General features: G+C 44.2%; 2 protein-coding genes and 1 pseudogene across 3 annotated transcripts; 1 reads left to right on the forward strand and 2 right to left on the reverse strand.

The window, feature by feature from the left end:
- The first annotated feature begins 4,796 nt into the window (after positions 1-4,796).
- Positions 4,797-14,023, forward strand: LOC143932630 (amino acid transporter heavy chain SLC3A2-like). The gene is made up of 10 exons (XM_077455840.1): positions 4,797-4,948; positions 5,123-5,575; positions 6,573-6,740; positions 7,850-7,953; positions 8,083-8,154; positions 8,270-8,334; positions 8,443-8,629; positions 9,799-9,939; positions 10,111-10,218; positions 13,050-14,023. The coding sequence occupies exons 2-10, from the start codon at positions 5,143-5,145 to the stop codon at positions 13,395-13,397; spliced, it is 1,626 nt and encodes a 541-aa protein (XP_077311966.1). The 5' UTR covers positions 4,797-4,948; positions 5,123-5,142; the 3' UTR covers positions 13,398-14,023.
- Positions 14,024-27,182: 13,159 nt separating this feature from the next.
- LOC143955995 (U2 spliceosomal RNA) lies at positions 27,183-27,273 on the reverse strand (annotated as a pseudogene).
- A 5,749-nt stretch (positions 27,274-33,022) lies between these two features.
- On the reverse strand, positions 33,023-115,431 carry LOC143932646 (ribosomal protein S6 kinase alpha-4-like). 2 transcript variants are annotated; one of them, XM_077455842.1, is made up of 17 exons: positions 115,223-115,431; positions 99,105-99,176; positions 95,672-95,890; positions 91,926-92,041; positions 91,702-91,809; positions 90,915-90,995; positions 90,723-90,826; positions 90,407-90,551; positions 90,144-90,305; positions 86,012-86,128; positions 85,025-85,158; positions 80,358-80,451; positions 79,959-80,129; positions 79,684-79,875; positions 57,277-57,436; positions 45,655-45,818; positions 33,023-44,119 (listed from the first exon to the last, which is right to left on the reverse strand). In XM_077455842.1, the coding sequence occupies exons 1-17, from the start codon at positions 115,269-115,271 to the stop codon at positions 43,898-43,900; spliced, it is 2,310 nt and encodes a 769-aa protein (XP_077311968.1). In that variant the 5' UTR covers positions 115,272-115,431; the 3' UTR covers positions 33,023-43,897. The 2 variants fall into 2 exon arrangements, with proteins under 2 accessions (XP_077311968.1, XP_077311967.1); XM_077455841.1 differs by having other exon boundaries at positions 99,105-99,179.
- Positions 115,432-144,179: the final 28,748 nt, after the last annotated feature.

A 144,179-nucleotide genomic window follows, 5' to 3' on the forward strand; every position in this document is an offset into this window, starting at 1 on the left:
GGGGAGACAAGAGAATTGGAGAATGGAGTGTGGAGTTCCCCTTTAAAAGCAAAAGTTAGCCCAAAGAAATCATATGCATTAGAGGGGGAAGGTAAATACCATTTTAGGAGGAGCTAGAGGAGTGAGAGTCTTTTTACATAATTTTAACAAGGTGCATGTCACATGTTGGCAATGTACCATGCTAACATGACCTGTGTGCAAATCTCCTTAAAGTCAAGTTTCGAGGTGCGCCCTTTCAACCCACGCAATTGCATTTACCTTGCTTGACCTTTTACTAAGATTTTGGCCGCACAGTGAACAAATGCATTTAAATGAGAGCAAGAGCTGTTTGCGCATGTGCAGTGCTTACATTGATATTAGAACGTGCAGTTCTAAACATACTTGCAGGCACAGCAGGCTCGCTCTGAAAAAGTTACCGTATAGGCCGACCCGAATATAAGCCGAGGCCCCCAATTTACCCCAAAAAAACTGGGAAACTTATTGACTCGTGTATAAGCCGAGGGTGAGACATGCCTGTCCATCCCTGTGTGTCCGTCCATCCCTGTGTGTGTGTCCATCCATCCCTGTGTGTGTGTCCATCCATCCCTGTGTGTGTGTCCATCCATCCCTGTGTGTGTGTCCATCCATGCCTGTGTGTGTGTCCGTGCAGCCTTGTGTGTCCCGAGCCTCCGTCCCGTCCCGAGCCTCCGTCCTTCTGCCATGCCAGGATCGCCGCTCTTCGTCGGCGCCTCGGCGGCCATTCCACTGTTCAAAAGCCGCGCCTCCGTCTGTGATAGGCGGAACACTCAATTTCCCAGCAGTCTGTGTTCCGCCTATCACGGACATCCTCTCATCCTCGTCCGTAGTATGAGGATGAGCGGATGTCCGTGATAGGCGGACCACTGACTGCTGGGAAATTGAGTGTTCCGCCTATCACAGACGGAGGCGCGGCTTTTGAATAGTAGAATGGCCGCCGTCTGTCTGCTCGACACGCTGATCGGGCAGGCAGACGGCGGTGACTCGAGTATAAGCCGAGGGGGGCACTTTCAGCCTCAAAAAAGAGGCTGAAAATCTCGGCTTATACTCGAGTATATACAGTACTTTCCAATTCTATTTTGGACATATTTGTTACTTGGGCAGTTGTTACTAAACTTCCTCCAATCACTCCATAATATTGGCACCTCCATCTTCTGTCAATATTCAGTTGAAGATGCTGTGCGCAATGTCCATAGTGGCGCACAGATTGCATTCTCCCGTGCGCCGAGATGGCTATAGTAAATGGGGGATTCTCTCTTTGTTCCCGGCGCACAGTTTCGTAAATATGAAAATGTGCCAAAACAGCTTTGGCTATACTTCACCTTTTTAAAGGATGTAAAAATTTTGTTTTGTCTTGTTTTTTTTTTTTATTATTTATTTATTTATTTTCTTTTTTTTATGTCAACTCTTTGAAGGAATTGATAAGTTGTACTAATGTATCTTTGCACTTGTTCCTCTGGGAAGGACCAGATATCTGGATGCCTCATTTCTATGGAGGGTGCTTCCAGGTGGCATCATAAGTCTCCCCTAATTTACTATTACCCCATCTCCATTTTGGGATAAACAGGTGTGGAGGAGGCCCTTGTCCCTCAACATTGGGACTGGAAATGAGCTTGTCCTCTGAACCTAATTGTAGCCAAACTCTGCCCTTGTGTTTTTTTTTTTTTAATGATTGTAAAGTCTTGTTTTAAAAAAAATGAATAAAATAATAAACATGTTATACTTGCCTCCTCTGTGCATTTGGTTTTGCACAGGGCAGCCTGGATCCTCCTCTTCTTGGATCCCTCTTCGCTACTCCTGGCCCCTCCCTCCTGTTGAGTGCCCCGACAGCCATCAGCTTGCTTTGTGGGCACCTGAGCCAAGTCGCAGCTCTGTGTATCCGTTTAGACACAGAGCCCAGCCCCCTCTCTCCCCTGATTGGCTAACTGACTTTGACAGCCACGGGAGCAAATGGCACTGCTGCTGTTTCTCAGCCAATCAGGAGGAGAGTCCCGGGTAGCTAAGACACTTGTGGACATTGCTGGACAGAGATGGGGCTCAGGTAAGTAATTAGGGGAGGCTGCTACACACAGAAGGTTCTTTATCTTAATACATAGACTGCATTAAGATAAAAAAAAAACCTTCTGCCTTTACTATTCCTTAAAACTCCAGTTAGCTGCGGGCTGGGTAATTCCTGCCCTGGAGCTAACATAAACAAAAAGGCCGGTTGTGGGGTGGGAATGACTCGGCGGCCCACAAAACATTGGAGTAAAGAAGTTTGACTAGAGATGAGTTTGGAGGAAATCCAAGCTTGTCTCTAATGGGTACATTAAATCTTTGCAAGATACCCTTTTTGCAGTGTTAAAGGATAAGTTCACCTTTGGGAACATGCTATATGTTCCACCAGAACTGTAGCTGCTCCCTGCTGCCCTCTCTGTCTGTGATTGTAGTACTGGGAGAAGTTTCCGATACGGGATCTCACTTTTTGAAAACACTGCGGCCGTGCGGGGCTCCGCCCACATGGCAGCACCATTCATTCACAGAGTTCTGCGAAATGAATGAACTACAAGCACCATTGCCTTTGTGGATGTCGGCTTGTAGCTCTCAATTAACTCACACAGTAAGAACCCTTTCACACTGGAGCCGTTTTTCAGGCTCTTTAGCACTATAAATAGCGCCTGTAGAGCGTGTGAAAAATGCCTCATCTGCAATCCCAGTGTGAAAGCCTGAGTGCTTTCACACTGGGGCGGTGCACAGGCAGGATGTCAAACAAAAGTCCTGCAAGCAGCTTCTTTGAGGCGCTTTAGGATTGTCACGTACCTTAAGGCAGAGCCCGAAGTGCAGGGAGCGGCCACTCGTAAACCTCTGACTCGGGAGGCCCTGATAGAGATGACAGGGGCTCGGGAGCACAAAGGAGCACAAGCGCCTGACTGGTTGGCCGGTGTAGAAGGCAGGAGACCGTTGGTAGTGGGAAAGTGTCTTGTAGTCCAGCCGCAGGATGCAGATGATAGCAGGACGCAGCAGGCGGTTCCAGCCGGAAGCAACGGACGGCATGGATGTGCCTTATAGCCCAGTGGCAGGAAGCAGACCGTGGGTCGGATGTGGCTGACAACAGGGAGGAGTCCTGTAGTCCAGCAGCAGGATGCAGGTGACAACAGGATACAGCGGACAACGGGAGGAGTCTTGTAGTCCAGCAGCAGGATGTAGGAGGTAACGGAACACAGCGGGAGGCACCAGCCGGGTACGGTGGAGAACCGGGAGGTGTTCTGTAGTCCAGCAACAGTAGACAGGTGACTGGCAGGTAGCAGAGTAGTTAGACAGTCCGGGTCAAGCACAGGCGAGCAGATCAGGTACCAAAACGAAGTCCAGGAGAATAGTCGGGTTCGGAAGCCAAGGTCGGGGGCAGGCAGCAAGCAGAGAAGTCAGAAACAGGCCAAGTTTAATACGGATCAGGTAAGTTCAGATGCATTGTCGCAGAACACACAGGAACACTGTTGATCGGGCAGCAAGGCAAAGATCCCCTTTAAATAGCGCCAATTGCCGTCAAAACGGCTGCGCGCACTCCCGCATCGTCGACCGCATTATCGCTCTTCTTGCGCACAGGTATTCTTCTGAGCCTTACACCACTCGGATGTCTGTGGGAAGGGTTTTCCTGACAAGGATATACACCGCTCCTAAAGTCAATGGGTAGCGGAGATTTGCAGGCAGGTTTAACCCACCAAAAAGTGCCTGTAAAATGACGGTAAAGCGCCGATAAGAGCCCTTTCACACTGACAGTGTGGGGGCGTCGGCGGTAAAGCACTGCTAGTTTTAGCGGTGCTTTACTGTTGTTTTATTGGTGCTTTACTGTCACCCTAAAGAGAATTTTCAGCCACTAGCGGGGCACTTTTAACCCCTGCTATCGGCCAAATATAGGGTTAAAAGCATCCGCAGGCGCTTCAGCAGTACTGCCTATTCATTTCAGTGGGCAGGGGCACTTTAGGAGCAGTGTATACATTGTTCCTAAAGCGCCTCAAAGAAGCTGCTTGCAGGACTTTTTTTGACGTTCTGCAAGCGCAGTGCCCCAGTGTGAAAGCACTCGGGCTTTCACACTGGGGTCTCAGTCTTTTACCTGCAAAAAAAAAAAGGCAATTAATAATATTATTATTATTATAATAATAATAATATTTAATAAGTGGAATTATTCTTTAAATGGCATGTGACCTGGTATGGTACTGGAAGAGGGGAGGCTGTGTGCTTGCTGCCCTCCCTTTCCTGGGTCTGGTTGGAATATTAAAGCCTAGGCATAAGGGAGGGTAATTACATTTATGGCCTTGTTCACATGGGTGTTCGATAGTGTACACCCAGGTGAGGGCCATATTTGCCCGCAAGGGAAGGCACATGTATGCTGTACATCCCTGTGCAGGCAGTCCCATTCATGTTATCTGGAATGCAGCGGCTGCACAGACACAGCCACTACTCCCAATTTGACAGGTGTGCAGGTGCATGACCCCAAAAACAGAAATGTTGAAGAGCAATGTAGCAGTGGAAATGGGCCCCTTTAGAAATACAGAAGTTTCTCTTGCCCTAAAACATGCAGCAAGCATTTTGACAAGGCATCTGATGTGAATGAGCAGATATAACAGGATTGTTGCATGTAATTAATAGTATTTCTAGTATCTTACATTTTAAATTGCTCCATAACATCCATCCTGTACATATGGTCTGTTTTAAGCTGTGTGTGTGTGTGTATGTATATATATATATATATATATATATATATATATATATATTACTGTATTCCATTTCTGTGTCTTTTATAGTTTTCCTGAGAGCAAACATTTCAGTTCCCCTTTAAGAGAACAAAGAGGCTGTGTCTGGAGTAAAGGGAGGGGCGGAGGTTCTATTTAAAGGACAGCCATCCATGCATAGCAGACTCGACCCTGTCAGCTGCCTGAGAACATAGCACAAACTGGTAAGATAACTCTAAGTGTGTTTGTTTCAGGCAGATCATTCTATAGCTTGAGTTTACAGGATTGAGAGAACCCATAGTTGGACATATACCTACGTTCTCTATAAACTTCTGTGTGTTTATAGGTTTGTTGTATATGTATTATTTTACATTCTCTTTATTTTTCTACTTTGTTAGCTTGATTGGCCTCATTAGATATGACACAAGATACAGCACTAGACATGAAGGACGTGGAACTGAATGAGATTGACCCAGAGAAGCAACCTATGGCCGCAGGGGCTGAAGACCCTCCAGTTGGAGGAGGCGGTGAAAAAAATGGTGTTGTTAAAGTTAAACTGGAGGATGATGATGATTACAGCAGTCAGGCCCAGAAGTTTACTGGCCTGTCCAAGGAAGAGCTTCTGAAAGTGGCCGGCACTCCAGGGTGGGTGAAAGTCCGGTGGGCTCTCCTGATCCTGTTCTGGCTTGGCTGGTTAGGAATGCTGGCCGGGGCAGTGGTTATTATTGTCCAAGCTCCCCGCTGTCGTCCTTTACCTGTGATGGAGTGGTGGAACAAGGGACCTCTTTATCAGCTAGGAGACCCTAACACCTTCCAAGATTCAAATGATGATGGAGTTGGTGATATTGCTGGTGAGTAGAAAAGGAAATCTAGTGATTTTTATCAGTGAGGATGATTATAAATGTGAAAAGTAGAAAAATATCTTTCTTCAGGAGCCGAAAGCTTTTCTAATGTGAGTGGACATCTGACCCCTTTTGATGTCTGTTCTGGATTATCACTTATATTCAGGTCTTTATACAAGTGCCTTAACCTCGTGTTACTAGTCTGCTGATGTAAGAGTGACACCGCATCACAGGATTGCATCAGAAGACCCGGCATAGTACAGGAAGTTGTTCTGTACCAGTTTGAGCCGGTCTGAAAATCTATTGCATTAGCTTCTTTGTACTGTACTTATAATGGAATTCATGTAAATTAAAGCCAGCTCTCCATAATATGCTACTTATGCTAACAGCTAAGAACAAATATTCAGACTGGCACAAAATTAATTGTTGAAAAGAGATAAAATGCACTACACCTCTGAAAATGTTATATAGTGCATTTATTATTATGCTGCATCAAAACTGTACCTGCTGTCTATCCTTTTGAAAATATCAGCACCTGCCTGTTTTATTGATCCAGTAGCTTCATTTTTTTTTTTTTGAGTCACTGACCTGGACAATTATGGAGATCAAGAGTTCTGACTTTTGAATTAACTAGCACCCTGCACTGACTTGACATGAAGCTAGAATTCTAGTTGCCAGGCACCTAGAATTTCCAGAGTACGCTCATCAATGAAAGTCTCCTTATTTTCTAAGTGCATGTTTCTTTTAAATTCATTTTTATAAGTTGATCATTTCAATAGATTATTAGAGACACTGCTAACTGGGGAGAAGTGACAGAATTTTTTGGTCAAGCACTAGTCCAGTGTTTGCATTTCATTAAGATGTGTGAAGGTTTCAGGTATCCCAGATATTCTGAAACTCTCAGCTATACTGTGGTATATTTGTAGATGCATACTAGAGTTTGGGGCTAATAAGTAAACATGATTTTACTAGTCAAGTTTTAATTCTTATTTTTTAATTTGTTTAGGTATACAAGAGCGCCTGGATTCCCTCAGCACCCTTAAGGTGAAAGGCCTGGTGATTGGACCCCTGCATACTACTTCAAACCTTTCAGATGCTAAGTTTACAGAAATTGATGCCAAATATGGCACACTGGATGACTTGAAGAAGTTGTTAGAGGCAGCACGCAAGAAGAGTGAGTATGATATAGTTATATAGTATAGAGTATGCTCTATAAATCTGTGCTCCTAACTGAATTATAATAAACAGGCATGCAGTGTCCTTCCATAGGAGTTAAAGGTTTAAGGGGGTTTTGCATGTTACATATTTACATTGGTAAAGTGAACATTTTAGCATAGCACCCTCATTTGTCCTATCGTGCAAATGTATTACAGCCCGGTCACACTGGGACATTTTTTAGGCGCTTTTGGGCTAAAAATAGCACATGTAAAATACCTCCCTAGCATCCCCAGTGTGAAAGCCTTGGTGCTTTCACACTGGGGCGGTGCGCTTGCAGGACATTAGCAAAAGTCCTCCAAGCAGCATCTTTTGGGCGGTGGAGGAGCGGTGTATACACCAATCCTGGCCATTGAAATGAATGGGCACAGCTGCTGAAGCGCCTGCAAAGAGCTTTGGCAGTGGTGCTACACGGGTGCATTTAATCCTTTATTCGGCTGCTAGTGGGGGTTAAGCGCCACTAAAACAACGGTAAAGCGCTGCTAAAACTATCAGCGTTTTACTGTCAACGCCCGCCTGTCCCAGTGTGAAAGCAGCCTAAAAGAATTTAACGATCTGGATTCTATTTGGGTAAAAGGCAGTAAATTACAGTAAAACTGCCCATACATGGTTTGATGTGGATGTGGAAATCCTCCCCGCTGTGTCGTATTCTGACAGCGGCGTGGCTCCCCCACCTCCCCTCCATCAGAATACATAGATCAGCGCTGTAGTGCTGGTCGAACTGAAATTTTCTAGCAGCCACATTCATGAGAAATCGAATGATAGATCAATTCCTCATGAACAGGCATGCGCATACATGTATTGAAATTTGTCTGGTTCCTGCTTAACTGGCCAAATTTCGATCCATGTATGGTCTGCTTAATGGTCTTTCATATGGCTACACTAAAGCTGAAATCTCCTTGCTAATGGATAACTGCCTACATTTTTAGGAGGGTCTTTTAGGATTAATGTGTTTATTTCCCCACAAACTGTCTGGCTGTGTTAGTATGATGTATAAATCAGAGTCTAACAGCTGAGACTAACAACAGATTTGTCTTATTTTTATACTTTCCTTTTTTTTTTTTTTAGGTATTCAGATCATTTTGGATCTCACTCCAAACCACGGTGGCAGCAGTTCTTGGTTAAATTACAATGTGACAGCACCAGACAGTGAACTGCTGAACAATATTAAGGTGAGCTTTTATTGCTTGTGGATTTTGAAAATGTAGTATGCGCTCTGTCAAAAAAATAATAATCGTATATGGCAGAAAAAAGCTGTTCATAAAAAAAACAAAAAAACCTCTCTTCTTTCCTTTTTTTAGGAAGCCATGAACTTTTGGCTTGATTTGGGTGTTGGAGGAATTTATTTTAACGGGATTGAGAGCATAGATAATGTAAGTAATATCAGAGTTAAATTAGCATTTTACTGAGAAAATGGCTTTTTCTTATTTCTTCTTCTTCTGTTCTTTTTCCTCTTCATGTGTTCACATCTCTGATCTGATATTACAGCCAGGAGAGGTTCTTGAAGAACTGAGGAACATTACTGCCAACCACAGCTCAGATGGGAAAGCAAGGTGAATGTTATACCCAATTCTTGATTAGCATACATTGCCTATTTCTCCCTGTAACTTTTTTTTAGAGATATGGGTATTATCATAATGTTTTTTCTTTCACCTTGACAGGGTGCTGCTTACCTCAGCTATTGAACCTTTGAGTGACAATATTCTAACAATCCTTAATGACACTGCCAGTGGCTTGTTAACTGCACGCTACCTGATAAACAATGGCAACTTCAGTGACGGCTCCTTAGGAAATCGCATCAAGCAGTACCAACAGGTTTCCAGTAAACAGGACTGGATCCTGTGGGCGGTAAGGGCAGCATTTTAAGGGAGACACCATGGATACAGTTACAGTACCTACACTAAAGCAAATAAAATTGTGTTTACTACATAAGGAGAAAATTGGTGCTCTATACAGCTATACCCTTGTCTGAGATATAACACCTAAATTAAAAGATGAGCAAGCCATGCAGATCTTTATATACTCCTCTGAATCCACAGGGATATAATGTAATCTTTGCATATAACGCTCATAACCATCTAGCAGAGATGAAAACATAGAGGCTCTTTGTCTAGAGCAGGGGTGCCCAACCAGTGGCCCGCGGAGCCCTCTGATGTGGCCAGTGACCTCCTGCTCTGGGATGGCGGGTCGGCAAGTCGTTGCCGACCCACCTTCCCAAAGCAAGAGTGGTTGTGAATGAAGCCAGCAGTAGAGAAAGCAAGTGGTTGCTAAGCAGTGCCGCATGAGCTGACCTGAATGGAAGACTGTTGTTAAAGGTAAGTTTATTAGTAAAATCAGTGTGTATATGGGCATATCTGGGCTGCTTTCAAACTGATCCGCAGGTGCAGCGCAGAACACCTGTAGGTTACCTGCACTGAGCCATAGACTTCTGCTATTACCTGCGGGTTTGGTGCACACCAGAAAGTGCACCACCCCTGCAGGATATAATAGAAGTCTATGGCAAAGAACAGCTAAGCCACAGGTGCACTGCACTGAACCCTCAGTGTGGGTAAACCACAGCGTGTCAGTGTGAAAGCAGCCTTAGGCTGCTTTTGACACGATCGGTTCCGACACGATCAGAACCTCCATTCACCTCTATTGAACCACAGATGTAAACAAACTTGTGGCCATTTACACCCACCTACCTCCAATCCGATTTAAAAAAAAAAGACAGAAGGGGGGGTGGGGGGGATCCGTCCCCTTTCATCTGGGCAGATCTTATCTGAGGGCCCATAGAGTTGAGCGAGCTGTGTCTGTGTCAGCTCTGCATATGCGGATTGCACTTGGACCTGTCATTCGCATGCTCATTGTGGCCCGTGACTAGTTACCAAGTTGCTTACGTGGCCCTTTGCTCTTCAAAAGGTTGGACACCCCTGGTCTAGAGCTTATGCCAGCATGTTATGAATCCAGCATATTGATAATTGTAAATTCTTCTCCATGATATTTAAGATAAATCATGTGTAACATCTTCCCCACAGGTCAGACCACGGTTGGGACACATGGCCTCTGCGGTGCACGAGAAGCTGTTGCGTGTTTACCAGCTGCTGCTTTTCACTCTTAAGGGCACACCTCTTACTTTGTATGGGGATGAAATTGGACTCAAAGATTTGCCTGGACAAGTAAGTCATTTTTGAAAATTTTCTCTGTTTATACGTATTGTTCCTTACTAAAGTCAAACAGCAGAAACCGGCTAGGTCTTGCTAATTATTTTTATTATGAACTCTGCCATGAGAAAGATTAATTCACAATGATATGGCAATATAGCCTAAGCCTAAGTTTTCTCCCCTCAGCCTGCAACCAGTTCTCCTTACATGCAGTGGGATGATAGCAAAAACCATGGATTTTCAAAAGGAGATCAAGCAATGAAATCTAATGTCAATGAGAACATCACATTTAAGGTGAGAATTGCTGGGGAGAAACAGAGTAAAATACACAGAGCTGTGAAATGTCCGCCTCTGACCTGGGTGTTGGTGAGGGGATTAATAATTAGATAGAATAGCTAACCTTTCCTGATTTGCTACTGACCACCCTGCCCTGATAAACCTGTTCTGCAATTCTTCTTCTCTATGCCCCTCCCCCTAAGGAATGCCCTGCAAGTGCTCTATGGAAAGCTTTCTTCTGGGGCGTATTGGATCCTGCCTGTACAAATGACTATCTCCAAATTACTCAATATGAGAAACTTTAGGCTGCCCACATTTGGATGATCTAACCACTGCACTGATGTTCAGTGGAATTAAATGCCAGTTCTTCAGGTCGTCAATAGATTTTCACTAGTTTCTTGATCCAACTGTAATGGGCCACATTGGGGAATTATTTATCATATGTTCATAGGCATAAGTTGCCAGTCTACTGATCTGGCCAAACAAATAGCTACTGTCTACATACCTCCCGACATTTTAAGATGGGAATGAGGGACACCTACTAGCAAACGTATGTAGGCATAAGACATGCCCTTTGCCACATCCCTTAAAGGGAAAATAATAATAAAAAAGGTTAAATAAATCCAAAAGTGTTTTTTTTGTTTTTTTTTCACCACTACTATTCCTTTATATTGGCTTTTAAAACTGAACAATTTAGCAATTTAGAATTTGGATGAAAGGTTTAGCACGGGGAAGCACGTTTTGAAAGATAAAAAGTGCATTTTTTTATACAACTATATAGATCAGACCAAAATGAGGGACAAAGCAGGAGGAAAAGGGACAGAGGGACATTGCTCGAAATCAGGGACAGTTGGGAGCTATGTGCCTATAGTGCACCTGGCAACACCACAAGCTGAGGTTTACCAGCAATAATGATCAGATGATTTAGAAATCTGTGCTTAATCACTGTTTTCCCCCTGATACTGCAGGGCCAGGAAAGTGTCTACAGCATACCTTCCCCATCCAGCTCTATATGCCTAAACATGAATAGGGACTTGAGGGGGTTGGCTCATATAAGATTAACTGTACTATAGCTATGTTGAATGGATTTCTTTCTGTTTAAGGATTAATTGTTACACATTAAGTCTTAAAGTTATCAAAAGACACTGCATACTAACACATTATGATAGGCTTTACTGTCAAAGGAAGCTCTCCAGCTCTGCGCTGCCAGTGCAGGGGTGCTTCCATCTTCACCAGGTCTTACTTCCAGGTTCACTTAGTCCGGTAGCTTAAATGGCTGGGCCGCCATTATGTCACTCTCACACATGCGCATGGGAGTCCCATCATCACTGCAAAAAGTGGGCGCTGTAATGTCCTCTGAGCTAGACATGTGTGACTCAGTGTAGATTACCGCTGACAGGTAGAAATGGGCTCAGGCATGTTCGGGGTCCCACCTGCCAGATGCCGATAGGAAGCTGACACTGCACACAGCTAATCACAGGCAGTGAGACGTTTCCCAATCTGTGCAGCTAAACATGCCAGAGCCCATTCCTATTGACGGGCATGAGGGTCCGATAGGGTCTCACCTGACATAAAAACCCCTACTTGTCAGTGTGTTGTTTTTTTTTTTGTTTTTTGTTTTTTAAGTTTAAAACCACTTTAAATACCATTAGAAAAATCATACATTTCAAACCTGCACAAAAGTCCTGGACAGGTAACTTTTAGAGATAAAGTCTAGTATGAGTATTGGAAGCATTTGTCTGTAATGATTTACAGATAATTTCTGATTAGAAAGGTACTAGTGCAACAGTTGAACTTTATTCCCAGCAATAACTCTTTCCTTGCATATATTTATTCCTTTATAATCAGTGCCCCCTGTCCCTATACTAAAGTCCTCTAAGCAGCTAGTTTTATTCCTGCTGCTTTTAGCATTCCATGCAGCAATGGCCTTTCTTCCTCCTGACTCAGCGGATTTCATTGTTCTCAGATAATCTGGTGTCAGTAAGTTCTTAGAAACAACCTTTGGCCTACTTAGTAACCGAGTTTCAGCCAAACAGAACAAAACATTCCTAAACTAAAACCTCAGAAGCTGGATTATTATTCCAGACCTGTAAAACTTCATTTTTAATATCTGGATTTTTTATAGAACAGTTTAGCCTCCTAGAAAAGCTAATTTGTTTTTGAAAATATGCAGAATTATACTGTTAAGTACTTCTAGCATAACAGAGTGTGAGAGATTTCTGAAATTTTTCAGATGACTTTAGTTAATTTTGATTGCAAAGAAGAGGATTATGGGAGGCTGCCTGCAAATGGGGTTATGTGACAGGAATCCTCCACCCACCCCCCCATACTACCATCCTAAGGCCCCTTTTTTTTCACACTGGGACGGGAGGTGCGTCGGCGGTAAAGCACCGCTATTTTTAGCGGCGCTTTACCTTCGGATTTGTGGAGCTATTTGGCCAAGAAAGGGTTAAAAAGCAGAGACGCTTTGCCAGCGGTATAGCTGTGCTGTCCCATTGATTTCAATGGGCAGGAGTGGTGGAGGAGCGCTATACACACACCGCTTCAAAGAGGCTGCTAGCGGGATTTTCTTTTATAGTCCTGCTAGCGCACCGCTCCACTGTGAAAGCCCTCGGGGCTTTCACACTTGAGACACAGCAGCGGCTGTTTCAGGTCGGTTTGCAGGTGCTATTTTTAGCGCAATAGCGCCTGCAAAATGAGCCAGTGTGAAAGGGGTCTTAATGAAAATATCCCACATTCTGATATGATCCTAAAATGTTTACATATATCCCAATAACTAGCATTCAGACTACATTAATCACTTTTGGTTATCTTGAAAAGAAAGTCTGACATATTCACTTTGTTTCTAGGGACAAGAAGACAACAAGGATTCAATCCTCAGTGTATACAAACGTTTGAGTGAGCTGCGTGGAAAAGAGCGATCACTTCTGCATGGAGATTTCACACTACTTCTTCAAAGTGACAAATCACTAGCCTATGAGCGCAGTTGGGACCAAAATGAAAGATTTGTGTCTGTAGTAAACTTTGACCCAGACATGGAAATAAGCGTGACAATAACACACACAAACCTGCCAGAGCAGTGTACGGTGGTGCTGAGCTCAAACTCAGAGAGGAAGGAGGGTAGCAGTATCTCTCTAAAGGATCTGAAGCTAGTGCCAGGAGAGGCTCTACTGCTCAAATACCCCTACAGCGGTTAAATAATCCTCCTGTAAAAGGGGGAACACATTCCATATTCTGACCCTAGTATTCCACATTAAGAGTCTCACTATGTAAGGACATGGCTACACATGGGATTTTATATTGCACTATTGTGTAATAAAAATAAAAAAAACACACCCACGGTTGATCACTACCTCTGTGACTGACCTGCTGGATGGTAGAAGATACAATTAATAGCTTTTTTGTTGAGAAGTAGCTGATCTTGTAGGTTATAGAGTTGCATAGACATAAATATCATGTGTAGCTATGTCCTTCTTAGTCCTCACCAAATCCCTTTCACTTCTCCCTCCCTTTCTTTGACCATAGCAGCAAAAGGGGAACATTTGCTGTAGCTGTATAGATTTTCAGGCAGGTCTTTATACAGCAAGAGATTCCTTGAACGTGTTAATATCAACAAATGGAGTGTGCTTTCATTCTATTTTCATAACATTATGAATAGTGAGTGTGCACATTGTTGTGCTTGTGTGATTTTCTTTTCATACACAGTGTTTGATAAATAATTTCCTCTGCTGACTTCTGTGCGTTAGGTGAGGGACTAGTTAAAAGGGAGAAAACTATTAGGGTCAGAATAATATTCCGTTGAATAAAAATAGCATTTCTGTAATTGCATGATGCTGTGTGATTATTATACATACTTTATTTGGTGAAATTGCAACTTTTGGCCACTGAGGACCTTTTATAGTATAGCATATGCCACAATACTACCCACTAACTGTTAATACCATGCCCGCAAAAGGAAGTTTTTTTAAAAATTCAGACTTGTTTTGGAATCCACTGCAATGTACAATTTCACATTAACTAAATCATCATAATAAATATGACCTCGATGCCTTTTACAGCTAATAAATATTTCACAGGGCTCATTCACACCATACCACATGCGGTAATGCCTCATGTGCTATGCTTTGTTACCAATTATTTTAAATGGCATTTCAAAAAACCTTACCAATGCACATGCTCTGCAATTCTCTGACTCACAAAGTGTGGTGTTCTGTGCATTGCAATGGGAAAAATGCAACCTGCCCTATAGTGTTGTGCAATGAGACCATTCATTTTGGCAGTGCATGCATTGCAGTGCACTGCCTTCTTATGTGAATCAGCCCTTAAAAAGGGCAAATCTCATAGGGCTGGTTCCCACCTGATTCACAAAGGAGCAGGGTCTGTGTTCTTGTGGGATTCCTGTGTGTGCAATTTTCAGCCCCTTTATTTGAATGTGCTGAAATCACACTGGATCACACAAAACATAATGCATGTACTACCTTTGCGTTTTGAACGTGGTGTGGGAATCGCGCAGGGAATATGGTTTTCCTGTACTGCGTTCTGGTGTAAACGAGCCTTTAGAAATGTTCCATACTAAAATATTGCTAATCATCGGGGTAGATGACGTAATTCAAAGATAGTGTGTCAATATAGGGCTTTAGGGGTCTGTATCGACAGCCTTTTATTTGAGTAAGATGGGAATACAAAACTCGCTTAAAGCAGAAAAACCAAGATCGATTGTAGGTAAAATTCACCTGTAAATGAGTTCTGAATGAAAGTTTCTTAAACTGATGGCATAAACACAAGCCCAAAGTTTTTGTTTATGCCATCTAGAAATGGAATTTAACAGCAACATTGAGACACGAGTACAACACTATATAGGTCCGGCATTTAGTTACAGATTCAAGAGTCGGCAGTCTCAGGGTCCTGCTGCATACAGAGCACAATGATCCTCTTTGCATAACCTATCACGCCACATGCTCTACAGGATGCAAGAGACCAACGGGCTGGGTGTTCCAGACCTCATAAAATGACTGCTCATAAAATACTATAGGGCCACGCAACTTATCCAACTGACTAAATTATACTCCCAGTCTTACGAACCGGATTGGATAGTGCTGGAAGCCCAAGCCTGTGGAAAGCAGCCCATTGATCTCTTGATGTGGATCCTCTCGAGAACCCGGCAGGCAATACTCTCCCCTGCCCTATCCCATTCTTTAAATTTGTAGGACTTAACATGTAGGTTGCCCTCTGTCCAGTCTCCCCAAACTCCCGCCATGCCTCTTTTCTTCAATCCAGCATTTTCACCTGGCCTATGCCCTCAAGAGTTCCAATGGTGGCTGAATAAAGGCCTTTATCGCATTGGTAATTTTATCGCTCATAGGGGTTTACCTCCCACCTCTTATGCACAGCATCTTGAGATGCCACACTCTGAGACTTACCGCTTACAGCAAATACTACATTATCTCCAATCTGTGCAACGTTCTACCACTGATATCTCAATGCGAACAGCTTTTGAAAACAGATGCTATTGTGGTGAGTACCGGAGAGGTGACATTTCCAAGCTATATAAACATTTTGTTAATACCGTGGCAAGTTACCCTATATGCGGGCTTGGGAGGGGGATTTGGGGATGGGAATTGATGAGGAAGACTTGAGAGATTGGTCAGCCCGTACATACAAAAGAGTTATAAATATTTAGTTGGTGGAGGTTGGCTTTAAAGTCCTATCCCATCAGTCCTTGGTACCTGAACGGCTCTCCAAAATGTACCTGGATTCTTCCTCACTCTTTTTCCAGGACCCTTTCATCTGAGGACAGATGGAAGGGTACACAGCCACTGGGACTTGTGGATAGAGACTGTCTCACTGGGTTGGCAGACCTCATGTAAGTTTATCACATTGATGTTTCAATAAATTACTCTTTTAATCATGGAATTTTAGAGGCTGTTATCCATTATGCAATCTGAGAGACTGTCCATTTTCTCCCACATTCACACTGAGAGAGACTTATACCTGGGTCTAAGCACTTTATGGAACTTTGCTGTAGCTCTTCCTTGACACTCCTTCCCAGGAGTCATTCCCAGCAGCTAAGATCTACAGGACTGTTGCCTTTTAGTACCTTCTCCTGTGTAGGAGTCCATAGCAGGCGGCGGATCACTTCTGTTGTTTTTTCGTCAGTTGGCTTCTGGTTCAGAATGAACCAGTAGTGGAGGTGTCCAGAAACACTCAAACCTTGATTTACTTTATGTTCCTTGCGGCCAAGTAATTAGCCATTGCAATTACTTGGAAAAAAAAAAGCAGTTGACTTGGAGGTGATGATTGGATCATGACCAATGAAAGGTTAACATCCTACGAGATACCTCCCTGTGATTTGAAAGAGTTTGGAACCCGTGGATACAATATCTTCAATCACCTTGAGAGCAGTTGGCGACTGGAAGGAGTGGCCAGGTGGGCTATAGCTCTCTTTCCTCCCCTCTCATCCCTTTTCTTCACTTTTTCTTTCCTTTTCCTCTTTTCTGTTGTTGTTTCTACAAGATGTTAACATCCATCTAGCTGGTGCTTACCAGGTTGTTCATGCTTTCTTAACCTTAATGGGCACTTGGTGGGTTTTGTTTTTTCTGCCTGGGTATTGGTACTGAAGTGCACTCGCAGTTTACATTTCACTTTTCTTCATTATAGTTTACGCAGGTGTTGTTCTACATCCATATGCTGGATTATGTAAAATTGCTACTACATATTATTTTTGTGTCAGTAGTATGTTCCACTTGCGTTGCAGACTATTACTTGCTTTCCTGTTTGACCAGTGCCATTGTGCCTGTTATGGTCTGTGCCTTTTTCATATAAATTGCCAAGAAAAAAATATTGAAACAGAGAATTTGAAGAACATACAGAGATTTCCCTCACAGGGGCTAACATCTGTGCAGACCATGTGGCAAATGCCTCACGTCCTTGCAGGCTACAAGAAAAACATTGAACCAAAAGCATAAAAACTAAAATACTAAAAACAAGCAAAAACCTGTGTGTGTGGCCCAAGTTAAGACCTAAAGACTTGTACACACGATTGGATTGTTGGCCAACACAGCGTGTGCTAGGAACTTGTCTTGCATACAAACGGTACACAATTGTTGGCCAACAAACACAAACGTAGTGACGTACTACGAGAAATTTCAGCTCTTGAGCGCCACCCTTTGGGCAGCTTCTGCTAATGTCATGTTTAGTGAGCATTGATTCCGAGCATGCATGTTTGTACTTTTAACTTTTGTGTGACGGACTTGTGTACAGAAGATAGGAAAATCTGACAACAGACCATTGTCCGCCGAAAATGTACTAGCCTGCCATCCAACATTTGTTGGCGGAAAGTTGGACAACAATTGTCTGATGAAGCGTACTAATGTTCGGATTTCAGGCAAACAGTCTGTCATCACACAATTCCCTGCCGAAAATCTGAATAGTGGAAGTTCCATTTTTGGTTGGAACTCCACTTTAAGCCATTGCAACCACTTTAAATTGGATAAACCTGTTTCTGAGGGAGATCAGTTGTTTGAAGGGAAAGTCCTAGATGTTGGCCCAGTCATCTCCATCACGATCTGGTATACCAAGGAGCTATCTGCACCAAAGTGAGGTCAAATCCGTGATGGTGACCATATTCAGGTGGTTGTAGAGTACAAAGGTGGGTTTGAAAGAGCATTCCGCTCGGAGGATGTTCTTGAAGTCTGACGATGATCGTACTATATGGGAGCAAGAGAATGGCTACCAAAGGCATGGGATAGTTGCCAGTTTCTAAAAAAGTAAGAGGCTGGGATATTGTAATTGGTATGAATTGTGGAAAAAGGAAGCAGTTTTCCTTGATCTACCAGTTGAGAAATTATTTCAGTTTTGTATTTGGTCCAGGCCTGATGATCTGAAAGGGAGTACAGATGGGGTAAAGTAGGGTTGAGCCAAAGAGGGATATTTGGGGAAACCATCTGCTGTGGGATTTAAAGACTAGTCCCACCTTCCAGGCCCTAAGGGTGGTAAGCATGGACAGAATCAGGGAGTATGGAACTTTAGGACCCCAAAAGAGAAGGGATTGAAGAGCTTCTGGGTAGGACAGGACCGCTGCCTCCAGGAACGTGGCAGTGTTAGCAGGGCCAGATATTCCACTAGGCCCTGTAGGCATGTGCCTACAGGTGTCCTTCCTAGAGGGGCGTTCGTCAGTATGAGGCTTTTATTTTTATTTTTTATAACCCTTTGTCTGTCAAGTCTGTACATCATACGGACCTGACAGTGGGGGGGGGGGCAGGATCGACAAGGCGGGTGGAGGGAAGGGAGAACAGCGCTCTCCTCCCCTTGTTGGTGACTCAGAAACTGATGTGTATGACGTCACTTCCGAGTCAGCCTGTCACTTTCCCTGGCTAGCATAGTCAGTAAGGGATGTATTGCAATGCAATGTATCTCTATAATATGCCCTTTTTAACCAATGACACCACCAAGCTTCTAATTCACTTCCTGGTCATCTCTAGCCTCGACTACTGCAACTCACTCCTCATTGGAACTACCTTTACATACATTATCCCTTCTTCAGTACATAATGAATGCTGCTTCAAGACTCATCCATTCAAGACTCCTCCACCTTACCAACCATTCAGTGTCCTCCACCCCTGTCTGCCAATCCCTGCATTGGCTTCCACTCACCCAACAAATAAAATTCAAAGTACTAACAATAATTTACAAAGCCATCCACAACTCTACCCCCAGCTACATCACTAACCTAGTCTCAAAATACCAACCAAGCTACTCTCTTCGGCCCTCCCAAGGCCTCCTGCTATCTAGCTCCCTTGTCACCTCCTCCCATGCTCACCTACAGGAATTCTCCAGAGCTTCTCCCATCCTTTGGAACTCCCTACCCAATCTGTCTGACTGTCCCTAAATCTATCCATCTTTAGACGATCCCTGAAAACCCTTCTCTTTAACCAGTTCCCGACCAGCGCACGCCGATGTACGTCGGCAGAATGGCACGGGCAGGCATATTGGCATACAGGTATGTCCAATCTCTATTGCCGCCCTGCCATCGCGAGCTCTCGCGTGCTGGTCGGGACCCCGTGAGTCCGGTCGCGGGTCCTGCTGACTCGATCGCCGCAGGCATACCCGTGATCGTCTCACGGGGCGGCTGAACGGAAAGATGCCATTGTAAACAGCATCTCACTGTTCTGCCTAGCAACTAGTGACGCTGATCTCTGCTCCATGTGATTGGAGCAGAGATCAGTGTTCACTAAATGAAAGCCCAGCCCCCAACAGTTAGTAACACACCCCTAGGAACACTTAACACCTACATTGCCACCCACTGGTTAACCCCCTAACTGTCAGTGTCATTTACACAGGAATCACTGCATTTATATAGCAGTGATTGCTGTATAAATGACAATGGTACCAAAAATGTCTGCTGTGTCCCCCATAATGTCGCAGTCACAATAAAAATCGCTGATCGCCGCCATTACTAGTAAAAAAAAAATTTATAATAAAAATGCCATAAAACTATCCCCTATTTTGTAAATGCTATAACTTTTGCGCAAACCAATCAATAATCGCTTATTGCGATTTTTTTACCAAAAATATGTAGAAGAATACCTATCGGCCTAAACTGAGGGAAAAAAATGTTTTTTTTATATATATTTTTGGGGGATATTTATTATAACAAAAAGTAAAAAATAATGCGTTTTTTTCAAATACCACCAAAAGAAAGCTCTATTTGTGGGAAAAAAAGGACGTCAATTTTGTTTGGGAGACACGTTGCATGACCGCGCAAATTGTCAGTTAAAACGACGCAGTGCCGAATCGCAAAAAGTGGTCTGATCTTTGACCAGCAAAATGGTCTGGGGCTGAAGTGGTTAAGGAAGCTTATCCTGCTTCTAATACATTGTTTTACTTTCTTCATCAGCTCTTCCCCCACAGCTATTACCTTTTGTATCAATTGACCCCTCTCCTAGATTGTAAGCTCTAGCGAGCAGGGCCCTCTGATTCCTCTTGTACCAAATTGTAATGTAACTGTAATGTCTGCCTTTGTTTTGTTATGTGCTGCGCAAACTGGCGCTATATAAATCCTGTATAATATAATAATAATCCAGTGGAGCCCAGAGGAGACATCCGGGGTCTTTTAGACCCTGCATATCTCATTAAAGAGAACCTGTCACCTAAAAATCATCACATAAGACTTTTTGCAAAAGAAAAGTTACACCCAAGCACATAAAATCTCCCCCCTAAAAAATTTTTTGAGGCCCTCCACCCCCACATATACGTACATATGAATGTAAATGCATGTGACGGGGGCGCCTACATGTGAAAACGTTGATTGCAATACACATTACATATCACTGCACATGCCAGAGTAAGAGCAATCATTTATTTATTTTTTATTCTTTATTTTAGTTGTCAAGGTAATTGACATAACAAAGCAAAGTAATACCCTATTACAACAAATTGCTTGTGGTGTACCATAGATACTACGCAGCTAACGTAAAACATCAATAGTTATCAATGGTACAAAGTTGTCAGGAACCATGAATCGGACTGAGACAGAAGTACAATTAAATCACACTTGTTTAATAATAGAAAAAAGTAAATAGAGTAAACGTAGTCAAAACATAGCCAGAGTTCAGGAACCAGAATGGATAGTCAGACAAGCCAAAACTTCAGGGAGCCAGAGATGAGTGTAGTAGAACAGCAAGCAGGATCTGGAGCCAGAAGGAATATCAGCCAAGCAAGTTTTTAACAGGAATCACAGGAGAGCATCTCTAGAGGTGTGACCAAGGCGAAGGCAGAGATCATCTGGACTGGACGGTTTAAGTAGGCAGCACTGTCAAGCAGGATATCATCAACAGGTGAGTCAGAGAGATATAGGAGCTGGCAATTAGCTGACCGCTGAGCGGCCAGCTTTGAGAAGGAAGGGCTGAACCCAGCCCAGCCCAGCTGAACCCAGCCCTGACAGTATCCCCTCCTCAATGACCCCTCCCCCTCGGAGGACCACCAGGCTTGAGGGGGAGAACGTCTATGGAAATCATGGAGGAGGACAGGGGCATGTACGTCCGAGGATGAGACCCAAGACGTTCCTCCCGACCGTACCCTTTCCAATGCACCAGGTACTGTATGCGCCCACGGAACCTACGGGAGTCAACAATGGACTGTACTTCATACTGCTCATGGTTCTCAATCTGTACAGGGTGAGGACAAGGCATCAAGGTGGTAAAGATGTTGCAGACCAAAGGTTTTATTAAGAAGACATAAAATACATTTGATATACGCATATTAGAAGGAAGGTCTAATGCGTAAGCCATTGGGTTAATCCTGTGAAGAATACGGAAAGGCCCAATAAACCGAGGTGCGAACTTCAGAGAGGGAACACGAAGTCTGAGGTTGCGAGATGACAGCCAGACCCTGTCCCCAACCTGGTAGGAAGATGCAGGCAGGCGTCTGCGGTTAGCATGGAGTCTGTACCTATCTTTAGTATGTCGCAAGGCCTGCTGGACTCCTGGACACTGCCCAAGTGGAACGAATAAACCACAGAGATGTGTTGTGCTGTGTTGCCCTGGGAGCTGGCTAACTCCACAATGAAATCCATAGACAGGTGGGTCGAGGGCCTCTCTCCACTGGGTATGGGTTGTAGGAGGCCCACTGGAAGGTGTAGTGGAGTCTTACTCTGAGCAAACATGGAACAGGCAGCTATGAAGCGGTTACATCAGCATGTAGACTAGGCCACCAGAATTGTTGGGAAATGGCCCAAAAGAGTTGATTCTTCCCAAGGTGGTCAGCAGCCTTGGGAGAATGGTAAATCTGGAGCACGGCAGTACAGAGATTCTCTGGGACAAAGCAGCAGTCACAAGGTTTCTCAGGAAGGGCATAGACCTGAGCAGCAAGAATTTTGTCACCCAAAGGAGAAGGGAGAATGGTGCAAACTGTAGCCAGAATACGATCAGGAGGGATCACAGGAACCGGAACCAATTCCATCTTGGAAGTGAAGGAAAATTGTCATGACAAAGCGTCAGTCCTTACATTCTTAGTACTGGGTAAGAATGAGACAATGTAATTGAAACTAGACAAGAAAGAGCCCATTGCACCCTTCTGGGAGTGAAACGTTTAGGCTCAGACAAGAATGTGAGATTCTTATGGTCAGTAAGAATGAGAACCGGCACAGTGGTACCTTCAAGGAGATGTCTCCATTCTTTCAGGGCTAAAATGATCGCTAACAGCTCTCTGTCACCAATCTCGTAATTGCACTCCTCAGGCGAAAATTTATTGGAAAAGTAGCCACAAGGATGCATAGCGCTCTCAAAGGTAGGACATTGAGACAGAAGGGTGCCAACTCCAGTCTCACATGCATCAACCTCAAGGATAAAAGGTAACGTAGGATCAGGATGTGCCAACAAAGGCAGCCATGAGACTCTCAAAGGCCTTATTGGAGTCCGGAGACCCTCTGTGGCTTTGCGTCTTTTCTGGTCATATCAGTCAGGGGCTTGACCAGAGACGAGAAGTTACAAATAAACTTCCGATAATAGTTGTCAAAGCTAAGACAACGCTGCCGGGGATGTAAACCCATGGGTCGGGGCCACTGTAGGACTGCTGAAAGTTTCATTGAAAAAATAGCAGTGGAAATTACATAACCCTGGAATTTAACCTCTTCACGATAGCATTCACACTTCTCCAATTTACAATCAGATTGTTCTCTCTTAGCTTCTGAATCACACGACAGACATCTGCATTGTGGCCCTCCTGGGACTTGGAAAATATGAGAATATTGTAGAGATAAACTACCACACATAACTGCAATAAATCTCAGAGGACATCGTCAATAAATTCCTGGAAAACTGCCAGGGCATTACAAAGGCAAAAAGGAGGTACTCATAATGGCCTTTTCTGGTATTAAATGCAGTTTTCCACTCGTCGTCCTCCTTAATCCTCACAAGATTGTATGCCACGCTCAAATCCAGCTTTGTGAAAACCCTTGCTCCCTTGAGGCGGTCAAATAACTCAGTAATCAATGGAATCAAATAGGTATTCTTAAGCCCCATACACACTATCAGATTGTCTGCTGATTATTTCCTTCAGGTTTACCAAAATCATGTAGTACAAGGGCCTGCCTGATTGCATACAAATTGAAACCCCTAAGGTTTGACCTTATATTATATGGTTTTGGTAAATCTGATGGAAAAAATCAGCAGACAATCTGATAGTGTGTATGGGGCTTTACTTGTGAAATGATTGAGACTCCTACAATCAATACAAGGTTTCAGTTCACCACTCTTCTTCACAAAGAAAAAGCCAGCACCAGCAGGAGATGAGGATTTGCGGATGAAACCTTGAGAAAGTGCGCCTGAAACACTCCTCCATGGTCTTATCCTCCGACAAAGGGTAAACCTGGCCATGAGGGGGTATGACACCAGGTTGAAGGTCAATTGCGTAATCATATGGCCAGTGTGGAGGCAAACTACCGGCTTGACCTTTGTCAAAGACATCGGTAAAATTGCAGAACTCCTCTGGCAGGGAGATGAGTGAAGAGGTGCACAGGACCTTGGCTACCTTCTTGAAGCATGTCTTATTGCATTGTGGCGACCAGGAGAGAACCTCAGCACAGAGCCAATCAAAAGAGGGGTTGTGCCTCTGTAACCAATAGCCAGGGGAAACTTAGATGATGAAATAACTTGAAATTGGATTATCTCATGGTGAAGAGCACCTATAGCCATGGACAATGGAACAGTCTTATGTGTCACATGGGTAGGCTGTAGAGGTCTCCCGTCAAGAGCCTTGATGAAAAAGTGGAGTGTCATGCAGCTGCAGCAGAATCGAGTGCTTCGATACAAAGGCAGCATTAGTGAACATGCCTGCAGCCTCAGAGTCGATTAGAGGCTGTATCATATACAGGAAGCGGCTGCTGCTTTGCTCTTGGCTTCCGGTCGATCCTTCAGGGGGTTGTTTTTCCAAGTAGAGCCCGGTTTTCTGTAGCCAGGCATGGGGGAACAGAAGGGGTTAAACACAGCTCCCCAGAGTGATAGCAGTCGTCCTGCACCCGATATTATCAGGATTGAAGCACCGCATGGCGGAGTAGCTCTAAAACACGTCCACTCCCTGCTCCAACTTGGACAAGCCCCTCTTTGATTTGTGGTTTAGTAGGTTTATTGCCAAATTCATAAAATGCTTGCCTACACCTAGTCAATTTTGCTTTGGCCTTCTCCGTCAATAATGAGTTTCGTTTGTCCCTCAGATCTGAGAGCTCATCTGCTACTTGTGCCAGTGAGGCCTTATGAACTTGTTCCAGTTTATGAATGTCCATGAGTAGAGTGTCAATCTGAGCAGAGAAGCGTTTTAAGGTGTGTCCCTAATTTAATGAACGTGCCCCGCATCACACATTTATGCGTTTCCCATAAGTTAAAAGGAGTAATGTCTTCAGTATCATTATTAGTGAAGTAGGATGCTAAGTCTTCTCAGGTCATGTAAGAGTGATTCGTTCAGTTTCCAACACCACTCACATGTTTCATGACTCCCGAGTTCCAAAGAACAGTGGGTAGGGGCATGGTCCGAGATCAAGACCGATCCTATGGCTACCACCGAAAGGAGGGGATAAGCAGTCAGAGAGACCAGTAAATAGTCTAGTCTGAAAAAAAAGTGAAGTCTCTATCCCGTGGGTTGATTATCCTCCAGCTATCCACTGGGGGCGGCACAGTGGTGTAGTGGTTAGCAATCTCACCTAGCAGTAAAAAGGGTCGCTGGTTTGAATCCTAACCACGACACTACCTGCCTGGAGTTTGCATGTTCTCCCTGTGCCTGCGTGGGTTTCCTCCGGGTACTCCGGTTTCCTCCCACACTCCAAAGACATGCAGGTAGGTTCATTGTCTTCTGTCCCAAATTGGCCCTAGTATATGAATGGGGACCTTGTATTGTTGGATCCTTGAGGGTAGAGACCAATGTGAGTGTGCAGTGTACAGGGATAGGAACAATTGTAGACACTCACTCAGGTTGAACTGGATGGACTGGTGTCTTTATTCAACCTTACTATGCAACTATGTAGTTCATGTTCATGCTCATGAAGCATAGTTTTAACTTTCCTCAATTTTTCATGTGAAAGATGGGATGTCCCTCGTGACTCATCTAGAGTCGGGTGGTCTAAGGTCAGATTCATGTCACTCACCACTAACATCAGTCCCTCTTTGTGTTGGTATAAATAGGACAGACATGAAATCAGAGCGGAGATTTGACTCTCGTTACATAGGTACATACAGGCCAAAGTGATTTTGTGCTCACAGACAAGCCCTTTGACTATGATAATGACCTGGGTTCCTTTCCAGAGCACTTTGTTGGAAAGTAAAATCGAAACTCCCTTGGACTTTGAGTCTGGGGGGGCACTGTGGTACACACTAGGAAATCTGTGGTTTCCTAGTTGAGAATGCTCTTAAAAAACAATGCAAGCTTTGAACATTGTAAAAGGTCAATAACAAGCGAGTCATGGCAGAATCAGTATGGAGACTGATAACTGGGTCCTCCTAGATGTAGAGGAAGAAAAAAAAAAACACAGGGAAAGGGTGGGAGAGAGGAAAAGGAGCTTGAGTGAGAAGCAAAGTAGAGCAGAAGGTTTATGCTAGATGGAAATACAGCAGTAGAAAGGAAGACTATCCAACAGGATGCAGCACTCGGATCCCATCAAACAGAATAAGAAAAATGGAACCATGCTTCTAGCAATCTTCCCATTGAGGAGAAGTGGGTACAGTGGGGGTAGTAGATAACCAAAGCAGTGCACTGAGGTGTGCTGGCACAGGAGGCACATTCGCAAAAAGTAAAAACAGTTAACGACCCGTACCTATTTGGCCTAATGAAATGAGAGAGTTAAGCTAACCATACAAGCTATAATAATGTAAGGACGTATAAAATCTCAACTGTAGCCCCTCATGGTGTATCTCCAGGGCTCAAGAAGCAATTTTTTTCTATTGAAAAAGCCCATGGCGTGCAAACACACCCAAAAAACTTCCACCCGGTGCATAAAAAAAGTGCACACACATAAAGAGTGAAACACTAAAAAGTGCAGACGGGTGCCTGATGTCCTCCAAAAGAAGGACCATACCCTGATCCCCCGGGGCGTTAGGCTCCAGACGGGGACTGAGGTACCAGACTCAACAAGTGGGACCCGGACAAAACCGGAATCCCTCCTTTCCCCGGGAGGACTGCCGAAACAGAGCCTCCTAGGTACTTGGTACTGTGGGGGCTTCCCCAAAGGTAGGCCCCCCCTCATGGAGATTGGACCAAGCCATAAGGCCTATGTCCGCTCTCCCAGAGACTTTCAGGATTGGTCCGAGGACCGACACCCTACTCATCAAACGTGCAGTGACAAACAGTGACAAACACACACAAATAAAATAAATAAAAAGTGAGGAAGGGATAGTGGAGAGGAGAGTGAAAAGTGGCCATTGTGCAATACAATGGCCGGCCCTCCGGCCAGGAATCAAAAATTCCTCTGGTCCTAGCCAAAAGGCCGGGCCCTAGAGGCAGGTGTAAAAAAAAACGTGTAATGGTGACGTGACCTAGGTGCCTAAATCAAAGTGCAGACGCACAGTGAAAGAAGGCACCCCTGGACTGCCACTCCAGGGGCACATCACCATGGGCTTTCCAACAAAAGCATCCCCGACAGCCCAGCCCAGACCACGACAGCCCCCACCACAGCCAGAAAGGCATGGAGATCAGCGAGCTTAGGGAGACCCTTTGCCATCAGGTCCCACCCTCACTCCCGTCACTCCTACCTAATTACATTCGGAAGGTACCGGCCGCTCCTCTGCTGGAACAGAAGAGCTAAGCGTTCCCTCCCGAAAAACTGACTGGGGCTAAAGCTGCCACAATCCAAGCCGGTCTGCCAGGGTCCCCTCCCCTGGCGCCGACCAGTGGTTCTCCGCCCCCATCAGGAGGCTTCCCGAACCGGCTACGAACCAGTCCGGGTCACCTTTACACCAACAGGCTTTGCATAGCAACCGCCACCCCTACTCCACCTCGCCGTAGAGCAGGGACAGTAAACTAGCGCCACCTATTGGCAACTGATAAGAACAGATACTACACTTGATCTTAGCCAAAAGGCCGAGAAGCGATGACGTACCTAGTGGACAGATCCTCCCCTACAGGGGATGAAGAACCTTCCAGGGTAAGTTCCCTCTCCTATGCACACCACCCTGGGGATATGGCAAGTCATCGCTTCTAGAGGTCGAAACGAGCAGGATATTAAGATCTCCATTAGGGAGCAGCATTGGAACTAATTTATGCAGAGAACCAAAACATATTAAACATGATAATCATAAAACATATGAGTCAAAGGTGTAAGTGTCAAAAAGGCTTAACTATGCTGGTCTGTCCATCCAAAACCACACACCGCAGAGCCATGCTAGAACGATATACCAGAGAGGGAGAGTCCCTAGTACAGGAGTAAAAATGTTCTCTCCGCAGCATAGATTATTGAGAGGAACAATTCTCTGTTCACCACCTAACTCCAGGCCAACTTGACAATAACAGTAAGCATAAAATATCATTGCAGTTGTACTTCCAACCAGGCAGACCAGGGCCTCATAACAGAAGCCAACAATGAAACAGGTTATTTGTTAAGTATATGGTAAGTCTCCCCAGGCTCCCATAAGGAAACATGGCATTAGTAAACAGAACATAACATAAGCCCGATGCTACTCGTATATCTGAGAAATTAGATCAAACAAGTAATATTAAGGGGCTCTGGGGCCTAAAGGTGACCAATGTGAATACAATGGGTAAATTGGAAACAAGTGTGTGGTCTAGATTGACCTGTAACACATGTGGATAGGCAAAATATCTTAAAACTGTATGTGCATAATTAAAAAATATAAACAATGCAATTCAAACACAACGTGTATATAATCTAAAAAGGTAATAAGACTGACAAGAGAGTAAATACACAGTTGCGCTCATAAGTTTACATACCCTTGCAGAATTTATGATTTCTTGGGCCATTTTTCAGAGACTATGAATGATAACACAAAAACTCACTCATGGTTAGTGTTTGGCTGAAGCCATTTATCATCAATCAACTGTGTTTACTCTTTTTAAATCATAATGACAACAAAAACCACCCAAATGACCCTGATCAAAAGTTTACATACCCCAATTCTTAATACCGTGTATCGCTCCCCTTTAACATCAACGACAGCTTGAAGTCTTTTGTGGATGAGGCTCTTTATCTTCTCAGATGGTAAAGCTGCCCTTTCCACTTGGCAAGAAGCCTCAAGTACCTGTAAATTCTTGGGCTATCTTGCATGAACTGCACATTTGAGATCTACCCAGAGTGGCTCAATGATATTGTAGTGAGGAGACTGAGATGGTCACTCCAGAACCTTCCCTTTTTTTGTTCTGCTGTAGCCAACGACAGGTCGACTTGGCCTTGCGTTTTGGATCATTGTCGCGTTGGAATGTCCAAGTACGTCCCATCCGCAGCTTCCTGGCTGATGAATGCAAATGTTCCTCCAGTATTTTTTGATAACATACTACATTAATTTTGCCAACAATTTTAACCAAATTTCCTGTGCCTGTGTAACGCACACATCCCCAAAACATCCGCGATCCACCTCTGTACCTTTCATCATAGGAATTGTTGACTCCTCTCCAAATGTAGAATTTATGGTTGTGGCCAAAAAGCTCAATTTTGGACTCCAAATGACTTTGTACCAGAAGGCTTGAAGCTTGTCTCTATGCCGTTTGGCGTATTCTAAGCGGGATACTTTGTGGCATTTGCGTAGTAATGGGTTTCTTCTGGCGACTCGACCATGCAGCCCATCTTTCTTCAAGTGCCTCCTTATTGTGCATCTTGAAACAGCCACACCACATATCATGTATTTCACCTCAAGTTATTTGTGGGGTTTTTCTTTGCATCCCGAACAGTTTTCCTGGCAGTTGTGGCTGAAATTTTACTTGGTCTACCCGACCGTGGTTTGGTTTCAACAGAACCCCTCATTTCCCACTTCTTGTTAAGAGTTTGAACACTGCTGATTGGCATTCTCAATTCCTTGGATACCTTTTTATATCCCTTTCCCATTTTATACAGTTCAACTACCTTTTCCCACAGATCCTTTTAAAATTCTTTTGCTTTCCCCATGACTCAGAATCCAGAAACGTCAGTGCAGCACTGGATGAAAGATGCAAGGGTCTGTCAGGAATCCAGAAACTCATTGACCTTTTATACACACACACTAATTACAAGCAAACAGATCACAGGTGGGGATGGTTACATTTAATAGCCATTCAAACCCCTTTGTGTCAACTTGTGTGCATGTTATCAGGCCAAAATCCCCAGGGTATGTAAACTTTTGATCAGGGTCATTTGGGCAGTTTCTGTTGTGATCATGATTTAAAAAGAGTAAACAAAGTTGATTGATAATAAATGGCTTCAGCTAAACACTATCAGTGAAGTAAATGTTTTTGTATTATCATTCATATTCTCTGAAAAATGCCCAAGAAATCATAAATTCTGCCAGGGTATGTAAACCTATCAGCACAACTGTACCAGATTTCAAAGGCTTGATGAAGTTACCTTTTTTTAGAAAGACCGGCTCTTTGGTGCTATTCTGGATGAACCAGAATTAAAAGGAAGTAAAAGCACCTTTCTTCTGTAAATTAGAAAGGGCAAGAAGCCACAGCGTAAGCAAGGACCTTCGTTTTCTGTGCATAAGTACCCTTTATCATCCTTCGGGCACCTCGGACAAAGGCTCTAAGCCTTTCAAGGCCACCGCTCAAAACGTCCTTAGCAACACAAAACCAGTAAGCTTGCAGACAAGTCCCCCACTGCATGAAGGTTTGTTCACACCTGTTGACTTCAGGGTAAGGGTCAACTTTGCTGGTACGCAGATGTTTGGAATTCTCATTTCCAAGACAACTGGGTCCACAGGCTGAATAACAAAAAAAATAAAAATAAATAAAAAAAAAGATTCCCAGTGTATGGCCAGCTTATTAACGATTATCAATGTACCCCTAAACTTTTTTTCTCTGTTCTCCTGGGCAAATATGATCCACCCTCACTTTTCACAGGTCCATATGTACTACAGTCTTCTTTTTGTTGGGGAACATTTTTTTGCTATGGGGCACTGTGATTTCTAATTTACAACATAGTACAAAGGGAAGAACTGGGAGTGAACAGAACAGCAGAGAATTTACGACATGATCAACAGGTATTTGTTGGCAATTACTGAATATAACAAAACACTTTCATTACTGTAATTATCAACCCTTCGTCACTTCCTGTGTGACAATGATCTGTTTTGGTGCTTATTTAGATCAGCAAAAGAGAGGAGTTGTTAATGGTTTAGAAGTAATACTTTAGTAGTAGTTAATGGTTTGGGTTATTTATTTAGTATTGTTCTTACTTTTTTTTGATCATCCCTTTGTTTTGTTTTTTTCCCTCTGATCTTTTACAGTGTATCTTGCTAAGAGAAATGTTGCACAACAAAATTTCTAGGGATTGCAGAAGCACACATTTGCAAAAACTATGACACCATTTATTCAATTTTTATTATTCAATCAAACTCGCCCATCCATCTATGTCTCTATGCTTTATTCTCTTGAAAAATCATTTTGAAAATCACCCCCTTGCATTTCTGACTGTGGCCATCTTGAGTAAGGGCAGATGATTTGTGTAGCATTTCCTTCCTAGACTCCATCTGCCCTTAGGTCCGGCATAGACAGTGAGGGAAAAAAGTATTTGATCCCCTGCTGATTTTGTATGTTTTCCCACTGACAAAGAAATGATCAGTCTATAATTTTAATAGTAGGTTTATTTTAGCAGTGAAAGAAGACAGAATAACAAAAAAAATATTCAGAATAACGCAAAAAGTTATGAAATGATTTGCATTTTATTGAGCGAAATAAGTATTTAGTATTTAACCCCTTTCGCAAAACATGACTTAGTACTTGCAGTGTTGGCAATCACAGAGGTCAGGCGTTTCCAGTAGTTAGCCACCAGGTTTTCACACATCCTAGGAGGGATTTTGTCCCATTCCCGTTTGCAGATCCTCTCCAAGTCATTAAGGTTTTGAGGCAGACATTTGGTAACTCGAACCTTCAGCTCCCTCCACATATTTTGTATGAGATTAAGGTCTAGAGACTGGCTAGGCCACTCCAGGACCTTAATGTGCTTCTTCTTGGGCCACACCTTTGTTGCCTTGGCCATGTGTTTTAGGTCATTTTCATGCTGGAAGACCTATCCACAACCCATTTCAATGTCTTGGCTGAGGGAAGGAGGTTCTCACCCAAGATTTGATGGTACATGGCCCTGTCCTGTCCCCCAAAGCATATTGTTTCCACCTCTATGTTTGATGGTGGTCTTGAAGTCATAAGCAGCATTCCTCCTCCCCCAAACACAGCGAGTAGAGTTGATGCCAAAGAGCTCAATTTTGGTCTCATCTGACAACACTTTCACTCAGTTCTCCTCTGAATCATTCAGATGTTCATCGGCACACTTCAGACTGGCCTGTACATGTGCTTCCTTAAACGGGGACCCTTTGGGCGCTGCAAGATTTCAGTCCTTTACGGCATAGTGTGTTACCAATTTATATTCTTGGTCACTATAGTCCTAGCTGCCTTGAGATTGTTGACAAGTTTTTTTTTATGTAGTTCTGGCTGATTCCTCACCGTTCTCAGGATCATTGAAACTCCACGAGGTGAGATCTTGCATGGAGCCCCAGACCGAGGGAGATTGACAGTTATTTTGTGTTTCTTCCATTTGAAAATAATTGCACCAACTGTTGTCATCCTCTAACTAAGCTGCTTTGTGATGGTCTTGTAACCCATTCCAGCCTTGTGTAGGTCTACAGTCTTGTCCCTGACATTCTTGGACAGCTCTTTGGTCTTGGCCATGGGGGAGAGATTGTAATCTGATTGATTGCTTCTGTGGACAGGTCTTTTATGCTGAGATTAGGAGTACTCCCTTTAAGAAAGCGCCCCTAATCTCAGCTCGTTACCTGTAAAGAAGACACCTGAGAGCCAGAAATCTTGCTGACTGATAGGGGATCAAATACTCATTTCAATCATTAAAATGCAACTCAATTAATAACTTTTTGGAAATGCGTTTTTCTGGATATTTTTGTTTTTATTATTCTGTCTCCCACTGTTAAAATAAACCTATCATTTAAATTATAGACTGATCATTTCTTTGTTAGTGGGCAAACGTACAAAATCAGCAGGGGATCAAATACTTTTTTTCCCTCACGGTAGGCAGGAGGGTGTGGTTAGTGGAGAAGGCCCCTTCTCCCATCCTGAAGATTTCTGGGATGTATGACATCATTTGCCTAGGCCTGAAAACCAGAAATGAACAGTGGTGTAGTGGTTAGCACTCTCGCCTAGCAGTAAAAAGGTTCACTGGTTCGAATCTCAACCACGTCACTACCTGCCTGGAGTTTGAATGTTTTCCCTGTGCCTGTGTGGGTTTCCTCTGGGTACTCCAGTTTTCTCCCACACTCCAAAGACATGCAGGTAGGTTAATTGGCATCTGTCCAAAATTGGCTCTAGTATATGAATGGGGACCTTGGATTGTGGGCTCCTTGAGGGTAGGGACTGATGTGAGTGTGCAATGTACAGGGATAGGGACAACTGTAGACACTCACTCAGGTTGAACTAGATGGACTGGTGTCTTTATTCAACCTACCTAACCACGTAACTAAAGAAATGTAAAAAAAATACTTTAAAACAAGTAAATATGACTTTCTTATTTACTATTGATAGCAGCATAAGAATTAAAATAGTTACTGCTGATTGAGAGAGAGTGAAGTTCCGCTTTAAGCAAATATGAAATTTCGAGTATTACGACACACAAAAAATAATTCAGTGCACATTTATGGTGAAAAGAAAACGTTTATTTCATTAAAAAAATAAAAAAAGACACAACAAAAAAGTCAGGGTTTACAATTGTTTTTAAAATACATTCTGACCCCAGATCACAACGCTGTGTCATATTAATGTCTTTGTTTAGCATGTTTAATGACCACAGTCATTAATGCTGCCAACATACAGCACTTCAGCTGTTGTCCTGAATGCTCAACTACCCATCAACAACTAGAAAAGCGCTGTTCATTTTCTACATTGAAGAGGATGGCCATTAGTCCAAGATCGCTGTTACCATACTTATATTATTTTCAGAGCCATGGCAGTGTTTTTAGAAAAAAAAAGAAGAAGATGAAGCCCAGCTGAACCCTCTAGTCATTATTGCAAAAACAGTTAAAAAAATATGAATTAAGTAAACTGTATTTAAGCTCCTCAATAGCAGTTACAGGCCTTTGAAGTACTCAAATTTAAAAATTTTGCTGTACAGATATATACAAACTTCTCACATGAACACAGCATTCCACGTGCCTTCATAAATGCTTGTTGCAATGTGCAAAATTTTGACATTTTCCATGGGGTACAAGACAGGCTATAGTAGCCTTTACAGTAGACTGTTTTTTTTTTCTAGCACGTGGTGTTCAAAGTGACCACAGTTTCACCTTATTCACTAAAATTTTTGGAAAACTGTACAGCCTGTACCTCATTAAAGATGAGCCGTGAAAATTACATCCTTGCAGCGGGCACCCCGCACTGCAAAGTTTGAATGCTCATTAAGTCTAGTGATAGAGAAATAAGCTGTACTACTCACCTCATCCCTCGCTCTGGCATTCTGTTCTTTCTGGTGCTAAGGGTTGATAGCGCCTTTGCTGTATTCAGGTACAATGCAAGGTCCTGCATTGTATGCGATGAGGTCAGAGAAGCACCATAGAGAAGAGACTGTGGGTCATAACAGCGTAGGGGAAGCATGGCCTAGACTTAAACATTTAACACTTGCTGTGTAGAGAGGCCCACTGCAAGTTTCTTTTTATTTTTATGTAATTCTCAGAGTTTAGCTTTAGTTAAATCAACCCCAGTATGTCAGAGATAAACCATAACACTGACAGGATTAACCAGCACAAGCGGAAAGTGCAGGAGACTGTCACACTTTGTAGGGTAAATCTGGCCATAGATGGTTTGAATCTAGGCCCGGTTTAACAGGAAACGACCAAGATTCAAATCATGTATGGGCAGGCTGAATGTACCCAAGTTGATAGATTGATCAACTTGGGTACAACCAGCCTGTCAGATCTTACATGCAATTATTGCTAGCGGCTATGCCACTAGAAATAATCGTATGTAAAATCTGACAGGCTGGTTGTGTACAATCACTGGTTGCATATAATCACTATGTTCTCCCAGTGGGAGCGGTTAGCTCTGGCCCCCTGCTGGGAGAACACAATGGCTCCGTGGGAGAGATTCCCCCATCAACACAGTCAGTTGCAGGAAAGAAAATCGCTCCAACTATGGCCAGCTTAAGTATAATTTACAGGCATGTTCTTTTACATTACCCTCCACTCAAAAACAAAGGATCACTTTACATGGATTTGTTCAACATGATAAAAACATAAAAAGGTCGTAGAAGGTGCTGTTCACAAAAAGCATTCAAACTGAGCACCAGGTGTTATTTTAATTGCATACCTACATTGGTCCAGCTTAGACAAATGTAAATATGCATATCTTATATCTGAGCAACCACTGTGGAAGCTGGCTGTCACAGTAATAACAGTCAGGGCCCATTCACACCTGAGCGATTTTCTGCTTGAAGCTTGTAGCTCTAAAACGCTCAACAAGCCAAATCCCATTCATTTCAATGGCCCCTGTTCACATCTGAGTGTTCTGTCACCTGAAGCAAAACGGCCAAAGCTCCAAAAAGTACACAAGCTAATTTTTGGCAGATTACGCGCGTTTTTGGTGCCATAGACAACTTCAATAGAAACGCCTGACTTGAGCGTTTTGTCAATTGTTTTCTGCTCAAACAGCAGCTCTTCACCCCTAATTTCCTCTCCCTATCCTCCCCTTAGTGCTTTCTATTAGCTAAAACTAAAATGTTTGAAGCTGTAAAACGCTTGTAATACACTACTAAAAACGCTTTAAAAAAGTTTGTAAAAAGCTGCAAAAAAGCTTAAAAAAAAAAAACAAAAAAACTGAGCCTTATAAATTGCAGTAAGCACAGTGCATCTCACCCACTCAGACATAAATCTTCGCATTTATTTCATTAAAAGTATTATTTTGAGAACCTAAAAAGAAGTTTTTATGTGGGTGGGTGAGATGCGCGGTGGATAAAGAATATTTCACCCGCAATTTATGACTATAACTGTGCGCAGGGCCCAAAAGATCATGGGGACTACTACAGTGGTTGTCAGCTTCCACAACTGTTCCTCAGGAATGAGATATGCATGCTTACATTTGTCTAAGTGGGACCAGTGTAAGGATGCAATTAATATCATACCTGCAGCTCAGCTTTAAAGTGGTTGTAAACCCTAACAAACCACTTTTACCTACAGGTAAGCCTAGATTAAGGCGTACCTGTAGGTGCAAGAAATATCTCCTAAACCTGCACGGTTTAGGAGAGATTTGCAAAAGACAGGCACGACAGTGGCGCGCAGGCGCACCGAGCGTGCCGTTGCCAACAACGATCATGCCGTTAATGGTGGTTCCCACACGCATGTGCGGGAGAGACATCATCACAGCTCCAGCCAATCACAGTGACAGAGCTGCGATACCTGGAAGGAAGATGGATGCTTCATGGAAGAGGGGACAGCGGTGACATCGCTGGATCCTGTGTCAGGTAAGTGACACATAATGGGCTACTATGCGATGCATAGTAGCCCATTATGCTTTACCTTTGAAAGGAAAAAAAAGGAAGTAAAACCCATCAGGGTTTACTTGCTTTTTAAACTACTGAAAACATTTGAAGTATGGTAACATTTGCCTGAGTGGTTACCCTCTTTAATGCTTTACTGACCTAGTGCATACATTCCTTAGGAGAGCCCTCCTATCCCAGCTCTCCTGACAGGTGCTTCTGCCCTTAAAAGTGCATATTAGTGACAAACTCATTATTACTCATTCTGCAAAGCAAACATTTAGAAAAATCTGCAAAGCTTCACCAGTTAAAGGACATATAGTGCTGAATTTTGTTTGAAAGAAGATAAATTACAGTATACATGAATATGAACAGAACTCACAAGAAGCCTTTTTGAATGTAAGCATTGCTAAAATATGTTTTTTAATATATGCTGCCTCAAGTTTATGTAATCACAGTAGGCTACTTACTTGGAATACCCATTCTCAATGTTGAAAGGTAAGGTAAGGTATTAAACATAGCCAGCAAAAGCAACAGTGCCACTTACAGGCACAATACATTATATAACATTGCACTGAACTTGTTATTTTAGTCAAGAATGCATTTTACAGCTTTTATTACAGTTTAAATTATTAAACAACCCCTTTTAATTAAAATAGCTCATCTATTCAACATCAATATTTTAGTTCTTAGTAGACTTTTCAATATATTTTTTTCTCTTAAGGACCCAAGAGGTGAGTTCCTTGTATGCAAACCCCCATGATCAAAATGAACTGCAGTTGCGATCTGCAGCGTGTGTCAATATCTACAGTTAATGACACCCCAAATGCAGGCCACAAATGCAGTGCGTTTGCCCTCGCCGCATCGCATGGTAAAGGAGTACCATGCAATCCGGTTGCAGCGATGTTGGTGCAGTGTGATTTTAGCCTATTCCTGGTATGCATCGGCCCTTAAGGGAGCCTACTCTGCCCGGTTTATGTTGAATTATGGAGAATGCTACATAAGAAGTGAGAACACCCAAAGTCTCAATGTGGCCAGTAGCAGATCTCACAGCTAGAGTTCCTAGCACATGGATTCCACCAATGACTAAAATCTTTTAAGGGTGAGCTAAACCTTTAAAGCTCTTCTGTACATTTTCTAAGTAGAAATAGTATGAAAGTCAATGTGGTCACAGCCAGAGAAACACACCCAACTATCTAAATAATAGGCAGGAGATTTATGGGTTATAGTAGGACTGTAGTTTGATTATATGCAGCTTTTGGTGCTACAATCCAATACTTTAGTCAATCTTATTTTTTAGATAGAGTGGGAAACGGTCTGCGGCTCTTTAAAGCCTAATACACAGGGGCCGAATGTCAGGCTGCATCGGCCAGGTTAAGAAACAAAATAAAAGGTCTGCAGTCACCAGTGATGCACCTCCATCCCTATATACAAAAAAAAGGGAGAGTCGCCCTGGGACTTTAAATTAGGTGGTAGCCAACATTCGGCCCGTGTGTACTGTAGACGGTCCAACCGTCTGGCTGGCATGACCAAAAAAGGTCTGCCAATCGGCTCCTGATGAGTGCTCTCAGCCAATGGCTGACAGAGCTGCTGGAGTGTTCTGGCGCAACAGTCCCCCTGCCAGAACACAATAGAACAGCAGCTGAGATTGCTGTACTAACATCGGACAGTTAGCACATCAGCACCTCCTGAGCAGTCAGTTTCTTTTTGTTCAGCCCTGCTGGGTTGAACAATAAAAAAACTACTAGTGTGTACTAGGCTTTAGGGGGAGTTCCTTCTCACCTTCAGACTCAATACTTTAATGGAATCACAAAGTGATGGGAAATATTTCAAACAGGATCACAATTAACAACATTTTTAGAGAAGGTTGGACCCTTCATCAGGTTTTTATTTCTGCCTGTGTACCCTGCTGGAGATTAGTCTTCACAATGATCACTGGGACATGAGAACTTAAGGACACTGACAGCAACAAAAGCTGACAAACGCTCTATATTTTTACTGCTTTATTAAAAATAAATAAAAATTTGACAAGAAATACACAATAATTAGTAAATCACCACCCCATTTAAAAATTCCTATCGTATCACTCCTCTGTTATGTTTGTAATGGTAGACCACAACCCCAAAACAACTGATCTCCTATCACCAGCAATCAGTTTAAACGTTAAAACTTACAAATTTGCTGGAAATTGTCTTTTGATTTTAATGGCCATAAAGCACATTCCCTGATATTTCCCCTTTCATTGCACAGTGTCATCTTCCATTAGGATCCACTAGAGGGCCTTAGCTGTTCAAAAGAGTTTGCATTGATTGCAAACTGTATTATGATCTTTATACATATTGTTACATTTCTCTGTACCCTGGATTTTCTGTTTAAAGTTAATGAAAGCACGTAAAACTGGTCCACAATTGCTAGAAACGATCTCCATTATGGCCTACACTGCCCTAAAGCAATAGCAAGTGAGATCACAAAATGCACAACGCTAAAATGCATTATTGAGAACTGTGCCATTGAAAATGATAGTAAAATATCTTCCATGTGCTTTGAGTGTAGTTTAAATATTGAGGTGTGAAAAGGGGGTCTCAGAGAGTTAAAGCGTATGTAAAGCCAAAACTTTTTTCTTCTAGATAGAACAAGGTTAGGTTACAACCCGGCGGGTTTTTTTTTGCTGCCCCCTCTCGATTTGTCTTGCTGACCATTGTCTCCAGTACACTGCCATGGAAAATCTGACATTTTTTATTTGTAAGAGAAGCAGGGAAACCTTCCAATAAAGGAAACCTGCTATAGTGAGAAATGTCTAATAGGGCATATTGCTTTTAAGCAGGATATTGCCGCGTACACACGACTGGACTTTCTGCTGGAATGAACTCTGTTGGACTTTGACGGAGTTCCACTGAAACGGACTTGCCTACACACGATCATACCAAAGTCCAATCGTTTAACGAGGTGACATACGACGGGACTAGAAAAAGGAAGTTTAATAGCCAGTAGCCAATAGCTGCCCTTGCGATGTTGTTGGTCCGTCGGACCTGCATACAGACGAGCGGTTTTCTCGATAGGAACTGGTTCCAGCGGAAAGATTTTAAACATGTTCTATTTCTAAAGTCCATCAGAGTTTGACAGAAAAGGTCAGATGAAGCCCACACACGATCAAATTGTCCAACGGATTCGTTCCGTCTGAACTTTGCTGTCAAAAAGTCTGGTCGTGTTTACTTAGTAGTTTACTAAGGTAAAAAAAAATAGCATTTTCTTTTTTTTTATTGTAGCAGCCTGCAGAGCTTTGCACCCTTGATCGTGAGTGCAATGCCAGGCTCTTGAAGACTCTCAGTACAACTGTCTACCCAAACTTCCCATACAGGCAGATATTTACTGAAGAGCAGGGCGAATCAATGAACTATGAGGGATACTCACCAGCACCAACGCAGTTCCTTGAGAACTACAAGCTGTTTGCCTTGGTGGCAGACAGGACTTGTACTTCATTCATTCAGATAGCTGTGAATGAATGATGCAGCTCTGTGAGCGGAGCCCTGCCAGCTGCACTGGTTTTAAATTGTGACAGCGGGTGTGGGAAGAGGATCCCCTCACCCGCTGTAAAGGTTGGGGATCGGGGGAGGGTATTGGGGTGCTGCATTAGTAAGATGTTTTACCCTGAATATGGGTGCAACATGTTACTAAAGGTGAACTTAGTCTTTAATATGTGAATTGTCATCTTCACCTAGGTGAAGATGACATCAAGCTCTTTGTACAGTCTAATAACAAAAATGTTATACTTACCTGCTCTGTGCAATGGTATTGTACGGAGTGGCCCCAAATCTCCTCTTCCTGGGTCCCATAGCAATCTGCTTATTTTGCGGGCACACCTATGGGCTTGCTCCCAAACTAGGCTGTGTGCGCCAATAGGCACACACAGCGCAGCTCGGACACCCATCCCCTGCTCTCAGGATTTGATTGATTGACAGCAGCAAAAGCCAATGGCTCCCGCTGCTGCCTCTGTAAGCAGAGAGAGAAGAGGTGAGCCACTGCAGACAGGCTCAGGTAAGAGAGATTGGACTGAGATAGGACTCAGCTTTTAGAACCACTTTAGTATGCCATATTTTGGGGAAAGCCGAGTAATCAAATCTCATGAGAAAAGATGTTACTGCACTGAGCTTTGGCATAATCTGACAAAATTTAGGACAATCTGCAGTCACTGGGATAGTGCCCAAGGGATGCTGACGTGATGCCCCTGCAACATGGAAGTCGGGAAAAAGTCAGTATTTTTTATGTTCTCAACAGTTGTTTTTTTAAAAAAGCTAATTTTCATGGAGTGATCCTTTCTTACTTGTTTTGTTTAAAAAAAAACAGGAAATTATGGGGAAATCTACCTGATAGGAACCAGGCAAAAAAAATATTCTATCTCCAAATCTAAAAAAATAAAAAGAAAGGCAGAAAGAAAAAAAGAAAAAAAAAAAAAAAGTTTTGGCTTTTCATACACTTTAAATGATAAAAAATCATGTCATGTTATGGTTTCCAAGAAAACGATTTTATCAGTAAAAGCCACAATAGCTATGTGAGCTACTTAATAGCTGCAGAAGAGACTGGCAAATCAATCCAACACATGCATGGCCAGCATAAATGTCTAGGGACAAAAATATCCAACTAAGGCTGGCCATACATTATTCAAATCTCTTGTACATTTTTCCTTTATATTTACCAAAACGATATAATACGAGATCAAACCTAAACACTTTCAAATTGTATGCAATCAGGCAGGCCCTTGCAATACATGGTTGTAGGTAAATCTAAAGGAAATTGGATAATGTATGGCCAGCCTAAAACAATCTGTAAGTCCCCTTTCACACCGAGGCGGTTTTCAGGCGCTACAGCACTAAAAATAGCACCTGTGTAGCGCCTGAAAAAAAAAAAACGGCCCCTTTCACTCCAGTGTGAAAACTGGAGGGCTTTCACACTGGAGCGGTGCGCTGGCCGGACGGTAAAAAAAGTCCTGCTAGCCGCATCCTTGGAGCCGTGTATTCACCGCTCCTACCCATTGAAATGAATGGGGCAGCACGGCTAAACCGCCGGCAAAGCGCCCTGCTAGCGGCCGCATACCGCCACTAAAACAACGGTAAAGTGCTGCTAAAAATAGCGCTGCTTTACCGCCGATGCCTGCACTGCCCCAGTGTGAAAGGGGCCTACCTTGCCCCTAAACAAGGCATCCCTTTCCACTGTTTTGCTCTTCAGTACTCATACACAAGTGGATATAGCTGCTCTATCTGGTATGTTCAAACTGAAGATTACTGGATATTTAAAGCCTACACTAAACTGTGTATGAGACAACAGAAATCTTTGTATAATGAATTCATACACAAATCCCAGCTGCTTAATATATGGCTGGATTTTGATCAGCTATGGAAATCATTGCTGGGGCGATTATTGGCTTAGGTCCATTAGCACCTAATCTGCTACCATAATTCAAAACACATTTTTTTTAATTAAAAGATCAAACATGGCATACTTAAATACTCTGTGCAATGGTTTTGCACAGAGCTGCCATGATTCTCTTCTTCAGGGATCCCCTGCCAGCACTTTAGGCTCCTCCTCTTGGGCAAGTGCCCCCATAAAATGTGGCTTTCAGTCCCAATCTGCCCTGCCTACATCTATGAACACAAGGCGGATGGGCTCCGCCATGCCACCCGCTCGCTTGCCACAACATTTAAATTGACAGCAGGGGGAGCCATTGGCTCCCGCTCTCATTAATATGCCCAGGAAGGAGGGACACAGCTGTGAGAACCGCTGCTCTTGTGCACATCACTGGGATCGAATCGGGCTCATGTACTGGGGTTTTTCAGCACAGAAGGTTTTTCACCTTAATGCATAGAATGCATTAAGGTGAAACTCCTTAAGGCTTTAAAACCTATTTAATGCACACAGGGGTACAAGTCCTGGTTTTCAACCAGTGCTTATAAACTGGATCATTGGAAGGCATATAGCCCAATCTGCAGCATAGAAAAATATTCTGTAACAAATCTATAAAATACAGATTATATCTGAAAAATATAAAAAGTGCATTATTTTGTCTTGTTCTCAGGTCACAGCGCAAACACAGCGACACCCTGCAGGCATCTGATTTCGGAGGCTCAGCTATACAAACAAGATCTCTGGCTGACAACAGCTAACATGATACTCTCTAAGGCCCCAGCTGATTACAAGTGACAAAGTACTGTGCAGAGCAATGTTTAGTACTATATAGAACCCTCCAAGTCCCTACATTCTAACAGTCAGTATGTTCAATAATTATAGACAGTTCTCCAAATATTAACCCTTTAGGTCACAAATGTTTCCAAAAGGTGTGTTGAACAAAGAAATGATAGGCTGATACCAATACATACACAATATACATGTGTCAGCCTCTAACACTGCTTAAATAATCTGCTCAGCTAAAAGCAATTCTTTTAGTTTGCACCAATGCATCATTCTGCATACAATACAGCTATACACAGCACATATTTATACACTTTAACCCACACACATTTCCAGGTGAATACTGCTCTGCATAGATATATTTACTCTTTATAGATACAAAGCTTTGAGCAAATGTATACTGCACTTTACAAATACGCATACACAGATGCCAATGTACATACAGTATTTCTGAAAAGCTCTAAATTAAAATACATAATTTAAAAACTTTTAAAATGCTTAAAAATCTATTTGTTTTGCAAATTCTGTACAACTCTATTTTTAATGACAGGAATAGGTCATCTGTATATTTGTATATACAGAAACACAATCATCTATACATAAAAAAAGCTGACAAAGCCACACTTTGTATACTTTTCGGTCACCAACCTTTTGAGAACTGGTGCGCCAAACTTTTTTTTTCTTTTTTTTTTGTTGTGTGTAGGACTGGACGTTACTGTAAAAATTATCCTAAAATGATTACAAACATCTCCCCTACTCCCTAGCAGCTACGCTGCTACAAAGCAGCCTCAGCTTTATCATATACAGGAGGAACCTGCTTCTAAAAGCCCCAAATAGCAGGTATAATGCATTTCTGCTGGTCTTACCCCATCAGCGCTTTGATTTATATATAAAAGCTCAAATGACAGTTTAGATCCCTCTTTTAATGAATTCCTCGCTGTTGGAAAAAAAAAAAATCTGAAATATTGTTTTTATGTATTCTATTGATTTTGCAGCATTTATAAGGTGGTGACACTGGCAAAAAGAAACAAACACACACTGTACAGGAAAAGCACACCACTTAAAGTGGTATACATGTTTTTAAATGCACACTTTTTTTTTAAAGCTACCATGGGTTTTGTTCTACTTTGCCAGTATTGATCCACCTTGCTGTTCTTACCAATTCAATTGCCCTCTTCTCAGTACTCTTTTTTTTTGCTGGCCTGTTTAATGCAGCTTTATAAATACCTGCAGAATTTGCCAGCTAAGCCTGTTAGAGAATCAATGAAGTACGAAGACGAAGAGTTGCCTCATAAACAAGCTCCAGAAAGATACCATATAGGAAGAAAAAAAGGAATCACCTCTTAGCTGAATATGGCAGTTCCTCTTAACATCCTATATATGTATCATGTAAAACAAAAGAGACTAAATTGAACAAATGTGCCACTGCAGCAAATTGGAACACTGGAGCTGCCACATAGAGTATGCTGGTGCATAAAATCCAATTAAAGCTAGGGAGGGGTCAAGCCAAAACCTCCTTCTGCCCTTCCCTAAAGGTGCACATTCAAGCTGGGAGGGAAGACTGACAATTCACTGATACTGAATAATGGCTAGTGTCTAATATGTCATTTCCATGTATACCTCAATACATAAAGTATAGTGAACAGTTCTGGATTGCATGAGCCACTCCCAAGCTGAACACATGCCTGTGTATGATCACGGCATTACTCACATATATACAAACCCTTAACTACTTTAAATACAATCGGTCCAGCAATTATGTTAGGAGTGAACATCCATTTGGAAAAAGCCCCCCTTCCCTTGGTCCTCCATGTCCAGAAAATAGCTTGGCCTGTAGTGTAAGTATGTCAAGCGAAAACCTTACGAAATTGCTGGTCTGTGATTCTGGGGAGGCGCTCTAGATTTAGGAGAACGGGCTGTGGTTGTGGCTGTTGTTGTTGATGATGATGAAGAAGTAGAAGAGGATGATCCGCTGCGTGTTTCACCTCCAGTGCTGCACTGCTTTAGTTTGCGTCTTTTAGCTAGTGGGGCATTTTCCACACTCTTTAAAAATACCCCCTCGCGTTTTCCACGTTTAAATGCCTGTAAACATGAAATGAAATCCATAAGTCTCTAAACACCTGACATCTACAAAAAGAAAAGCTTTACTGACTACTCTACAGAAGTGTGGTAGAGAACAATGATACCACCCATAGTTATCAGATTTCACGCCAACTAAAAAGATTGATTTCTTTAACTTTCATGACTAGAGGTCATTGAAACTAAAGCTGCCATAGATGGATCGAATCTTGGCAATCTTCAGCAGGGACTAGCTGAGATTCAATCCATCAGTGGGCAGGCTGGTTGTACGCAACCAGCCTGTCATAGTTTTTTTGAAACGATTACTGCCAGCGGCTAAGGCATCCTGCCGGCAGAACACAATTACACTGCAGGAGGGATGATGGGGGAATCAAGTGATTTTCTTTCCTTCTACCCGTGGCGGAAGTGAAGAAAAGCAATTAATCTATGGCTTGCCTTAAATCTCCAGGACATATTAGAAGTGTCAGTATGCAATGGTCAACCTGACAATAACAATAATTTACCTACCTAAATAATTTTACACTTTTTTTATGAACATATAAGACTTTTATTTGGTACACTGTTTTAATAAATTCCCTTACTATAACTGTTATTATAAGCTGTCAAGTAGACAAAAATGTTTTTAAATGTGCAATTTATAACTTATAATATTTTCTGAAACATTTTTAATTCATTAATTCATGTTTTTTTTTTTCATTTTAAAAGATAAGTGCACATTCAGAGAAAGTCCTGTCTTCCTTTATGCTGACCTAACATTTCCTTGATCCTACTCTGTGGATTGCACACATCCTCCGTCTCCTTACCACACCTACAAGGTGCAGCCCCATAGAAGTCTTTGCAGCCTATCTACCCAAGTCTTCGGCTGTTCAGGATTTAAACAATCCCCAGGGATGGATCGTGGCAAGTATGCATCTTTGGAAAGAGGAGGTAGGATCTGTTAAGTTAGTTAAAGGGGCATACAGCATAAGTGCACTCTCTCTTAACGTGTACTGTACTTATCCTTAAACAACTGCAGACTGTCAGCTGCTCCTGTTATTGTGGCTGTGCAAGGCAGGAGTCAGTACTGCTACAAGCTCCTAGTTACATAATTGAATGTAGATTCACGTTCTATGGGAAATTGTCCAGAGAAATGTAAGTCTATAGGCTACAGGTTCAAAGAAGTTCTGTTTTAAATAATTTTATATTATATTATATATATATATATATATATATATATATATATATATATATATATATATATATATATATATACATATATACACACATACATACACACACACATATACATATATATACACACACACACACACACACACGATTGACCCCATGACATAGACTAGAATAAATGGTATAAAATTAATTTATGCCTACTATTCAGAGATATTTTCTTTTTTCTCCATCAAGTCAGTGGCACGGAGCACTTGGGTAGCCAATCACAGAAAGAGCACTCGGGCAGCTAGACCTTGGAGAGTTCTTTATCTGATGTCTAAATAAAGTGGATTTGTGCTTAAAATGTAAAAATATTTCGATGTACTAACCATGAAGGTGGCATTAACGAATGTCTTGGTGGCCATACCACTGGATTCCAAGACATCGGGCGTCATGAGAGGTGTTGAGGAGAGTGGACGACCTCCGCACAGCCAATCGCTTTCCTTGAGTTCACTGAGATTCAGCCGACAAGATGGATCTACAGTAAGCAAACCTGAAAAGAAAAGATTTGTCAAAAAGGTTTTTTGTCACAAAGCATCCCTTGTTGGTGCACCAGTTTGAATAACTGGTGTCAAGGTTACTTTGAGAGAACTCAGAACTGTTTTTCTTAACACTAAACCTTTTGAAATTTTTAAGGTTCTCAACATAGGTGAAACCACTGAATAATACCCAGTGAAAATGTCTCTCATTCTTCTTAGTTCTCAATTTGTAATGCAGAATCACATATGACATTTATCTCCAGTGCTCCATAGATGAAATTTATCAGATCAAGTTTCATCTTAGTTATCCCCATCTCGATGCACTATTTAAAAGGGAAGCCTAAAGTGAGCGGAGGGCTGAGGACAAACACAACTATCAATTTATGGTAGAGATGATTTTCTGTGGGCTAAATAAAGTGAATGTGCACCACACAAAGTGTGGCATAGCACTGCAGTGGATGGTGGACCTGGTGACTAATGGGTGGTTTCAATGACCATGTGTTTTTGCCATGTAGAAACTTCTACAGGGACATTATTCAATGGTTTCACAGCATATGTTGTGAATCTTAAAAGTATCAGCATTTGCTGATGAGGAGGTAATGGGGGAGGGGGGGTGTGTGTCGGGGTGTAACCTATTGCTTTGACACATATTTGAGGTTTTAATCACAACAATACTGGGCACTTTCGCCGCCTTCCTTCCCAGACCAATTTTCAGCTTTCACCGCTCTCACACTTTCAATGACAATTACGCGGTCATGCTACACTGTACCCAAATGAAATTTTGATAATTTTGTTCACACAAATAGAGCTTTATTTTGGTGGTATTTATTCACGACTCAGTTTAAATTTTTTGTGATATAAGTGAAAAAAGAGCGGAAATTTGGAAAAAAACTATATTTTCTTCTTTCTATTTTAAAAGAAATCCAATAAAATCTAATTTTTTTCATAAATTTAAGCCAAAATGTATTCTGCTACATGTTTTTGGTAAAAATAAATTCCGTTAAGTGTATAATAATTGGTTTGTGTGATCACAGACATATGTACACAAATGATTATGTACAGATGAGCGCAGGTGATCACGGACATGTGTGTGCAGATGATCATTGGGACATGTGATTTTAGTGGGCCATACGTGGGGGACAGGTGTTTTTATTATTTGGGGGCATGTGTTTTGTGAACATTGTGTGTTTACACGGTGTGTTGACATGTGTGGTGGCACTAGGTTAGTGATCAGTGAGTAAAAAGCTGTAAAAAACAACTCATACTCACTGATCACCAGCCGGCTGCAGCGATCCCCTCAGAGCATGTGTTTACATCACATGACGGCTGTGATTGAACACGGCCATCATGTGATCAGGAGAGCCCTCCTGTCGATCAGAGATGCACCGGGTCCGGGTGACACGAGCGCATCAGGATTGCCCCGCTGCCACACCATCCCGATTCAATAAACTGTTTTAAATTGTCATACAAATATATATTTAAAATCAAATCTTCATAATTTTTTGGCAATAACATGGCGTGGACAGATTTCTGACAGTCACAGGCTGTGTCCCGCCTCTCCAGCCTGTGTCTTAAAATAAGAGGGCGGTGAAGTCTCCATCAATCTATAGTGCCTTTTCCAAATTTTGTCATGTTACAACACAGATAGACCAACACAAAGTGGTACATAATTGTGAAGTGGAAGGAAAATGATAAATGGTTTTCACATTTTTTTTACAAATAAATATGTGAAAACTATGGCATGCATTTGTATTCAGAGTGGACCAGCGCGGTCTAAGTGAGGCGAGATGGGGGGGGGGGGGGGGGGGACTCCAGTGGTTCCCGTTAGCCGGGCCCTCCCTTCACTTCCCACCATGGGACTCACAGATAAGTCTTATATTCAGCAGAAAACCTGAAAAGGTTCCAGGGCAACCAACGGGCATCGTGTTCCTCCTCCCTATCCCCTATGGCCGCCGTCAGCTGTTCCATACGATGGATGTCGTTAATCCTCGCGAACCATTGTGTTACTGCCGGTGAGGACTGTTGCTTCCACATACTAGGTATGCATGCCCTGGCCGCATTCAAAAGGTGTTTCAATAGGGATTTACGGTATCGTTTCCCAGACATAGGAGTTAGGTTAAGGAAAATCGTAGCTGGGTTATCCCAAAGGTCAACCGAGGTGAGGTCATGAGTGATCTTAAGGACTTGTCTCCAAAACTGGGTTAACTGCGGGCATTCCCAAAAGACCTGTTTGCGTACCACATCGCCAGCACATGGGGCTGTGTCCCGGAAACATGGCAGCTAGGACCGTGGGGGTCCTGTACCAGCGGGTCAAAATTTTGTAAGTGATTTTTTGATACTTGCTACACAAGGAAGACTTGTGAGCAAAAAGGAGTGCACGGTCCTTTTGGTCCATCGAAAATTTAACACAGAGGTCTCTCTCCCACTTTCTAATGAACGGTGGGTCCCCTTGTGAGGAATGGTCCAAGAGGATGCCATACGATTGTGATAGTGATTCGCGGATCGGTCCCTCTCCCACGCACATCTCCTCGAACGGGGTTAAAGATCTGCGGAAGCGGCCACTGTGTGGCAATGATTTGAGGAAGTGGGAAAGTTGGGCCAGTTTCCACCTGCCTAACGTGGTGTTCCCTAGCGTCCCATATAAAACCGAGGGATCCCTCCAGTCCCCTGTTCCCAAAAAGTGGGAGGCCTGAGCTAGGTCCCTGTCTTGATGAAGTCGGAAGGATTTGTCGGATGCAAAAGGTATAATAACCTTGGCATTACGTTCATTTTGAGTACATTACACCTACCAAACCAGGAGGTTGCCAAATTTGACCACCTTTCCAGGTACGCGGTGAACATCTTCAAAAGGGGTTGAAAATTCAGCCGAAAAATAAGGTTTGGGTCCGGGGGGGGATCTTGGTGCCTAAATATTGGATAGCTTGGGTCGCCCAGCGGAAGGGGACATTTTTGCTCGTTTGGGCCTGGGTGGTGGAAGATAAGGAGACGTTAAGTGCCTCCAATTTCTGTAGATTAATCTTGAAATCTGAAAGCTTTCCGTAACGTCTTATTTCCGATAAGAGTACCGGTAGCGAGGTGTGAGGGTCGGAAATATAAAACAATAGGTCGTCTGCAAAGGCAGCAACCTTGTGGTGGTATGACAACGTTTCTAACCCCTTGATGTCGGCGTTAAGTCTAATGTGTTGAAGGAGAGGTTCAAGGGACAGAACGAATAGAAGGGGGGACAGCGGGCACCCCTGCCTTGTACCATTACTAATTGTAAAGCGAGCTGAAGTGGCTCCGTTAACTCTAACTACCGCTGAAGGGGACGAGTAAAGGGCCGCTATCCAGGAAATCATAGGAGGCGGCAGACCTAGGTGTCTCAGGGTGGCCAGGAGAAAAGGCCAGCTCACCCTGTCAAACGCCGTTTTGGCATCCACTGATAAAAACATAAATCGGTACTTTAAGTCGCTTGGCGCTGGCTATTACGTCAATAGTCCTCGTTGTGCTGTCTCTGGCTTCTCTACCGCGGATGAAACCAACTTGATCTAGGGGTACCAGTCGCTGAAGAACAGGTGCAAGCCTCTCCGCCATTTTTTTTTGTAAACAGCTTGAGGTCACAATTCAGTAATGAGATGGGCCTGTAACTCGAGCAGAGCAGCGGGTCCTTCTCCGGTTTGGGTATGACCGAAATACTGGCTGGCAGGAGGTCCGGCGGGACACTCTGGCCTTCCAGTATGGAATTGAAGGCAGCGACAAACGGCGTGGCTAGCAGAGATTGGAATGTTTTATAGTAAGGGACGGTAAACCCATCCGGGCCAGGCGCCTTGCCCTTGGGTGAGCCTGCCAAGGCAGCTGAGAATTCCTCAGGGGAGATCAGTTGTGAAAGTGTCTCCACTTCGTCCTCTGAAAGGGAGGGTAGGCTTGCTGACGCAAGGTAGGATTCAATGGCTGCATAGTGGGTTTGGGGGTGGTCTCCTGACGGTTGAGGGTGCAGATTGTACAGTTCCTCATAGAAGGAACGGAAGTTTTCTGCGATTCCCTTTGAGTCATGGATTTTGGATCTTGTAGCGGAAGAGATGGCCGGGATATAAGACGCATTACGCTGTGCCCGTAAAGCGTTTGCCAGAGACCTACTACACTTGTCTCCGAATTCATAGTACGTTCTACGGGTCCACAAGAGTTTGGTTTTGGCTTGGAAGAGGGAGTATTCCCTAATTTTTTCTCTAAGTTCCCCCACCTCTGCCTCTAGGGCGCTGTCGGGGTGGGACTTGTGTCGTTGCTCGCACACATGTAACTTGGAGATAAGCTCCGAGAGGGCCTTAGACCTGGCTGCCTTAAATCTATGTCCATGTTTAATAAAAATACCCCTTACATAGCATTTGTGGGCAGCCCATACTGTGAGGGGATTGGGGACCGAGTCGTTATAGTCTCAAAGAAGCGCTCTATTTCCCGGGTTATATCCGCGTGTATCTCCAGTTCCTTCAGGAGGGACTCATTGAGCCTCCAATAGGTCGAACCCCGCGGCTCAGGGAGCAGATTCAGCATCATGGAGATCGGGGCATGATCCGACAAGGCTATATGACCTATCCGAGCATCAGAGACTAGAGGGATCGTACCGTGGGCAACCAGAAACATCTATTCTTGAGTACGACCCATGAACTGCGGAGAAGAACGTGTAATCCCTCTCGTGTGGATGGAGTGCGCCAAATGTCTATCAAGCGGTGGGAGTGAAGCAGCTCTCCAATTTGAATGCGTGTTCTCGCGGACAGGGCGAAGGTCCCCCTCGACGAATCCTTGTGGGGATCGATGGTGAAGTTGAAGTCCCCATCCACAATCAAGGTTCCTTCTGTGAAAGAGGCCAGGGCATCTAGACAAGCGTCTAGGGCCGGGAGCTGTTCTACATTCGGCATGTATAGGTTTGCGAGGGTAAAGGTTTTCGAGTGGAGTGTGCCTTTAACAAAGAGGTATCTCCCTTCACTATCAGTCTGGAGGTCTATCAGCCGCCACGGAACGGTTTTAGCAAGGAGGATACACGTGCCCTTCGACTTAGAGGTAGATGAAGTACTATGGTATGCCAGGGGGAAGTGTTTGCTGTAGAGTTTTGGGATCTGGTCTGACTGGAAGTGGGTCTCCTGGAGGAAAACCACCTGAGACCTCATCCGCCATAGCTCCGCCAGGCAGCTAGACTGTTTTTCAGGAATATTCAGTCCCTTAACATTCCAGGAAACCAATTTCAAGGCCATGGCGGCTGCGGTCCCTGGCCGGCGGTCCCCACCGGAGTCAAAGAGAAGAAGAGAGAGAAATATCTATATAAAAAAAAAATAATAGAAAAAGGAAAGGGGGGGGGGGGGGGCATGGGCGTCCGCAAATACAGGCAAGGTGGGGCAGTTTCCCCCCCCTGGAATCATTAGGTGTTGCTGGCTACTTGGCTTTCAGACTGTGACACAGTCTGTGTTGTGTTTAAATGTCCCCTGCGTTGCAATCGCGGCCGCCGCAGACTTTTTTTCCCATGTCTGTTTCTCCGCTGGCTGCTCTCTGCTTTCTTCTGGCTGCTGTTTTCACAGTCACACTGACAGTCTGACACTGTCCAGTGTCCGCCTTTCCGCCCTCCTCTTCATTGATTGGCTGCCTGTGTAGTGTAGGTGTGTCTCAACGTGTTATTGTGGATCCGCCCACTCAAGCCGCCGACGCGCCGAGTGATATGCTGGCCTGGCACTGGCAGTCGGTAAGCTCAGCCGCCCAGTTATATTCTGCTACCCCTACCTGCTGTGCTGTGCCTGTGGCTTGGCAACAAGAACAGCAAGAAAACACAGGTAACAGCAGTTAGCAGCCAGGAGCCCAGGACTCCCAGGAGGATAATTGATTGATTGCTAGATTTGCTAGAAGATAGTGTATTTAATGTATTATGTTGATATGTTGTTCATGTCTTCTTCACTTTGTAACTGTAAGTTACCACTCAGGCCAGGCTACCAGACCAGTCCATACCCAGCCTGTTTTCATCAAGATCAAAATATGGCCAGAACACAATGGCGGCCCGTGCATTAAGGGCGCACGGGAGCGCCACCCCCCCTCTATCACCTATAGATAGATTCATGCAATGCATGAATCTATCTATGGCCGCTGCTGCCAGCCCCTACTCAGGCGCCCAGACCCTTTTCGGGCGCAGGACGCCTGAATTACAGCGGCGGGGGGGGTTTAATCGCTTCACTCCCACCCACCGTCATATGACGTGACCGACTTTGAGCGGGTATATCTGAATGATGCCTGCAGCTACAGACATCATTCAGATATTGCCATTTTCAGCTGGCGATTTCCTACACCATAAGAATGATCATAGCAGCTGTTCCACCACTTGATCATTCTTACAGGAGGCGAGAGGGGACGTCCCCCCCACCGCCTTCCGGTGCTTCCCTCTGGGAAGCCGAGATCGGTTCATTTATTTTTTTAATTTCAGGCTTCCCAGCCTAGTGATGAGATGTGGGGTCTTATTGACTCCAGATCTCACTGTAAAGAGGACCTGCCATGTCATATTCCTATTACAAGGGATGTTTACATTCCTTGTAATAGCAATAAAAGTGATCAAAAATATTTTTTTTTTCAAAAAAAGTGTCAAAATAAAAAAAAATAAAAAACTTTTTTTAATGCAACCCTGTTTTCGTGTGCTCGCACGCAGAAGCGAACGCATACGTAAGTCCCTCCTACATATGAAAACGGTGTTCAAACCACACAGGTGAGGTATTGCTGCGAACCTTTGTCCCTAGACCTCCTCTGTAACTCAAAATATGTAACCAGTAAAAAAAAATATCAAGCGTCGCCTATGGGGATTTTTAAGTACCGAACTTTGGCGCCATTCCACGAGTGTGTGCAATTTTGAAGCGTGACATGTTAGGTATCTATTTACTCGGCGTGTATATATTTAAGTTAATACATTCCAAAATAAATACATTTATCATATATTTTATTTGTCCTTTGTTAACACCAAATGCAGATTCTACATGCGTTTTCTTTTTATAACTCACTTGTAGTGCCTTGATCATGTGTGTATGAATAATAAGGTTTCTCAAACCTTTGCCTGCCTGCCTGAGCTTTATGTGATAATGACTAAGCCCCTCCCCTCATGACATTGTCGAAAAGGGGCTGAGCATGGGTGTCCATAAAATTATGCCCCCCCCCCTGAAAAAAGTTCTGCGGACGCCCATGGGGGGGGGGGGGGGAATCGGGGGTGGAAAGGTGGTAAGTCAAGAAGCAAGGGCAGGGAAGGACTAAGAGTAGTCCTGGGGAGAGAAAGGGGATAGCGGGGATGGGGGATGTAGGGGGAGTACTAAGTCTCCAAACGGAGAGTAACTGCCAACCAAGGCAGTCGGGGCCTACTGGGGGAGGAGGTAAGGCACTTCAGAGATTGGATCCCATTGGTGCCGTACCACCTCGACAGCCTGCAATCTAGTGCAGCCCCCGTATGGTCTGCAAATAGTTAGTCAGTATCTCAACAGCAATAGAAACATAAAAGACCATGGCGCTGCAAACCATGGAGAGCATTCAGCAACATAACAAACAATGCAAACATATGTAACCAAAACAATCCTTACAACCCAGAGTGCATAAACATTTGGACCATCCCAACACCCCCCTCCCGCCGTGTTCCCCCACCCCTGTCGGGTCCACCGCAGGGGAGGAGCCGAGCGGGAGGGGCAAGTGTATAAGCCATAGCAGAAGCCTCTCTAGGCGTCGTGTCCCCTCCCCGACAAGCCCAAAGTTCGCTGAGTTTTCCATTGGGGCCCCGGTGGGAGCCATTTTCCTGTCAGGCTGCATCCCTATATCGGAGATCCTCCCTTGCCCGGGATATATACATAACCAAGAGGCCGATCAATAAGACCCAGGGAGTCCCAGAGTGGTAATAAGTTCCCACCAGAGGCCAGGGGGGTGTAGGGCGGACAGTGGGTCCCAAGTCTCTCAGTGGCAGGGAAAAGTCCCTGGGGGGGGGCAGCGCAACATATAACAACAGTGCCAGGGGGTTCCTTGATGTCTTGCATGAGCCCCGCGGGGCTTGGTGGCAGTTTCTGACTTTCAGGGGTATTTCAGAACCCTCCAGTCCAGTCCTAAGCCCCAACCGGAGAAGTAACCAACCAGAACTGTCAATCCCAGCCCCACTCCCCCCAGCCGGCAATGTTTCCCAAGTTCGGGGTGAGACCAAGTGGGCCTCTCAAACAGTGTGCAACTATAAACAAATGTCCCCAGGTTGCAAGATGTAAGGCGCAGCTTTACTTACTCAGGGTTTACTCTGGGGTTTAGCTGGTGGGTTGTTCGCTGCGGCCACAGTGTTTTGAGGAAGAACAAATGCCAGCCAATCAGGAATAGAAACTGGTGGCAGCCCCAACGTTTCCAGGAAAGCCGGGAATTCGGAAGGGTGACGCAGGGCGTGGGACCGACCTCCTTTGCGGACAATAAGATGGAATGGGTGCCCCCACTTGTAGGGGATCCGCTGTTCGTTGAGCTTCTCCAAGGGGGGGCCGCATGCAGCGTCGCATTTGAAGGGTCCTCCGAGAAACATCAGGTAGCAATGTGATTTGGGCTCCGTCAAAGTCCAGACTACCTTTGTGCCACGCTGCCTGCAGAATGTCTTCCTTCACCGAGTAGCTGTGCAAACAGCAAAGGACGTCACAAGGTCTACCCTCCGCGGGGCCCCTGGGGCCCAGTGTTCTGTGGACCCCCCGTCGATGGCAACTGGGGTTTCTGCAGGGCGGTCCAAGCAGTTGTTAAAGATGGCTGTGACCGTCGCCTTAAGGTCTGCCTGTCCTGTCGCCTCAGGCAGATCCCTGATTCTAAGATTGCGATTTTCGAGGTCATCTATGAGCAGATGCAGCTGTGCGACCCTGTCTGTGAGGGTGTCCTGGGTGTCCCGCATACCCGAGATATCTGTACTGAGGGCTGTCACCTCCGTCTCCAGCGAAAGTACCTTTGTGGTTGTAGCCGACACCTCCTGCTTAACCCCCGCTATCTCACTGCTCAGTGCTGTTTCAAGTCTGGTCACCATGTGGCTCAAATTATCCTTGGTAGGCAGATTTTGTAAGAGGGCCCACAGGGATCGGTCCACAGAAGGTGCAATAAGATGGGACAGCTGGACCCCCCTCTGTGTCTCAGAGGTATGTGCAGTTTGGCCAGGCAGTTCAGGGGAAAACAGCTTGCTCTGTGAGGGCCTCTGGAATGCTTCTGAGCCCTGTTGGAACCAGGGCGGCAGCCCACTGTGCTCCGGGCTGCCCAAGGAGGCTAGGGATAGCGTGCGGGGGAGGCAGGGAAAGAGGTCGCTAGGCGGCGAGAATGGGGGCAGATCATGGCCCCTCTCTGCTTCCCTCCCTCCTCTCTCAGGTGCGGCTGGTCCGGAGGCGCCCGTTGCAGCGGGCGCCATCTTGGCTGGATCCGGCGTGGAGGCCGGGGGGCTGGAACGGGACTAAATACCTGTCCATCCCTCCTGCAATGTCGTCAGCCCGGCGGTCTGTGTCCTGCTGCTGTCCGTGACTGCTGGGGACGCCGAAATGTGCTGTATGGCTGTGCTAGCAGGCTGCCGAGGGGTCACGGACCGGGAGCTCAGATAGCTTGCGTCCTCACTCTTCCATGCCGAGACCACCCCCCCCCCCCCCGTCGAACCACCTTTCGCTGCAATTACAGCTGCAAGTTTTTTTTGGGTATCTCTACCAACTTTGCACATAGAGAGTGAAATTTTTGCCCATTCTTCTTTGCAAAATAGCTCAAGCTCTGTCAGATTGGATGCAGAGAGCATCAGTGAACAGCAATTTTCAAGTCTTGACACAGATTCTCAATAGGACTCTGACTGGGCCATTCTAACACATGAACATGCTTTGATCTAAATCAGTGTTTCTCAACTTTTTTTTCAGTCAAGGCACCCTTTAAAATTGTAGACAGTCTCAAGCACCCTTCAAAATTATAGACAGTCTCAAGGCACCCCATTCTAAAATGCAAAAAAAAACGTTTTTACATAATGCGGCACCATCAACACACGGACACCCAAAATACACTTTTGCACACCCCTACCGACTAGTATTCTAATGTTTCTCCTCTCCCTCAGTTTCTCTCCATCACTCAGCTAATGTGATCCCAGTGTTGATGGAGAGAGGCAGGGGAGGGTCAAACAAGGATGCTGTGCAGGCGATCAACAGCCTTCTTATCAACACTGATGACATTATTAATTATTAGGATGCCGGTTGGCTGGAAGGTTGAAATGGTGCACAATAAAAACATGTGGCTTTGTGTAACTAAAAGGCAAGCTTGATCCACCTGCTGGCTTGTATGCTTTTTTGGGCAATTTTTTGACATTTTGGCAAGGCATCCCGAAAGAAACCTCAAGGCACCCTGGTTGAAAAAGGCTAATCTAAACCATTCATTGTAGTTCTGGCTGTATGTTTAGAGTCGTTGTCCTGCTGGAAGGTAAACTTCGGGCCCAGTCTCTTGCAGACTCCAACAGGTTTTCTTCCAAGATTGCCCCGTATCTGGCTCCATCCATCTTCCAATCAACTCTGACCAACTGCCCTGTCCCTGCTGAACAACAGCATCCCCACAACATGATGCTGCCGCCACCATGATTCACGGTGGGGATGGTGTGTTCAGGGTGATGCACAGTGTTTGTTTTCCGCCACACATAGCGTTTTGCTTTTAGGCCAAAGGGTTCAATATTGGTTTCATCTGACCAGAGCACCTTCTTCCACATGTTTGCTGTGTCCCCCACATGGCTTCTCGCAAATGGGACTTATGGCTTTCTTTCAACAATGGCTTTCTTCTTGCCGCTCTTAGATAAAGGTCAGATTTGTGGAGTGCACGACTAATAGTTGTCCTGTGGACAGATTCTCCCACCTGAGCTGTGGATCTCTGTAGCTCTTCCAGAGTTACCATGGGCATCTTGGCGGCTTCTCTGATTAATGCTCTCCTTGCCTTGCCTGTCAGTTTAGGTGGACGGCCATGTCCATGGCTAATTTGTGTTGGTCTATCACATACAATCCCAATAAAATAAATTTATGTTGCAACATGACAAAATGTCAAGGTATATGAATACTTTTTAAAGGCGCTGTATATGTAATATCCTGCCCCCATTGTCTTTAGCTGGTTAGTGGGCATGGAGGAGGAAGGAGGGAGTGGGCTGCCATTTACCACTGTGTATACACCCTTATGTGTGACTCTATAGTCATTTGGGCTGCTCAGATGTGATAGGGAGGAAATGTTCAGCATAGAAACTCACTGAAAACAGAGCACAGCTGCCAAAACCACTCTGCAAAATCACTAGCTGCATTGGGGAATTGGACAGAAGAGGAAGATAGAGAACAGCAGGATCAACCAGGTTTTTTGCAGAATATAGAAAATGAATCTCATACTGTCTGAGTGAGTACCAACAGCATATAATACGCTATTTATTGATAGTTTTTTATGATGTGGGACACTTTAAAGAAAAGTCCACTTCTGTGAATAAAGCTTAAAAAAGCATACCTTTAACAAGCTCCTTAGCTTCATCGCTCACATGTTCCCAGCTTTCGCCCTGCATGACAAAATCTCCCTCCTTAATCTTGTTAATGATATCAGCAGCACGACTGTGAGGAGAGCCACTCCTTGCACCTTGAAAGGGAACCTGGCCACACAGCATTGTATACTGCAGAGTTGAGAAAGTAAGAGTGAGAATTACAAGGCATGACGTGGTTGTTGCACAGTACTTTTGGAATTCAGGCTGATGTTGGTCATCTAATTGAAACTTGTAGTGAGAAAAATATGAACGCTATCTTCTTACTTTCCATTTGAAAATAGTAGTTAATTTGGTGTCATATTGATCCAATGGTTTTAACAGTTTCTGATTCACTTACAAGGAGCCTGCGGGACGATTAGAAATATGACTTTGCTTGCTGCATGCATGTTCCACGTCAGTGACGCAGAGGTATCATGGCGTTTTGATCAGAATGACAGCCAAGCGACTAATATTTTTCAAAAGCAAGTCAGCAATTGAAGGCTGTGAATTTATCTCAGTCCACATTTCTTTACTGGCTCCAATGTAAATCTGGCAATCTGCTTTGTCTACTATATCAAAAAGAAAACACACAAATACAAAACCTTGTTGTAGTGAAAGCCTTATCTATAGCGTATACCTTTGTCTCACACTATGTTTAAAATCATAGCACTGATAAGAAAAACCCTATACACAGTGTAATACCAATTGAAGAATATGCTAGCTATACAAGAATAATTTTCTTCTCAATATTTTGTTTACTAAAAAAGATAAACATTTTACACAAATTTTTAATTATAAATTACAATAACATTCCTCATTTAAAAGAACAATAGTAGTGTGGGTTGTATTATGTATACCAAAGGGACTTCACATCCTATGGAGAAATGTATCAACATATTAAGTAGCATTATGGATAATGTAAGGGGAAAACCAAAGCACAAAAGGTGGCAAGGAAAGATTGTGAGTGAAGCAAAGAATAGGTGTTGGAAACATAAAAGGGGGTAGAGTGATAATGATATAGGGTAGAACCAACTAGGACACACAGCTGGATGACACAGAAGTCAATTATATGAATAGTAGGGTTCAGTCAAATTGCTGGCCATAAAGGGGTTGATATACTAAAACTGGAAAGTGCAAAATCTGGTGCAGCTGTGCATGGTAGCCAATCAGCTACTAACTTCAGCTTGTTCAATTAGGCTTTGACAAAAATCTGGAAGCCAATTGGTTTCTATGCAGAGCTGCACCAGATTTCTAGTTTTATAACATCAACCCCAAAATGTTCAACGCAAGGTGAACAAATAACCTTGATTACTGACCAATAGAGAGTTGCCAAAAGTTTCCATAAATTAAATACCAGATCAATTTTGTTGGACTTGTGTTATCCTGGGTATGGCTGATTTCTAGGTAATTCTACTTTCAGCACCCTTTCTAAGTGCCACAAGTGTAACTTACGTAATTTCTTATGTTGGTAAAAAAGTCTGCCCATTATGTCCAACCCTTGTGAATTATGACTATATTCATGGAATGTCCTGTCTAATCAGGGATGGTCCATAAGCATGTCTTTATATAGAGCAGAAAAAAAATGTTTCACTTACATAGTAGGTGAGGTTGAAAAACTCCATCAAGTCCAACCTATGAAACTTATGCCCAGACTCTTCTAATTAAATATTTATTTAAATGCACACTTTTCCAATAGATAGCTGGATGGTAACTAAAAGCAGACACGTTCCAGTACCTGTCTATACCTGTAAATAGCTTGTGAGCACCCGTTACCCCTGAAATCTGTAGTGCTCTGAAATGGAAAAACTGGCTTTTCAGGCAAAGTTGGTGGCTAACTTCTCAAGCCAGCCATAGATGGTTCGAATTGAGGCCGCTTCAGCAGGGATCAGATGAGATTCGAACCATCTATGGGCGGGCTGATTGTACAACTGACGTGTTGGAATTTCGGTGTGCGATTATTGCCAGCAGCTGTACTCGCTAGCAATAAACTGAGTTCTTCCAGCAAGGATGACTCCTGGTTGCAGGAAAGAAAATCACATACTCTATGGCCAGCTTTATGCACCTACCTATTGTCTATTGAGCATGACAGGCAGACCAGTCAATGACTGTTCTCCGGTGGAAAGGTTTGCAATAAGGACAATCAATAAAGGATCTACACGTGGTCTGCAAGTGTGGTAGACTACCAGAAAACACAGAACTGGGATTGATCCCCCCAAAAAAAAGAGGATATAGTTTAAATCTGGTTATTATACAGCTAAAGCCCTTCCCCCATGATATATCTTGACAAGAACAGTTGGACATCCTGTTGCAATATACTATATACTGTATGACAAACTGCTGCAGTGTCAGTTCATACATGTACACCTATATCCTCATGTTCCACATTTGGTGAGTTTCCAGATGATTGCTGCGGTGAAAGCAGCCCATAGACATGAGATGACAGACGTTTTTTTCTTATGTTAATATGCAGCAACATTTCAAATCTGAGAAATTGCATTTCTATTTTTTTTATAAACTCTGATAACTTGCCTGTATAAGGGCTGTACTCAGATTTCATTAGTAGGAGATACTTTTATAAACAGAATGGAAGAAGCCATTAATCACTTTAACTGTCACCAAATCAATATGGGATTTTGTTAGACTTTGCAAGCTCTATAGTTGAAAAAACTGGTCCAAAGCAGTAAAAAAAAAAAAAAATTATATATTATATATAAGAGTTGAAGCTGTTAGAGCTGCAAAGGGTGGGCCAACTCAGTACTGGATCTTACGGATGAAGACTGGGATGCCATTAAAGTTCAGGTGCGTGTAAAGTTAGGTGTCCCAATACTTTTGGTAATATAGGTTATGTCTAAGTTATTTGTTTGTACCCGTAATAGGACCCAGAACCAATAGTGAATAGTTTGCTTTTTTTATCCTTCCTGTTTCAATTGTTTTTATTTGTGCTTTGAAAAAAGGCAAAAATAGGATTTTTAAAAGGCTTACCTGTAAAATCCTTTTCTTGGAGTACATCATAGGACACAGAGTCTCAAGTAATTACTTGGTGGGTTATAGGCCTACCTTCAGGTGTTGACACTGGTATAATCAATACAGGAGGTTGACTCCCCTATATAACCCCTCCTCCTTCCAGGAGCACTCAGTTTTTGTAGCCAAGCAATATAAGTAATATACTCTCACCCCATAAAACAGAGGGGCGGGAGCTCTGTGTCCTATGATGTACTCCAAGAAAAGGATTTTACAGGTAAGCTGTTTTAAAAATCCTATTTTCTTATTCGTACATTATAGGACACAGAGTCTCAAGTAATTACTTGGTGGGATGTCCCATAGCAATGCTACTTGAGGGGAGGGAGACACAACCCGCAGGGTAACCCCCAGACCTGAGGACTTATACTGCTGCCTACAGCACACTGCGCCAAAGGCGATATCCTCATTCCATCTTACATGCACTTGATAAAATTTTGCAAACGTATGTATTGAAGGCCAAGTCGCGGCCTTGCAGATTTGAGAACTGGAGGCCTGGTGATGCACTACCCAAGAAGCACCAACCGCTCCGGTAAAGTGCGCCTTAACTTGAAAAGGGGGAATCTTTCCCTTTAAATCATAAGTTTGAAATTTAACTTGCCAAATGCACTTAGCGACAGTAGATTTTGACGCTGCCTGTCCCTTCTTAGGACCCTCTGGCAGAAGAAATAAGACATCAGTCTTACGAATCGGAGCAGTTTTCTTAAATACATTTTCACTGCTCTCACTACATCAAAACAATGTAGAGACCTTTCTACCCTGGAACAAGGTCGTGGGAAAAAACCCTGGCAGGACAATATCTTTATTCAGATGAAAGCCTGAAACCACTTTTGGCAAAAATCCTGGACGAGAGCGTAACACCACTCTGTCCTCATGAATAATCAAATATGACACTTTACAAGAAAGAGCAGCCAATTCTGAAATCCTCCTTGCTGAGGATATAGCAAATGAAAATATCAGCTTCCTAGTCAGAAGGACTAAGGGAACATGCTGCAACGGTTCGAATGGCTGTTTTTGTAACACTGACAAAACTAAATCTAAGTCCCAAGGGCTTAAGAGTGATTTAACTGGCGGATTAATCTGCAGCACTCCTTGCATGAAACCCTGGACTAAAGAATGCATAGCAAGCAGTCTTTGAAATAAAAATTGATAAGGCTGAGACTTGGCCCTTAATAGTACTCAGGGCCAACTTCATCTCTACGCTTAATTGTAGAAAGGTAAGAATTCTGCCTATGATATATCTCCGAGGGTACCAACCCTTGGACTCACACCAGGAAACATAAGCTTTCCAGGCTCTTTAATATATAGCTCTAGAAGCTGGCTTCCTAGCATTATTCAAAGTAGAGATAACTGACCTGGAAAGCCCACGTTTATTCAGAATGTGGGTCTCAATAGCCAAGCCGTTAAATTTAGCTTTCGTAAAGTAGGATGGAATATCGGCACCTGAGATAGGTCTGGGAAGAGCCCTGGACCCTCCACTGCCATCCTTACGATCTCTGCGTACCATGACCTTCTGGGCCATGCTGGTGCTACCAGTATTACCGATTTTCTTTCCAGCTTGATCCTGCAAAGAACTTGAGGTAGCAACTGAATCGGGGAAAAGTGCATAGATCAGTAAAAACTGATCCCACAGGGTCGCCAACGCATCTGTTCCGTATGCGAGTGGGTCCCCTGTCCTGGATGCAAAGTTGACTAGATTAGTGTTGAATCTGGACGCTAGAAGGTCTACGTCTGGAGTCCCCCATCTTTGGCAAACAGCCGGAAACACCTTGGGGTGAAGAGACCATTCTCCTGGGAATAACTGCCGGCAACTTAAATCAAAACTGCCGATAGGCATGGGACATTCTCTTCTGTCCAATTTAGAATCTGGTTCACCTCTCTCTGAGCTGAGAGACTCTTGGTGACCCCTTGTGATTGATATATGCCACAGCCATGGCATTGTCACACTGGATCCTGGCAGGACAATTTTTTAACCTGGAGGTCCAGGTGTCTAGAAGCCAGATACACTGCCGGAATCTCTAGGATGTCGATGGGCAAGGCTCCTACTCCCCAGCCTGAAAAGGCTGGCATCTGTCGTTACTACCTTCCAGATAATTGATCTGAAGGACTTTCCCTTCAGCAGGTTCCAAGATAGTAACCACCAACTGAGGCTTTGGGACACTCATGGGGACAGCCACATTGGCGAGTCCAAAGCTTGAATCATTTTGTTCCAAGCAGACAGAATACTGCTTTCAGTTTCAAATGGATTTGAGCATAGGGAACTGCTTCGAATGAAGCTACCATCTTCCCTAACAACCTCATGCAAAGGCGAATTGAAGGATTTCTCTTCGACCTGATCATCCTCACCAGCTTCTGTATGGAGCTGATCCTTGCGGGAGACAAGAACACCCCTTTTCTGGGCTGTGTCTATGATCAGGCTCAGATACTCCAGCCTTCTTAGTGGCTTTAAGGAGGATTTCTTTAGGTTGAGAATCCAACCCAAACCTTCCAGGTAACTGCTTGTGATGGCTACACCTTGCTTCAAGCAAGCCACTGACTGGTCTATTAACAACAGATCGTCTAAGTAAGCCAAGACAGTTATGCCCTGTGCCCTTAACCTGACTAGAGGTGGGACTAATACCTTAGTGAATACCCGAGGTGCTGTAGCAAGCCCGAAGGGCAAGGCTATTAACTGAAAATGCTTCTGTTCTACTTTGAACCGCAGAAACCTCTGGTGAGCATATGGACAAGCAGCTATGCATCTCTGATGTCGATGGACACCAGAAGTTTTTCTCCTTGCAGGATGGAAACGACTGACTTGATTGACTCCATGCAAATGGAGCGGATTTTCAGGAACCGATTTAGATTATGTAGATCTAGACTTGGTCTGATATCCCCATTTGGCTTTGGCACCGTAATTAGGTTTGAGTAAAACCTCCAACCTTGCTCTTGTTTGGGAATCTGTCTGATCACCCCTTGAGCCAATAATCGGTCTAATGCTTGCAACAGGGATTGCCTTTTCCCTGGATCCTTGGGAACGTTTGATCTCAGAAAACGAGATGGTGGAAACTCTCAAAGCTCTAGCTTGTATCCTAGAGACACTGTGGAGAGAGTCCATTTGTCCTGAATCTCCCTTTGCCAGACTTCTGAGTACATCAGAAGTCTTCCCCCTCCCTTGGTGAGGGGAGATGCCTCTTCATAAGGAGGTCTTGTATTCTACTTTGCAGACTTGTAGCCCCAGGTCTTCCTTTATGCCTGGTCTGATGGCAGAGGCCGAACAGTTTAAATGAAAGACGCTTTTATTTTATTTTGACTGGCAAAAGAGTACCATTTCCGCTGGAAATTGTTTGAATGTATTTATCCAAACTATCGTCAAATAATCGTTCTCCCTTAAAGGGGAAACTAGTTAGAAGGTTCTTACAAGGCGTCTCAGCTGACCGACCCTTTAACCAAAGGGTCCTTCGCATATGTACAAGTACAAACGCAAGGCGTGATGCCTGGTGAATAGAATCATTCATAGCGTCTACAGCAAAGCATAATGCTTTAGGTAGCTCGGCCAGTTCCTGTGCTTGTTGTGCAGGGAGCTCATCTGAGAGCATCTGTGAACTGGTCCTTTAAGGACTGACAGATGCCTATAGCTGCAATTGCAGGCTGAGCAACAGTACCTGCTAAGAAAAAAAGGATTTTAACAGACCTTCCAACTTCTTATCTGTTGGATCTTTAAGCATAAGCGCATTTTTTTTTTTTTTCACATTGGAAATCACAGCGTCAACTGCTGGAACTTTCCATCTTTTAGTGAATCTTTCTTCCATAGGATAGAGCTTTGCGAATCTCTTTGGAAGGAAAAAAAATGCTTATCCGGATGATCCCATTCGGTATAAATAAGCTTTTTTAGTAATGCGTGGACGGGAAACGCATGCAAAGGCTGTAAAGGCTTCAAAGAACCCAAGGAAGAGACCGGCCCTTCAGCTAACTCTGTTAGGGGTAGCATGCAAGTAGAGCGAACCATCTTTGCAAGCCTCTGTACTTCAGATTGTGAAGTAGGGATCCTTAGAAACTTCAAGTATTGTTTCCTCCGCAGAGAAATAATCGCATGTCTTTCCTCCCGATCATCTGAGCACTGGATGGAGTATGCGATTAAAGCCGCTAATCTTCCTTCTAAGCCTTGCAAGGCAGAGGAAAATGCATCTTCAGTCACCTCTACAGGGGCTAAAGTGTGTGAAGCAGTTGCACCACTGCTAGCTTCCAATGACTCACCCTGGCTTGCCATGTCTGATCTCTCCGAAGAGGAAGACAGTATGGAGGCATAACTGGGATTCCCAGAGCCTGGGGAGTGACACCTTAGGTACCTTTATGGTAGGTCTGGAAGCACAAGCAGAGGTACACACAAAATACCAGTTCTTTTGCTACTAAATAACAATCTGTCTGGGAATGCCTGTTTTACACCCTTGCATGCCCAGCGCTCTGGTGTCTCTTAGTGTGACAGATTGCCTCTCTTCAGTTAAAAAGTCTTTCTGAAATGAGAGTGTCTGTGATATAAAGCCTCAGGTGGAACCTGATTGGCATCCTCAGCGCTTCCCCTCAGCTATGCGTCGAGTGCTGTGTGTGTGGACGTTACATCCATACACAGCGCCACGTGACCTTGCGGACATGCCCCTCTGTGTTCTCAGGCCCTGCTAGGGACCCGGATGGCCAACACAAAGTAAGGTGAACGTACTATACACCTCTACAAGGGGGAGGGGGGGTTCTGTCAGCAGATTTATAGTTTTATTTTTTATTTTTTAAACCACAGAAGCATAGGGCATTTCACAATGTTACTAGGTGGAGGTGCTGGGTTGTAATTAAACCATGCAGCTAAAGCAGCTGCGTCAACCAATCAGCCACCGCTCATATAGAAGTTTATACACATCTCTGTTTTAGCAACTGTTGTATTTTTTACCAAATCCCACAAGATCTATAGTAAGAACCCCCCTCTACCACTGGGACCACACATGTTCTGAGACAGAGCTGCACTAAGACACATCATAGGTAGTGTAAGTTACTCCTTATAGAGGAGACATTTATAAAGCATATAAGGTGTATTGAAGGAAAAAGCAAAGCTTCTTCCCTTACCTTGTCCTCGCTGCAGGATACTGCTGATAATAGACAGATCCAACTTTCACCCATCATGGCGGGCTGCGTTTAAACACGCTCAAAGACTGGGGCCCTTTTAAAAGGGGTTCCGCTCCTTTGGGCCTTGTATAGCACCCCTCAGGACAACTTTAGGAAATGTAGCAAGACCAAAAAGCGTCTTGGTTCCTAGGGTCCAGCTCTCAAAGAGAAGCATTACAGGCAAAACCTTGTTCTTGCATCGAGGTCCAGGTACCATCCTATGGCCTCAGTGGCGAGGATGGATCTGATTGTGGAGGTTTCTTTAAATCCAGCATGGATCCCTCCTGGAGCTCCTTTAGAGCACATCTTCACTCGTGACCAACACCTTTAGACACTGGAAAAAAAACTGAGTGCTCCTGGAAGGAGGAGGGGTTATATAGGGGAGTCAACTACCTGTATTGGTTATACCAGTGTCAACACCTGAAGGTAGGCCTATAACCCACAAAGTAATTACTTGAGACTCTGTGTCCTATGATGTACGATAAAGAAATGTAAATGCATGCTCTGAATCATACAAGAATTGGTACAAAAATTGGGGGGTTAGGTCTTCAATAAAGGCCACAGATGGATATATGGACATCAACAGAAATAAACAAGGAAAATAAGCTTTGGGTTATGAACAGAGTATATTACAAAAACATTGTTAACACTGGCAGGTAAGTAAGGAGAAATAGGGCAGAGAGATCTTGAGGTCGAGACCTTACTGAAATGTAAATCACAAGTAGGCCTTCAAAAATAATAAAAAGGCCTTAATCCAGTGACTATAGCTCCCTAAATATTTTCCAATTTCCCCTATAGGGGGCTCCAATCCCCTATTCAACTATAACAAAAATTGTTCAAGTAGGGAGAGAGAGAGAGCACAAGAGAGAGCAGCTGAAATCAGAGGAACTATAGAAGCGGTAAAGAGAGAAAGAGGAAAGAAATTAGTGCATCCGGGGATCCCCAGTCATTATCAGTTTCATTTACCTGGGGTCTGCAACTTTTATATCCTTCCTATAGTACTGACACTAACTGACACTGAAATATTTGACTCTGACCTGACTTTTCACCCTAATTTTTTTTTTACAAACTTTTTTTTCTTTTCAATCTTCTCCTCTAGCAAGGAGAAAAAGATACAATGTATCTTTTTCTCCATTCAAGAGAAGAAACTGTACAGTGACTGATCACTGTTATAACCAACCCAGCGCCTGTAATCCTGGCTTCTGATCATTATACTATGAGACCAGAAGATGGAGCTGTCAGTGATAGCTTGGTCTCCGCATTGAGAAAACACTGTGCAGCGTGCTCTCAGCACAAACATAGGTACACATATTTGCAGCCCGATGGTGGGAAAACCCACTTTAGTGAGGGTATATATGTGTGCATGTTCAGCAAGAAGGGGTTTACATCCCCTGCTCTATTTTTTTCTGAAAAATTTCCTGCTGAATTTAGCCATAAATATTCAGAGGTGGCCAAAAGCAGGAAACAAAGTGAGTAAAACAAGATCACAAATTGTAAATGTGGCTTAGCATTACTCCTACTCACATTGCTGCCCTAAGCACTAGTCCATGAGTACCCTGGCCTCAAATAGTATTTAAAGTGGTTGTAAAGTGTGCAGCAGCTGCCCTCAGCCCCCCTAATACTTACCCGAGCTCATCTAGATCCAGCGATGCCACAGCTGCCCGAAACTCCCCTCCTCATTGGCTGAGACAGCAACCCGATGCCAATGGCTCCCGCTGCTGTCAAAGTCAGTCAACCACATCCTAGTGGGTACAGTTCTTTAAGGCATGTAAAGACAACAAGATACATGACCAGTTGTGTTCACAAAATTCACTGACTTATTTAGGTTGGCTATAAATGGGGTAAAATTGGGTTGAATTCAAACAACTAATTAAATGCTTAGCAAAAGGATGGGTCATCTTGGGCTACCATAATAAGTAATAATGAGCTGGTCTGATCCTCAGCAAACAGAAAAACAATGCAATTCATGTACAAGTGTAGATATTTTGCTGTCTATTACACGTCTATGAGCAAAGTGTAGGTGATGGCAGCTAAAATGCCAACTTGCTCAAACAAGTACCCACGTGTAGCTTTCATTAATAACCATGTACATCACTTTTTCGGAAAGTAGATTCAGACACCACAGACATGACTCTGGATGGACAGACTGTTGCAGAAGGACATATTTACTGGCTATTTGGCTTGGTCAATGAGGTTCAAAGTTGGCTTGGCACCACTACCTATTATGAGGCAAAACAATTCAACCATCTGAAAATATGGAACACTTACTATAAATCAAAAGGGGTGATCAAACAGGAGTTCATGATTGCAAACAAAAGATGGCAGAGGTTCATGATATACAATAATATAATATTGTATATACTGCAATTCCTTTACAGAAACAGATCTCCAAGCAGTATACACAAGAATACAGGAGCTGCAGTCTCTGTCACTGTGTATGTTGATGAACACAAATGTTCTCAGCAACAGCTTGTGTACCCATTACTTTCTGCAACAGTTCTGGCAATAGTAGCAGATGGTTGTGGGTAGTGTTCATTTGATTGGAAATTAGGTCATTGTGGAATTTTTATGTATTCTTCATTTGGCTCTTAAACAAAAACTGTAAAATAGTTTTCATAAGTTTATTAAGTGACATGATTATTCAGAGACAATTGGGTAAAACTGCTGCATATAAGGGGAATTTAAATAAAAAAAGCCGTTGGCTAGCTAGCCATACTGCGGTAGAGGTGGAAGAACAATATCCTGGTTGCAGTGAAAGTTGAAAATCGTCTTAGCAAAAAAAAGAAGGCTCTAGGCCTTTACATCACCTTATCCTTGTGTAAAACCAGGTAGTGTTCTCTGCAGGATAAGGTTGCCAGATCCAACACATGCCTCACAGAGGTACTCACTCCTTCAAGGACTTGGCTCTTCTCTCCCCCCCCCCACCTTTGCTGCACATATATTGTTTTCTTTTTTTTAGAACTCCTATGCATGACTGCAGTTAGATGGTGCCTGGACTGTAGAATCCATCTCTGGGAGCAGAAAGTCAGAAAGTTTTCCTGGAGGAAAAATACCCTGGTCTGAGATGCATGGAGGAGATGCAGATACTCCAAACGTCTGTTCCAGTTCTGACTTCTGAAGATTTATGATCCATAAATCTGCTGCTAAGACCTTGGTGAACACTTAGGGGGCAGCAAGCAGACCAAAAGGAAGGGCTACAAACTGGTAGTGTTAGGTGGCAACAGCAAAACTGAGTAACGGTGATGGCATAAAAAGATGGAAACATGTACTGCAAGTATGAATCCTTGATGTACACAAGGTTAGAAAACCTATGACAAACCTGATGGATTCTACGCAAACATTTTTGGACTTTTTTAAAGAGATTTAAAATCTTCAAAACCAAGATGAGATTGATGCCCTGATTTGGTTTTGGAAAAGTAAAAAAACCTTACTTACTAGAAGAAAAAAAAAAAGCTTTCTGCTGTGGGAACAATGGCAATGACTCCCTGGCACAAAAGATCTCCTATATTTAGAGCAACATTGATGGGGACACATGCAGGTTGGGCAGCAGGAAATGGAGTGGAAGCAGAGAGCATAACCCCAGCTTGTAGCCCACGGACAGAACATCCTTTAGTCAGGCTTCCGAATATGCTTTTTGATCAAACACTTCCTCCACAGCTATTGCTGAGAAAACACATATTTAGATAGCTGCATAAAAAGATGAGCTCTGTAGCATGCAGAAGAACTCTCGATTGAAGCAAAAAAGGATCTTAATGGGATAAAGCTGGATAAACTTTTCGTAATAGAAAAAAAATACATCCATCCTCTTAGGACACTAGCAAAAAAGCAGAAGCATGGAGGGATACAGGTGGGTTTACCTGGCTGGCCGACAGCTTTTTTTGTATGCGAATGTCCAATTACTTGGAATTGTACAAAAAGCAAAAAAATATGGGACTTTAATTATACCTTACCAGTGTTATAAAAAGCTTAATAACAGAATATTACATAAAAATCTCAATTATATTATATAAAATAATTAAAATTCAGTACAAAAATAAATCACATATAATATTCTAGACATAAAAGCTTCTGTCGTCTATGCGTATCTCAGTACCACTTCTTCAGGACATTGGCCTGAGTCAGTTTACATAACAAACGAATAAAGAAAAAAAATGTATTCCAACTGAAAATAAAATATACCATAAGTATACAATAAACACAGGTCTTACCAGAAATTATTGGTACTATGTACAGCTATCTTTGCCCTTTGATGTGAATAATACAAATAATATCTGGTAAGACCTGTGTTTATTGAATACTTATGTTATATTTAATTTTATAATATATTTTTTCTAACTTCATTTGTTATTTTAAGCTGCTTCAAGCCAATGCCCTGAAGATGCGCTGCGAAACGCATAGATGACAGAAGCTTTTATGTCTAGAATATTATATGCGACACATGTGACATTATATTTTTCCACTGAATTTTAATTATTTAGTATAATAAAATGTATATTTGTATGCAATATTGTGTTATTAAGCTTTTTATAACCCTGGTAGTGTATAATTAAAGCCCCATTTTTTGGCATTTTTATAGGGATGATACCTACCAGTGTTAGTGTGATTTTTACAGTACTGAATTGGACCTTCGCTAATTAAAACAAGTGTCCAATTATTCCTGTAGGTGAAAGTAAATCCCAATTGTCAAATGGCGTATATACGCCATTTGAGAAACTCTGTATGGAAAAGGAGCCAATTACACATGTCATTTCTAAAATGTACGCACTATTGACTAAACCATTAGAAAATTTTCAGCTACCCTTCTTTCGAAAGTGTGAAATAGACCTAGGAAGGACTTTTTCCGAGGAGCAGAAGAAAAACATGATACAATCTATATTTAAAACAGCGACATGTACAAAACTACAAGAAACTAATTATAAAATCATTTAACAATGGTACAGAACACCAGAAAAACTTCAAAAATATTTCCCCCATACATCAAGTAAGTGTTGGAGGTGTCAGAAAGAAGTGGGAAATTTTCTACATATATTTTGGTCATGCCCAAAAATTTAGAAATATTGGAAGGACGTACGAGAGATTATTCAAAAATTTAGTGAAGTAGAAATACGGGAGGACCCAGCAGTATTCCTCTTGCATTTGTCAGAGATCCTGGGGAAAATATATAGGAATTCAATCCTGTGTCACTTTGTAAACACAGCCAAGGCATGTATAACACTTAGGTGGAAACAGACACAGCCTCCTAGTGTGAGCATGTGGCTTAAGAAAGTTGAGAAGGTGATCAGGATGGAAGACCTAATATGGACAGCTAGGAAAAGAAGAAAAACCTACTTAGAAATATGGACACCATGGAATCTTTATATCTCTTCGGAGGAGGGAAAGAGACAGATTGATGCGATTTAAGGGGGAGGGGCGGAGATATAGGAGAAGGAGATGAGAACTTCCCCTCTCCCCCTCCCCTTCTTGGTCTGTGGGGGTGTTGAGGGGGGTGTTTTTTTGTTTTGTTTTTTGGGGGGAACAACAAGGATGGAAATAAAGGGGGGGAGATGAGAAATAAGAAGATAACAATAAAAAACTTTGGCCTGGTTGGGAATAGCGCCAACCCAGGACCAGACCTAGGTTATGTGGGACCGAACTCAGAGGGAGGAGTTTCCTCGACGTCGTCCCCATACATTACCACCAACTTAGCTTTTTTTCCTTGGATTTACATATTATACTATAAGGGAAGCAAGAGGTAAAGGAAATAGAATGAATTGTTATGTTTTTTTTAAATTATGTATGAATATGGAAATTCGATGTATGACATTTAGAAAGACTGTTTATGTAAATTTCCATTCTTGTTTATATGAAAAAAAAAGGAGAAAAAATAAAGAAATTGAAAAAAAAACAAACAAAAACAATTGTCTCTGAATAACTGACTTTTGTGCCCCTAAAGAGTAACTATTTTTGTTTAGATAAAAACATTCCCCTCTGGGTGATCTACACATGTGCTTATAAGTTCACACACCCTGACAGAATTTATGATTTCTTGGCCATTTTTCTGAGAATATGAATGACAACACAAAAACTTTTCGTTCACTAATGGTCAGTGTTTGGTTGAAGCCATTTATTATCAATCAACTGTGTTTACTCTTTTTAAATCATAATGATAAAAGAAACGACCCAAATGACCCTGATCAACAGTTTACATACCCCAGTTCTTAATACCGTGTATTGTCCCCTTTAACTTCAAGGACAGCTTGAAGTCTTTTGTGGTATTTGTGGATGAGGCTCTTTATCTTCTCAGATGGTAAAGCTGCCCATTCCTCTTGGCAAAAAGCCTCCAGTTCCTGTAAATTCTTTGTCTGTCTTGCATGAACTGCAGGTTTGAGATCTCCCCAGAGTGGCTCAATGATATTGAGGTCAGGAGACTGAGATGGCCACTCCAGAACCTTCACTTTATTCTGCTGTAGCCAATGACAGGTCGACTTGGCCTTGTGTTTTGGATCATTGTCATGTTGGAATGTCCAAGTACGTCCCATGCACAGCTTCCTGGCTGATGAATGGAAATGTTCCTCCAGTATTTTTTGATAACATACTGTATTCATCTTGCCAACGATTTTGACCAAATTTCCTGTGCCTTTGTAACTCATACATCCCCCCAAAACATCAGCGATCCACCTCCGTATTTCACAGTAGGAATGGTGTACCTTTTATCATAGGCCTTGTTGACTCCTCTCCAAATGTAGCGTTTATAGTTGTGGCCAAAAAGCTCAATTTTGGTCTTGTCACTCCAAATGATTTTATGCCAGAAGGTTTGCAGCTTGTCTCTGTGCTGTTTGGCATATTGTAAGCGGGATACTTTGTGGCATTTACATAGTAATGGCTTTCTTCTGGAAAGTCCACCATGAAGCCCATCTTTCTTCAAGTGCCTCCTTATTGTGCATCTTGAAACAGCCCCACCATGTGTTTTTAGAGAGTCCTGTATTTCAACTGAAGTTGTTTGTAGATTTTCTTTGCATCCCAAATAATTTTTCTGGCAGTTGTGGCTGAAATGTTAATTGGTCTACCTGACCGTGGTTTGCTTTCAACAGAACCCCTCATTTTCCACTTATTGATTAAAGTTTGAACACTGCTGAATGGCATTCTCAATTCCTTGGATATCTTTTTATATCTCTTTCATGTTTTATACAGTTCAACTACCTTTTCCTGCAGATCCTTTGACAATTCTTTTGCTTTCCCCATGACTCAGAATCCAGAAAGGTCAGTGCAGCACTGGTTGAAATATGCAAGGGTCTGTCAGGAGCCCAGAAACGCATTGACCTTTTCTACACACATGCTAATTTCAAGCATGTTGCTGACAGCTGATCACGTGGTGAGGGGCCGGGATCGGTGATCAGATCGGTACTCAGATCAGTGATTACCCGAGTCTTGGTGACTTGGTGATCACGGGACACGCAGGAAGAGCTGTAGCCGTCATTCGGCTATAGCGCGGACGGCAAGTGGTTAATGCAGCAAGAAAGTTTAGGTTATTTGTTAATGACAAACACGAATGGACCACCAGTGAAGGATTTTGATCCTGTAAAGGCTGTTGACCATTGGTACTTTAAGACCCCTTTCACACCACACCGCCCATAGTGTCGGCGGTAAAACGTCGCTATTTTTAGCGGCATTTTAACGCCGGATTTGCGGCACATTTCGGCCGCTAGCGGGGCGTTTTTACCACCCGCTAGCGGCCGAGAAAGGGTTAAAACCGCCGGCAATATGCCGCAATAGCGGCGTTATGCCGGCGGTATTACAGCGATGCCCCATTGATTTCAATGGGGAGCAGCGGTTGAGGAGCCCACCGCTCCTAAGAAGCTGCTGGCAGGACTTTTCCCTGACGTCCTGCCAGCGCACCGCTGTAGTGTGAAAGCCCTCGGGCTTTCACACTACAGACAATGGTGCAGCTTCTTTAGGGCGGGTTGCAGGCGCTATTTCTAACGCTATAGCGCCTGCAAAAAGCCCTGGTGTGAAAGTATTATCATTCATATTCTCTGAAAAATGGTCAAGAAATCATAAATTCTGCCATGGTATCTAAACCTATGAGCACAACTGTATGTACATTTACAAGGATTTTAAGAAACGTTGTTGCAGATTCCTACCTTTTGTTATTCGGAAGAAATCCCTGTGTGTTTGTCTATGTCCATGTGGGAAAGTGAATCTAATGGGAATGGTTTCAATTAATTATCAATCAGCTGCTGCACCTACAGGGCTCTAATGAGGAAAGCTGCTGTATACAGAATACCTCCAGGTAGCCATATTGCATTTTACAGAAAATTACAGCGCTACAGGTTGAAAAGGAAAGGTCATTTTTAATATCATTCAATCACAATAAGACTTGTAGGGCTGAAATGACTAATCGATTAATCGACAACTAATCGATTATGAAATTAATCGATTACAATTTTCATAAACGATTAATCGGCCAGTAACAAAATGGGGTTAAAGTTAATGAGTCTGATGATATTTACTAGATTGACCCTTTAAAAGTATATCTCTCCTCTAACAGTATATACACTATATATCCTCTAATAGTTTATAATGTATATCCCCTCTAATAGTATATACAGTATATATCTCCTTTAATACAGGGCTCGACAAAACCCGGGCGCCAGGTCGCATTGGTGACTAGAATTAGCGACTGGCACCTGGGGCAGCACAGCTGGGGGTATCCTGTCTCCGTGGACCCCCCCAGCGTGATTGCGTCGGGCCGCGCCGCCGGCGGCCGGTAATTGAGCCCCCGGCTTTGAGGCCTTCTGTGATGCTAGCTATTCCCTTCTGTGATCCTATTCCTTCTGGAATCTGGCGCCCTCTTGTGGTGGCCGTTGGAATTACAACCATTAATGCTAATAGATCTCCTTCCATTTACTTAGAACACCTAAACATTACATACATATATATGTATGTGTGTATATATATATATATATATATATATATATATATATATATATATATATATATATATATACACACACACACACACACTTTTTTTTTCTTTTTTATTCTAACACCCTAGAGAGTAAAATGGTGGTTGTTGCAATAATGTCTGTCACACCATATTTGCACAGCGTACTTACAAGTGCACTTTTTTGGGGGAAAAAATAATTTATTTAATAAAAAAAAATAAGACAACAGTAAAGTTAGCCCAATTTTTTTTATATTGTGAAAGATAATGTTACGCCGAGTAAATTGATACCCAACATGTCATGCTTCAAAATTGCGCCCGCTCATGGAATGGCGACAAACTTTTACCCTTTAAAATCTCCATAGGCGACGTTTAAAAAATTCTACAGGTTGCACGTTTTGAGTTAAAGAGAAGGTCTAGGGCTAGAATTATTGCTCTTACTCTACCGATCGCAGCGATACCTCACATGTGTGGTTTGAACATTGCTTTCATATATGCGTTCGCTTCTGCACGCAAGCTTGGCGGGACAGGGCGCATTTAAAATTTTTTATTTTTTTCTTATTTTAACTTTTATTTTTATTTTTTTTCACTGTTCTTTAAAAAAAAAAATGTGTGTCACTTTTATTCCTATTACAAGGAATGTAAAAATCCTTTGTAATAGAAAAAAGCATGACAGGTCCTCTTATATATGAGATCTGGGGTCAGAGAGACCTCACATCTTATATTTACACTAAAATGCAATTTAAAAAAAAATCGTCATTTGAAAAAAATAAAACAAATAAAATGTCCCTCTAATAGCTATGGGCAATGACTTGGAGACAGGTGGGGGGCTGGGGGCTATCTTCCCCTCACTCGTCTCCATGTCAGGCCAGGTACAGGTCCAGATCGCCGTCACAGACCTGGCTCCTAACTTTTTTAGCTGGCTCCTAGATTCCAAGCAAATTTGTCAACCCCTGCTTTAATAGTATATACATTATATCTCTCCTCTAATAGCATATACAGTATATAGCCGCTAATAGTATATACAGTATATCTCTCCTCTAATAGTATATATCCTCTAATAGTATATATCCTCTAATAGTACCGGTATATACAGTATCTCTCTCCTCTAATAGTATATACAGTATGTATCCCCACTAATATATATACAGTATATCTCTTCTGTCTGTTATTCTCAGAGTGGATTAGATATTTTGCTGCCTAACCATATAGTTGGTTATTTATATTTTCTACTGCATAGAGATATTTAAGAATAAATTGGCTTTTTTTTAAAACTTTACATATTAACTAAATTATACACCACGCTTTTTTTTTTTTAAAGGTTATTAAGCGATTAATCGAAACAATAATCGGCCAACTAATCGATTATGAAAATAATCGTTAGTTGCAGCCCTAATGACTTGTGTCACAATTGTATACGGTTTATTCTTTTTTTTTTTTTTTTATTTGCTATTTTTTCCCTCACAAAACTGGAGCTATCCTTTAACCACTTTCAGACCGGACCATTTTGCTGGTAAATGACCAGAGGTCTTTTTACACTTTGGCACTGCGCTGCTTTAACTGGTAATTGCGCGGTCATGCAATGTTGTACCCAAACAAAATTTGCGTCCTTTTCTTCCCACAAATAGAGCTTTCTTTTGATGGTATTTGATTGCCTCTGCGATTTTTATTTTTTGCGATATAAACGTAAAAAGACCGCAAATTTTGAAAAAAAATGATATTTTCTACTTTTTGTTATTAGAAAAATCCAATAAACTCAATTTTAGTCATACATTTAGGCCAAAATGTATTCAGCCACATGTCTTTGGTAAAAAAAAAGTCAATAATTGTATATTTATTGGTTTGCGCAAAAGTTGTCACATCTACAAACTAAGGTACGTTTTCTGGAATTTACGCAGCTTTTAGTTTACGACTGCCTATCTCATTTCTTGAGGTGCTAAAATGACAGGGCAGTACAAAACCCCCCCAAATGACCCCATTTTGGAAAGTAGACCCCCTAAGGAAATTGATAAGAGGCATGTTGAGCCCATTGAATATTTTATTTTTTTGCCTCAAGCGATTGAATAATGACAAAAAAAAAATTTTTTTTTTTTTTTTACACAAAGTTGTCACTAAATGATATATTGCTCACACATGCTATGGGCGTATGTGAAATGACACCCCAAAATAAATTCTGCTGCTTCTCCTGAGTACGGGGATACCACATATGTGGGACTTTTTGGGAGCCTAGCCGCGTACAGGGCCCCGAAAACCAAGCACCGCCTTCAGGCTTTCTAAGGGCGTAAATTTTTGATTTCACGCCTCACTACCTATTACAGTTTTGAAGGCCATAAAATGCCAAGATGGCACAAAACCCCCACAAATGACCCCATTTTAGAAAGTAGACACCCCAAGCTATTTGCTGAGAGGCATGTTGAGTCCATGGAATATTTTATATTTTGCCACAAGTTGCGGGAAAATTACAAACTTTTTTTTTTTTTTTTTTTTTTCACAAAGTTGTCACTAAATGATATATTGCTCATGCATGCCATGGGCATATGTGAAATCACACCCCAAAATAAATTCTGCTGCTTCTCCTGAGTACGGGGATACCACATATGTGGGACTTTTTGGGAGCCTAGCCGCGTACGGGGCCCCGAAAACCAAGCACCGCCTTCAGGCTTTCTAAGGGCGTAATTTTTTGAGTTCACTTCTCACTACCTATTACAGTTTTGAAGGCCATAAAATGCCAAGATGGCACAAAACCCCCACAAATGACCCCATTTTAGAAAGTAGACACCCCAAGCTATTTGCTGAGAGGCATGTTGAGTCCATGGAATATTTTATATTTTGCCACAAGTTGCGGGAAAATTACAAACTTTTTTTTTTTTTCACAAAGTTGTCACTAAATGATATATTGCTCACGCATGCCATGGGCATATGTGAAATGACACCCCAAAATAAATTCTGCTGCTTCTCCTGAGTACGGGGATACCACATATGTGGGACTTTTTGGGAGCCTAGCCGCGTACGGGGCCCCAAAAACCAAGCACCGCCTTCAGGCTTTCTAAGGGCGTTACAGTTTTGAAGGCCATAAAATGCCAAGATGGCACAAACCCCCCCCCCCCCAAATGACCCCATTTTAGAAAGTAGACACCCCTAAATTTAGGGGTACACTAGTGAGACTAGGTAATAAATGGCGGGTGCCCTGAAACTATAAAAAAATAACTAACCAACCAGCGTCACCTGTAACAGTTATATGGTGATCACTGGTGAAAGGGTTAACTAGGGGGCAATCAGGGGGCTTTATGCGGTAGTATATGGGGGTCCCTGGCGCTATAAAAAGCTGCGGCGAACCTAAATACCTACCTGCCTAACTAGCGTCACCTGTGACACTAATACAGCGATCAGAAAAACGATCGCTTATTAGGCTGGGTTCACACTGGAGCGATGCGGGAACGCCACGAATGCGCGGCGGGTTCCCGCATCGCATGCCTCCCGGCGGCAGTTCACACTGCCCTATGCGAACTGCTGGGAGTGTCAGTGAAATGTTAATGACACCCCCAGATCAGTTCGCATATCGCAGTGCGATCTGCAAACTTGGATCGCATGGTGTGAACACCCATGCGATCCGATTCTGCTGCGGACCAAAAAAAGGGTCCCGTGCGAGTTTGCGGCGGGTGCGGCGGGTGCGACACGAATTCAGCCATACTATCTGTATAGCTGAACTCGAATCGCACAGAGATCGGATGTGATTTGCACTGCAGTGCGGTGCGAATCACATCCGTTCTCATAAACCGCTGCAATGTGAACCCAGCCTTAGTGACACTGGCGACGGGGGGTGATCACGGGGTTAAACCTTTATTGGGGGGGTTAGGGGGGTACCTTAGAACTAAAGGGGGCTAACCCTAACTGCCCTAACAGTTATTAGTCACAAATGACACCTGCCGGGTGATCAGGGGGTTAAACCTTTATTAGGTAATAAATGGCGGGTGCCCTGAAACTATAAAAAAATAACTAACCAACCAGCGTCACCTGTAACAGTTATATGGTGATCACTGGTGAAAGGGTTAACTAGGGGGCAATCAGGGGGCTTTATGCGGTAGTATATGGGGGTCCCTAGCGCTATAAAAAGCTGCGGCGAACCTAAATACCTACCTGCCTAACTAGCGTCACCTGTGACACTAATACGGCGATCAGAAAAATGATCGCTTATTAGGCTGGGTTCACACTGGAGCGATGCGGAAACGCCGCGAATCCGCGGCGGGTTCCCGCATCGCATGCCTCCCGGCGGCAGTTCACACTGCCCTATGCGAACTGCTGGGAGTGTCAGTGAAATGTTACTGACACCCCCAGATCAGTTCGCATATCGCAGTGCGATCTGCAAACTCGGATCGCATGGTGTGAACACCCATGCGATCCGATTCTGCTGCGGGCCAAAAAAAGGGTCCCGTGCGAATTTGCGGCGGGTGCGGCGGGTGTGGCGGGTGCGGCGGGTGCGGCGAATGGCTGAACTCGAATCGCACAGAGATCGGATGTGATTTGCACTGCAGTGCGGTGCGAATCACATTCGTTCTCATAAACCGCTGCAATGTGAACCCAGCCTTAGTGACACTGGCGACGGGGGGTGATCACGGGGTTAAACCTTTATTGGGGGGGTTAGGGGGGTACATTAGAACTAAAGGGGGCTAACCCTAACTGCCCTAACAGTTATTACAGTCACAAATGACACCAATGCAAAAAAAAAAAAAAAAAAAAAAAAAATGACATTGGTGTCACTGTGACTGGGGGGCAGGGGTAATTGGGGGGGTGATCGGGGGGTAAAGGGGGGGTGTGAGTGTGCCTGGCATGTTCTACTGTGTGTGGGATGTGTTGGTGCAACTCACTGATCCGCTCTCCTCCGTGTCGGAACGAAAAATACCGACACGGAGGAGAGAATACATCACTTCCTCTCCTGTGTTTACATTACAGGAGAGGAAGTGATGTCACCGGGGATTTCCATTCGTCGGGAGCGATCGCGAGGGGGTGGCCATGAATGAATGGCCGTCCCCTCGTCCGGGATCGCTCCCGAACGAAAACCGACCGCCGCAGGCACCGGGCGGGGGCCCGATCGGGCCCCCGACCCGCGGGAGGCAAAGGACGTACATGTATGTGCTTATGCCTGCCCGTGCCATTCTGCCGACGTACATCGGCGTGCGGCGGTCGGCAAGTGGTTAATGAACAAGAAATAAAAAGGTTTCCAAACATTCTGTAATAACGGTGTACAGCATTCAACGGTAGTAAAACAGCATGGAACATAGCTAATGATCAGACTTTATAAAGCTATTTAAGGTCAAGGAACACCTACCATGATTACGCCCAAGCTCCATAAATCACATGACTCATCATAGCCCTGGTGTGACAGCAGTTCTGGGGCAGCGTAATGCAGTGTAAAACAAGGAGTATGAAGTGGCCGTGATCCTGGGGGGCGGAGCCTAGCAAACCCAAAATCTATGACCTTTAAAACAGCATCTTCACCAGGTGATGACAGCAGAAGATTCTGTATGAAGGAAAAGCATACTGTAAGCAATAAGTTTAGCCTTTTCTATCATTGATTTTCTTATTCTTGTAATAAATCCTCACCTCAGGTTTAAGGTCTCTGTGGACCACTCCAGCTTCATGCATGTGACATACAGCACTCACAAGGCTGCGCATTAGACTACTTGCTTCAATTTCGCTGAAACGCGATTGTTTCTTTATTCGGTCCAGCAACTCCCCACCATCCAAAAGCTCCATCACAACATATGAATGATACTAATACATAAAAATAAATGAAGACACAAGCTAAGGTTAAAATGGCAGTTAAATATCTGTTTCTTGCTGCCCCTATTTTAAGGTGGATCTTTATGTGGTAAACAACTTATTCATTTTAGGCAGGGTTTGCACTAATTTGCTGCGGTAATGCATGTTTGTGTGCTGTGGTGCCATTCATTCTGATGGGTAAAAATAGATAAGAAAAGTTCAGAAGAAAGAAACTCATACCTGGTCATGTAGGACATCATGAAGAGTCACAACGTTAGGGTGTCCCTGACACATCTTCAGAGCTGCCACTTCCCGCTGAGTATTTGCCTCCATCCTAGAAAAGAAAAAAAAAACAAACAGACAGGTGACTGAACGCGAAAACATCAACTTATTTATCTATGCATTCATACTAGAACTCTACATCTTAGTCTGTTCTATGTACTTCTGCTAGTTAGCTAGTTAGTTTACTAGCTTGAAACTACAGTGGTGTGAAAAAGTGTTTGCCCCCTTCCTCATTTCCTGTTCCTTTGCATGTTTGTCACACTTAAGTGTTTCGGAACATCAAACCAATTTAAACAATAGTCAAGGACAACACAAGTAAACACAAAATGCAATTTGTAAATGAAGGTGTTTATTATTAAAGGTGAAAAAAAATCCAAACCATCATGGCCCTGTGTGAAAAAGTGATTGCCCCCTAAACCTAATAACTGGTTGGGCCACCCTTAGCAGCAACAACTGCAACCAAGCGTTTGCGATAACGTGCAATGAGGCTTTTACAGCGTCCTGGAGGAATTTTGGCCCACTCATCTTTGCAGAATTGTCCTAATTCAGTTACATTAGAGGGTTTTCGAGCATGAACGGCCTTTTTAAGGTCATACCACAACATCTCAATAGGATTCAGGTCAGGACTTTGGCTAGGCCACTCCAAAGTCTTCATTTTGTTTTTCTTCAGCCATTCGGTGGTGGACTTGCTGGTGTGTTTAGGATCATTGTCCTGCTGCAGAACCCAAGTTCGTTTCAGCTTGAGTACACAGACAGATGGTCGGACATTCTCCTTCAGGATCTCTTGGTAGACAGCAGAATTCATAGTTCCTTTTATCACGGCAAGTCTTCCAGGTCCTGAAGCAGCAAAACAGCCCTAGACCATCACACTACCACCACCATATTTTACTGTTGGTATAATGTTCTTTTTATGAAATGCAGTGTTCCTTCTACGCCAGATATACTTGGACACACACCTTCCAAAGAGTTCCACTTTTGTCTCATCGGTCCACAGAATGTTGTCCCAAAAGTCTTGGGGATCATCAAGATGTGTTGTGGAGAAATTGAGACGAGCTTTGATGTTCTTTTTGCTCAGCAGTGGTTTTCTCCTTGGAACTCTGCCATGCAGGCCATTTTTGCCCAGTCTTTTCCTGATGGTGGAGGCATGAACGCTGACCTTAACTGAGGCAAGTGAGGCCTGCAGTTCCTTGGACGTTGTTGTGGGGTCTTTTGTGACCTCTTGGATGAGTCGTCGCTGCGCTCTTGGGGTAATTTTGGGCGGCCGGCCACTCCTGGGAAGGTTCACCACTGTTCCATGTCTTCGCCATTTGTGGATAATGGCTCTCACTGTGGTTCGCTGGATTCCCAAAGCTTTGGAAATGGCTTTATAACCCTTTCCAGACTGATAGATCTCAATTACTTTCTTTCTCAATTGTTCCTGAATTTCTTTGGGTCTCGGCATGATGTGTAGCTTTTAAGGATCTTCTGGTGGACCTTACTGTGTCAAGCAGCTCCTATTTAAGTGATGCCTTGATTGTGAACAGGTGTGGCAATAATCAGGCCTGGGTGTGGCTAGAGAAATTGAACTCAGGTGTGGACAACCACAGTTATAGTATGTTTTAACAAGGGGGGCAATCACTTTTTCACACAGGGCCATGATGGTTTGGATTTTTTTTCACCTTTAATAATAAACACCTTCATTTACAAATTGCATTTTGTGTTTACTTGTGTTGTCCTTGACTATTGTTTAAATTGGTTTGATGTTCCGAAACACTTAAGTGTGACAAACATGCAAAGGAACAGGAAATGAGGAAGGGGGCAAACACTTTTTCACACCACTGTAGTGTAGCCGACTAGGAGTATTTAAAACATTTAAGTGCTCTCTGCTTTGTTGCACTTTTTCCTCATTAAATCATCTTCTTCCAATGAAGGTAGGAACCAAGGACAGAGCCAAGCCAAAACCAGGGAAAGCATCATGGTGAACTGGGAGCTATGTAGAGGCAAAAGCGGAAGGTGACAAACTGGTAATGCTGATTGGCCACTGGAAAGTTTAGATGTGATTTGAATGGGCAGATAGGCATCCCAGATGTCTATCGTGGCCAGAAAATCCCCATTTCTCCATTTGGTTTTGGAACCTTAAAGAGGTTGAAAAAAAACAGTCCATCCAGAATACCTGCCGCCACCTCCTGGCATTTAGAACCTGGTAAAAGGCCAGGAGGCAATAGGGGAAAGGTCCATTACCTAAGCTTACTACCAAAAAAACTGGAGTGGGGTGGGTGTGTTCTAGAGAAAGCCCTAACAAGTTTTTCTTTTCCCGCCATGGTCCAGTAATTTTAAGGTAGCTATATATAACCTATTGTCTGCGTCCTGTACTATACGATTAAAATATACATTTATTTATTTTGGCAGGATATAATACTGGCTTTTCTAAATCTATCTGTTACACACTCAAACCACAAATGGCCCTGGAAAACCCTAGCTAAAATTTATTGTAAATCAGGCTCATTGTTAAAAAACATGTCAATATAATGTATATTCAGATTTTAGTTGAATGATTTATCTCAAGTTAAACCCAAATTATACAAACTGTTGCCATGGAAAAATTCCCCCTCTTTGCTGCCTGAGCTAGCATTTAGAATGTCCCCACTCCACTCATTTAACTCAGCCATAAGCTCCCCCTTATGGTAATCACAGTTTTGCTAAAACTGACACTGGGAAAACAGAACAGGGTTACAAATTTAATGAGCTGTTTTCCAGGTGTCCATACTGGCAAGAGGCCAGGGTTGCCAAAATTTACTGAGAGCTTGTAAAAATCTGTGATTTTTACAGCTGTCAGTAAATCAGTCCTTTTTTTTCCAGGCAGGTTAGTGTCAGCTAGGCAAGTGTAATGCCCTGTACACGCGGTCAGACTTTCCACCTAAAAATGTGCGATAGGATCTTGTTGTCGGAAAATCCAATCTTGTGTGGGCTCCATCTCACTTTTTCCATCAGAATTTCCGACACACAAAGTTTGAGAGCAGGATCTAAAATTTTCCGACAACAAAATCCGATTGTTTAAATTCCGATCGTGTGTAGTCAATTCCGATGAACAAAGTGCCACGCATGCTCAGAATAAAATTACGAGAGGAAAGCTATTGGCTACTGCGCTCTTGATAGTCCCATCGTACGTTGTTTACGTCACCGTGTTCTGAACGATCGGATTTTCCGACAACTTTGTGCCACCGTGTGTATGCAGGACAAAGTTTGGGCCAAAATACGTTGGAAAAAATCCGACATATTTTGTTGTCGGAATGTCCGACTGTGTGTACAGGGCATAAGAAAGAACCCCTTGACAGCTTGATGCAGCACCAGAAGCCATTTATCCAGGCAGAGTTTGGAGCCAGTTGGGATTATTTTTGAATAGAAGCAAGCTGGAGCAGATGGTGGAAGGAGCAGGTGTCCGCATTTTCTGATACTGCTCCTCTAGGTCTGGCTGCGTAGTGATCTCAACTGTGCTCAGACTGTCACCTCTCTATAGATAGTTAAAACCCAGGTGCTTGTCTGGCGGCAACAGCTCCTTAAGCCTGTGCCCACAGCTCAACTACACTCTCCTCCTGAGTAACCTATCCTGCTACTCTGCAGTCACAATTCCTATCAGGTACTGTCAAGAAGAGAGATTTGGGGGTGGGAGTAGAGCACTGTATTGGGGGAGGGGGTGATTTGGGGAAAAAGGGGGCACTCCTGTAAACTGCACGCAGCACACCCCCTGAACCCTGCAATCTGTATGCAACACACCCCTGAACCCTGCACTCTGTATGCAACACACCTCTGAACCCTGCACTCTGTATGCAGCACACACTTGAACCCTGCACTCTGTATATAGCATACACTTCAAACCTGCAGGAGTTGATACTGTTATCTCCTGAATAAGTTTTTTTTTTTCCAGCCAAATGGGAATTTTGCATTGAAATACTGTGTCAAACCTGCAAGTCAAGCATTTGGGCGCACAATTGAGCTCAACAGGCAAGTATGACAGGTGATGCTGCCTGTGAAACTTGATATGTTGAGGTAAAATTGCTGCAATATAAAACTAGGCATTGAGGCCTTGGCAATGTGTACTCACCCAAGCAATTGCTATGTTCCTTTACAGGTAGGTGGTCAAGGAGTGGTACTGTTTAATTATCCTCTTTTTAGGCCGATCTCACTATTAGAAGCAATTTGGTTACCGTATGTCCATTGCTCTCTTTGGCATGCATAACAGAACTTGTTTTTCAACTGTATCCCAGCTGGTTGGCTGATGATCTGTTATGCTGTGTTGACTTTTTAAATGTAAACTAGGCTAATTACCTGTTATGGGTATTGGCGAGTGTTTACAGATTGTGTTTATACTGTTTAAATATCAATTGTTTTAGTTTCTAATAAAAGTTATGTTATTTTTTCAGGTTGCCAGTAAAAAAGTAGCTCTGTCCGTAAATTTTCCATGTTCTGTCAGTAAACAAAGTTGCGGGAGGTTGGCAACCATGCAAAAGGCAACTTGGGGCCAAGGTGAACTCTGAATCTTTTCTCAAGACTCCTCTCGAAGTCATCATAGATAAACAAAAATGCCTTGAAAGGAACAAGGATTGTGCAATTTGTAATTTTATATAAAGGCAAGCAGCACAGCTTACCTCTTGCTAAGGATTTTCACAGCATATTCCTTCTTGGTTTGGCGATGGCGACATTTCCTGCACACAGAGAAACTTCCAGACCCCAGAGCTGGCTCCTGCAGATCCATTTCATACTGCTGGAAGAATGGAGAGTCCTGGGGGTGAAAATAGATATATTAAGTCCAACAAGAACAATAAATAGCAGCTTCAGAAAAAGGGGGGCAAAGGGGGGTTGGTGAACGCATGTTAATTTCAACCAATAACAAAATAAAGGTCACGTTGTCATTAAACGTATGTATTTACTGGCTGAACCAGTACTTAATTTGAGTTACAGGTTGACATTGTAATGGGATCACTCTAATGCCGCGTACACACGACCAGACTTTTCAACATCAAAAGTCTGACGGAATGATTCCGGCAGACTATTCGATCGTGTGTGGGCTGCAGCGGACTTTTGATTTGCAAAAGTCTGACAGACTTTAGAAATGGAACATGTTTCAAATTTTTCCACCAGAACTCCGCCGGACCCAGTTCCTACCGAGAAATCCGCTCGTGTGTGTGCTAGTCCAACGGACAAAAACCGATGCAAGGGCAGCTATTGGCTACTGGCTATGAACTTCCTTATTCTAGTCTGGTCGTACGTCATCACATTCGAATCCGTCGGACTTTGGTGTGATTGTGTATGGCCAAGTCCGTTCATTCGGAAAGTCCGTCAGAACTCTGTCAGAACTCCGTCAGAACTCCGTCGAAAGTCTGTCGGACCTAAGTCTGGTCGTGTGTACGCGGCATTACCCTCTGGACTACTCCGTTTCCTTTTAGTGCGAGCCATGCATAATTGTCTCAAGTGATGCCCGTACCGTTTTTTTTTTTTTTTATTATTTATTGAATATTTAGAATTTATAACCCCTGCAAGTTTTTTTGCTTAAAACTTGTGTTGTGGGCTGTTGTATTGTCTATGTTCTAAAACTCAATAAACAGTTCTTTAAAAATGTTTTGTTATCTATTTACCTTCATAGCACTCAAAGACAGTGTGGGGCTTGCAGGCTTGTCAGCAGATGGGGCAGGCATGTCTGTCATTGCTGCATTTACACCAAACAGAACAGATGGAGCTACAAAGGAGTAACCCTAAAACATACAAAGCAAAGTTAGGAGATGGAGCCTGCATTTGTGCTGCCAGAAAACATACAGTTTTTGTAAGACATTATTTCTTTGCTGAAAAACAGATAGTATAAGCTATATAGGGTAGTTATTCTGAGGTTTTAACTAACTGAACATATCTCCATAATAGCATACTTAACTTCTTGCCAACCGCTCCAATGTACATATACTGCGGGGCAGTGGCTCCTACAGGCAGAATCACGTACAGTTACGGAATTCTGCACTTTTGGGTCTGCGACACAGCGGGAGCCAATCAGTGGGTCTGGTGGACCCGCCAATTGTTGCCGACAGAAGCAAGAACGGCAGTCTGCCTTTGTAAACAAGGCAGATCGCCGCTCTGTGACAAGAGAAGAGAGAGATCCTGCGTTTCTGCGTTTTCTTCCCACAGTACAAGCACCTCCACTAAGTAAGAAAGCACTCCCTAGGGACACATTTAACCCTTTGATCCCCCTGATGTTAACCCCTTCCCTGTGTCAGAAACCATGAATCAGACTGAGACAGAAGTACAGTTAAATCACACTTGTTTAATAATAATAAAAAAAGGTAAACAGAGTAAACATAGTCAAAACATAGCCAGTGTTCAGGAACCAGAACGCATTGTCAGATAATCCAAAATCTCAGGGAGCCAGAGATGAGAATAGTAGAACAGAAAGCAGGATCTGGAGCCAGAAGGAATGTCAGCCAAGCAAGTCTTTAACAGGAACACAGGAGAGCGTCTCTAGAGATGTGACCAAGGCGAAGGCAGAGATCATCTGGGCTGGACGGCTTAAGTAAGCAGGACTGACAAGCAGAATATCATCAACAAGTGAGTCATTGTGGAGAGATAGGAGCTGGCAATTAGCCGACAGCTGAGCAGCCAGCTCAGAGAAGGAAGGACTGAGCCCAGCCCTGACAGTACCCCCTCCTCAATGACCCCTCCCCCTCAGAGTACCACCAGGCTTGTGGGGAAACCATCTACGGAAATCACAGGGGAGGACAGGGGCATGTACATCTGAAGAAGAGACCCAAGAGTGTTCCTCTGGACCGCACCCTTTCCAATGCACCAGGTACTGTATGTGGCCACGGAATCTACGGGAGTCAACAATGGACTGTACTTCATACTACTCATGGTTCTCAACCTCTACAGAGTGAGGATGAGGCACCGAGGTGGTAAAGCGGTTGCAGATCAAAGGTTTTAATAAGGAGACATGAAATACAATTGAGATACGCATATTAGAAGGAAGGTCTAATACGTAAGCCATTGGGTTAATCCTGCGAAGAATACGCAAAGGCCCAATAAACCGAGGTGCGAACTAGAGAGGGGGAACACAAAGTCGGAGGTTGCGAGATGACAGCCAGACCCTGTCCCCAACCTGGTAGGAAGGCGCAGGCAGCCGTCTGCAGTCAGCATGGAGTCTGTACCTATAATTAGCATGTCGCAAATCCTCCTGGACTTGTGCCAGGTGGAACGAAGACTACGGAGATGCTCCTTTAATGCAGGAATACTCTGCGAAATAAAGGAGTCAGGCAGCATGGAAGGTTTGAAACCATAGTTTGCCATAAACGGGGACAATCGGAAAGCAGAATTCAAGGCACTATTGTGAGCAAACTCCACCCACAGTAAGAGGTCTGACCAGTAGTTATGATGGTCAGAAATATAGCAACATAGTAATTGCTCCAAGGACTGATTGTCTCGTTCTGCAGTCCCATTAGACTGTGGGTGATACGCAGAGGAGAAAGCAAGCTGTGCACAAAAGGCTCGCCAGAACCGGACACAAACGGACTACCCCTGTCCGAGACAAGCACCTTGGGTAGCCCATGTAAGCGAAAGACCTCCCGAGCAAAAATGGAAGCCAGTTCCTTAGACGTGGGCAACTTCTTAAGTGGAATACAATGAAACATTTTTCGAGAACCAGTCAACCACCATAAGGATAACTGTGTTGCCCTGGGAGTTGGGTAAATTCACAATGAAATCCATAGACAGAGGGGGTCCAGGGCCTCTCTTTATTGGGTATAGGTTGTAGGAGGCCCACTGGAAGGTGTCATGGGGTGGCCAGCAGCATCTCAAAGTATATTTCAGGTTCTCAACCAGGTTACTGAGGGATGCTGCCCCAGGTGTTTCCCATGGACAGAAGAAAACAGAGTAAATGTAGTCAAAACATAGCCAGAGTTCAGGAACCGGAATGGATAGTCAGAAAAGCCAAAACGTCAGCGAGACAGAGATGAGAGCAGTAGAACAGCAGGCAGGATCTGGAGCCAGAAGGAATGTTAGTCAAGAAAGTCTTTAACAGGAACATAGGAGAGCGTATCTAGAGATGTGACCAAGGCAAAGGCAGAGATCATCTGGGCTGGATGGCTTAAGTAGGCAGGACTGACGAGCAGGATATTATCAACAGGTGAGTCACTGTGGAGAGATAGAAGCTGGCAATTAGCCGACATCTGAGTGGCCAGTTCAGAGAAGGAAGGGCTGAGCCCAGCCCTGACACCCTGCCAGTGTCATTAGTACAGCGACAGTGCATATTTTGTTTAGCACTGATTACTGTACTGGTGTCACTGGTCCCCAAAAAGTGTTACTTGTCTGATTTGGCCGCCACAATTTTACAGTCCTGCTATAACTCGTGGATCGTTGCCATTACTAGTAACAATAAATAAATAAATAAAAATATCCTATAGTTTGTAGACGCTATAACTTTTGTGCAAACCAATTAATATACGCTTATTGTAATTTTTATTACCAAAGACGTGTAGCAGAATACATATTGGTCCAAATTGATGAAGAAATTAGATTTTTTACATTTTTTTATTTGATGTGTTTTATAACAGAAAGCAACAAATATTGTCTTTTTTTTGTTTATAGCACAAAAAATAAAAACCGCAGAGGTGATCAAATACCACCAAAATAAAGGTCTATTTGTGGGAAAAAAACTGTATAAATTTTTTTATACATTTTATTTGGGTAGCGTTGCATGACCGCGCAATTGTCAGTTAAAGTAATGCAGTGCTGTATTACAAAAAAATGGTTTGGTCATGAAGGGGGTAAAAACTTCCAGAGTTGAAGTGGTTAATTTGCAAATACAATACCAACAAAGTCATACTGTAATTGAACCCAGAGATGTAACTGATAAAGGTAATTTCACTGTCACATGCCTGGATACTATTAAGCTGACAGTCTATACCAGTGAATCCCCCTATCAGAGGCTTGCTAGTTACATGTGACTCTCAGAAAATATGTCCGTTGCTTGTGGCATTAGATTAGAAGCTGCCAGACCTGACCACAGACATCACCCCCTCTGTAGCTCCAGCCCCCCACCCCACACCAACACTCCACATCCCCCCAACCTCTGTCTTACTGCTACAGGGAGGGTCTCCCAAGCCGAATCACATAATACACATACATATATATAAATAAGGGAGCAAAATCCATTATTTCCCTTAGTAAAAGGACCTCACAGTACACACATAAACACTGGCTAGGCACACAGTTAACCCTTTGATTGCCATAGATGTTTACCCCTTCCCAGCATGAAATCTTCCGGCAGTCAAGTGTTTAAACTTGAATAAAGATATAATCAAGACAAACTAGTTCACATGCAATAGATAAATAATAATAATAAAAAAGTAGTGTTATATAAGTAATATATGACACAAAATAAGCTTTGCGCTTGAATGTGTTGGTGCAATAAGGTGCAAGTTAAGTGATTTTTGGGCTTTAACCCTTTCACTCAAATGGTGAATACTGCTCTTTTCATCATTTACAACCAAATCACTGGGAATATGAAAATATGGTCACAACCATATAGATGGGTGACAGGCATGAGGAAGTGCGCTCCACAATGCGTTTGTCACAATTCACAAAACTCATTAGTCATAAAGCAACTGCGTGAAAGTTGTTCTTCTCACAAAGAGGGTTATACATAGGAGAAATTCATGTTATAAGAGTAAAAAGGACAAAATTGGCATACACTTCAGAATTCTGAATGTGTAGAACTAGAATTGGACAGACCTTGAATATACGCGCCCCGGAAGGTGGAGTTGCTGCTGGAGAGTACACAGGGTCTAAACTTGTAAATTCATCTGAAAAATTACTGACATCTGTTTCGCTGCGTATAGATGGGCGGAATGGAGGCGTGACTTTCCGCAGAGCCAGAGCTTCCCAGTCCAGACCCTGTGTTATATAACAAAAAAGAAGGTTACAGACCACGCTTCACACAAGAATGAGCCATTTATTATAAAAAGGTAGTAAAACATTAGACAGTGTCTCCTCACCCTATAGAATGGGTGTTCCTTAATTTGGAAAGCACCTTCCGCTCCAAGTCGTTTTTTTGGATCCTTGCGGAGCAACTTTTGCAGAAGATCTCGAGCCTCCAAACTTAAAGATGAGGAATATGAGGGCTCCATCTTTAGGATCCGTCTGTGATAAACATGGATGTCATGTCATGCAGTATTGTTACCCATACTTCAGTCTTTTACTCTCAAGAGAAAATACTTGTATCTATAATTTTCCAAAATCTACCAAACCCTTCCTTAATAAACTCTTCCTCACCACACCCTTATTATTTTCTTACTGATTTAATTCACTCACTTAGACACTTCACTCTGTGAGTTCTTTTCCCCCTCCAGTGTAAATGGAGATGCTCCTGTTAGCAGTTCATAAATGAGGATTCCCAGACTCCACCAGTCCACTGACTGTATTAGAACAGACAAAATATAAACATGACACACTCATTTCAGGGAATATAGCTTTTTTAATGAGTTGATGTTTGTACTGACTCACCTTGCCGTGACCTGCCTGTCCTCTGATTATTTCTGGTGCCATATATTCAGTTGTGCCACAGAAAGAATATGTCCGTTCACACTGCACACACAAAAAAAAAAAAACACACAGGAGTACAATCCATAACATGTAATCAACATTACATATATTGAAAAGAACATTTACACATTGCATAAGGAATTAATTAATGATGGTAATATTTGAGTGCATTTTCCTACAAGAGTGAACTTGCAGTACATTACTCAGTGTCCTGTAGAATCTGTATTGGTATTTTGCAGTACTGAATAAACTGCCAACGGTTACAGTGCATTTCAGTGTTTTAAATTAAATCTGAGTCACAGCTCTGCCTTATTCTTCCATATATTTAAATGAGAAGAGAAAGAACTCATATTCTGCTGAATTAATACACAGTCTGAAGGGCAGCATCCGCCGCGGTTGTTCATGGGACACAGGTTTGCTTGTGAGCAGTGACATGGACAATAATCGTTTAATAGTAAGTCAGCATCTGCCAAGGTGATTGGGACTTTTACAGCCAGCTGATTCTTGACCCCTAAATTTTGCGGAATGCCTAATTTTCTTGATTTATTTTTCTTCTGCAGTTTACATATGTAGATTATGTGCTCACCTATAGCTTGCCTCAATAATTTACTGCTACATAAGACCACAATATAAAATTAATCTAAAGACTTCATTCATGCGATTATGGTATGCCTGTTTATGTATATATGTAACATATATAGCTCTTTTGTGAATGTAAGTGCAAGATCTAAAATCAATGACTTCTCACCTCTTCAGCCATGAATTCCTTGCTCAAGCCAAAGTCTGTAAGAACCACATGACCATCACTGTCCAATAAGATGTTCTCCAGCTTAATGTCTCGGTATACAATACCCAACTGAAGAGGAGAAGTGTAGAGTTAAAACATACCCTTTTATTATACCAGCCATATAGCACAATGTAAAGAGAAGAAGTCATATGAACTGCAGTAAAGCAGGATAGACATGATCTCACCTTGTGTAGGTGTTCAATAGCCAGAATAACCTCTCCAGAATAAAAGCATACAGCGTCTTCCGAGAAGTTATCCCGCTGATAGAGATGAGTAAAAAGTTCTCCTCCACTAACATAGTCTACAAGGATATAAGAAGGACAGAATATGTCACAACTTTATGTTATACTATTGCTGGCATGCCAAAATTGCATTTTACGCATTGCCATTACTAAGACCAGGCTACTGGTGTTTCTTATTTCGGCCAGGTATAAAAACCTACAGCCACTATGCACTAGTATACAGATTTATGGCTCTGGAAAATAAACAAGTTACTTATTACTTAGACTTGTTAAAAGTGCTACGTGTTGCTGGGGTTGTTGTAGGGATGGCATCTTTGCAGGAGTAGCATGGCATTACCCTCATGATGTGCAGTATGGCTTTGATTTCTCTTATATGAACTGGTTACTTATACAAATTCCTATGGTCAGGCAAGCTTCTGATGACCCATGACAGGGTCTGAGCCAGCACATGAATAAAATAAAATAAGAGACAATTTACTCTTTACACTTACCAAAGTAAGAATGCATATTCCATACCTGACCAATGCCTATGGAAGCAGAGAATCCCTGTGGTAGCTGCCGCTACTACAGTGATCCTTGCTATTCTTAAGGTCCTGTGCCAAGTGGTTGACCCCATGTGGCTACAATGCAGAAGGGTAGCTGCTCGGTATATAGTGAACACGGGGTCACTCTCTCTGCATGGGTGGCATTCACGCTAGGTTCACACTACTGCAGTCTACAGCATCGCATGTCATTTGTACAGGAATCGCACTGGATTCCTGTACAAATGATGTGCAAATTCAGTGCGGTGAGAATTGAGTTATACATTATGTATGGCTCAATTCACACTGGATCCGCACCAAAAAAGTGCAGGACCCTTTTTTTGTCTGCACTTGAATCGGATCGCATGAGTGTTCAGACCCATGCAATCCAATTTCATCTGATTCCACAGTTCGCATTGAGTTCTGCAAACCGATTTGGTGTGTTATTAACTTTATATTGACACCCACAGTGGTTCACAGAGCATAGTGTGACCTGCTTACGATTCTGATGCGGTGCGGCAACCGCAAAGCAATCAATGTGGTTTCTGCACCAGTGTGAACCAAGCCTCCAAGATTACGTTGTCATTTTATCAATGAATTCAAGGCGTTATCTGATTAGATGAGAAGAAGAACATGACATAACCACCCCACCTCACCAATCAGAGATTGCTTTGCATTAACTGTGGAAACTGCAAGAAGGCATACTCTAAAGGGCTCTCAAGCCGAGTGGGTGATACCCTGTAAGCATTATGAAGCAGAGCAGCTGCTTGACACAGAACTAACAAGGCAGGGATTAGTCAGGTATGAAATATACATACGTACATCGGTCCAAGCTGCACATGTAACTATGCAAAAAAAAAAAAAAACATACCTAGAATTCAGATTTATTTATGCTGTGCAGTGATTCTTCTCCAAAATGTTTTAACCTAATTCTTATTCACCAACCAGATTTTTTACTATTTCGCAATAATGGAGTATCATTATTATTATTCTTTATGTATAAAGCGCCAAATTACTATCCTGGTGCAGCAATATTCTTTTTCCTACTTAAATGACCATGACCCAGTAAATGCTATTTTGTTGCATTAAATTGAAAATCTGCTACTGTATCATGTACAAAAGACCATCAACAATAATCTCAGTACACTGATAGGTTTCAAATTTCTATTCTGTTTTAGTTAGAGAAAGAATGAGTCAGCACTATAATTCACTGCTTCTGCAAAACTAGGTCAAGGATCTGATATTTCACAAACCTTCATATGTGGCTAACTGATCATGGATTAAGTTAAACTTTTCGATCTGAGCGGAAGTTCACTACCACCCCACCTTTCCCTGCAGCCTCCTGGGATACGTCACGCGCATGCGCAGTGAGCAGCCGGCTGTGAAGTCGCAAGCAGTCACAGCCAGCTGCCCAGAGTTAATATACTTGGGGGACCGAAGCCTGGTGAAGAAACCAGCTGGGTGAGGACAGCGCTGGATCCTGGGACAAGTGAGTGTGCTAGTATTAAAAGTCAGCAGCTACAGTTTTTGTAGCTGCTGACTTTTAATTTTTCAAAAGATAACTGAACGACCACTTTAATTGAACAATCTGAAGTTAGAAGCTGGTTGGCTACAATGCACAGCTGCACCAGATTTTGCATGCACACATTTTTAGTAAATTAACCCTTTTGAGTCTCTCTCTGTTTCAGGGCTTGGGTGCTAGGCAACATGCTGCATGTTCCATCCTAAATATGTTGTTAAAGCGGGAGTCCGCCGGGACTCCGCGTTTTTTTTTTTTTTTTTAAAGTCAGCAGCTACAAATACTGCAGCTGCTGACTTTTAAAATAGTGACACTTACCTGTCCAGCGCGCCCGCGATGTCGGCACCCGAAGCCGATCTCTAGATCGACACTCGAGTGCTGCCGCCGCCATCTTGGGTATGGGAATCAGGAAATGGAGCCTTTCGGCTTCATTTCCCGGTTCCCTACTGCGCATGCGCGAGCCGCGCTGCGCAATGAGGACGGTCCCCGCTGCCTCTGGGATCTGTGTGTTTCCCAGCAGGCAGCGGGGCACTTGCGGAAGGGGGCGGGCACTTGCGGAAAGGGGCGTAATGTACGCCCCTTTCCGCAGAGAGCTAGCCCGGAAGTGGGTGCAGTTACCTGGATTATCCAGGTAACTGCACCCCCTCCCCCCTGAAAGGTGCCAATCGTGGCGCCAGAGGGGGGAAGGAATCCGATGAGCGGAAGGTCCATTTTAGGGTGGACCTCCGCTTTAAAGATGGAGATAGCCTTTAATATTTATAACAAGTAGTCACTACTGCATTTTGCGCAGATGGAAAGGCTCTCTATTGTATCATGTTTGTGTATTATATTGGCACAACACATATAACTCATATTGCCTCTTACAATAAGTGACAATTATATACATTTCCTTTTTATAGGTTAATCTCTACTGTCATAGTTTTGTGTGGAATTCACCCATTCCCCTGTACAAAAGAGCTGATATCAAGCCTCATAACCAATTTCAAAAAGATATTACATAACTATATTTGTGTCTGTCTGTCTCTTTCTGAAGAAGATTGGGCTCTGCAAATCCTGAGTTTAGGGATCAAATTTTTTATTAAAGTGGAAAGATCCTTAAAGTGGATGTAAACCCTCACATATACCCAGTGAAGTGAACAGCCGCAGATGATACACACGGATGAAACAAATCTCCCTACATAAGTTTTACATGTATATCTGCTGTCTTCACCTTTATATACTGTTTAGAAAGTTCAGATTGTGTTAGGATGTTTTCTCTTCCTGTTCAACACCGCAGTGAAGTCTGGGTATACAGCCAAGACAGCTGATTGGAGGAAAGGCACACAACCCTTCTCCTTATAAGTAGAGACTTAGAGTTGATTGTTGAATAGTTCAGGGCTCTGCTAATCTATTTATATCATCCTCCCCAACACAAAACTCTGGCTGCTTTTATCATGTGACAGAGAACTTGTCAGGAGTTATCAGGCTGATAAAGAGAAGAAAGGAGCAGGAGACAGCTACAGAACTTAGTGACTTGAAGAGAGATAACAAAACACTGCAGATATATGTGCCCAGCTCAAATTTAATGAATTGGGCAAAACTAATGCACTTTGACTCTCTAACTATGAGAAAGCATTAGTGATTCTAAGCACAATACTTCCATTACCTACCCAGTATAAGGTGGAGTTTAGCATCTGTCTGGAAGGCATAGTGAAGGGTCACAAGAAAAGGACTCTGTCTCACATGTTCTAGCACAGTGCGTTCAGTCCGTGTGTGCTCTGCAGTTTTCTCTTTTTGAACCAGAGCTGCCTTACGCAGTACTTTCATGGCATAGAGACGATTTGCATCTGAGCCAGTCACTTTACGAACAAGGAAAACTTTACCATATGCTGCAAGAGTGAAAAAAATATTACAAATGTCATATGGAGGCAAGAAACAAATGGCAACAGCAAACAAAGGAAGCATTCATTCTTTCAGGATTATTTGTCAGGCTCATTGAATTTAAACCTCAACACCAACATAGGAGCTTCCTAATGGCCTAATCTGGAGTATATAGGATACATTTCAATAACCTGAAGCACCATGCTTAACAGTACACCTAGGGGTCTATTTTTAATAAATTCTGTCCCAAACATTTGCACAGTTGTCACAAATAATCACCGTAATGCCGTATTTTTCTCAAATTCCTTAATCAGGAAACAACTGAATTATGGCCACTAGCAGGAGCTAAATATCATAGACAGTAAACATATTACACAAGTTATTGTGATTATTTGTGACAGTTGTGTGAATGTTTGAGATATCTGCACAGAGTATGTTTTTATACATATCTATATAGGCATACCCGCTTTTAAGTACACAATGGGGTTTATTTACTAAAGCTGGAAAGTGCAAAATCAGGCTCACATCTGTATAGAAACCAATGAGCTTCCAAGTTTTATTACCAAAGCTTAATTGAACAAGCCGGGGTGTACTCCACAGACATGAGACAAAGTCCAAATTAAGCTAGATGTGGAGAAATACCCAAGCATTCTCGGGTGAACAACTACATTGGATTTTCCCGGTCTTTAACTTCCCAGGGGTCAGGAGTACTTGTAGGGTTGCCACTTTTTCTTCAAGCCAAACCCGAACACTTTAGCAGTGCACAGTAAAAAAAGTTGTTTTAGTATACACTATAGGATTGTAACAGACCTGGGACCCCTTTGGGCACTCCAAAGAGAATAGTAATGCGGCGCACATAGTGCCACCTTTACCCTCCTGTCAAGCCCCGTTTCAAACCACATTTCTGTCTGAATAATGTGTCCAGGTTTCAGGTGGACTGAAACTCAAACACATAACTCAAAAGCCAAACTGTCCAGGTGAATCCTGGACAGGTGGCAACCCTAGGTACTTGCATAGTGTAAGAACATGCATGTGATATAAGTGATACGTTTATGCAGCCACCATTTAACAATTACCAAAAAACTGCCTATACAGGTAAGGGGCACCAATAATAATAAAAAATAAAAATAAAAAAAAATGTGCATGTTTGACCAGTTGAATAATGCCCTTGCTACAGGCGTAGGCCATTGACACAACTCCTTAAGAGTGAATGAAAATCTTCCAGAGATGGCATCATTCTGTCCTGCCTTGCTGCTAGGACGTTGTTAAGAGACTCCTAGCTTCTCTTACTACTCATCTCCACTAACACAGGAGTGAGCTCTCAAATGCTGAGGTGAAAGCTATTGCATCAGGTAAGAGAAAGCACATGTGAGGGGGTTTGATGGTGGAGCTGAACAGTGAGAACTATGAGTCTCTTATGCCGCGTACACACGATCGAATTGTATGACGTACTTAGTCCGTTGAAACGCATTTCAACGGACAATCCGATCGTGTGTGGGCTTCAGCGGACTTTTTCAGCGTGTACTAAGAAGGCCGGTTTGTACACCAATCTTCCCGTCGTACTTTGGTTTCAGCGGACAATACGTTCGTCAGTATGCTAGTCCGACGGACTAAGAATGGCGCATGCCCAGAAAGGATTTACAGGGCGGAAGCGTTCTGTCTTGTAAAACTAGTGTTCGTATTGAAGCTAGCATATTCGTCATGCTGCTAATTTTGTGATCTTTTAATATAGCACATTCTTTTCTTCTTCATAATGCGAGAAAAGTGAAGTTGCTTTGCTGCTTATATTCACACAGAGTTATCACAAATGTCTTAATTCATCCTCATCTTATGATTAATATTCCAATTCGAGAATAAATAATAAAAAAAAATAACGGACGAATTAAGCTGAAGTCTGAAAAGCGCGAATCGTCTCTAACCAAACTTCCACTAACGCAAAGTCAGCAGAAGGAGCCCAAAGGGTGCTTTGCAGTGTCTTGGACTTCCTATTTCTAGTCCCGTCGTACATGCTGTACGTCATCGCGCAAGCTTTCGTCGGACTGTTTGTGTATCCGTGTGTGGCCAAGTCCGTTCGGTAGAAAGTCCGCCGGATTGTATGACGGACTAAGTACATCATACAATTCGATCGTGTGTACGCGGCATTAGCAACATCCAAGCAACAAAGCAGGATGGGATGTGATCTCTGGGACTTTTTCAGTCATACTTCAAGGAGGTACGTAAATGGCCTTCACCTAAACCAACAGCGTTATTTAACTTCAAAGCTGCATAGTTGTTTTTTTTGTTTTGTTTTTTATCTACAGGTACCCCTTACCTGCATAGGTATTTTTTTTGGGTAAAAGTTAACTAACTTTTAAACAAAAACATAAGATTAAACTAACAGGGCTGACCACCAAACAATGTTTAAATGTGTAACACTGCCAACAGAACCTATCTTATGAAGTTTGGGAAGCAAGTAGGATTTATCCCCTATAAGGTTTTTATTGCTGTCCACAACTCTGGCAGGAAAATCTTGCCTACCCCAGCAACACGGGTTGATTTACTAAAGGCAAAAAGACTGTGCGCTTTGCAAAGTGCAATTGTACTGTGCAAGTGCAGTTGCTGTAGAGCAGCCTTTTTCAACCTTTTCAACACAGAGGAACCCTTGAAATAGTTCTCCGGTCTCGGGGGAACCCCTGCTAAAAATTAGAAATCTACAACTCATGATACATTAGTGTGATGGTCAGTGGGAAGAATGCTCCTTACACTTGTGGTCATTGGCAAGAATTACCTCCTTACAGATAGCCAAAAAGATCAATGGTGTGAGTGGGAACTTATCTGAGAGGCGGAAATGGCCCAATGCAGAAGGAACCCCTAGCAACCTCTGGAAGGACACTAGGGTTCCACAGAACCCTGGTCGAGAATCACTGCTGTAGAGCTTAGTAAATGAGGTAAAGCTTCACTTTACAAAGAATACCTGCCCAATCACGAGCAAGGAAAATAAAACAAATGCATTTTTGCTTGCTCATGATTGGATGATGGAAGTTAGCGGAGCTCTCCCTCATTTACTAAGCTTTCTGCATGCTGCATTTGCAGCATGCACAGTCTATTTGCATTTAGTAAATCAACGTTCAATTGACAAACAAGACTCTGCTGAGAGCAAAAATTTCTGTTTCTGCTCTCTGGACTTTTCATATATGTATTCCTATGGAGAAAGCACTATAAGCAGGTTGTGTCACTTCTTACCTCCAGTTCCCAAAATTTTCAGGAGTTCAAAGTCTACCATTCCAACTTTATCTTCATGTCCTGTCAGATTTACTGCTGCATGAGAAAACAGACATCATTTATTCAAGGAAACCTACATTAAAAGCAGTTCTCCGATCATTCCTCATTAACTATAGATAATTCAAAGTCTTGTGTCAAGTTCTAATACTATACGTTATTATAGGGGTTAGTTACTAAAGACAAATCCACTCTGCACTACAAATGCACTTGGAAGTGCAGTCGCTTTAGATTTGAGGAGGAAAAAAAAACAAAAAACCCCCCAAAAAACTACAATTAGGCTTGCACATGATTGGATGATAAAATCAGCAGAGATTCCCCTAATTTCAGATCTCGCCCCAGATCTACAGCGACTACACTTCCAAGTGCACAGTGGATTCGCCTTAGTAAATCAACCCCTATGCGTTCTAACTAGGTCAAGAAAAACACCAATGCCAGCAACAGTTGTAACAAGTAAACATAGCAGAAGAATCAGATGCTAGAACACAATCTGTGTATCTTAATTAATGGTGAAATGTTAGAAGCAAGTATTTCTAAACAACACAAATCTTGTAGCATTGGTTGCGAAAAAAGCCCTATGAAGTTTTTCATTATTCTGAAGCCTGAGTGCCGGTTCACACTACCGCGACTTGTCAGGCGACTTAGCTGCCTGACAAGTCGCGCTCCGTTCTGTACTACGGAACCGTTCTAATAGGAGCGACTCAAGTCGCTCCGACTTAGAAAAAGGTTCCTGTAGTATTTTCGGGGCGACTTCAGGCGACTTGCATTGACTTCTATACAGAAGTCATTTTGCAAGTCGCCGCTGAAATCGTGTGCAGGTCGCGTCTGTGAGACGCGCTGCAAGTCACGTCGCCCCTGTGTGAACGGGCACTGACAACTGAAAGAACATTTCTGTTAGTACAGATAGAAAAAAATAAAAATAGTACACAACTGCCAAAAATCTGTTCATTGAAAAGCACCTGCTGAAATGTCTTTTCCTCTTACACAAACTGAAGACAAAACTTTTTTTAAAGAGAAACATTGATCATTTTTGAAAAAAAAAAATAAGTCTTCTGCTACAAATACCAGTCCAGTGCTGTCTTCACCTAGGCTGATTCGTCTCTGGTCTTCGGGTCCCCGGTACCGCCATATTAGCCATATTAGCTGTGTTTCACAGGCTACTGCCCACTGCACATGTGCGAGATGCACTGCCCTGCGAGGGACGTGTGACGTCTTCCAGGGGGAGTAGGCGAATCTCAGCTCTTCTCACCAAGGTGAGAAAAGCAGAAGTAGGAGCGGATACATATCAGAAATGAGGATGAGCAGAACTTCCTGTTTTGGGCAAACGATCACCTTGTAAACAACCCATTCAGTTTAACCACTTCAATGCTGGGCACTTAAACACCTTCCTGCCCAGACCAATTTTCAGCTTTCAGCGCTGTCGCACTTTGAATGACAATTGCGCGGTCATGCTACACTGTACCCAAATAAAAAATTTTAGCATTTTTTTCCCACAAATAGAGCTTTCTTTTGGTGGTATTTGATCACCTCTGCGGTTTTTATTTTTTGCTAAACAAATAAAAAAATACCGAAAATGTTGAAAAAAAAAATGTTTGTTTTTTGTTTCAGTTTCAAAACTTTGTAAATAAGTAAGTTTTCTCCTTCACTGATGGGCACTGATAAGGCGGCACTGATGGGCACCAATGAGGTGGCACCAATGAAGTGGCACTGATGAGGTGGCATTGATGGACACTGATAGGTAGCACAAATTGGCACTGATTGGCATGGATAGGCAGTACGGATTGGCATAGATAGGCGGCACGGATGGGCACTGATAGGCGGCACGGATGGGCACTGATAGGCGGCACGGATGGGCACTGATAGGCGGCACGGATGGGCACTGATAGGCGGCACGGATGGGCACTGATAGGCATTGTATTGTTTTTTTACTGTACTAATGGATGCCAATCAGTGCCAAACAATAATGCATGCCAATCAGTGATGCCCATTGTGGGCACTGATTGGCATGCATTGTGGGCACTGATTGGCATCCCTGGTGGTCTAGGGTGGCATACCTGCTGCTGGTCATTCCTGGTGGTCTGGTGGCGTCCCTGGTGGTCCAGTATGGGAATCCTCGGGGGGGCTGCGCTGATAATCGATCAGCACAGACCCCCCCTGTCAGAGGAGCAGCCGATCGGCTCTCCTCTACTCGCGTCTGACAGACGCGAGTGAGGAAAAGCCGATCACCGGCTCTTCCTATTTACACTGTGATCAGCCATGATTGGACACGGCTGATCACGTGGTAAAGAGTCTCCGTCTGAGACTCTTTACCGAGATCGTTGTTGCGGGGTGTCAGACTGACACCCCGCAACAACGATCGCCGCGATACGCACCCCCGGGCTCAAAATCCTGATCACCTCATATGACATCCGGTCAGGGTTTTGAAACCACTATGTGGCCGTGCTTTTGTTATAGGGCGGGCGGCAAGTGGTTAAAATTGAAATGAAAACATTAGTGTATAGATATACAGTATCTCACAAAAGTGAGTACACCCCTCACATTTTTGTAAATATTTTATTATACCTTTTCATGTGACAACACTGAAGAAATAACACTTTGCTACAATGTAAAGTAGTGAGTGTACAGCTTGTATAATAGTGTAAATTTGCTGTCCCCTTAAAATAACTCAACACACAGCCATTAATGTCTAAACTGCTGGCAACGAAAGTGAGTACACAAAAGTGAAAATGTCCAAGTTGGGCCCAATTAGCCATTTTCCCTTCCCGATGTCATGTGACTCGTTAGTGTTACAAGGTTTCAGGTGTGAATGGGGAGCAGGGGTGTTAAATTTGGTGTTATCACTCTCACGCTGATACTGGTCGCTGGAAGTTCAGCATGGCACTTCATTGCAAAGAGCTCTTTGAGAATCTGAAAAAAAACGATTGTTGATCAACATAAAGATGGCTTAGGCTATAAGAAGATTGCCAAGACCCTGAAACTGAGCTGCAGCATGGTGGCCAAGACCATACAACAGTTTAATCGGACAGGTTCCACTCAAAACAGGCCTCACCATGGTCGGCCAAAGAAGTTGAGTGCATGTGCTCAGCGTCATATCCAGAAGTTGTCTTTGGGAAATGGATATGAGTGCTGCCAACATTGCTGCAATTGCTGCAGAGTTTGAAGGGGTGGGGGGTCAGGCTGTCAGTGCTCAGACCATTAACTGCACACTGCATCAAATTGGTCTGCATGGCTGTTGTCCCAGAAAGAAGTCTCTTCTAAAGATGATGCACAAGAAAGGCAGAAAACAGTTTTCTGAAGACAAGCAGACTAAGGACATGGATTACTGGAACCATGTCCTGTGGTCAGATGAGACCAAGATAAAACTTATTTGGTTCAGATGGTGTCAAGTGTGTGTGGGGGCAATCAGGTGAGGAGAAACACACCTCCAAGACAACCACTGCCTTACTAAAGAAGCTGAGGGTAAAGGTGATGGCCTGCCCAAGCATGTCTCCAGACCTAAACCCTATTGCACATCTGTGGGGGCATCCTCAAATGGAAGGTGGAGGAGCGCAAGGTCTCTAACATCCACCACCTCTATGATGTCATCTGACTGATCTTTGGAGAATAGCAGCCTTGGTTCCAGCACAGCTAGACAATGGACCTCGGTTAGCTCTCCTTGCCTAGTGTGGTCAGTTTTTAAAAAGGAAAGCAGAGGGACTGGCAGGAACACCAGGGATTTCACATAAAGGAAGCAATACAAAGATAACAGGAGACTGTCATACAAGTACATGGTACAGCAGGCACATATCAGGAATATGTAATGCTGGGGTAACAAAGATAAAGTGGAGAGGAAGTAGAACACCCATCAGTTTTTTATTGCGGTCTGTGGCCCCATTAGTTTGATTAACCCCCCTCCCCCCTTTTTTTCTGATGACCGTAATCATTGAAAGTTATATTAAATCTCCATTTTTGGGTTGCCACCAGAACAGTAATACAGAGAACATCTTCCAATGAGGACACTATTTTTGGTGGTTCTGGTAATTCCTCACTTTGGAGAGATTTCCTCTCACTTTATGTTTTTGCTATATAGAACAGGAAGTGAAGGGAAATCTCACCAATGGGACAAAGATCAAAAAAAAAAAAAAAAAAAAACGTACAGGGGTTAAACCCCACACTGAAAAGAAAATGAAAAAAATAAGTTTGCCTTCAGTTCTACTTTTTTGACAAATTGACCCGTTACACTATGTAGGTAATGGAACTGGTCTTTGCATTATTATATCTCCCAACATTTTACATTCATTATTGCTCAAGACTAGACATGTATTTTTGATAAAAGACAAACCCTATTTACCAAGACTCAGCACTTTCTTTTACTAAAGTTTTAGTAAAAAAGAAATGAAAAATCAAAGTGCATTTCGAATGACTCCAAGTACAACTGCATAAGGTCAAAATACATGTAAGCAATTAGGGCTGAAACAACTAATCGATTAATCGACAACTAATCGATTATGAAATTAATCGATTACTGTTTTCATAATCGATTAATCAGCCAGTAACATAATGGGGTTAAAAAAAACTAAAATGAGCCCTTTATAGTACAAAAATATAATCACTACTGTAAATATTACTTTCACTGTTCTACAGCAAAAATTGAACCCCTTCCAGTAGTGATTATCTGCTTTTTTTTTGTACTATAAAGGGCTAATTCTAGTCTTTTTAACCCCATTATGTTACTAAACGTCTTAGACCTGGTTCACATCTATATGTTTATTGGTGATTTTTGCAGAAATGCACTACAGTTCATTTACATGGTTTTCTATGGGACACCTTCATATCTGAAAGGGTCAGGGACTTTTAACGCGAAACAGTGCTTTTTTGGTTCAATGTACTTCAATGGAGAAGCTGCAGAAAAGCATGTAATGCATTTTTGCAGCAATTTGTTTTTTTTAATCTGCCCTAAAAAAATGCAAAAAAACACAAATTGCAGTAAAATCACGTGCGCAAAAATCAAAACACACAGCAAAAAGCACTGCAGAAACAGATCAAAAGCAAAAACTGCATAGGTGTGTACCGAGCCTTATACTGGCCTCACCGATCAATTTTCAGGTGAGAATATTCAGATGAAAAATCTTTGTACATTTCCTGAATGAAAGAATTTTGTTTGAAATTTTCAGTTCATTTCTGAACAAAAACCACATACATTGTCTGAAAATTCCTTTGACCAATAAGTTTTCTATTATTTCCAAATTTTCCCGTCACTGTGGTTGAAAATGAACGTCAATTTGACCCACTTTTTTTTAAGGTTATTAACCGATTAATCGAAACAATAATCGGCCAACTAATCGATTATGAAAATAATCGTTAGTTGCAGCCCTATAAGCAATAAAAGTTTAAAGAAGGGCTTGACAAATTAGCTTTTAATCTAGGAGCCAGCTAAAAAAAAGTTAGGAGCCAGTTTGTTTTAGTGTAGCGTGGGTTGTTAGTGCCCATGGCAAGGCAAGCAATTTGCCCCAAACGCCAACTTACTTACAGCAGAGCGGTCAGCTAAGAGCCTGAACTGGCTGCTTCCACCCTGTTCGACAGCCCAGCGCTGTGGAGGGGGGGGGGGTCAAAGAGCAGAGAGCTGCTCACTGACAGTCACCAGCTCTCTGCTCACGGAGCGGTGAGAACCAAGCAGCATTGAGCGGTGGTTGATCACTTGGTCCTCAGTGTTAGAAGCACCGGGGGACAGATGCAGCATCTGATGCTAAATCCACCTAGGTAAGTATGATGCTTATAAAAAAAACAAAAACAAAAACAAAAAAACCCATACATCTGTTTTAACAACATAGACTGGACTGGGAGAGCAGCTATTTTTCTAAACATGCTACACACTACTGAGTGGTGATATTTTATGCCAGCTCCCCATTCCTGAGAGCCAGCGACAGACAATATATATCTTCCTTTTTTGCTTAGAGCGGCACTACAAGTATAAGCTTCAGAAAATGCTGGGCATGAGAAAAAAAATGATACAGATTCCTCCATCCATACAAAGTGAATGTAGGAATTCCCATATGCCAGGGCAATGGCTGCGGCAACTGATCAAGAACATTTTTCCAACATGTCTCTCCAACAGAAGTCAATAAAACGATCAATATTTGTTGAGCAGGGACTGCCACATACTAATCAAAATTCAGCATGTCCCTGTTGAACTGGACAAATTTGATCAATGTATGGCCAGCTTTGTTATTTTCTGTAACACCAGCCAGAGCTAGCTTTCACTTCTCTATGGAAGACACATGTAGGTCATCACATGGCCTCCTCACTGATTTTCTATTACTGTTCATCAGGAAGGAGTAAGATCATGTACAATGCTTCTATAGGAGCTATCCAAGTAGCAAAGCACAAATCACTGGGTTAAGAGGGTAATTAAATGACTAGGTTAAAGTGGGGTGCCCCCTAAAAAAAAGAAAATAAAAGTCAGCAGCTAAAAATACTGCAGCTGCTGACTTTTAATAATTGGACACTTACCTGTCCCAGGGTCCAGCGATGTGGGGTAACGAAGCCCCCCCCCCTCGTTCCCCGCTCCACTCGCAGTGCTGGCATTCTTACTGTGGGCACCCACTGCGCATGCGCGAGCGGTGCCGTGCGCCGTGATACGCCGCACAGTCATCTGGGACACGTGACAGGTCTTAGATAACTGTGTGGCGCCGAGGGGAAGTGATGTCACCAGCCCCGGCAATGAAGGAGGCAGACTACGAGGGACCCCCTAGCAACAGACATTTAGAGGTGAGTAAAAAAAAAATTTCCAATTATTTTTTTTTATTTTTTTTATTAATTTTTTTTTTTTTTTTTGGTGGCAACACCACTTTAATAGGGTATTCAAATTCAAATAGATAACCCCTTTGTTACAAGAATAATGTCAAACAGCGAGGGTCAGTACCATTGGAGCAGAAATGTGAACTCAGTAGCACTAATGCCTAGTACGCGATAAGAAAACGGACAAAAATACCACTTCCCAAGCAATCGTACGATAATCTGATTCTTAGTGCACAGCTTTTGGGAGGGAATCATGACAGTTCACCCAAAATTATCCGAAGGAACGAACATGACATTTTTTCTTGTATGATACCAGAATTAATGATTTTTGTTTAATCAGTACAGTATTCATCTGAAATTTTTTTTAAAGACCAAAACCACGCATGCTCAGAAACAAGAATATACATAATGGTTTCTAATATGAGACTGGCATACAAAAAAACAAAAGAAAAGAAAACGATTATTTGTCAGATACTCTCATCGTATATACGAGGCTTAAAGTGTAAATAAAGGCAAAATGTATTTTTAGTTTTGGATAGAGTGGAAAGTGATTAGAACACCTGTCAGTTTTTATAGGGGTCTGTGTGTTCTATGAGGAGGTGAGCTGCCATCTAGATAAAGGAAGGCCCGTAGATGTGGTGTATATGGAGTTTGCAAAAGCATTTGACACAGTTCCCCATAAACGTTTACTGTACAAAATACGGTCTGTTGGCATGGACCATAGGGTGAGTACATGGATTGAAAACTGGCTACAAGGGCGAGTTCAGAGGGTGGTGATAAATGGGGAGTACTCGGAATGGTCAGAGGTGGGTAGTGGGGTCCCCCAGGATGTGGAACCCTTGCAAAAAGATCTGAATTAATGGGGTGGGCAACTACATGGCAAATGAGGTTCAATGTAGAAAAATGGTAAAATAATGCATTTGGGTGGCAAAAATATGAATGCAATCTATACACTGGGGGGAGAACCTCTGGGGGAATCTAGTATGGAAAAGGACCTGGGGGTCCTAGCAGATGATAAGCTCAGCAATGGCATGCAATGCCAAGCTGCTGCTAACAAAGCAAACAGAATATTGGCATGCATTAAAAAGGGGATCAACTCCAGAAATAAAACAATAATTCTCCCGCTCTACAAGACTCTGGTCCGGCCGCACCTGGAGTATGCTGTCCAGTTCTGGGCACCGGTCCTCAGGAAGGAAGTAATGGAAATGGAGCGAGTACAGAGAAGGGCAACTAAGCTAATAAAGGGTCTGGAGGATATTAGCTATGCGGACAGGTTGCGAGCACTGAACTTATTCTCTCTGGAGAAGAGACACTTAAGAGGGGATATGATTTCAATATACAAATACCATACTGGTGACCCCACAATAGGGATAAAACTTTTTCGCAGAAGGGAGACTTGTGGCTACTCATTAGAATTAGAAGAAAAGAGGTTTAACATTAAACTACGTAGAGGGTTCTTTACTGTAAGAGTAGAAAGGATGTGGAATAATTCCCTTCCATAGGCGGTGGTCTTAGAGAGGGAACATCAATAGTTTCAAAAAACTATTAGATAAGCACCTGAACAACAGCACCATACAGGGATATACAATGTAATACTGACATATAATCACACACATAGGTTGTACTAGATGGACTTGTGTCTTTTTTCAACTTTACCCACTATGTAACTATGTGCTGCTACACAGCTGGTAGAATATTCTGCAACATGCGGGAAAGGAGTGCAGGAGAAATTGACAGGGGAGGTTTTCCTGCAGGAAGAGTGATGGCAACTATGTTTCTGGATCTTAAATTCCAGCTGGTCTGCAGAGAATCATAAGAATTTTAAAGAAATAAAGACGATTACCCCCCCCCCCTTCCCCCAATACTCTGCCATCCGCACTTTGGCCTTTCTTTTTCCTCCCCCCTTCCCTTATTCCCAATTACCCAGAGATAGTATGCATGTGATGTTTGGGGAAACCTAGAGCCTAGAAGATAGAATCTACGTCACTGTATACCCTGACTGTTACAGCAGTGCCTTTTTATGTCTACACAATGTATTCTTTCACCTTCACATATACTACATGCAAAACCTCAAAAAATATTTTTACTGGCACAAGATGATTACACACGGCAGAAAGAAAGATAGATAAATAGATACAGACTTAAAGTATATTTCCACTTTTGTCAGACAATTTGAATAATATCTACTTTATATTTGTTAGGCCCCATATACATGGCCAATTTGGGCCATACACCACTACAAATTAGCAGGTAATTACAGGTATTTTCATTCAGTGGTGGCCAGCAACATGTACAAATCAATGACAACTGTTTGTATGCAGCCACACATAAGAGTAATTAAATGCAGATAAAGATAGAAGAATGGCTCTGAATGCAAACAGTCTGCATCAAGGGTGGATAATCTGTCCCTAAACGGCCTGATGTGCGGTTATATGCAAACAGCTGTGGCACCTACCAATACAGGCTGCTGGCTGGGGCTCTTCCACAAACCTGTGGATACCTGTTGCAAATTTCTGCTGATTCTTGGCGGTATTCGGCCCAAATTGGCCACATGAATTAGTCCTTAAATGTTCCCATTTACACAGCATTGTGGAAAACCAAATTTATTAAAGCGGAGGTCCGCCCACCGCTGTAAAAAAAATAAAAAATAAAGCCAGAAGCTACACATTATGCAGCTGCTGCCTTTTAATAAAAGGACACTTACCTGTCCTGGAGTCCAGCGATTTCGGCACCGCAGCTGTTTCCATCAGCTGTCCTATGCATGTCACTGCCATTACAGGTAAGGGAACCTGGCAATGTAGCCTTACGGCTTCACGCCAGGAACCCTACTGCGCATGCGCAAGGCTCCGCTCCTCTCTCCTACTGTCCTGGCAATAGGGGGTGGAGGGAGCCGAGCGGTCAGCCAAGCAGTGACGTCAATATCCACGGCTGTGGCTCCCGGAGGTGGGAACAGGATACCTCTCAAAGAAAGGGACCCTCCCTCCCCCCCCCCGGAAAGGTGCCAATTGTGGCACCAGAGTTGGGGGGGGGGGTTACCAAAACCATATAATATGAGGTCAAATGTGAACACTTTCATTTTGTGTACAATCAGGCAGGCCCTTGTACTACACAATTGAAGGTAAATCTAAAGGAAATTGAATAAGAAAATTGTATGGTGTATGGCCAGCTTTAGAGCAGGGCTTGACAAATTTGCTTAGAATCTAGGAGCCAGCTGAAAGAGTTAGGAGCCAGTTATTTAAATCCTCTACCCAGTGCCCAGAACTGCATGTCTGGGGCATCGGACAATAAGAATTGCTCATGCCTGATGCCAAGAGAAAAAGACAAGTTTTTTCAAATACGTTTTTTTCTCCTTCACTGATGTGCTTTGATAGGCGGCACTGATGGGGCAGCATTGAGGTTGGAACTGATGGGCACTGGCAGGTGGCATTGATGGACACCAATAGGCAGCACTGAGGTGCCCCTAATGGGAACTGGCAAGTGGCACTGATGGGCAGCATTGGCAGGTGGCACTAACTGGCATTGGCAAGCGGCACTGGATTGCACTTGCAGGTTGCACTGCTTGGCACTGGCAGGTGGCACTAATTGGCAGGTGGTAATGGGTGGCACTGGCAGGTGGCACTAACTGACGGGTGGCACTGGCAGATGGCACTAACTGGCGGCAGGTGGCAATGGGTGGCACAGATTGGCAAGTGGCACTGGATTGCACTGGCAGGTGGCACTGGATTGCACTGGCAGGTGGCACTGATGGGCACTGGCAGATGGCATTGGCATGTGGCACTAATTGGCATGTGGCAATAACTGGCACTGGCAGGTGGCGCTGGATGGCACGTGGCACTGACAGATGGTATTGGCAGGTGGCACTGGATGGCACTGATTGGCACTAGGGGCAGGTGGCACTGGCAGATGGCACTAACTGGCATTGGCAGGTGGCACTGGCAGGTGGCACAGATTGGCAAGTGGCACTGGCAGATGGCACTAACTGGCACTGCATTGCACTGGCAGGTGGCACTGGATGGCACTGGCACTGTCACTGGCAGGGGGCAATGGCATGTGGCACTAACTGGCACTGGCAGGTGGCAGATTGGCACTGGCAGATGGTATTGGCATGTGGCACTAACTGGCATTGGCAGGTGGCAATAACTGGCACTGGCAGGTGGCACTGGCAGGTGGCAATAACTGGCAGGTGGCACTGACAGATGGCATTGGCAGGTGGCACTGGCATTGGCAGGTGGCACTGGTTGGCACATGGCACAAGTTGGCACTGATTGGCAAGTGGCACTGGATTGCACTGGTTGGCACTGGCAGGTGGCACTGGATGGCACACTAACTGGTATTGGCAGGTGGCACTGGATGACACTGGCAGGTAGCACTGGCAGGTTTCACAGCCAATAGTGTAACTGTGAAACTGAATGCTCCCTGCAGTGCCATCCAGTGCCACCTGCCAATACCAGAAACTGTATGGAGAGAGGAGCTGACACATTCAGCGTGATGTCAGAAGTGGGCGGGACCCAGCAGCTATCCAGCCAATGATTGGGCTGCTTAAGAAAGGGGAGGGGCCACATACACGTATTTGCCCGCCCAGATCCCATCCCATTGGTTGGTGTTGGAAAGCTGTGTCCCGCCCACCCCGACATTAAGCCTCAATTTTGACAGCTCCTCTCTAAACACATTTTCACACACTGCGGCGCTGCTCTACCAACAGTGTGTGGAGAATGGAGGAAGATGTCAGCGGCTGCTGAGCTGCTCTCTTCCTGCTCCATCCCGACTACCAGACAGTGCTCTGTGTCTGGAGGCACCAGACAGAGCAACAGAGGCACCTGTCAGTGACAAAAACCCAGGTGCCAGGGTACAACTTCTAGTCGCAACGGCGACCTGGCGCCTGGGATTTGTCGAGCCCTGCTTTAGAGAGTCAGAGGGGTTGATTTACTATACCTGGAGAGTGCAAAATCTGGTGCAGCTGTGCATGGTAGCCAATCAGCTTCCAACTTCAGCTTGTTCAATGAAGGTTTGACAATAAAACTTGGAAGCTGATTGTTTCTATGCAGAGCTGTAGTAAGAAGAGCCGGCAATACTGTAATCCTTGAAGTGTCGTTTATTGGTACATCAGAGTGACAGTAAAACAATAAAACTGATGCATTTTGGCAATAGCCTTAGTCGTAGCTGGTTTGAAACAGACATGGCAAAAAAAATATATATACACTCATACACATATGCAAACTCCATTGGCCCTTCAGGTTAGTGTCAAAGAAAATTTGCATATTTAATTGATACCACCAATTATTCAAGTGGTTAGTGACTACACCTGTTTTTAGCCAACATAAGAAGGGGGAGAGAAAAAAAAAAGGCAATATAAAAAGTAAATTTGTTGAGCCAAGAATAAGTGCGTAGAAAAAATGCTAAATAAAATATTAAGACCTTATTGCTTCAAGGAAAAAAATTATTCCTTAGAAGAAGAAGAAGAAGATGCAGAGCTGCTCCAGATTTTCTCCAGTATTAGTAAATCAAACCCACTGTTTCAGAAGTAAAAACGGACAGAAGTTCACCAATCTGCGAAAATTGACTAACAAACAATTTCAGAATAATGTTCCTCAACGTAAAATTGCAAACACTTTATATCATCATCTACAGTATATATCACCAAAAAATTTCAATAATCTGGAGAAACCTCTGTGTGCATGGGACAAGGCTGAAACACAATATTGGATGCCCGTGATCATCAGACGGCACAGCATTCAAAACGGGCATGATTCTGTGATGGACATCACTGCATGGGCTCAGGAATACTTCCATAAGTCTGTGAACACAGGTCACTGTGCCATCCAAAAATGCAAGTTAAAGCTCTATCATGCAGAAAAAGAAACCATATCAGAACATGATCCATTAACACCAATGTCTTCTCTGGGCCAAAGCTCGTTTAACCACTTCAGCCCCAGAAATATTTACTCCCTTACTGACCAGAGCACTTTTTGCGATATGGCACTATGTCACTTTAACTGACAGTTGTGCGGTCGTGCGACATTGCACCTAAACAAAATTGATGTCCTTTTTTCCCCCACGAATAGAGCTTTCTGTTGGAGGTATTTGATCACCTCTGCAGCTTTTATTATTTGCACTATAAACAAAAAAAGAATGACAATTTTGAAAAAAAAAAAAACAATATTTTTTACTTTTTGCTATAATAAATATCCCCAAAAAATATATAAAAAACGAATTTCTTTCTCAGTTTAGGCCAATATGTATTCTTCTACATTGTGGTAAAAAAAAAAAAAAAAAAAAAAAAAAAATATATATATATATATATATATATATATATATATATATATATATATATATATATATATATATATATATATATATATATATAATCACAATAAGCGTATATTGATTGGTCTGTGCAAAAGGGGATAGATTTATTGCATTTTTATTATACATTTTTTTTTATATTAGTAATGGTGGCGATCTGCGATTTTTATCGTGACTGCGACATTGTGGCGGACACATTGGGCACTATTTTGGGACCAGTAACATTTATAAAGCGATCAGTGCTGTAGAAATGCACCGATTACTCTGTAAATGACACTGGCAGGGAAGAGGTTAAACACTAGGAGACGATCAAGGGGTTAAGTGTGCCCTAGGGAGTGATTCTACAGCAACTGGTCTTCTCAGTTAGTAGACATTTGCTGAGTGCTCTCTGCTAACAGCAATGATGTGCTGATTTTTGTGTCCCTGCAAAGCAGGGAATAAAAACCAGCACATCCCTTAGCAAAAGCACCACACAATAAACACTTTACACTTGTGAGGCACACAGTTAACCCCAGTGTCATTAGTACAGTGTGAGTGTATATTACAGGGTGGAAAAAAAAAACATTTTTTGTGACAAGGTGAGGGACGTGGCGGTAGCAGGTGAGTGGATGCCCACTAAAAAGCGCTGCCATGATGGATCTGAAATGACAGATGCTCTTTAAATGTAAGGACTTCTTCTTGCTGGTAATTAGAATCTTTAATATTTGCAGACAAAATGAAGGTTTCCTATTTAGGATAATAAGCTGTCAGGTTAGTAAAACGGCGATATCAGAACCGATTCAATCATACAGTTTGTAGTGTACATAGATTTGTAAAGCAATGGGATAAAGGAATATTTATACGGCCTTTTTACATTCATATTGCAAGGAAATAAAAAACGTGGTGGTGATCAAATACCACCAAAAGAAAGCTTTATTGGGGGGGGGGGGGGCAATATAAATGTAATTTGCATACAGCATTGCACCATGCAATTGTCAGTTAACCCCTTCACGCATATATGCGACCTCAGCATTAAGGGGTTATACCAGGGGTTATGCAGCTGCAGGCATCACCCCGGTACCGTATTTTAGAGCGGGCGGTTGGCTCTTTAGGCCCCTTTCACACTGGGGCAGGAGCGGCATCGGCTGGAAAACTGAGCTATTTTTTGCACCGCTTTAACGGCTGTATTTGCCCACTAGCGGGGGGGGTTTACCCCCCCGCTAGCGGCCGTGAAAGGGTTAAAACAAGCAGCAGCGCTTTACCAGTGGTATAGCCGTGCTGCCCCATTGATTTCAATGGGCAGGAGCGGTGAAGGAGCGTACACTCCGCTCCAAAGATGCTGCTAGCAGGACTTTTTTTTACCGTCCTGCTAGCGCACCGCTCCAGTGTGAAAGACCTCGGGGCATTCACATTGGAGAGACAGCAGCCGCTGTTTCGGGTCGATTTGCAGGCGCTATTTTTAGCGCAATAGCGCCTGCAAAACGACCCAGTGTGAAAGGGGTCTTAGTGATAACAACCACTAGCGACTCGGCTGTTACCCTAAAGCAGTGGGAGGGGACGCCCCCGGCCACCTTCCACCGGGAGACCCGAGCCACCATTTCGGCACTTCTGTCGGCTAGGCTGAAACAAAGCTGGATTCGGCTCCCATCGGGTCTCCGATCTAAAATCCCCGAAGCGACGTCACTTCTGGTTTACTCAGCTGCTAATGGCGCTGATTAAAAAAAATATTGCAGTATTCAGAATCTCTGTTTTTGGCGATCTGAATACTTTGAAGGGTAAAAGGAGGGATTTGGGGTCTTTTAATCCCCCGATCCCTACAAAAAGAGTACCTGTCACCACCTATTACTCTCACAAGTGATTATTACATTCCTTGTGACAGCAATAAAAGTGATCAGATTTTTTTTTTTTTTTAAAGGGGCAGTGTAAAAAAAAAAAAAAAAAAAAAAAAAAAAAAAAAAAGAATTAAAAAAAAAAAGAAAAAAAAAAAGAAATGAAAGCCCCCTGTCCCCGTGTAGCAAAGAAGACGCATACGTACGTCCCGCCTGCAAATGTAAACGCTGTTTAAATCACACATGTGAGGATTTTGCCGCAATCGTCAGAGTGAGAGTGATAATTCTAGTGAATGACCTCCTCTGTAACTGTATCTGGTAACCGTTAAAAAAAATTCAAAGCATCGCCTATGGAGGTTTTTTGGTAACGTCGTTTGTCGCCTCTCCGCAAATGTGCACAATTTCAAAGCATGACATGTTACATATCTATTTACTCAGCATAACATCATCTTTCACATTATACAACAAAAATTGGGCTAACTTTACTGTTTAGCTTTTTTTTTTTGATTCATGAAAGTGTCTTTTTTTCCCCCAAAAAAAAACTGCGTTTGAAAGACCGCTATGCAAATACAGTGCGACATACAAAATTGCAACAACCATTTTATTCTCTAGGGTCTCTGCTAAAATATATATAATGTTTGGGGGTTCTAACTCATTTTCTATCAAAAATACAGATTTTTAACTTGTAAGCAACAAATGTCAGAAATAGGCTTAGGCATGAAAGGGTTAAAGCAGCGCAGCGGTAAATAGCAAAAAAATGACCTGGTCATGAAGGGGGGGGGGGTAAAATCTTCCGGAGGTCAAGCGCTGAAAAGAAGCGGGGAAGGTAAACACAGTCCTGTCCCTACTTTTTTGAGACATGTTGCTGTCATCAATTTCAAAATGACATTTGAATTTTTGACAAATGGTCAATTTTCTCAGTGTAAACATTTGTTATGTTTTCTATTGTAAATAAAAAACGGGGTTATTGTGCATTGTGTAGCTAGCGGTAGGTAGCCGGTAGGTAGAGCGACGCTCCCGCGGGCAGTATGTCGGGGTGAGGGCCGGGTAGTCTCCCCGGTGTACTGAGCACACCGCCGGCCCTGTTATACAATAATAATCCCCGGATAGACGGTAATATGGAGCGTACAGGATACAAGCTTAGTGTGCGCCGTGCTTTCCGGGCCGCCCGTGTGGAAGGAGGAGTCCGGTTACCGTGCACTGGTGTGGGAGCCTTGGGGTCGGAGCTGTCCGGTTCTCCCATGTCCGGTGTCGCTGGGGATCCGGTGTCCGCCGCTCCTTCCTCTCCGCCCCGGGCTATGCTATGAGGAAAATGGCACAAGAGTGAAATGTGGAACTTCCTGTACGGCTGTGCGCACTGTAGGGTGTTGCCATGTGTGTGTCAGACTGTAATGTGATACAGTAGTGTGTGTGTGCTGCATTGGGTGTGTCGCAATGTGTAGCACGGAGGGTGTGTCAGAGCTACTCTGTGTTTTCTTCACCCTACACTGCGGGGTGCAGGAAGCCTGGTGACAACACACACCGGGGACATGGGGGACAGTAGTCATGGGAGGCTGGGAGAGGACTGGCCAGGCTCTAGGGTCTTACAGCATACATGTGTACTACACTGTGCAGACACGACATACACATCGTGTGTTACACTCCAGTATTATCTGTATTCAAGTATTAGGTCAGTACACACATCTTGTGTATTACACTCCAGTATTATTTGTGTTCAGGTATGAGGTCAGTACACACACCTTGTGTATTACACTCCAGTATTATCTGTGTTCAGGTATGCAGTCAGTACACACACCTTGTGTATTACACTCCAGTATTATCTGTGTTCAGGTATGCAGTCAGTACACACACCTTGTGTATTACACTCCAGTATTATTTGTGTTCAGGTATGAGGTCAGTACACACACCTTGTGTATTACACTCCAGTATTATCTGTGTTCAGGTATGAAGTCAGTACACACATCTTGTGTATTACACTCCAGTATTATTTGTGTTCAGGTATGAAGTCCGTACACACACCTTGTGTATTACACTCCAGTATTATCTGTGTTCAGGTATGAAGTCAGTACACACATCTTGTGTATTACACTCCAGTATTATTTGTGTTCAGGTATGAAGTCAGTACACACACCTTGTGTATTACACTCCAGTATTATCTGTGTTCAGGTATGAAGTCAGTACACACACCTTGTGTATTCCACTCCAGTATTATTTGTGTTCAGGTATGAAGTCAGTACACACACCTTGTGTATTACACTCCAGTATTATTTGTGTTCAGGTATGAGGTCAGTACACACATCTTGTGTATTACACTCCAGCATTATTTGTGTTCAGGTATGAAGTCAGTACACACACCTTGTGTATTACACTCCAGCATTATTTGTGTTCAGGTATGAAGTCAGTACACACAGGACCCTGGCATGTGTGGAGGGACCAATGGTTGTGTTGTTGATATTAATGGTGAAGTCACGGGGGGGGGGGATTGTGAAGGAGGAAATATAACAAGCTCAGTTTTAGAAAGATTGAGTTTGAGGAAGTGGTGTGACATCCATACTGATATGTCATTCAAATGGAAGTAAACCCTTCCAAACAACTTTGACCTACAGGTAAGCCTAGATTAAGGCTTACCTGTAGGTCCAAGTAATATCTCCTAAACCTATATGGTTTAGGAGATATTTGCCCGAAAATGGGCACCGCTGTCTACGGCGCATGCGCCGTAGACAGCGGCGCGCAGGCGCACTAAATGCGGCAAGTCCAAGAATGGATTTGCCAAATTTGTCTACTCCCGTGCGCATGCGCGGGAGTGACGTCATCGCGGCTCCGGCGAATGGCAGCGTCGGAGCTCCGAGACGCGACTCCCGTGCGCATGCGCGGGAGTGACGTCATCGCGGCTTCTCCGCTGTCATTCGTCGGAGCTGCGAGAGACGCCACAACCAAGATGGATGCGGCGGACTACAGGTGACAGCGGCGACTTCGCTGGCTCCTGTGTCAGGTAAGTGACACATAATGAGCTACTATGCGATGCATAGTAGTCCATTATGCTTTACCTTTGCAGGGAAAAAAAGAGGAAGTAAACCCATCAGGGTTTACTTCCTCTTTCAGTAAGTTGGAGATCTGTGAGGAGATTGAGGGGGTGAGTTGAGGAGTGGAGAGATAGATCTGGGTGTCATCGGCATAGAGGTGGTATTGGAAACCATGGGAGTTTATCAACTGGCCCAGGGAAGAGGTATAGAGAGAGAATAGGAGGGGCCCAATGACAGAACCTTGGGGTACCCCAACAGAAAGAGGAAGGTGAGCAGAGGAGATGGAGTTGTAAGCGAAAACTGAAAGTGCGCTGAGATAGGTAGGAGGAAAAACCGGGATAAAGCAGAATCGCAGAGGCCAAGGGAGCGTAATTTGCTGAGGAGGAGCAGGTGGTCAACTGTGTCAAAGGCAGCAGAGAGGTCTAAAAGTATGAGTATGGAGTAGTGGCCGTTGGTTTTAGCAGTTAGTAGGTCATTGGTGAGTTTTAGTAGGGCAGTTTCAGTAGAATGTTGTGGGCGGAAGCCAGACTGTAGGGGGTCGAGAAGGTTGTTGCCCATGAGGTAGTGACTCATTTGGTCATGGACAAGGCGTTCGATGAGCTTGGAGGCGAACGGGAGCAGGGAGATGGGTCTTAAGTTGTTCAAACAGGTGGGGTCTAGTTAGGGTTTTTTGACTATGGGGTTAACCAGTGCATGTTTGAGCAGGGAAGGAAAGGTGCCGGAGAAGAGGGAGAGGTTGAAGATGTGGGTTAGGGAGTTAAGGATAGAGTGGGAAGGTGGTAGCAGTAATTGTGAGGGGACAGGGTCCAGGGAGCAGGTAGTGAGGTGGGCCGTGGAGAGGAGTTTATTAACTTCATCTGGGCAAAAAGAGGAGAGTATTGAGCGTGGTGTTGGACCTGTTGTGTTGGGTAGGGGAGGAAGTTGAATGCTGGATATCTCCTTGCGAATTTTGTCAATATTGGTATTGCAATGGTTGGCAATCTGTTGAGCGGTAAGCAAGTTGGTGGGTGGGGCAGTGGGGGGGGGGGGGGGGGGTGAAGTAAAGAATTAAGGATAGAAAAGAGTTGACGAGGTTTGGATGAGAGCGTTTGGATAAATGTGTTGTAATAGGTTTGTTTAGCAGTGTGGAGGCAGGAGTTGTATTTGAGAAGGGCAGATTAGTAGAGGGTAAAATCTTGCAGGGACTTAGATTTACGCCACGCTCGCTCAAAAGCTTGGCTACACAGTACACACATCTTGTGTATTACACTCCAGTATTATTTATGTTCAGGTATGCGGTCAGTACACACACTTTGTGTATTACACTCCAGTATTATTTGTGTTCAGGTATGGGGTCAGTACACACATCTTGTGTACAGGGGCGGACTGACAACTCATGGGGGCCCCGGGACAATAGAAGCTCATGGGGCCCCCTTGGGCGCCACACTCAAGCCACACCTGCACAAGGAGACACGGGGGGGGGGGAGAAAGCACACGGGGAAACTGGAGGGAGAACACACACACACACAGTGACACACACGCACACAGGGGGTCACTGGAGGGAGAACGCACACACACACACAGGGGGTCACTGGAGGGAGAACACAAACGGTGACACGCACACAGGGACACACACACGCACACAGGGGGACACTCACATGGGGGAATACACACATAGGGTGACACACACACGGGGACACACGCACACCACACACAGGGGGACACACACACAGGGGGAGACACACACAGGGGGACACACACACACGGGGAACTCACACAAGGGGACACACACACCACACACACAGGGGGACACTCACACAGGGACACAAACACATACACAGGCGGACACACACACACACAGGGGGAGACACACACACACACACACAGGGGGACACACACACAGGGACACTCACACACACAGGGGGACATTCACACACAGGGGGACACTCACACACACAGAGGGACACTCACACAGGGACATAAACAAACACACAGGGGGAAAAACACACACACACAGGGTCACGCTCACGCAGGGGGAGACACACACAGGGACACTCGCACACACAGAGGGACACATACACAGGGGGAGAAACACTGACACAGGGGGAGACACACACACAGGGGGGACACACACACGGGGACACTCACAGAGGGGGACACTGTGGGGTGTGGGGATGCGGAGCCCCATGCATCTGTACCGCCGCCCCCCCATCCCTGTCCCCCCATCACTTATCACTTGTGGCAGGCCCAGGCTTCACTTACCGGATGCCGATAATACTTTTAACGGCGCAGCTCCCCACTGGCCCCTCCACTCTTCTGCTGTGCCTGTGTCACATGCTAATTATAATACTGCTAAAGGTGCGCTGCTCCCCGACGGCCCCTCCTTCCCTCAAGTCCGTCCCAGGTGCTTGTACTGTATGCGCCCAGACATCACCTGGGACAAACGGGAGGGAAGGAGGGGCCGGTGGGGAGCAGCACGCCGTTAGCAGTATTATAATCAGCATGATCACGGCATGTGATACAGCTCCTTCAAGTGGCCTCTCATGTGGCCGAGACCGGGTTTCTTATGGCCTCGGGTGGCGGCCGAATGACCGACTGGTCAGTCCGCCGCTGCTTGTGTATTACACTCCAGTATTATCTGTATTCAGGTATGAGGTCAGTACACACATCTTGTGTATTATACTCCAGTATTTGTGTTCAGGTATGAGGTCAGTACACACACCTTGTGTATTACACTCCAGTATTATTTGTGTTCAGGTATGAGGTCAGTGCACACATCTTGTTACACTCCAGTATTTGTGTTCAGGTATGAGGTCAGTACACACATCTTGTGTATTACACTCCAGTATTATCTGTGTTCAGGTATGAGGTCAGTACACACACCTTGTGTATTACACTCCAGTATTATTTGTGTTCAGGTATGAGGTCAGTACACACATCTTGTATATTACAGTCCAGTATTATTTGTATTCCGGTATGAGGTCAGTACACACATCTTGTTACACTCCAGTATTTGTGTTCAGGTATGAGGTCAGTACACACATCTTGTGTATTACACTTCAGTATTATCTGTATTCAGGTATGAGGTCAGTACACACATCTTGTGTATTACACTCCAGTATTATCTGTATTCAGGTATGAGGTCAGTACACACATCTTGTGTGTTTCTTTTTTTTAATATATATTCTTTATTTTCTTATTTTAATGTCATTATACATACAGTACTCTTATACATTCATAGTTCATCATACACATATATCCACTTTTACCGCATCCCTTCCCCCCTCCCCCCTCCCCTAAGGGAAAAAAAAAGAAAAAAAAAAGAGGAATGTCCTACCCCATCTCGCTCACTTCTGCCTTCTATTCCAGTATCCTACAGTATCTCTCCATTTTCCTAAACTCCCACCATTGCTTCCATATCCTTTGGTGTTTCCCCTCTGTACCTTCCATCTTATGGATTGACTCTTCTATAGATCTTATCCATTCTACCATCTCTACCCATTCTTTCATGGATGGGGCATTCAGGCATTTCCACTGAGCGGTGATCAGGGCCTACACTGCGTTCAATAGATAGGGGGTTAAGGTGGACCGATATTGGCCCACTCTGCTCTCTGTATCATGAAACAGGCATGTCCATGGTTGTTTTTTTTAACCCTTTCTCCTGTTATGTACCATATTAATTCCATTACTTGGTCCCAGTAGTATTGTATTTTGGGACACTCCCACTACAAGTGTGAGAAGGTTCCAACTGCAAGGCAGCCTCATCAACAAGTTGGGGAGTTTTCTCCATTGTAGGCATTCGCTCTCTGTGGGGTAACGTACCACCTCGCTAGCAACTTATACAACATTTCAACTGTTTGTGTATCTTTAGCTACCGAGTGGTTAAGCCTTATTATCTTATCCCTGTGTTCATTACTACTTAGCGGGCCTATCTCTCTTTCCCATTTTTTTAGGTAAGATGGGTATTCATGATCTTCCTCTCGCTGCAATATTTTGTATATTTTTGAAATCCTTTTCTCTAAGTTTTGTGGAGACTCCAGTAGTTTCTCTAAGGGTCTCAATTGTCTCTTCCCTCGTAGTGGCCGTGGCAAATTCTGAACAAAGTGTTGTAATTGGGTGTATCTCCATTTATCTAGTGCTCTCTGTCCCCATGATTTTCTTATAAGTGTAAAGTCTATTTCCTTCCATCACATCCTGCAACCTTAAATTTTCTTTATTGGCCCACCTACTAAAGTATATGTATTCCTCCTTCCCTGGTGTAAAAAAGTTTGTACCCGGGGCATGGTCTGGACATGGCCGAGTAGAGACGCATCTTCACAGAGCTCCCGGCCGCCCTAGCTTACACCGGCAATCGCGCCTACCATACCGCAGAATGCACGCTTCTAAGAAGAGGAACGGAAAGCGGAACAGACTGCAGACCAGCCCGGCGGTTCAGACCCCGGCGGGGAGTGATATCCAGCGGCTTTTCCGGACACCTAGCGCAGACGCCCGGAGACCCAAGATGGCGGCGCCGCGTGGTGAGTGTACGGAGCTTCCCGTGGACATGCCTGCACCCTCGGAGGGGTCCCAGAGTCCCCTCATCTTCCCCAGCTCACCCATACCTCCAGACACAGAACCCGGGGGTCCCTCACAGCTGCCACTTACCTACAGAGTGGATGCAGAGCTGAAGGCAATCCTGCAATCACTGCCTACTAAGGCAGACATAGAGGGGCTTGTGGGGAGAGTGGAGGCTGCACACAAGAAGGAAATCCAGGCAATGAAGCAGGATGTACGGGCTCTGGGTGACAGGCTTACAAATGATGAAACCAGGTTGGCAGCACTGACACAAAGGGTCATCGCTCTAGAGTCCCAGCATAAAGCCCAGGCGGAATCTGCTACTGAACTTCAGCTCCGCATGGAGGAGATTGAGGACCGCAGCAGGCGGAACAATCTTAGGCTGTGGGGCTTGCCAGAAGCTACAGGCTCTGCGGACTTACTTGCCACGGTTACCGACATCTTTAAGAGAGTAGCGGGTGCCCAGCTCCCGGAACGCTTTGAGATTGACCGGATCCATAGGGCCCTAGGCCCCCGCTCCTCAGACCCTGCCAGACCGCGAGACGTTATCTGTCGCCTACATCACTATACCCATAAGGAGGCCATAACTCGCAGGGCTTGGGAGGTTGGGGAGGTCGTTTTTGACGGGGCACCCGTGAAGATACTGCCAGATATTTCCAGACCCACACTCTACCGCCGAGCCCTGTTGAGACCCCTTCTGGAGCTGGCGAGACGCTGCGGGGCGACCTACCGCTGGGGGTTCCCCCTGTCGGTCACCTTCATCAAGGACCAGAGACCGTTCCTGCTGAGATCCCGGGAGACACTCCCGGCCCTCTTCGACTTCCTTGGCACAGATCCGATCACTGTTCCAGACTGGCTTGGCTACCTACCGAGATTCCAGGGACGTCCGGATGCAACAAGAGCTCCCGGCCCGCAACCACAGAGAATGCCTCGCTCCAGACGCCGCTCACGGACACCATCCAACGAGGCGGCTCGGGAGATGTGAGTAGCCCCTATTTCCCTAGCTCACCCTGACCCCTACGCTCATGTGGCCACCGGCGCGCCTCCACCCTCACTACCCTCCTGTATGCAACCGTGAGGCCATGGCCCAGTCCCTCTCCTTTCGGGCACAGGATATTGGGGACTGAGGGGAATGTCAGAATACCACTGTAGGGCAGCGCTGCCTGCCCTGCTCCATATGTCCCTTGTTCATCGGGCTATCAGACAGACACTACCATCCACCCTGGTGCTCGCCGGGGGTGGGCTTCCGTTATTGAGCCAACATTGACTGACTGGGATCTCTGCTTGGATAGTGACTGCCCTCTTCAGGGCCCTTTACCTTACGAGTCCAGGGATATATGTTTCGGGATGCCCGTCTACGTTTGTTTCAGGGTAATCTGCCTTTCGGGACATGCCTGTTTTGCCCCCCACCCAGGGAGGGGTGGGGGGAGGACAGACTTACCAGGTCTACAATCTGGGGGTCACCACTGGACAGTCATGTGTGGACACCCCCACTCTCCGGGTGGGAGGCTGTCCGGATGTTCAGCTGAGGGAGGAGATCCTTTACCCTGGCACGTCCCGATGGCAGTAACTGGAGGGGGGGAGACAGGGGGATGTTTGGGGGGAACCAGCCCTTGCGCTATGGGGGGTTGGGGTAACCCCTCCTTGTCTAGGCCATTACGCTACTATGGGGAGCCCCTGCCCTTCCTTTTGGAGAGATCTCATGCACTTTGGGCCCGGGCCCCTGTTGGCCCGTACAAGTGGCCGTGGACTCGCGATGAGGGAGGGGGCTTGGAGAAGTCCCCAGGGGGGGGACTGGAGTCCAGGGGCCTACGGGGGGTCTCTTGTACTTTTGGGTGGCCACAGAAGACACCTTGGCAATGTAGTTGGGGTTGATGCTGGGGAGATGGAACGCCGCTGCGTTCTCTGATTAGCCAATGGAAGTTCTTCTGCTGTCAGATGTTTAGTTATGTCTCTCTGTTTACATGCCTTTACTTTCCTTATGGTTTATTTGATTGTTTTCGCTTGATTAAGTTACTACTGGTGCGTCTGATATTCTGCTCCCAGGACCACCCATGTTTAGACGTTGCCGGTGTGGGTTGGTGGCCGGGGCTTTGGATCCTCGGCTCTGTTCACCCACTCTCCACCTAGACTAGTGCGCGACCAGTTCAGGTCGCGTGCATTTCAAGTTTTAAAAGCTTGGTTAATTAGTTACCCCTACACGGGGTTGAGGGGTGAGGGGATATCTCTGACTTGTCGAAACCTCCTCTTGCCCCCCCTTTTCCTTTCCTTTTTACGCACCTTCTCCCTCGTATCCCCGCTCCTCTCTCCTAGTAACCGAGAATCCCATCTTCCTCCCCTCTGCTCACCACTTCTTCCTTCTCCCTCAACCTCTTTCCTGAGACATGGTGGTGGATTCCATCAAGGTGACCTCTCTTAATGCTAGAGGCCTCAACACGCCCGAGAAGAGGCGTATGTTACTTCACGATCTTAAAAAATCTCACTCTGATGTTGCCTTCATCCAAGAGACACACTTCAAAAATGGCAAATTGCCACTCATTGCAGAGCAGGTCCTTCCCACGGGCATACCACTCCACAAACCACGCGTCCAAGACTCGGGGGGTCTCGATATTTCTCTCAGGTAGATTGACATGGCAGCTAACGGACAGTTTAGCCGACCCTGAGGGGCGCTACCTGTTCCTCAAAGGGCAGATATGCGGGGTGCGCTTTACACTGGCTACGGTGTACGCCCCTAACGAACACCAAGATAGATTTCTCAGTCAGGCGCTGAGCAAGTTGCTGGCATTCAGAGAGGGGCAAGTTTTGCTGGGCGGCGATTTTAATGTTCCATTACTACCCGCCTCAGACACTTCGACGGGCACCTCATCCATTCCTCCAGCCTGCGGGAAACGGGTTGCACACATGCTCCACAAAGCACGACTGCGCGACGTGTGGCGTCTACAGCATTCTGGTGAACGGGATTACACCTTCTATTCGGCCCCACACAAGCTATACTCAAGGATAGACCTTTTTCTAATCCCCCATGACCAACTACATCTAGTGCACACCACAACCATAGGTCAGATAACCTGGTCGGACCATGACCCAATCTACCTGACGTATGCTCTCACCGACCAACCCTCACCCAGATCCTTATTCTGGCGTCTGAATGAGAGCCTTCTTCAGATACCAGAGGTGTTGTCAGATGTGTCCAAACAACTAGACCTATATTTCAGGGAGAACGAAATCGGGGACTGTGACCCCGGGGTGCTATGGGAGGCTCACAATACGTGGCGTTCTCATAAAGCATGGGGCAAGGATTAAAAGGGACCAGAATGCACTTTTGACCACTTTACTCGACAAACTGTCCTTAGTGGAAGCTCAACACAAACATGCCCCCACGCAGGCCCTAGAGTCCGAGTTGAAGACCCTCCGCACCCAAATAACGGACCTACTACAATACAGGGCGAAGGCAGCCCTGCAGTTCTGCCGCAGGCTGTCATACGAAGCGGGGAATGTGGGAAGCGGTTAGCCCAGTTGGTTGGAGAGGTCAAGGCGGCATCATACATACCACAGATAACACGACCGGAGGGTCAATGGCCACAGCACCGACACAAATTTCGGACGTATTCGCCGAATTCTACTCTAGCTTGTACAACCTACCGAGCCCCACCTCCACCCAGCTAGCTATAGATAAATATGTCAATGACTCGCAAATGCCGACACTCTCATCAGAGACGAGCGCCATCCTGGAGGAACCCATAACTTTGGCCGAAATCCAGGAGGCGGTTGACTCCTTGAAGATTGGCAAAGCCCCAGGACCGGACGGCTTCACCGCTCAGTACTACAAGTCCCTGCTCCCTATTCTAGGTCCACGTATGGTGACACTCTTTAATGCTCTGGGTTCGGGGACTGTTTTCCAAAGGGACACTCTTAGGGCCCATATTGCGGTACTCCAGAAGGAGGGGAAGGACCCGAACCAATGTGGCAGTTATAGGCCCATCTCCCTGCTGAACACGGATTTGAAGATCTTCTCGAAGATCTTAGCCAGGAGACTGACATAGCACATGCAGGACATTATCCACCTGGACCAGGTGGGGTTCATGCCTTATAGGGAGGCCAGGGACAATACCATCAAGGTGCTTAATCTACTTCGGGTGGCACACACTACTAAGACATCATGTGTCTTTGTGAGCACCGATGCCGAGAAGGCATTTGATAGAGTAAGCTGGGAGTATATGTTCTCTGTCCTCCGTCATTTAGGCTTGGGTGACAGGATGATGAGTTGGATAGGCAGCTTGTACTCCAACCCCTCAGCTCAAGTGAAGGCTAACGGGGTCCTCTCTAGCGCATTCCCTATCGGGAATGGAACAAGGCAGGGATGCCCGCTGTCCCCCCTTCTTTTTGCCATTTCACTAGAGCCATTCCTAAACACTGTCAGGTTAAACCCGGACATCTCGGGCCTTGTGGTCGGTGACGCCGGCTACAAGATCTCGGCGTACGCTGACGACCTTCTCTTCTCCTTGACTAACCCCAGAATCTCTCTACCGAACCTGCTCCGAGAATTTAAGATATACGGCGCATTATCCCATCTTAAAATAAACTTCTCGAAGTCAACGGCTATGTGTGTAGCAACCTCTCCCCAAACGCAATGTGACTTACAGAACAACTTTAGTTTTCACTGGACTGACACAGCTCTACCATATCTGGGCACACGACTCCCTCCTGATCTGAACCGCACTTTTGACCTCAATTTCCCACCCCTTTTGACGAAGGCCCGAGGACTGTTAGAGAAATGGCATTCGGGATTTCACTCCTGGTTTGGTAGATGCAACCTTATCAAATTGAGCATACTCCCCAAGTTCATCTACCTTTTTCAAGCACTACCCATTCAGATACTGCCCTCCTTCTTTAAGCAAATCCAAGCCCTTTTTACCAGGTTTGTGTGGGCTCATAAAAAACCCAGATTACGACGGTCACAACTGACGCTCCCCAAACATTGCGGGGGTCTGGCACTGCCCGACAACCGCCGATACTACCTAGCCTCACATTTGGGGCGCATACTGGACTGGAGACGAAATGAGTCTACCAAACTGTGGACAAAGGTTGAGCAAGCCCAATCCCAAATACCGCTGAAAGGAGCGCTGTGGTGTTATGACGACCTCCCCCCTGACCTGAAGACGCACCCGTTACTGGGGGTTACTTTGAGACACAGTCACCAGATTGCTATTCAGACATCCCTGACGTCGGAGTGCTCCCCACTGTTTCCCATCCTAGGCAATCCAAAATTTACACCGGGTCTACAACCCACGGCTTACCCTACTCTCAGGGAGGGTGGACTTGACTATGCGGGCGTGTTTGTGGAGGACGGGCGGTGGCCATCCCTATCGAGACTGACCGACCCCGCGGGGACCTTCTGTCTTCCTTTTTGGAAGGCACTGCAACTGCACCATTTCCTAAATTCACTTCCCCCCCCCCAGGCCTTTGGCCGACAACCAACGACGTTCGAGAACCTGTGCGCGGACGAGGGCCCTCTGACCCACATTCTGTCTCAAACATATTCTATGCTCAATACACCAAAAGAACAGCCACATTTGCCGTGCCTCGCCAACTGGGAGAAGGATTTATCGTGTAAATTCACACCAACGCAGACACAGCGTATTATCTCATTTACCCTAAAGTCTTCACGCTGCACGAAGACGCAGGAAACTAACTTCAAGCTACTTACACGCTGGTATCTAACACCAGCCAGGCTGCAGCGGTGCTTTCCCTTGGCCTCGAATCGGTGCTGGCGCTGTGACGAGGAGGAGGGAACACTGCTCCATATTTTCTGGTCCTGCCCTAGACTGAGGGAGTTTTGGGGGGAGGTCCCTCGCATCTCCCAGCAATTCACGGAATATATTATACCTGATGACGCGGCATTCTTCCTCCTGCACCATTCCACAATCTCTACTAACATCTACAAAAAGTCGTTACTGCGACATTTGCTCAACGCAGCAAAAGCCTGCGTCCCCTTGTGATGGAAGCAACAAGCTCCCCCAACCGTGACACATTGGCTGCGGAAGGTGGAGGAGGTAAAGAAAATGGAGGACTTGGTCCTAACCGCACAACATAAACAGGAGGCCCACAAACAGACTTGGGACGCCTGGAATGCCTTCATCTACTCAGCAGAGGGTCAGCGACTACTGGGGCGATAGCGAGACCTACCCCTATTAGGGTCATTCTTGCTTATTCCTTGTCCATGCGCCCTCTGCCAGTCAATTTAGTGATTGATTACCACCGCCGTGTCTCAGCCCCATCCCCCCTGTCTGCTCCTTCCTCTTCTCTCTTCTGAACTTTGCCATCTTTTTCCTTCTCTGTCTCCCCCCTCCCAACCCTCCTCCCCCCCCCCCCCCACTTGCCTTCCTTCCCCTCTTGGTACTCCCCAATATGTCCTCCCTGTGGACTCACGCCGACCTCCCTCTGGGGAAAGGGTGGGGATTGGGGAGGGTAGACCCCAGAATCTTATTCTCCAATCGAAGGGTTCTTTCTCCTTCATGCGGTATAATTGCCATGCTTGTGGGTCCATATAACATAGGAGATTGTTACTGACAGTTAAGCTGTATCCTGCAATGTACTTACCTTGCATATTTGATTTGATCTGCATTTGTTTTTGTTTTGCTTTTTGCTGATAACTGTTCCACTGTCTGTATTGCGGGGTTCCCTCCCCAGGTTTGGGAGAATAATAATAATAAAAATTTATATTTGAAAAAAAAAAAAAAAAAAAAAAAGTTTGTACCCAATAGTGGAATTAAAGGTGAATCATAGTCCCATTTGTGCCTCTTCTGATTTACATCCCAAACTTTCAATTAATTTTTTGTGAGTAAATTTGTGTTTGGACCCAAGTGTCGGTATTGTGGCGGTATCCATATCATTTTCCCTATACTTGTTATACTTAGATTCATTTCTAACTTAACCCAACTCTTATCCTTCTTATTATTGGCCCAATCTACTATTCTCGAGATCACAATAGCTTCATAATATAATTTTTATATAAAGCTTACCTGTAAAATCCTTTTCTTGAGAGTACATCACGGGACACAGAAGCTTCATTACATAGTGGGTTATATAGGCACCTCTGGTGATTGGACACTGGTTAACCCTCAATTAAGGAGAATTCCTCCCCATATGGGAAGCACCTCAGTTTTTCAGCAAAGCAATAAGAAACCACGTAAAACCCAAGAAGGGCGGGAGCTCTGTGTCCCGTGATGTACTCTCAAGAAAAGGATTTTACAGGTAAGCTGTATATAAAAATCCTATTTTCTTGATCATACATCACGGGACACAGGAGCTTCATTACATAGTGGGATGTCACAAAGCAATGCTCAGATTGAGGGGAGGGAGACACAGATCAGAAATATAGACCGCCATGGACCAGAGGATCTAAACTGCAGCCTGCAGTACACTGCGCCCAAAGGCAGTATCCTCTTGCCCTCTGACATCCACCTGATAAAATCTGGTGAATGTGTGGACTGATGACCAAGTTGCTGCCTTACAGATCTGAGCCAGGGAGGCCTGGTGATGCACTGCCCAAGAAGCACTTACAGCCCTAGTTGAGTGCGCTTTCACTTGAAAAAGAGGACTCTTCCCCTTTACACTATAGGCCTGAAGAATAACCTGTCTAATCCATCTTGAGAGAGTGGATTTTGATGCCGATTGGCCCTTCCTAGGGCCTTCCAGCAAAAGAAATAAGAAATCAGTTTTTCTTATCTGAGCAGTAGCCTGGAGATAGATACTGATTGCCCTTACCACATCTAAAGTGTGCAAAGACTCTTCTTCTTCGGACTGTGGATCCGGACAAAAGGATGGTAGGATTACATCTTGATTTAAATGGAATCCTGAAACCACCTTAGGCAGAAAGGACCTATTAGGACGCATTACTACCTGGTCCTTATGAATAATTAGATAAGGTTCCTTACAAAGGGGGGGCGTGGCCGGATGTGGGAGTGAGTGAGCGAGTGAGAGCTGGGCGCGCTGTTCTCGTCTCCCCTTGCTCTCCCTCGATGGGATGCAATCGGTAAATGGTAGCGGTGTTCCGTGTCTGATATAGCAGCCACCCCCATCCCTGAGCCTGAGGAAATTACCAACTCCCTTGGTACAACGCCTGTGACGCCAGCGATAGCAGTGGGAGATCTCGCGGGCATTCGTATTATCGCGTGCCCTAAGATTCGGCTGGCCAGCGGCATACTACGAGGAACGAACTAAAGGAACTCGGGGGGACCCGCAGGATTCTACGTAGCGGTCTCGGGACATCGCGAGATCTGCTGTAATAAACCCGGCAGAGCGGTCAACCTGCAAGCAGAAGAACGCAGCAAGTGCAGCTGTACCTGAGGAGCTCCGGTGAAGCCTAAAGCAACTGCTTAGGCTAACGGTAACGCGGGAGAGTATAGCGGGGGAGAGGGAAGCAAAGGAGGGTGTAGGAGCTGGGTATGAGCATTTGAATGAAGGACTAATTAATGATTCCAGCTCCAGCTATATGATTAATCAAACTAGTCTAATATACCGAGAGATAGAGGCTGTCAGGATTGTGGTGTAGCCGGGGTTCATCGCATGACCTGGCAGCTCTGCTTCCCATGATAGTGTTGGTGGAAATCCTCTCCCCCCTCTCTCCTTTCTCTCTCCTTGACTGCATTGCTGTCTCCACGACATGCCGCACCGAGCCAACCTGACTGTGTAAATTTGACATTTAACTGTGAAGAAGTTATGTGGGAGCAGCGAGTGTGAATCCGACAATGCCTACGGTCGAGTCTGCATATATCTGATAATATAGCATTTTCCTCTTCCCCTTTTTTTTTTCCAGTGTCAGTGCGGGCGGGAAAATTTCTCTCCTTTTTTTTTTTTTTTTTTGGTACGGCTAGCCGAGCGTACCCTGGGCCTGAGATCATTACATCATTTAAGCTGCACTGAACTGTATGGTCTTATATCGCATAGACGCTCTATATAAAAATAAGTTAACTGCTTGGAAAATGTGCTGCCATTGACTTTCTATTCCGTTATCGCCAGCAAATTAGCTTCTCCTCCCCCCCTATGGGCTATATCTCCCCCCCCCTCCTTGTTTTTCGTTTTTTCTGGCGGGGTCCCTTATTGTAACCTAGTAATACTATTATTCCTAGTTGTAACATCATGCTTAGTAAACGGGTTAATGAGGATGGTCTGAGTAGCGAAGGGAACCAAAAAACACGGGCCGCTAAAGAAAAAGCAAATCAGGCATCTGCCGCAACAGCAGCAAAACTTGAATGCTTTGCCCATGTAACCTCCCCTACCAGAAGGGGGCTTCACCAGCCAGCAGGTCAGACAAGGACACAGGGGGCTTCTCTGGAAAGGAGAAGTATTAGCCAACTAACATCAAACCCAGGCCATTCACCTAGTGCAAGCAAGGTGAATGACTTAGCTGCAGTAGTAAGCAAGACAGCACATAATACAACAGCGTTAACAGAACTTCCTTTGATTGAGTATGGTGAACCTACACTACGCGATATACTGCAAGCAGTTAATGAATGCAAAATCTCCATAGCTGGCCTTGATAACCAACTAAGTAGTATTAAAATGGAACTACATTCTATGGGCCAACTACTGAGTAATACAATGGGAAGAACTACGGCCCTAGAAGGAAGAGTAAGTACGGTCGAGGACGAGCTCTCCCCACTACGTCAAAAAATAAATGGGCTACAGAAACAAATAGATACGCAGACACTGCAACTAGACGCAATGGAAAATAGGAATCGCAGGAATAACGTTCGCCTGATCGGTCTCCCAGAAGGGAGCGAGGGCCCTAACCCTATAAACTTCCTGGAAAACTGGTTTAGGGAACTCTTGGGCGAAACCCCTTTTACTCCTCTCTTTGCCATAGAACGGGCTCACAGAGTCCCAATAAAGCCTCGACCACCAGAGGGCCGCACTAGGCCATTGATATTGAGACTTGTGAATTATAATGACCGCACCATTCTGATGCGTAGGACCAGGGAACTGAGAGACATCTTCTACAAAGGGACTAGGGTCTCGTTCTACCCAGACTTCTCACCAGACCTACAGAAGCAGAGAGCAGAGTTTAATTCCATCAAGCGCACTCTTCAAAAATATAAAATAAGCTATGCATTGCTGTACCCTGCTCGGCTACGCATAACCGCTTTGGGCTCAACTTTTTTTTTTGGTACCCCAGATGAAGGGGTAAAATGGTTGGAGGAGCATGAAAAGGATCTCTAGCTCCTGTAGTACAACCAGGACTTTTCCCCCTTTTTTTTTTTTTTTTTTTTTTTGTCTTTGGTTCTGGATGAGGACGGTATAATATTTTCACGAGTAATAATTTTACCAAACACAAATATGGAATGCTTAAATGTTTAGAGAGAGTTATGTCACTACGAGTTCACTTATCAGAAAGGAGGGTATAGTAGGGTGATTCTCACGAGTAATAACTTTACCAAGCACAAAGATGGAATGCTTAAATGTTTAATATGGTAGCTAATTTTTAGAGAGAGTTATGTCACTACGAGTTCACTTATCAGAAAGGAGGGAATAGTAGGGCGAGCGTAAGAATACCACAACATAGCATAAATGTCACTATAAAGGCTTAGTAGGCAAGCATGATGGGGACTAGCACTGAGTTTCCCCCTCCCTCCCCCCCTTTTTTTTTTTTTTTTCCCCCCCCCAAGGAGGGAGGGTAAGGGGGAAAAATGGGGTGAAGCAAAGGGGAAATTAAAACAGAAGCGCAAAGGATGGAAGTAGCTAACATTTCCAGAGGGAGCGGAAGCTTATAGCCATCCTTTTTATGAGCACAGTACATGAGTTGAATATTTACTGGGGGAGGGTGGCAGTGAAAAGTTGAAATAGGCGCACAGATAAAGCACAGTTTATAATATGTAAATCCATTGATAAGGTATTATGTAGAGTGAAGAGGGGTGTGGTTTTTGCCTTATTTTTTTATTTATTTTTTTTTTTTTTTGTTAGAGCTTCTTTTCTCTGTAAAGTTGGATCCAATGGTAACCTAGTTCGTGCCTATGTTATCTAGGTATTATCCTGAGCGGTGGGGTCGAGCGAGGTTGAGGGTTAGGAACATGGGGAGCTCAGCTGTCTCCAGGTAAATCGGGTGAGAGGGGGGGCCGGGAGCGGGCGCCCAGGGCTTTGAGTGTATGGAAAATCGGATCACAATAGTGACCCCTAGGGGTGGCCCTGTTGGGCGGGTAGGGGGTGGGGATTGGGGAAGGGGGGGGGGAGGATGGGTAGGGGGGCCGGGGGGGGGGCATCTCGGGCGCGCATTGCTGGTACAACGGTATCGGGGGGGGGGGGGGGTGGGGTGGGGGGGGTCCCGTCGTGGGAGGGCAGGCCCCCCCCTCCCCCCCCCCCTCTCCCCCCGCCTGGGCTAGAAATTATTAACACGCATGGGTAGTGTATATATTATCTCATGGAATGTGAGGGGGTTGGGTGATCCAAAAAAGAGGGCAGCAGTTATGCTGGAAACAGCGAGGGGGGGCCCGGGTTTGCTTTTTCTTCAAGAGACGCATTTAACCCCTAGTACAGCCCCACTGCTAAACAATCATAGGTTTTCGGCATACTATCACTCCTTCCATACATCATACTCCAGAGGGGTGAGTGTTTTCGTTAAGAGGGGCACGCATTTTTTGTGTAAGGAGTCCTCTATCGACAAAGAGGGGAGATTTGTTTTCCTATATGGCCTGCTGTGCGGGCAACAATATATTTTAGCCAATATATATATACCCCCTCCTTTCAAGTTGGAGGTAATGTTTAGATTACTGGCGTTTTGCCTAGATAAGCCGGGTGTTCCATGGATAGTAGCAGGCGATTTCAACGAAACGATGGACTGGCATATGGACAGATTTCCTGTACCAGTGGGGGCTAGAATGGGTCGTTTGCAGGGGTTTGTCTCCGAAATAGGACTAAGCGACCTATGGCGAATAGGTCATCCTCAAGCAAGGCAGTATTCTTGCTTCTCCAGTACCTATTGCACATTATCAAGAATTGATATGGTGCTGGGGAATAAAGAAGCCGCGGAGGTAATACAGGATATAGAATATGGGGCAAGAGGGGTCTCAGACCATTCCCCCCTGTCCATGACAGTGCGTTTGGGTGCTAGAACAGGTTTTAGGGAGTGGAGGATAAATCCGGGCTGGTTGGTACTAATGGGTGGCTCAAGTCCCTCTCAGGATAAGATAGGGGAATTTCTGCAAATAAATAGGGGCTCAGCCTCTCTTGGTATAGTCTGGGATGCCCTAAAAGCCTACATTAGGGGTACATTAATACAACAAGTCGCAATAATCAAGAAGAAAGCCCGTGAACAGGATCTAGCAATAAGAAACAAAGTTATTCAGGCGGAGCAAGCATACATAGCGGCCCCATCGACTGCAAGCCAGCAGGAATGGCTGGCTAGTCAACAAGTCTATAAAATGGCTCTTTTGAAAAAAGCAGAGAATAGGCGGATATTCCAGCGCCAGCACTACTTTGGCGAAGGAGAGAGGGTGGGTAGAGCCCTTTCCCTTTTGGTCCAAACTAATGGTGCGCCAACAGTAGCCCAGGTAATTAGGACCCCAAAAGGTGACCTAGTTTCTAACCCCCCTGCGATCATGAGGGTACTTCAGGATTATTATAAAAACCTATATAAATCCGCCAGTCAGCGACGAGGTAATCTAGCCATTGACTTCCTACTTCAGACAGCAATTCCAACATTATCAATAGAGGACAAACTATCCCTCGAGGCACCGCTTACTCTGGAGGAGTTAAAAAATGCAGTAGCTGCAATGCCTAATGATAAATCCCCAGGGTCAGATGGCTTACCAGTAGAAATCTACAAACGCTATGGAGAGGTGCTATTGCCGGAACTTTTGGCGACATTGAACCATGCATTAGAGGTGGGGGAACTTCCCGCTTTGATGTTAGAGGCCAATATCATTTTAACTCTGAAGGAGGGTAAGGATCCCCAGGAAGTATCATCATACCGGCCGATATCCCTGCTATGCTCGGATATTAAAATACTAGCCAAGGCGCTAGCAACTCGGTTAAACATGTATATCCACAAATTAATACACCCAGACCAGTCGGGATTTATCCCAGGTAGGTCAACTAGCGTTAACATCAGAAGAGTCTTCCTTAATATTCAAATACCCAGAGACAACGAGGGATTGGGAGCTATTCTGGCATTAGATGCCACCAAGGCCTTCGACAGCCTGGAATGGGGTTATCTGTGGAAGGTGTTAGAGAGGTTTGGTTTTGGCCCCTTGTTCATTCAGTGGATAAAACTACTGTACAATGGGCCTAGGGCCAAAATCAAGATGGGTACCGAATTCTCTGAAATATTCCAGCTGGAGAGAGGTACAAGACAGGGGTGCCCGCTGTCGCCCCTCCTATTTGTACTGGCCATGGAGCCCCTGGCGATCCTAGCAAGATCTTGCCCTGATATCCAGGGATTCCGTCGGGGTAGGGAAGAAGAAAAAATTGCTCTATTCGCGGATGACGTCCTGTTTTTTATTGGTAATGTGGACTCTACCCTGAATAGAGTGGTCCAGCTGATGGGTGAGTTTGGTCAACAATCTGGTCTAGAGATTAACTGGGGCAAATCAGCCCTTCTGCCATTGCCTAGACCCGGAGATCAGGAGGGGCTGCCTAGGATTGTAGGTCTGGAGACGGTGACTAAGCTGAAATACCTGGGTATCTGGATATCTGGCGATGTAAACCAATATTCCAACGAAAATTTAGCACCACTGCTGCTGAAAATGAAGACGAAACTTAATAGATGGTGCGGCCTCCCTCTCTCAGTGGCGGGACGCTGCAGCCTAATAAAAATGCTTTGGCAGCCTCAAATACTCTATATTTTACATAACTCCCCAACCTGGATTAACCAGAAATGGTTCCAAAGCATAGATTCGCTTATCCGGGACTTAATTTGGAAAAAGAGGCATGCCCGCATAGGGCTACACACGCTGCAGCTCCCCATTACGGAGGGAGGGTTAGCCATACCCCACCCGGGGACATACTTCCTGGCTGCCCAACTCCAGCACTTGGTAGGGGCGGGGCTCCAAGAAGGGGGGTCTATAAATCATAAGTTGTTGTTGCTGGGAACACCCCATAAATTAGTACCTGAAGCACTAGAGGCTAATTCATTCATCTATAGATGCCCTACTATTGTTCTGATGAGGAAAGTATGGCAGCAAGCAAAGCAAAAGCTGGGTTATGTGGGAGTAACTACCTACACCCCCCTATGGCAGAATCGGCATTTGTGCGAATTAAACAAGATAGATAAATCTCTGGAATGGGATAGTCAGGGGATTAATAGATTGGTTCATCTTTACGATGGGAACACAATGAAGTCCTTTGAAGCTATTAGGCAGGAATTCAATGTCTCTAACAGGACGTTTTTTAAATACTTACAGCTGAGACACGGAATTCAAGCTCAATATGGGACACTTGATATTGAGCGTACCGAAATCCCCCAGCTCCAAGGTCTTTTGGACCGAAGCCAAGTAAAAGGCCAGATTTCGCGGTTATATATAAAGCTCAGAAGTAAAGTCCTGAAAGGTGAAGGCCCAGCAAAAAGTAGGCAGGGCTGGATAGGTGATGTAGGTCCGATATCCCAAGAACAATGGGCTAAGACGCTCGAACAGGGGCATTTGGCCTCTATATCTCCATCCCAACGTGTGCCCCACCTGTTCCTTATATACAGAGTATATTATACCCCCCAAAAACTGTGGAAAATGGGTAGGAAACCTAGTGACGAATGCCCTAGATGTGGGGCTCCGGGAGATCTCTTCCATATGGTATGGAAATGCCCAAAACTATATAGCTATTGGCTAGAAATAGTGCTTAAAATAAACAAGGTTTTTAAGACCGCCCTGAAACCCGCGGCCAGGGCTTGTTTGCTGGGGATATTTGAAGAGGTTAGAATTCCTCCGCTGATTAAGCCATCTATTTTGAGGTGCTTATATCAGGCCAGGCGTCTGATAGCACTAAATTGGCAAACCAAAAGTCCCCCGGAAATTGAACAGTGGGTCAACGCAATTAATTCCATGGTATGGTGTGAGAGAGCAATGTTCATAAAATTAAAGAATCTGGGGAAATTCGGGATATTATGGAACCCCTGGCTGATAGACATGGGATTCCCTCCGGAGTGAGTTTATTTTGAAGGTGGACCGGAGCCCGCCCGGCTTGGGGGGGGGGGAGTTGCTTCCCCCCCCCCGGGTGGACTCCATTATGGGGGGACCGTGGGGTGGGGTGGAGCAGCCTTCTCCCTTTTCTTTCTTTTTCTCTTGCCCATCTCAATATACCTATGTGATCATGCTCCAGGTGTCCGGTGCCGGCATTGCGCGCTCGAGGTAGGCTGGGTGGCGGGGTGGGGGAGGTTGGGGGGGGGAGGGAGGGTGATAAAATGCACATTGAGGTTTTGGTATTAATATGTAAGTGGGTTATACTTTTATTGTTGTAATATTCAGCCTGCTTGGTAAGATGCTATGTATAACCTACAATATTGTTATATATATTTGGAAAATTCTAATAAAAAACTATTAAGTGGAAAAAGATAAGGTTCCTTGCTGGAGAGAGCTGCTAGTTCTGACACTCTTCTAGCCGAGGATATGGCTATCAAGAAAACCAATTTTTTAGTCAAAAGAACTAATGAAGCCTGATGCAAAGGTTCAAATGGTTGCCCCTGCAATGCCGAGAGAACCAAATTCAGATCCCATGGGCATACCGGAGGTTTGACTGGCGGCCTTAACCGCATAGCTCCCTGGATGAAAGCCCGCACAAGGGAATGTGATGCAAGTGGCTTCTGGAAAAACACTGACAAGGCCGAAATCTGCAGCTTGATAGTGCTTACGGCCAAATTTATTTCTAGGCCTGACTGGAGGAAAGCCAAGATCCTGCTAATGACATACTTTCTAGGATGCCATCCCCTGGGTTCACACCAGGAAACATATGCCTTCCAGATTTTGTAGTAAATAAGCCTGGAGGCCGGCTTTCTGGCATTGACCAGAGTAGAAAGGACTGGCTCCAAAAGTCCACGATCTCTCAGAATGTGGGTCTCAGCTGCCAAACCGTCAAATTCTGTGACTGTGTAAAGCAGGATGGTAAATTGGACCCTGCGAGAGTAGATCTGGCCGGAGAGGAAGGATCCACGGCCTGCCTACTGCCAACTTCATGATCTCTGCGTACCAAGGTCGCCTGGGCCAAGCCGGGGCTACCAAAAGCACCGACTTTGTTTCCCTCTTGACTCTTCCCAGGAACCGTGACAGAAGCGGGTATGGTGGGAAGGAATAAATTAGATTGTACCGATCTCAGAGAACTGTCAGAGCATCTGACCCCTGAGCAAGTACATCTCTTGTCCTTGACACAAATTTGTCCAGCTTCCTGTTGAATCTGGACACAAACAGATCTACGTCTGGAGTTCCCCACTTGTGACATATGTTCTGATATGGTCTGTAACCACCAAACGAGACTCTCTCACTGCATGTCCCTGGGGATAGACACATAGGAAGGTCCAAGGCCTGGGGCTTCCTGTTCCAAGCCGCAAGGATGCATCTTTGCAAAGGCCTTGAGTGAAACTGGGCGAATGGAATGGCCTCGAAGGAGGCGACCATTTTCCCTGTCTCATACACAACCGAATGGGGGAAGTTCTTCTGCCCAAAATTAGGCGCACCAGAGCCCCTATAGCCAGGGCTTTGGCCTTGGTAGAAACATCCCTCCCTGAGCGGTGTCGATGACCATGCCCAGATACTCCAACCTGGTAGCAGGCTGTAGGGACGACTTTTCTAGGTTTATAATCCAACCTAGGTGTTTCAGGTGTTCTAATGTTTTGGTAACACTGTGGTTTAAGAGCACTACTGTTTGCTCTATGAGTAGCAAATCGTCTAAATAAGCCATCATGGTTATACCCTGAGCTCTTAGGTTTGCCAAGAGAGGGTCTAGAATCTTTGTGAAGACTCGAGGAGCTGTAGCGAGACCGAACGGCAGGGCCACAAATTGAAAATGGCGCTGATCTACCGCGAACCTTAGATACTTTTGGTGTGCGGAAAAAATTGGCACATGAAGATATGCATCCTTGATATCTATCGATGCCATAAACTCTCCCCCTTGCAGGGAAGAGACCACAGAGCGTATTGACTGCATTCAGAAAGACCGGATGTGCAAAAACTGGTTCAGATCCTTCAGATCCAGGATAGGTCTGACACCTCCATTTGGCTTTGGAACAGTGAAGAGATTTGAGTAAAAGCCTGAACCCTGTTCTTTTGGGTCCACTTCCACTATCACCCCCTGGGATAGCAAGTGATCTAAGGCCAGAAGTAGCGGTTTTTGCTTTACTGGATCTTTGGGGATACTTGACCTTAGGAAGCGAGAAGGCTGAAACTCTAGCTTGTAGCCCAGAGATATCGAGGAGGTTACCCACTTGTCCCGAATCTCTTCCCGCCAGGCTTCTGCAAACTGCAGGAGCCTTCCCCCCACTCGGCCGAGTGGGGGTGCCCCTTCACAAGGAAGCTTTTGGGCTCTGCTTGGCAGGCTTTCGCCCCCAAGTCTTTTTCTGCTCCTGGGCGTGACCTTGGGCTTTTCCTCTAGAGGGAGGTTGGTAATACCGTCGTATTTAGCGTTCCCCGTTAAACGGGACCCAGTCAAATACTTCTTACATGACAGCTCAGCTGCCCAATTTTTTAGCCATAGGGCCCTTCGCATGTGTACCAACAGGAGAGACAAACGAGATGCTTGTTGGACAGAATCCAAAATCGCATCAATCATAAAACACAAATTTGAGGAATTTCTGCATAATTCTCCACTTCCTCACTGGGAAGGAGGCCAAGCATCTGCTTAACCTGTTCCTTGAGGAACTGACACAACCCCAAAGTTGCGACTGTAGGTTGCACTACAGCGCCAGCCATGGAAAAGGAGGCTTTCAATAACGTTTCCAGCTTCTTATCAGTTGGGTCCTTAAATACCTGAGCATTATCCAAAGGACAGGTCAGGTTTCTATTCAAACAAAAAACAGCCGCATCAACAGATGGGACCCCCCATTTCTTTGTGAAACTTTCCTCCAGAGGATAAAGCATAGAAAGCCTTTTAGGAGGAGCAAACAGTTTATCGGGATGTCCCCAATCCTCATACAACAATTTATCCATTAAGGGATGAATTGGAAAGGAAAAGGCAGTCTGTGGGATTCTCCTGACCCCTAGGGAAGAAACAGAGGATGTAGCGGCCTCAGCAGCGGGCATTCTGAAAGTGGTACGCACCAACTCAGTATAATATTGAACCTGTTTTCTGAGTGCCTGGGAGGAGGGGACTCTTCCTCTGATTCATCCGACTGCTCTTGATCCCTATCCCATGATAGGGATCTCTCCTCATTGTCAGAGGTGTCATCTGAAAGAGGAATTTCAGCAGAGGGAGGGGACCTACCCCTTTTTCTGCTATCTTTTAGGGAAGCTGAAATAAAATTCATAATTCTCCCTTCAAAACCCTCCAATGTAGCCTTAAGGGAGTCTTCAGTGACATACACTGGGGCTGAAACATTAGGAGAGGCTGCAAAACCTGACAGGGGCACTGACTCATCCTGTGAGGCTGGCTCCAGTCTTGCAGGGGGGGATGGTAATCTACAGGCATCTTTAGGACCCCTAAACCTAGGCGGTGATTTAGCAGTGCCCTTGTTACCTCCCCCTGAGACCCTCTTACGAGGAGACATAGTCCTAAGCTACAAAGCAGGGGTACTAGTACAAAAGTGCAATCACTGTTGTGCTACAAGTCTCACAATAAATATATATGCTTAAACTGCACAACCTGATGCTGAGTAGGTGTCTTAGGTTTGCCTGGATCCAATCCCTTAGGATGCTTACTGCCTACAGCTTCATGTCTTCCACTTATAGCCCCCTGGTGTTCTGGGCTTTTTAAAATTGTTGCTTTGGCGCCCCAGCGTGCATGGGCCGCAACCACACCCCCCTCCTCCTATTAGTATGGGAGCACGCGTGCACGAGGACTGCCAGTCGTCCAAGGGGGGAGAGGATCACCTACAGAGCCGCACGGGACCCCTAGACTACGTGGGACCTCTCTCTTACCTCTATTGTGGCAGAGTCTGCAGCAGAAGATGTGAGCCATCTGAAAACAGGCTTCACTGAGCGTGTGTATTTGAAAGGCATGTAAGTATGCATCAGGCTGCTCTTACTCCCTCTAGTGGTGGAAACCTGGTAAGACATACAACGACTCACACAAAAAAATCCACAATATATGATTTATATAGGATTAACTTCTCTTACCTGTCCCCGCCGCAGGAATTGCTGAAAACAGACAGATTCCAGCCTTCACCCATCACGGCGGGCAGAGTTGTGCCAACCTTCAGGATTTTTTGGGTTCCTTCTCAGAGGAACCTCTTACCTGTAAAAGACTCTGCCAGAAACTTTCGTGCCACTATGTAAATAGTACACCAAGTCTGGTTTTCCCAGAGCCCAGTCTTCCAAAAGGAGAGGACTTACAGGCAAAACCTTGTTTCTTCGGATGACGAGGCCCGGGTACCATATCATCTTGGGAGTCAAATTTCGGCCCGAGATATGGATCCGGTTATCATAGCCCTTAGACCCCCGTAGGGACCTGCACAGAGCTTTTTTCATAGCACATGTTTTACGTGACCAACCACCTTAGACACTGGCGAAAAAACTGAGGTGCCTCCCATATGGGAGGGGTTATATAGGGGAGGAATTCTCCTTAAATGGGGGTTAACCAGTGTCCAATCACCAGAGGTGCCTATATAATCCACTATGTAATGAAGCTCCTGTGTCCCGTGATGTATGATCAAGAAAATATTTTTTGAGGTCTAGTGCTGCTAAGCCCTCTTTATCCTTTTCCCTAGTCATAATATTAAATGCGATACGCGTCCGCTTTTGGGCCCAAATAAATATTATTATCATAGATTTTAATTTTCTAAAATACCTTTGTGGGAGGGGAATTTGCATCATCTGGCATGTATAAATAAATATAGGCAATATAAACATTTTGACTGCGTTTATCCTTCCGATCCATGAAAGTGCTTTAAATTGCATCCTACATAGTTGATCTTTAACCACTTAAGGACCAGGCCTCTTTATCAGATTTGGTGTTTACATGTTTAAAACTGTTTTTTTTGCTAGAAAATGACTTAGAACCCCCAAACATTTTATATTGTTTTTTTTCTAACACCCTAGAGAATAAAATGGCGGTCATTGAAATACTTTTTTTACACCGTATTTGCGCAGTGGTCTTACAAGCGCACTTTTTTTGGAAAAAATTAACTTTTTTGAATAAAAAAATAAGACAACAGTAAAATTAGCCCAATTTTTTTTTTTTATATTGTGAAAGATAATGGTACGCCGAGTAAATTGATACGCAACATGTCACGCTTCAAAATTGCGCCCGCTCGTGGAATGGCGTCAAACTTTTAGCCTCAAAAATCTCCATAAGCGACATTTAAAAAATTCTACAGGTTGCATTTTTTGCATTACAGAGGAGGTACCTCACATGTGTGGTTTGATCACTGTTTTCATATGCGGGTGCTACTCATGTATGCGCTTGCTTCTGTGCGCAAGCTCGTTGTGACAGGGTGTTTTTAAAAACCTTTTTTTTTATTATTATTTATTTTAATTTATTTTATTTATTTTTACACTGTTTTTAACCACTTCAATACCAGGCACTTAAACACCTTCCTGCCCAGACCAATTTTGAGCTTTCAGCGCTGTCGCACTTTGAATGACAATTGCGCGGTCATGCTACACGGTACCCAAATGAAATTTTAATAATTTTTTTCCCACAAATGGAGCTTTCTTTTGGTGGTATTTAATCACCTCTACGGTTTTTATTTTTTGCGCTACAAATAAAAAAATACCAAATTAAAAAAAAATATATATGTTTTTTTTGTTTCAGTTTCAAAACTTTGTAAATAAGTACGTTTTCTCCTTCACTGATGGGCACTGATGGGGCTACACTGATGGGCACTGATAAGGCGGCACTGATGGGCACCAATGATGTGGCACCAATGAAGTGACACTGATGAGGTGGCATTGATGGACACTGATAGGTGGCACTGATAGGGGGCACTGACAGGCGGCACTGACGGGCGACACGGATGGGCGACACGGATGGGCACTGATAGGTGGCACAAATTGGCACTGATAGCTGGCACGGATTGGCATGGATGGGCGGCACAGATGGGCATGGATAGGCGGCACAGATGGGCATGGATAGGCGGCACAGATGGGCATGTGTGGGCACTGATAGGTGGCACGGATGGTCACTGATAGGCGGCACAGGTGGGCACTGATAGGCGGCACAGGTGGGCACTCATAGGTGGCACAGGTGGGCACTCATAGGCAGCATTGTATTGTTATACTGTACTAATGGATGCCAATCTGTGCCAAACAATAATGCATGCCAATCAGTGATGCCCATTGTGGGCACTGATTGGCATTTATTATGGGGACTGATTGGCATCCATTGTGGCACTGACTGGCATCCCTGGTGGTCTAGGGAGGATTACCTTTTGTTGGGCATCCCTGGTGGTCTGGTGGCATCCCTGGTGGTCCAGTGTGGGCATCCTCGGGGGGGCTGTGCTGATAATCGATCAGCACAGACCCCCCCTGTCAGAGGAGCAGCCGATCGGCTCTCCTTCACTCGTGTCTGACAGACGCGAGTGAGGAAAGCCGATCACCGGCTCTTCCTATTTACACTGTGATCAGCCGTGATTGGACACGGCTGATCACGTGGTAAAGAGTCTCCATCGGAGACTCTTTACCGAGATCGTAGTTGCCGGGTGTCAGACTGACACCCCGCAACAACGATCGCCGCGATGCGCGCCCCTGGGGGCGCGCAGCGGCTCATAATCCTGATCACGTCATATGACGTCCGATCAGGATTATGCAACCACTTTACCACCGTCAATTCCCTATAGGGTGGGCGGCAAGTGGTTAAAAAAAAAAAAATGGATCACTTTTATTCCTATTACAAGGAATGTAAACATCCCTTGTAATAGAAAAAAGCATGACAGGTCCTCTTAAATATGAGATCTGGGGTCAAAAAGTCCTCAGATCTCATATTTGTACTAAAATGCAAAAAAAAGAAAAAATAAAATAAATAAATAAATAAATTACATTTAAAAAAATATACCTTTAAGAGGTATGGGCGGAAGTGACGTTTTGACGTCGCTTCTGCCCTCCTATGGTATAGAGACGAGTGGGGGCCATCTTAGCCTCACTCTTCTCCATACCCAGCTAGCAAAAGGACCCGATCACCTCCGCCGCTACCGACGGCTCCGGTAAGCGGCGGAAGGTGCGGGAGGGCGGCGGGAGGGGGGGGTGGCACCTCTCCCGCCGCCGATAGCGGTGATCTCGCGGCGAATCCGCCGCAGAGACCACCGTTATCGTACAGACGACCAGCGCCTGAAGAGATGGATATCTCGGTTGTGGCAGCAGCTGCTGCCGTTACCGAGATATCCCTCTTCAAAAATAGGACGTACATCGTCGTGCGCTTGTCGTTAAGTGGTTAATTTTGTTTAACAGGGGGATATAATTAATTTCAAAGAGGTCCCTCAGTTGAGCAGTCAATTTTATTCCTAAGTAGCTCAGTTCTTTCTTGCACCA

This window comes from Lithobates pipiens, unplaced genomic scaffold (assembly GCF_037356315.1).
Source record: "Lithobates pipiens isolate NorthernLeopardFrog02 unplaced genomic scaffold, aLitPip1_a1.2 Scaffold_10, whole genome shotgun sequence".
NCBI lineage: Eukaryota > Metazoa > Chordata > Amphibia > Anura > Ranidae > Lithobates > Lithobates pipiens.

What these genes read in the sequence shown, in the direction of transcription:
- LOC143932630 (XM_077455840.1), top strand. Translation starts at nt 5,143, where the DNA reads ATGACACAAGATACAGCACTAGACATGAAGGACGTGGAACTGAATGAG. An exon ending in GGATTGAGAGCATAGATAAT is followed by an intron (nt 8,155 to 8,269) that starts GTAAGTAATATC and finishes CTGATATTACAG; the next exon opens with CCAGGAGAGGTTCTTGAAGA. An exon ending in AGCTCAGATGGGAAAGCAAG is followed by an intron (nt 8,335 to 8,442) that starts GTGAATGTTATA and finishes TCACCTTGACAG; the next exon opens with GGTGCTGCTTACCTCAGCTA.
- LOC143932646 (XM_077455841.1), bottom strand. Translation starts at nt 115,271, where the DNA reads ATGGGAGAACCGGACAGCTCCGACCCCAAGGCTCCCACACCAGTGCAC. An exon ending in GGAGCTTGGGCGTAATCATG is followed by an intron (nt 57,437 to 79,683) that starts GTAGGTGTTCCT and finishes TCAACTCTGCAG; the next exon opens with TATACAATGCTGTGTGGCCA. An exon ending in AGCTAAGGAGCTTGTTAAAG is followed by an intron (nt 45,819 to 57,276) that starts GTATGCTTTTTT and finishes TTTTCTTTTCAG; the next exon opens with GTTTGCTTACTGTAGATCCA.